General features: G+C 41.4%; 7 protein-coding genes across 11 annotated transcripts; 4 read left to right on the top strand and 3 right to left on the bottom strand.

Moving 5' to 3' along the window:
• Positions 1–22,985: 22,985 nt before the first annotated feature.
• On the bottom strand, positions 22,986–38,805 carry tcf19l (transcription factor 19 (SC1), like). Its single transcript, XM_087835324.1, has 6 exons — positions 38,613–38,805; positions 37,086–38,090; positions 30,652–30,821; positions 27,434–27,827; positions 26,703–27,198; positions 22,986–25,375 (listed from the first exon to the last, which is right to left on the bottom strand). The coding sequence occupies exons 2-6, from the start codon at positions 37,354–37,356 to the stop codon at positions 25,036–25,038; spliced, it is 1,671 nt and encodes a 556-aa protein (XP_087691450.1). The 5' UTR covers positions 37,357–38,090; positions 38,613–38,805; the 3' UTR covers positions 22,986–25,035.
• Positions 38,806–45,784: 6,979 nt separating this feature from the next.
• LOC102780419 (uncharacterized) lies at positions 45,785–81,307 on the bottom strand. The gene is made up of 10 exons (XM_087835356.1): positions 81,110–81,307; positions 74,549–74,608; positions 74,117–74,137; positions 73,665–73,940; positions 72,370–72,457; positions 71,613–71,839; positions 67,701–67,988; positions 65,330–65,508; positions 55,598–55,690; positions 45,785–50,178 (listed from the first exon to the last, which is right to left on the bottom strand). Exons 2-10 carry the CDS (start codon positions 74,592–74,594, stop codon positions 49,735–49,737), a joined length of 1,662 nt encoding a protein of 553 aa, XP_087691482.1. The 5' UTR covers positions 74,595–74,608; positions 81,110–81,307; the 3' UTR covers positions 45,785–49,734.
• Positions 81,308–85,550: 4,243 nt separating this feature from the next.
• Positions 85,551–96,230, bottom strand: LOC102780606 (tubulin beta chain-like). The gene is made up of 5 exons (XM_087835355.1): positions 96,054–96,230; positions 91,852–91,960; positions 90,032–90,142; positions 89,019–89,263; positions 85,551–88,570 (listed from the first exon to the last, which is right to left on the bottom strand). Exons 1-5 carry the CDS (start codon positions 96,228–96,230, stop codon positions 87,758–87,760), a joined length of 1,455 nt encoding a protein of 484 aa, XP_087691481.1. The 3' UTR covers positions 85,551–87,757.
• A 1,672-nt stretch (positions 96,231–97,902) lies between these two features.
• Positions 97,903–106,890, top strand: flot1a (flotillin 1a). Its single transcript, XM_087835119.1, has 13 exons — positions 97,903–98,087; positions 98,587–98,650; positions 98,987–99,062; positions 99,590–99,680; positions 100,091–100,234; positions 100,389–100,508; positions 100,953–101,048; positions 101,403–101,555; positions 101,770–101,951; positions 102,260–102,305; positions 102,920–103,057; positions 103,237–103,401; positions 104,736–106,890. Exons 2-13 carry the CDS (start codon positions 98,608–98,610, stop codon positions 104,754–104,756), a joined length of 1,275 nt encoding a protein of 424 aa, XP_087691245.1. The 5' UTR covers positions 97,903–98,087; positions 98,587–98,607; the 3' UTR covers positions 104,757–106,890.
• Positions 106,891–108,180: 1,290 nt separating this feature from the next.
• znf384a (zinc finger protein 384 a) lies at positions 108,181–122,655 on the top strand. Of its 4 annotated transcripts, none has more exons than XM_006794451.3 (11): positions 108,181–108,328; positions 110,810–110,877; positions 111,675–112,002; positions 114,129–114,251; positions 114,548–114,705; positions 114,812–114,888; positions 115,022–115,246; positions 116,892–117,059; positions 117,950–118,028; positions 118,564–118,722; positions 119,490–122,655. In XM_006794451.3, the coding sequence occupies exons 2-11, from the start codon at positions 110,815–110,817 to the stop codon at positions 119,880–119,882; spliced, it is 1,773 nt and encodes a 590-aa protein (XP_006794514.1). In that variant the 5' UTR covers positions 108,181–108,328; positions 110,810–110,814; the 3' UTR covers positions 119,883–122,655. The 4 variants fall into 4 exon arrangements, with proteins under 4 accessions (XP_006794514.1, XP_006794516.1, XP_006794515.1 ...); XM_006794452.3 differs by lacking the exon at positions 108,181–108,328 and adding an exon at positions 108,423–108,680; XM_006794453.3 differs by lacking the exon at positions 116,892–117,059.
• A 1,280-nt stretch (positions 122,656–123,935) lies between these two features.
• Positions 123,936–131,633, top strand: kifc1 (kinesin family member C1). 2 transcript variants are annotated; one of them, XM_087835166.1, is made up of 17 exons: positions 123,936–124,036; positions 125,149–125,245; positions 125,651–125,744; positions 126,005–126,058; positions 126,235–126,318; positions 126,649–126,841; positions 126,955–127,120; positions 127,240–127,407; positions 127,611–127,724; positions 127,878–127,964; positions 128,048–128,245; positions 128,652–128,816; positions 128,949–129,087; positions 129,330–129,469; positions 129,563–129,636; positions 129,790–129,865; positions 131,038–131,633. In XM_087835166.1, exons 2-17 carry the CDS (start codon positions 125,162–125,164, stop codon positions 131,080–131,082), a joined length of 1,881 nt encoding a protein of 626 aa, XP_087691292.1. In that variant the 5' UTR covers positions 123,936–124,036; positions 125,149–125,161; the 3' UTR covers positions 131,083–131,633. The 2 variants fall into 2 exon arrangements, with proteins under 2 accessions (XP_087691292.1, XP_087691291.1); XM_087835165.1 differs by lacking the exon at positions 123,936–124,036 and adding an exon at positions 124,056–124,109.
• A 665-nt stretch (positions 131,634–132,298) lies between these two features.
• On the top strand, positions 132,299–142,453 carry zbtb22b (zinc finger and BTB domain containing 22b). The gene is made up of 5 exons (XM_087835164.1): positions 132,299–132,482; positions 135,850–136,062; positions 136,758–137,507; positions 137,666–137,944; positions 138,268–142,453. Exons 2-5 carry the CDS (start codon positions 135,850–135,852, stop codon positions 139,300–139,302), a joined length of 2,277 nt encoding a protein of 758 aa, XP_087691290.1. The 5' UTR covers positions 132,299–132,482; the 3' UTR covers positions 139,303–142,453.
• The last annotated feature ends 460 nt before the right edge of the window (positions 142,454–142,913 follow it).

The following is a 142,913-nucleotide window of genomic DNA, read 5'->3' as shown; positions in this document are numbered from 1 at the left end:
TCTACTAGGCTCTAAACATGTTGGAAGTATTACCATGGAAGTTGTCACCTACCTTTCTGTTCTCTATGGAGGGAGAGAGGTAGCTGGGTAGGTAAGTTTCTGTGCATAGGTAGCTAGCCAGTTAGCTAGTTAGCTAGCTGGCTAGCTAAGCTACTAGCTAGGTAAGGTAGGTAGGTAAGCTACTAGCTAGCTAGCTACTAGCTAGCTACTAGCTTACCTACCCTAGCTAGATAGATAGATAGCTAGCATAAGTTTAGAAGTCTAATGGCTTGGGAAAGAAGGCGCACAATTTAACTGTTGTTCTTTAAATGCTGCTAAGCTTCTTGCTAAGAGGCAGTGAGAACAGTAAAACAGTAAGCAGTGGGGTCTCTGAGCATGTTACAAGCCCTAGTCAGGAAGTGTTTTTGTGTAATGTCCCAAACTTTCTCTGTTATTATGAGAAATATCAAATTGATCTCAGATATTTCCGAACATTAAATCAAACTATTTTTGAATATGCGTCTTTAATAGTAACCAGTTATCATTTACACTGTCACAATTTTTTCAGCTATTGAGAGGATTAATTGTAGGACGCATGGGACTGCAAGAGATAAACAAGTTATATGATCCAGTTTGAGCAAAATAAAGCTAATTTTCAGTTAATCCAAACATGCCTTATTCATCTAGTCTGAAGTCAAGTGCAGATGGTTGTGGCTCACGTACTGGGATGCAGAATTTTTTCCGTTCTAGCTATCAGTGCTTAAACAAACAGTACTGTTGTGTTTACTGGAAACAGTTGTGGTTCTCACTGCCGGTAATTGGAAATTAATTACATCTTTTGCAACACAGTGTTGTCCGCAATGTTTTACTGCACTGTGAATAAGCAAGAGACTGTGTGTGATATCCCTCAGAGGTCTCTCCAAGCTTAAACTTGGTGTGGTATTAAACTGTCGTTTTATCAGATTTGGAGCCTGAAAATGTGAATTGGGGGGACAGCATGGAGTCTGATCCAGGACTTGACCGCAGCTGTCAGTCAAGGCAAACCCAGATGCAGATCATAGGATCTAAGGCAGGAAGTAGAGGCAAAGAAATCATTTATTAGAAACTAGTAATGGATTTGGTAGAATGAATTATAGAGTCTCTTTAAGTCCTGGAGTGAGCTAAGGTAGGGAAGCGTGGAGCCAGCAACGAGGCTTGGAGCAGGCAGTTTGTGGCCGAGGCTGATGTTGAGACGGGGGAGCTGAGATTAGACGGGCCTGAGAATGAGCGAAGGCAGACATTAGCTGAGGAGAAACCAGAGTGCAGGAAGTGTGCGAGTCTGGAGCAGAAAAGAAACAATAGCTCGAGTCAGGCTGGAAAAAAACTGCCAGAAAAGAGGGATGAGGATTAGCAAACAGTTTACCAAGCAAGCGAGAATGGCCTGACTGTGACTAACTGGGAAGCTGAGTCAACAATCTTGTGACATGGTGGAGTTGAAGACTGGTATTTATGGTATAAAACAGTGCAGAAGATTGGCAGCCACACACACACGCAGAAGCACAGAGATATACAGGGAAAGAGCTACTTTCTAGGAGGCAGCAAACGTGAAGGGTGTGACACTTAAACCAGCTAAAATTTCAATATCTCAATAATTAATTTTAATATAATATCATACACATATATAATTAAATTATAATATTAGGATTCAAACCAGACACCAATTAAAAGGAGTGAAATTACAGCCCTTGAGACGATAAATTATTTTGGTTAAAACTTAATCACTTCCAGACAGCTTGGATGTTTTGTCAACTCGTCTGTACAGCTGGAGTCATTTAGAGCCTGTGCAGTTATTAACTTGATAAACACTGACGCCTACAAATTACTTTTTTATAATAGTAAATGTAAGGAAGCATAATTGCTTTATTGATTACACACAGTGACTAAGCTGTTTGAAAGTAGGAGGCTCTATCTTTTATGCACAATCCACCGTTTAGGTTTAAGCATCGAGAACACTTTGCTAAAAGATGGTGAAAAACTGAAGCGTGGGTTAAATGTTTACGTGCCTCCACTTTTTTCTTTTCTTTGTCCATCATTAACCAAGAACTGAGTGGCAAACCATTAGCATAGACAAGGTTAATTGCCTGTGGTGGATTTTTTTTTTTTTTTTGCAAGGGCACTTGTCTTGTTGTTCATTAAAGACTTTCCTCGTTATGTAAAATATTTCCAGCAGCAGTACATTCCTCTTCAAACATGTAATTGTTGCAAATTTGCAGTAAATATATATAATCTTTTTTCAGACAGCTTATCTGAACAGGAGACAATTTTGAAACTTAGTTCCTGCTTTCAAGTGCATCACATGCTCTTTAATTTATCTTAACTTAAAAGTGAAGATGATAACTTTTAAACAGTTTATAAAACCAGGAGATTATGTACAATAGATTTATAAATATTTTTTGCAAAGACAAAAGTTCTATGAAGATCCTTGCAAGGCACTTTGGGGAAAAATGCAGTTTTTGTACTAGAAGTGATAAAAGCAGGAATTAAAAGGTGTCATTCCAAAAGAAGTTTCCTAAAAATACCAGATGTGTTTTTCTTATTGCAGTACTGAGACATCAGAAGTATCAGAAGTTAAATTGAAACATTTCATAGTCTCTAAGACACATCTCTTGAAACCTTTCACCTTTTTTCTCAACACTGTAAGCACAAAAATCCAATTTTTAAACTGCAGTCCATAAACTCTGACTTGACAAAACTTTGGAAACACATCAAAACATTTTTATCTGAACCCAAAACCTACACCATAGCATCAGGTCACGCACACACAGCCAGTCAAAATACAAACACTACCGAGCACATGTTACGCAATGCAACAATAAGTTAAAAGCAATGTTCACAACATGCAACCAAAGTCTTGACAGTTCCCGCTGGCCATTGTGCATTTCTATAAAAGTTACACAGAAAAACAGTGGGTACCTCTATGTTTGATTTGGCAGATTTTTACCCTTGATACCCTTCCTGATGCAACTTCAAGGATCAAACTCAGATCTTTTGCTTTTTTTGGCAGCTACACCAAACCTCTACGCTTAAAGTTACAAAGCATGGAGTACAAAATGAAAGTAGGGCCCTAAACGTCTTTTATTTACAACATGATGTGCAGAAGTGTCACTAGAACAATTCAAAATCATGTGAACTGAACTGTTCACTTTGGGCTTTCCTGAGTAACATGTCTTGTATTTGCTGTGTCTGTAGAACACTGCTATACCTCTATCAAACTACAGATTACTTGTGAAAGTAGGAGATTTCAACTCTCTTTTTAATTCATCCAACATAATTATAGTATGAATCAAGTAAACACAATGTGGGGAAAAACTTTCATGAGTAAATCATAGCCTGGGACACACTCGAGTCTCATGTTGCACATTCCTCTGATTTATCTCATATGGGTTGTTGCTCCACAAACAAACATGGTAAACATGGCCTAACACAGTTAAATTTACTGGATTTTGTGTTCCCCCATCTTTCTTCTCCGTGTCTCTCATTGTTTCCATCCGTTGTTGATTTCGTCCTCCAACTCACCCCTGCAAAATTGAGTTTCATCACAGCTGTTACAAGTGTGAACAATTTTGTGTAATCACGTTTAACTTCTGCCTCATGTGAATAACTGTGCAAAAATGTGTTTTAGTGAGTAACCATGTGTTTGGAGTTATTCGAAAAGATTAAATGAGCTCTGCAAACTGTGTCTAACTGAGTGTAAACTGTTTAAGGTTTCCTCAAACAAGTGATTTATTCAATAAATCGTCTTGGGAGCAGTCAGAGAACAGCAAATCTGAAAAAGTGTAAGACACAAAGAGCTGGCAGCTGTGCAGTAGGATTTGGGCTTACCCAGGTGACTTCAGGGTTAATCCTGGTACATAACCTGCTCCAGAACACGTTATGTTCCAGGTCAGCAGTTCGGTCAACGTCACCATTCATGCAAGATCATTCTGACCTCTCTGTTGCAGAGGGCAAAGTTTTTATGAGTGTCTCTGTCTTCCCCTGCAGATTCTTAAATGTGACTTTATTTCACTAAAGTTGCATAAAAGGGAGAATTTTTGCAAGATTTACTTTGTGGCTTCAAATGTGGCTGGGGCAACCGTGGCTCAGGGGGTTGGGAAGCGCATCTGTAACTGGAAGGTCGCCGGTTCGATCCCCGGGCTCTCTGTCCTGGTCGTTGTGTCCTTGGGCAAGACACTTCACCTACCGCCTACTGGTGTTGGCCAGAGGGACCGATGACGCGATATGGCAGCCTCGCTCCAGGGCAGCTGTGGCTACAACTGTAGCTTGCCTCCACCAGTGTGTGAATGCGAGAATGAATGAATAGTGGTATTGTAAAGTGTTTTGGGTGCCTTGAAAAGCACTATATAAATGCAATCCATTATTATTAAATGTTTTAATGTAGTGTTTTCCAGTCTGGACGGACCAAAGTGTTTAAAGCATGCACGCAAATACACACACATATATATATTAATTCAATACTTGTATACACTCATACTGCTGCTTTCGGTCTGTGTTCCATTTAAATTGTTCCTATTTTTCTGAAATTATAGTTTCATCCTCCTTCATACGATCAGCTTCTCTGCTGTCAGCAGACGTATCCATATTTGTGATTGTTCAGGTGCAGCCATCCTCACCTCTTTCATGTGAATGTGCTCGTAGCTACGCTGATAAAGCTTGGGTTAATAACCAGCTTAGCCCCTTAGCCCAGTTTCCACTGTTGTGGCGAACAAACCCAGCCATTGATAGCAAAGATACCTGGGTTTGTTTCTTCATTTTATAAAACCAGGGTGCAGCAGGGCTTTGTTTAGGAAAGTCCAGATTCAACCTCAGTGTGAGTCCAAGCAGGAAGTTTAGGGTTTTCCAGATGAATCAGTGGGCTTAGATGAGTGGTTGTTGATTACTGGTTATGACAAATTGCATATTAATGATCAACAAACTGACCTCACAGCCCATTGGTCATTCAGTGGGCTAGTTTCAGTCATTGTACATTGTAAAATGACTGAAGTCATTTGGATGAGAGACGAAACTTTTCTCCCACTGAGAATGCTGCGTCCAAATGAACAGGAGCTGGTTGACAGTGGGCAGGTAGGATTTGTTGACAGGCTTAACAATAAGCTGTAAGCCTGACATGCTGTTATCTCAAGCAAATGAAGACAGGATGAGCAAAGTCAAAGAAGCAAACAGCTAAGAAGCACTAGAGAACTAAATATGGAGCCCAAACATCTCATCAAACATGCTGTTTAAAAAAATCAGTGTGAGAGCGGATGGATGAGCCGGTGTACATTTACAGACGAGCTTGATTAGCTGATGAGTGTCAGGTGTGCATTTGAATCTGTTGAGAAGCAGTGCAGCTCCACACAAACAGGGAACTCACACACAGACACCCTGACAGAGAGAGGCAACGGAGGTTTTGAGGACAAACTAGAGGCTCTGCGCTGGATGTACAGGAATCACGACAACTTGGCATCAAGCACGGTGACTTTCATGTAGCCTAATACCCTCTTATTGCACAAAAATGACAAGTAGAACCCATCTGTTCAGCTTTCTGTTCCCCAAAACAAAAAAAATAAATAAAGTCACACGTCACAGTGAAAAAAGCAAATTTAGACCTTCCCACTGATCAAAACTGTTGGACTGTAAAAATTTAATTGGTAGGAAATGTGATACGTGACCCATTTTCCCTTTACTGATTAATGAGTAACGACTATATTTAGTATGCCGAGAAAAAAAAAACACTGATTTTTTTTCCCCCCCCGTTAGGTGGGAACACAAAATCCACTGTAGAAAATGTCAAGCATGCTGCTGTGACAAAATCACTGACGACTAATCTGATTCTTGTTTTTTTAACAGAGAAAATGCATTCACAAAACAAAGCAAAACTACCTGCTGATGTTTGGGTATGCTGATGTTTATTACTTCCAGGCTGGACTACTGCAATTCATTATTATCAGGATGTCCAAAAAACTCACTGAAAAGCCTTCAGCTAATCCAAAATGCTGCAGCAAGAGTCCTGACAGGGACTAGAAAGAGAGAGCATATTTCTCCTGTTTTGGCTTCCTGTTAAATCCAGAATTGAATTCAAAATCCTGCTCCTCACATACAAAGTCTTAAATAATCAGGCCCCATCTTAGCTTAATGACCTTGTAGTACCATATCACCCTATTAGAGCACTTCGCTCCCGCTCTGCAGGCCTACTTGTTGTTCCTAGAGTATTTAAAAGTAGAATGGGAGGGAGAGCCTTCAGTTTTCAGGCCCCTCTTCTGTGGAACCAGCTTCCAGTTTGGATTCGGGAGACAGACACTATCTCTACTTTCAAGATTAGGCTTAAAACTTTCCTTTTTGCTAAAGCATATAGTTAGGGCTGGACCAGGTGACCCTGAATCCTCCCTTAGTTATGCTGCAATAGACGTAGGCTGCCGGGGGATTCCCATGATGCATTGAGTTTTTCCTTTCCAGTCACCTTTCTCACTCACTATGTGTTAACAGACCTCTCTGCATTGAATCATATCTGTTATTAACCTCTGTCTCTCTTCCACAGCATGTCTTTATCCTGTCTTCCTTCTCTCACCCCAACCAATCACAGCAGATGGCCCCGCCCCTCCCTGAGCCTGGTTCTGCTGGAGGTTTCTTCCTGTTAAAAGGGAGTTTTTCCTTCCAACTGTCGTCAAAGTGCTGCTCATAGGGGGTCATATGATTGTTGGGTTTTTCTCTGTATCTATGAAGCGCCTTGAGGCGACTTTTGTTGTGATTTGGCGCTATATAAATAAAATTGAATTGAATTGAATTGAATTGAACATGCAAACTATACATAACTTTGGTCTGGCATTACAAAGTAATATCGTTTAACTGTGCATCCTTCTCAAATCTATAGGAAACAAAGTAAAAAGTTTTGTGGCACTGCTGCATTTTAACCTTTGGCTATTCAGCACTGGAATTATTTCTCAGTCATTAGTCAAAAAGGAATTACCCATTTTTTCACACTTGCTGCTGTGTGGGAGGTGGCGGTAAAAATATGTCTGCGTGGGTGCTTGAGCTGAAGGCAGTTGGACTTCTTTTAGGTTCATGAAGATGTTTCACCTCATCCAGAAGGCTTTTTCAATTCTAAATGCTGATGGTGAGTCCCAGGTATTTAACCTCAGATGGTCCTGACCCACCACGACATGTTCACGAGCTGGTTCGTTGTGTGATCGTGTCGGTTGAAGTATGCAAAAAGCACCTTGGGCTAGGATCTCGAGCTTAGGTGGTTTATAATCTGTGTTGTAGCCCATCACTTCTGTTCAGTGATGGTTACATGAATGGCCTTTACTCTTCTATTTCCTCTGCAAAATGTGAACATTTGTAGCCTGAAAACAGTTTGCTGTCTCTTTTAAGTGGAAATATACAGCTGAGGCTTGTCCTGGAGAGCCGGCCCTCCTATAAGTAGTTATTTGGTCTCCTCTGTTGAAAGGTCAGAGCAATTCTTACTGCATTGCACAAGTACAAGATGTTGTTCAGCTTGTGCTTCGGTGTTTAGGGTCAAATCAGTTTTTGTGCGAGGGCGATGTTGGATCTGAAGTTCACGGAGATGCCACACTTGGATAAAACTCAGTCAATCCTGCCACTTACAGGACACTGGGTTCCTCTGTGGTTGATGTTGTTTTGTGTATCTCTTTGCTGGTGGTAAGGGCCAAAATACAAGACCGAGTGGTGACCAAACACAAGTGAGACTAATGAGGGTGGGACAGGTGATCCCAGTGAAGCGGAAAGAGCTGAAAAGCAAGAACAAGACACATGAGAAACCAAACTAAACAAATTAAAATGGGAAATTAGGCAAATAATTACCACAGAGACAGCAGAAGAAATAATGTATGGGAAACTAGAGACATCACAAAACCAATAATTGTAACCATAACACACCAATGATATGTTAAAAACACAAGGACTTCTGGATCCCATGATCTCATGTTCATATGATTTAAATAATCAGTATCATAAAGACTTATAATGAAAAAAAGTTTCAAAGCACTTTCATAGCAGAAAATTAAAAGAAATGTAATTCTGTGAAATTAAGTTTAACTATAAATACGCTTTTCTATTACAGCCATCTGCACCACCTACACACAAGCACACACACTATGTTGATCATTTATGATAAGTAAACAACCGTTGTATACTTCTTTATGATATTACCTGTAAAATGTCAGAGACAGAACTGAAGTCAAGCTATGAGAAAGCAAATGTGCTTCATATATCAACATAGACTGCTCGAACAGACTAAGGGAACAGCTGATCCTCCATATATTGGAGATTATGTGTCGGAATTTCAGGAGCAGAACCACGCCTCCAAACACGCTCCTTCCGGTTGTCATCTACATCAGCGGTCTCCAACCTTTTTTGCGCCATGGACCGGTGTATGCCCGACAATATTTTCACGGACAGGCCTTTAAGGTGTCGCGGATAAATACAACAAAATAAAACTAGTACCGGTACCGAAAAAAAGAAGATTTATTCATAACACACGAGAAAAGACCCAGGAAAACCGAGTAAACGATAAAAACGATAACAAAATAACGCTGAAAACCGATAAAAACCTTGAAAACCATACATTTCACACCTGAGCCTCAACTCTCGCGACCCGGTACCAAACGACTCACGGACCGGTACCGGTCCAAGGCCCGGGGGTTGGGGACCACTGATCTACATAGCTTCCCCCAGTTCTGCAAGATGTTCATTCGCATTTACGTGCCCCACCCTCCCTCCCTCCTTGTTCTCAATTCTTTAACGTTTTCATTTCTATTTAGAGTATGGGGATCTGCCAGGCCCGGGAGTCATCGCCAATCCCCTTCGTCGCCTTCCCCAAACCGCAGCTCAATTTATGTCAAAGCATTCACTTTTACCTACTAAAACACTGTCAAATCTTAAATGAGGACGTGGGCCCAGCTAGTGAAATATAAAGCCAGTTAAACTTAAGGGATATCAGTGTTTCTAATGGAAGCATAAACCACTGTGTGTTTGTTTCACCTGCACAGGGGCTGTCAGCACAGCTGCCACTAAAGGATGTCTGACTGTCACACCAGCCTCACAGAGTTTGTTTCTGACAGTTAGAAACTTGAACTTAAGCTATCTACGTGAGTTCATTTAGTAGGACGTAGTCCTCCTGCTGCTTTTTCTCCAGTGTTGGGAAGGTTACTTTTAAAATGTATTCCATTACAGAATACAGAATACATGCCCCAAAATGTATTCTGTATTCTGTAACGTATTCCGTTACGTTACTCAATGAGAGTAACGTATTCTGAATACTTTGGATTACTTAATATATTATCATGCTGTTTACAACTACATGAATGTACTATTGCTGTGATTTACTACTGTTACTGAAGGTCCGCGGCTCCGAACCGTAGTAAAGGGACCTCTGGCTAATACGGTGGGTTCTGTGTCGGCTCGTAGCCGAAAACTAGCTTTACTTTGTTGTCTGGGTCAACTTTGCTAGCCAGAGACAGAGAGAGGCGTTGAACGGCTGCTCCAACGGAACTTATTGTTTCGGAGGAAAACACGAACACGGTGTACAGTCGAGTCTTAATAGCTTACTTACAACTGGGCTCGTCAGGCTCTCTTCTTGGCTGCAGTGGTTATTATTATATTTACATGCTTCCAGCTCCCGTTTTTGCTCGATGACAGCTCGTACTTTTCCTTTTTCTCCCTCCCTCGCTCACAGACACATAACGTGTATGGCAGTCCATTCTCCCTGCAGCACGGACTACACTGCCTATGATGCTACATTCTTTAGAGCTATACCTGTAGCATTCTGCCTATTAGCTTAGCACAACAACAACAACAACAGGCGCTCTCTCACCCAGGAAACACGCAGAGAGAGAGCATCACCATGTAACCATGGCAACCATAACGCTGCCGCCTGGAACAACAGAACGTAGCTGTCAAACAAAACCCAAACAGTCCTGACCTGCGACAATATGCGGTACATGTATTCCGTTACTCCCCAACACTGTTTTTCTGACACAACGGAGCAGCTGCTGGTACTTGTCCGGCTCTCCTCCTGTAACACCCATGTCCTGGTATCTCCTCCGGATGTGCCTTCCTGGGAGACCAGTATCTGAATGGGTTGCAGATACTGTTTCATGTCACCAGCAGTAACAAGGACAATAGCAGAAAGCAAAACCAAGGAAAAATCTCTCCCTTTTCAGGGTTTGTCTTGTTGCTTCTCCACTATTGTTGTGATTTGGAATGATATAACATAAACGGAATTGATTAAATTGACAATCCCTCGTGAAAAGTGGCAAAACTCTGCTGTGTCTGATATATTTTCATTGCACTGGTGCTGCAGAGTGGACATCAGTGGGTTAAATCACAACAATTCGGTGGATATAATTTGCAGGGAGTGGTGAATATCTCTCTCCATCTTTGACTATTAAAAATACATGACTGAGTTGCACTTTTCAAGCGTGCAAAACAGCCTTTAAAACCAAATTTTAAAAAACGGGATATCTGCAGCGATTGGTTCTCATTCCTCTCTCCGCACAGTCTGTGTCCGCGTATATAGCGATACATAAGACCATGTAGCACAAGATGAAAGACCAATTAATTCGAAGCTTTTAGGAGACCCTGTCATAGCTCGGGGGCCCCTTAAATGGTAACCCACTTTCAGACCACTTATGGAGCCGGCTGTGCCAACGTGAAGTCAAAGCAAAATGATTAATGACGTTATTAAACAGTTTAGAGAGGTTGTGTGTTCTTCTAGCTGCAGCCAATTGAGAGCGATTTGTGAGGTGATACAATGTAGTGGAATGAAGTGAACCATGTGTGCGCGAATGTGGGTGGAAAAGTGTCAAAGTAAAATGGTTGTTGCTTTGCGAATGTGTGTGCATAGACACGCTGTCTCCGCTGAGGGAAGCGTACGTGTGGGGAAAGTTGAGGAAGGTATATGCATGAGTGTGTGTTAGGGGGTGGATACGTGTGTGTGTTAGAAACAGAGAAAGGCACATGCAAAGGTCAAACTGGGGACAGGTGGAAATAAGCCAGTAAGCTAGAATCTCATTTCCTGTCACCTGAAAGGGAGAAAGAGTGAGAGATGGAGGGGAGAAGGGGGAGGGGGGAGCAAAAACGAGAGAAAGAAGAATGTCATCGATCGAATTTGGCATATAGGAAGCGGGAAGCAGAATAGAAGAGGTGAGCAAAAAGGCACAGTGAAAGTGAGACAATATCGAAATGTTAGGGGGAGAGGAGATGAGAGGAGAGGAGAGGAGAGGAGAGGAGAGGAGAGGGAAAATCTGCAAAATAAAAGGAAGAGAGGATGCAAACAAGGAAGACAGAAAGGCAGATGACAGGAGGAGACAAAAGAAGAAAAGGAGAGAGAAAACAATGAGAGTGAGGGGGTAATGAGAGAAGAGGGAGATTTGAGATAAAAGAAGAAGTGAGGTGATAAAAAAGAGAGGAATGTAAAGGAAAGGAGAGGAGCGAAAGAAAACATCAGCAGGAGAGGAATGGGGAAGAGAGCAGATGAAAGGAAAGAAGAGGGGAGACATGGAGAGAGAGGGTGAAAGGAAACAACAATATGAAAAGGGGTGGCTGGAGATGAAAGCGGAGGAGGAAAAAAATAAAGTAAAAAGGGAAGAGGAGAGTGGTGATGAAAAGAGACAATGAGAGGAGAGAAAGCAGGAGATGAAAGAAGAGAAGAGAGCAAAATGTGAAAGTGAGAGGCTATTGGGACAAATCGACAGCTGCTCCTGAGATCCTGTTAGGGCTCAGTCTGGAGAAAGACTGCTTGTAACACACACACACATTTAACTACACAGCGCAGACATTCAGCACCAGTGCACACACAAATACGCCTCATTGCTTTTCAACTGGCTGCGTACTATAGGCATAAATGGGAAGCTCACACACAGTCACACGTTTCACACAGAGATGCTGCAGCCATGCACGCACACACACACACTAGCATGATGCAGGCAAGCCTTCAGCTTTGCAGCATCCAAGAGGACACACTGCATCATCATCATCATCATCAGACTCAGGAGGACGCGCACACACAAATCAGCTCCGATATAAACCAAATAAAAACACGCAGGCGAGCTAAAGAGGCTCCAGCGGCGTCTGTTTAGCATCATCTGAATGAAGAGACAATGGCAGTAAGTTGAACTCTGTGATCCATTAAAACCATTTAGATACAACCTTCACCCACCTCCCTCCCTCCCAACGCCTCCCACTGCTCACTCCGCCCACACTCACAAACGTTCAAAATGCCATCAGCTGCACTCTCTGAGAGGAATAATGAAAAGTATGATTTCCATTCTGGGTGTAATGTGCAGGGAGTGGCTCCACACATTGTTTCTCTGTGTTCGTCCTCTGCTGCCTGCTTTAACGCTCCTCTGTGGGTGTTCGCTGGAGCGCGCCAGGACAGCACTGCCCCCTGCTGGTCTGCAAGGAAACGACAATGAAAATCTAAGAAGAAGAGGCTGCCTTGGAGTTGCACCAGTTTGGTATTTGTTAGCTGGTCTGGCTGTTTTTTTTATGAAGCTCACGTTTTTAAAAATTCAAACGCCTGGAGCTTTTCACTGATTTTACACACTGAAGCTAGTTTTGCTCTGCCACTCAAACTGAGACAGTAGCTGTAGGCTATAATATGAAAAATCATAAAGATGATGCCATCAGAGTAGTTTGCTTTTTGACTGAAAGCCTGCATGCAAAACTGAAGGTGTGGTGTTTGAACGAAGCAGTGTTTTAAAACGACTGCTGCGAGATGCTTTGCTTATAAGCAGAAAGGATTATATTTTATCTCTGCTGCATTTGAGAGCTTCAAAGGGGCTTCTGTGATGTTTTTTCCACACCCATACAGTTGGCATACTCAGACGAGGCATTAAAAAAAGCCTCTCAAAGATTCCCCATGCAAAACAAAATCAGTGAAGTACCTCTTAAGCTCTGTACCTGTATGATAAGCAGTGTTGGGGAGTAACGGAATACATGTACCGCCGTTACGTATTTAAAATACAAAATATGAGTAACTGTATTCCGTTACAGTTACCGTTTAAAAAGGTGGTATTTAGAATACAGTTACTTTGTTGAAATAAATGGATTACACGGCGGTACTTCCCTGTTTCATATTGTGGCGGGTCAGGACTGTTTGGGTTTTGTTTGACAGCTACGTTCTGTTGTTCCAGGTGGCAGCGTTACGGTTGCCATGGTTACAGGGTGACGCTCTCTCTCTGCGTGTTTCCTGGGTGAGAGAGCGCTTTTTGTTGTTGTTGTGCTAAGCTAATAGGCAGAATGCTACAGGTATAGCGCTAAAGAATGTAGCATCATAGGCAGTGTAGTCCGTGCTGCAGGGAGAATGGACTGCCATACACGTTATGTGTCTGTGAGCGAGGGAGGGAGAAAAAGGAAAAGTACGAGTTGTCATCGAGCAAAAACGGGAGCTGGAAGCATGTAAATATAATAATAACCACTGCAGCCAAGAAGAGAGCCTGACGAGCCCAGTTGTAAGTAAGCTATTAAGACTCGACTGTACACCGTGTTCGTGTTTTCCTCCAAAAACAATAAGTTCTGTTGGAGCAGCCTTTCAACGCCTCTCTCTGTCTCTCGCTAGCAAAGTTGACCCAGACAACAAAGTAAAGCTAGTTTTCAGCTACGAGCCCGACACAGAACCCACCGTATTAGCCAGAGGTCCCTTTACTACGGTTCGGAGCCGCGGACCTTCAGTAACAGTAATAAATCACAGCAATAGTACATTCATGTAGTTGTAAACAGCATGATAATATATTAAGTAATCCAAAGTATTCAGAATACGTTACTCTCATTGAGTAACGTAACGGAATACGTTACAGAATACATTTTGGGGCATGTATTCTGTAATCTGTAATGGAATACATTTTAAAAGTAACCTTCCCAACACTGATGATAAGTTCCCTCTTTATTCATTACTCTCACATCTCTTATGTATAAATCAAATCTGCAACATTATGGCATTTCTTTGGATTCACTACATCTATATTGTAAAAGTAAGTGTATGTGTAGCCAGTTTTATATATTCTGAGACTAATCAGAGTTACAAAAAAATCTTTAGACTAATATACTTCGTGTCCATTTTTGCATTAATGTTGCAAATGTAAATGTTTATTAAAATCCAAAACATTCTCATCCCACAGCATCAAAACCCACCACTCTGATTGCTGCTGTCTTCAAATTACACACGATTTCTTCAGCATGTCTGTTTTCACACCTGGCCAGAAATAACTTGTGGCTTTAGAAAACTGGGGGTGTCAGACGTTGGTTAAGTCAGCCAATCAACATTGTCGCTTTCACTCGCTGGTTAGAATTAGGAAGCAAATACCGAAAAAGTTTAAGAAAAGATCAGAGTTTAGGCTAAAACACAGTCTGAATTGAAGGATAGATGTTAGTTGCACTGTGAAAAACAATGCTTACTCACTGCTTTTTAGTGTGACACAATGGGGTCTTTTACAAGCATGCATGATGTTTTGAGAGTGAGGCACCCATCTCATTATTGTCTGAATCTGGAGTGCTTTCACGCTGATGCCAAAGGACACCTTCTTCATAATTTAGAAACACCGGTGACTTTGAAAAGCAGCAGTTTCTGACTCTTGGCGAACAAAAAAAGGCTGAAAACTTTTACATTTTGAGCACTTTTCTTTCATGGATTTGATTTGAATCCAGTAGAAATGGTGCAATCTACCTGCACTACAAGTCAGAGTGACACTGCACTATCAGTGTAGGAGCAGAATCTCACAATGCCAGCATTACATTCAACCCAGAGCCCAGGAGTGCTGGCTTGTTTCTGCTGTGCTCTGATGACCGAGAGAGGGAAAATGACCGTGTGAGTGAGCAGGCTGGAAAACTGCTGGAAGAGGAATATGGACTTTACAGTTTCTGCTTCTGCTTTCATCTCGACGTGACCTCTCCTTTTTGCCAGCTTCAAAACACAATGGGAGCGCACTCGCTTATTACTGATTTGGATCCAGCGCACACACATGCGCCTCCACTCCCTCCACCACAGTTTCAAACGAGCAGATCAGCAGTGCGCCCTCTGCCTCGCGCCATGCATCATCGAGGCAAAGAAGGTGTCGGCGCTTATTAAAGGATGGAAGGCTGACTGATTTCCTGCAACTCTTCAATTTCCAATAAATAAATAAATAAGAAGGAATAGAGAGAAAGACGGGGAGAGAGGGGGAAAATGTTGCTATGGAAACAGTTCAGACAAATGTAATTGTCTCCCTCCATCTTTGCAGGTCAAGGCAGTGGACGCTTCAGCTCCGTAATCTCTCCATCGCCTCTCCATCTGCCCACTGGCCTATGAGCGCGTAATAGTTTTTTTGGAGTCGTGAGCTACAAATAAGCTGAGTGATGCATAAGGTGATTTCATAGCGTGTGCGTGCATGTGTGCGTGTGTGTGCTCTATTACTGCCTCTTTGCATAGCAGACATTAGAAAAAACCTTTCACTTCCGTTTAACAGGAAAACTTTCATTTTTATTTTCATCATCCACTTATCACAATCTTAAAAATACTCAAGGACATTTTATTAGAACTGACTCCATTAGTTGACTCAGTTTTTGCATTACATCATTGCATGTCCTTGTTAATGTCTCTTATTAGCTTCAAATATAGATGAGGTCATTATTTTCAGTTCTATTTGAAAATCAGTGCGTGGTTTCTTTTGTAAAATGATGGATTTTTTTTTTTTTTTTTGTCATCAACAATTTTTATTTATTTCATTTTAAACTTCAATAACAGAACTTAAAGATAACTACATAAATAAGTAGTTTAAAAAAAAAACAAAAACAAAAACAAAACAACACAAAAAAACCACAAAAAAACCCACAAAAACCACAAAAAAAAAACCAAAGGAAAATTATCCTATTCTTTCTTCGCACACCAATCCCCACACCACCACTCTGTCATTACTCTTCTGTTCTTCAAGTTACAGAAAGCCAGCTTGTAAAGGGGGACCAAATACAATCATATTGATGCAATTTGTCTAATAAACCATAAGTCACTTTTTCGTAAGACGCCAACTTAGCCATTGTCTTTAGCCACTCTTCATAGGGAGGGGGGTTCTTTTTCCGCCGATGTCTTAGCAGGACCCGTTTGGCCATGTAAAATGATGGATTATGTGAATTCAAGTTGGCACCATATGATGGCTCTTTACAGAGCAATAGTCAAACTCTCAAATCAACAGGTGTTTTTGATCTTTGGTCTTAGAAGAGCTTTATAACTGACGAACAACACAGACTAATGGTGAAACAACAGACTTTAAGTGTTCCTAAAGTCGGCTTGTGCAGCAAATTCAATTAGTTTGAGGTTAACGAGTGAAGAGTCAACACCTGGAGTGAGAAGAGATTACAAAAAGCTTTGTAACCAATGAAAAACGCAAACAAATCTGAGCACCCTCTCCTGCAGCCGTAGCGTAGAAGAGGACATAACTAATCTTTTATGTCCTTGTTACGTGGATTGTCACAACAAAACACCAGCAGGCGGGTGTGACAGCTCATTTTGCTCATAATTATCCCGGTTTCTGATGTGTTGACTGATACGGGGAAACAACACGCAGTTTATGTTTAAGGCTCACCGCTGTTCCGCACAAAGTCAAATAAAATGGAAAAGATGTCTCTGGCTCCAAAGCTGTAACTGCAAACCGTTTCTCACGACTTTCTGCGCTGTGTGTGTCCTCGTGACAGTTCGCGGTGGCGTTTTGCAGCTACACTGATTGATGTGTTTGTTTACAAGCTACTGAGGTCGCTCTGCTGAGTCCATCGTTGTGTGAATGGTGAGGCTGAACTTTGGGAGTAGTCTATTGAAGTGGATCACGCAGAATATTGAAAGGCTGTTTGCATATATTGATGATTTACATTTATTTCAACTCCCCAAGCAAATGTAGACTCGCTGAGCTCTTTTAGTAGGAACATCAAATCGCGCAGGGCCTCCCACTGCTTTCAAAGCTGCCGCACCTCTTTGTGGCATCTGTGAAGTCATTCTGTGTGACCCACTGGAGAATGATCCAATTTCTCCCGTCCCCCCAGAGGTGTTCTAATGGATTCTGATCTGGAGACTGACGAGGCCATTGAACTTTCCTGTGTGACACGGCGCATCATTATGCTGAAAGCATCCTTCAGGAGATGGGACCGGAGCCATAAAGGGATGCACCTGGTCAGCAGCAATCCTCCGAATTGGCTGTGGCTTTAAAATGATGATTTATTGGTCTCAACGGGCACAAAGCATGCCAGGAAAACCTTCCCCACATCATTACACCGCCAGTCTGGACTGTTGACACGAGACAGGTTGGATCCGTGGATTAATGCTGTGGAAGCAAACATTCATCAGGCTTGGCTTTATTTCCAGACTTCCACTGTGAGTGTTTGGTGTGAGTGTAGCCACTGCCACTCTGCTCTTAGCTGACTGGATGGATAAACTTGTGACAAAACAATTCTGCAATAATGCACGATTATATCTGTGTCACTCCGGCTGCACAACTGGCTGATTGCATAATCATGCAATCATGTATAGCAGGTGTGCATTTGTTTCTCTACTGTTTGATGAGGATTCATATGGAGATAGTTTGCTTCAATTTCAGGAGTGGGACCACAGCTTATAACCTCTGCTTGTGATTGTATTATTTATGAATGCCCTTCCTGCCCTACGTGCCAGTTTGCTTCCCTCCTCCTTTCTCGGTTTATCGCCCCGTCTCGGTGGCACCAGGAGGATCTGCCTGACCCGGAAACCACCGTCGATCCTCAGTAAGGACTTCCCCAAACCACAGTCTTGGTCCTACATGCTTGAGGTTGTGGTGATTGCCACTCACTGACTCTTAGAAGGATTTTATATGTTGAACTCCTCCTTAAACATGTTTCTGTAGGATACCACAAAAGGGGACATGTGGAAGGTTACGCTTTGAGGGGACATTTTTCTGTCTGCTATGGTTTGGGTTCACTTCTTCCTTCAAAGACATGTAATGGCCAACTCTTTCCAGCTGATAGCATTTTTTTTTATTATGGCAACGTCTCTATATGCACACCGAATATATGGAAATGCTGTTAATCACAAAATCCTCACAAAAGGGGGAAAAATCAACATTCACCACCTCAATTTAAATAAGCCTCCAATCCCATTTCCACTGATTTGGAGGTCTGGCTTCAGCGATGTTACTAAATGACCAGGTTTTTGCTTCAATGGATTTTCTTCCTTCCCTGAGTGGTTCAAGGAGGATGATACATTATTTTCATGCACAGATTGGCCGCCACAGAGTCCAGAGTTTAACTCCAGTGATGAGCTTTGCGATGTGCTGGAGGCGGCGTTGGACAGCGGTCTGACTCGTCCACCATCAATAGACGATCTTGGTGAAAAATTAATGCAACTCTGGACAGAAATAAAACTTGTGATATTGCATAAAGTTGTCGAAACGATACCATGGCAAATCCTCAAAGCTAAAGGCTGACCGGTGGAATAATTTTTGGAGAGTGGGTGTGGGTCATGGCCATTGTAGAATCAATGTGTTACAGCGTGGGTGTCAAACATAAGGCCCTGAGGCCACAATCAGCCAGGCAAAGACTCTGAACTGGCCAACTGAAAAATTTTGGAAAATGTGAAAGAGGACATAGATTTTGAAGGTTTTTAATTTCAAATAAATTAAGCAAATTAACCAGTTTTATAACTACAGAAAAGCCAATGAGCTATCAGGACTTTTTCTGTAATTTTACACATTTGACATGTTAAAATTGCACTTTTTTTTCTTATATCCAGTGGATAATCACCGATACAGAGCACTGATAATACATGTTGACCCAACACTTCACACTGGTCTGTCCTTTAGCTCATCCTTGGTCTTTAGGAGTAAATTGATCCCCAGCCTCCACAGATTCACCAATAACCTTACAGCAGGAGGAAGCCAGAGGACCTGGAGGCTAAATTCCAGAGCTAACTTCCTGTGATGGTGCCAAACACTCTGGATCCTTGTGCTGCACATCACAAATATTTAAATACCCGTGTATATGTTTGCCCACGTTTCACGTTCATCTCATCTGAGCCACCAAACCGGCGTCACTGTAAGCAGTAATCCTGCGAATAAAAGTAACTTCATGCATGGGTAGCTCAGATAAGACCCCCTCCATTATGAAGCAAAGCAACAACAAAAAATTAAAATATGTGAGATAATGGGCTTCAATTATGAGGATGTTTCCTTTGTGTGTTGAATCGCACTCTATTATTGTTTCAGAGGAAACAACAACAATGAAAAATAATAACCACATGTTTCACATCTCTGCTTGAGATCAGAAGCTTTTCCTTTTTTTCCTTCTAACACAAAAGACCAGAGGAAAACAAAATGTAAATTCCTAATATCAATGTTTCATCAGTCACGACTTGAGCCGGATGCATAAGAATTTATAATAAACCAAATGTGTTTCAGATCACAGCCTCTTTCTTCCCAAAAGAAAGGGGAAAGATTTCTGTGGGAACATGAAAAAAGTCGAGCCTGTTAGGATAAAACAGACAACGCAAACATGATTTTGTGAATTTTCTTTATTTCTTTCCAGCTAACTTTGATGTCAACGGGATCTCAGAGAATAATGACAAATGGTTTAACTCTGTAGACCGACAGAAAACAAATAAAGTCAAACAGTTTCCATATTTTAATGTGATCATTAAAGTGAAGGCAAGTAAAGGCGTGAAACAGGGCTGTGAAGCTCTCATACGAACCAGTTTGTGCAATGCAAAACAATGTTTTTGATTGAGTGCATCTGCAATCGCTGCTAATGGAGCTTCACCTCGAGAGTCCAGTCCAGAATTAACTCAATTTAAAGAAGCCAGCGCCTGATTGTGCTGCAGTTTTAGCAGATGGCACGAAGGCAACACTGAGCACAATGAGGCGACCACAGCGGCGTAATGATCAGAAAGTCTGCCTGCTACAAACTTCATTTAATCTGCGAAAGCCTTGAAAGGCGATACGAGCGACGTGTTTATCTGCGGAGCACCACAAATGGAAAAAATAAAGGACTGATTCTGATGGGTTTAGCATACGCGAGGCTAATTTATTAAACAGCCACTTATGCGCCTCCCTCGTGGCTTTGATGATGTTTGCTTCCTGACCACAGAGAAGAAACCGAGGCGGGAAGTTTTATTTTCACATTAAACATGTATGAAGGCGATTGTTGTTGTTGGAGAGACGCTAACAAAAAAAGAATAATGTTGGAAGTAAACACTGAATATTTAAAGAACCCGTATTTTGATTGTCCTAAAATATCATCGGTGGCAAAGAGCCGAGCTCCTAATTGTACTTGATGTTATCTCCTATTCCCTTTTTATTCTGCTTATCTAAAAAGGATTCAAATCAGTCAAATCAAGAATTCATATTTCATCCTTTAGTTTTTCATATAAACGTCACTCAGAAACTGAATCGGAGCATTTTGCTGCGGATCTGAAAGATGCGATGAATCCGAGCTGAACTACGGAAGCCTCGGGAACAGTCAACGCCAAAATCAGGTTTAAGCGTCTCTCCTCTGGCCTGTAGCGTCAGTTATTGATGGCTCACAGCACCAAAATACACCAATGTTCCTTTATAGCTCCTTCAAACAAATCCACACTGTGCTGTGAGCGGCTTCATAGGGGAACTATTTTCTTTCTATAGAAATACATCCGCTGACCATGACTGTACAAAAATATGCACAACAAAAGGCTCGTGCTTGAAATGGCTCAACAGGATGTAAATATTAGAGGTGTCCCCGTGTTGTGGGCCGTAATGACAGTCAGCCACATGCTTGGGTGTAGTTCAGCAGGATAAAAGAAGTTTTGCATGAAACAGCTCGTGACAGCGTCTGTGGATTTTCCCCAGAGTAACTGGTTTATGATTTCACGCGGAGTTCTTCGAATTGAATTTTCGCTGCAGTGAGCTGCGAGGCAAAGGCCATCTAGGCCCATTATTTAAAGAGAAGGCACTCGTCTCTAAAGCTGCTTCACCGTGAAAACTTGCACAGTAACAGTCGTAAAAAGCACTGCACCTCAAATGAAACAGATTTACCTAAAAAATAAACTTAAAAGTGCAATTTTTGCACAAAACTTGCAACAAACTTACATCAGGAAGGTTTCGCTGTAAAGGCAGCAATTAGTTACATTACATTAGTTACAGTACAACAGCAAATCGGTCACACATTAGAGTACATTTTAACCCTTGTATGGTGTTCGGGTCTGTGAGACCCATGCCCAGTGTTGGGGAGTAACGGAATACATGTACCGCCGTTACGTATTTAAAATACAAAATATGAGTAACTGTATTCCGTTACAGTTACCGTTTAAAAAGATGGTATTTAGAATACAGTTACTTTGTTGAAATAAATGGATTACATGGCGGTACTTCCCTGTTTCATATTGTGGTGGGTCAGGACTGTTTGGGTTTTGTTTGACAGCTACGTTCTGTTGTTCCAGGCGGCCGTGTTACGGTTACCATGGTTACAGGGTGACGCTCTCTCTGCGTGTTTCCTGGGTGAGAGAGGCCTTTTTGTTGTTGTTGTGCTAAGCTAATAGGCAGAATGCTACAGGTATAGCTCTAAAGAATGTAGCATCATAGGCAGTGTAGTCGTGCTGCAGGGAGAATGGACTGCCATACACGTTATGTGTCTGTGAGCGAGGGAGGGAGAAAAAAGAAAAGTAGGAGCTGTCATCGAGCAAAAACGGGAGCTGGAAGCATGTAAATATAATAATAACCACTGCAGCCAAGAAGAGAGCCTGACGAGCCCAGTTGTAAGTAAGCTATTAAGACTCGACTGTACACCGTGTTCGTGTTTTCCTCCGAAACAATAAGTTCCGTTGGAGCAGCCGTTCAACGTCTCTCTTTGTCTCTCGCAAGCAAAGTTGACCCAGACAACAAAGTAAAGCTAGTTTTCGGCTACGAGCCCGACACGGAACCCAACGTATTAGCCAGAGGTCCCTTTACTACGGTTCGGAGCCGCGGACCTTCAGTAACAGTAATAAATCACAGCAATAGTACATTCATGTAGTTGTAAACAGCATGATAATATATTAAGTAATCCAAAGTATTCAGAATACGTTACTCTCATTGAGTAACGTAACGGAATACGTCACAGAATACATTTTGGGGCATGTATTCTGTATTCTGTAATGGAATACATTTTAAAAGTATAGGAACCTTCCCAACACTGCCCATGCCATTTAGAGGCCGCTGCCCCTTTAGGCAGTATATACCATCAAAACCTGCAAAATATGGTATAAAGGTATTTACACTTGATTAGAACTGATTTTTTTATAACATTTTATTTAAAAAAAAAAAACGAGAAGCACATTAATTCATAAATGTGATCGAACAAAGGTAAAGGGAAAAAATTAAGCATGTTTGCTGTTCACATGGCTCGTAATTGGGATGAAGTAAACATCTGTTGAGTAATTTAACATAAAATTGTTTGATAGTGTTAATTGGAAAGCCAAAACTCTAGCGGGTCCACCAGACCCATGAACACTGGCTGAGTAACAAAAATACGAACACCACACAAGGGTTAAAATCTATGAGGGGAATTGTGTCTGCCTCATTTTCACCTTTTCCATGAGCTGCTTTCAAAGAAGAAGAGAAAGATTAAAAGTGTCTTCAGTCGACACTTTCATTGTTGCCACATTTTGAGTCTATTTAAGTAATTTAAACTTGAAAAACTGCCTCTTTTGGGTTTTCACATATCGCAGGTTTGGTTAGGTTCTTACAGTCTGTGTCACGCTGCCCGTTTTAACTTCTCAGCAATTACAAAATTTCACGCCCTCACTGACGGCTCATTTTAAAACAGCTGTAACTGCGAGGGTCACACAAGCATCCTTTTAAAGACACCTCTAACTGTCTGGTGAGCCACATGAAAGCGAAAAACAGGTGCAAGCCAAGGTGCCGTTATCAGAGCGGCACGACGCCGAACAGCAGCGAGTGATGTGGGGGAGACGGCACACATGTAAGAGAAGCCATGAAGGCGTAAACAGACGTTTAAATATCAAGAGAGGGAGAATGTGACACTTCCATCTTTACTGGGGAAGAAAACTGCAAACAAACTCAATTTAAGACCCCAGAAAACAAAACTGACTGAAGATCTGCAGAGAAAGAACAAACCTTTTATTTTTAAGACTGTTAAACAAAAACCCTGAATTTCACACGAGGTCATATTGTTAATCTGTATATAACTAACATTGTATTATTGCAGCAGCTGAAAAAACCTCAGGTCTCTCAGAAACTCATTTTATTGTGATATGTTGTTGAACATTAAAACGGACAAAAATACTCAAACTACTAAAAACAGTTTGCGTACATTAAGATTAATCATTGGATTTCTTTTTTAACTAATCCACTGAATTGAGAATGAAGTGATAAATCAGTGCACAGATTTTTTTAATACATATATACACACACAAATATATTTTTCCCTCAACCATCTGCTGGATTTCTGACAATTAGCAAAGCAGCAGGAGAGGCTGTGTCAGCGTCCAAGCACCAGTGAAACTGACAAAATCTAGGTTAAGTGAACTGCAAGCAATCAATATTGCAGTCCACATCAACCTTTATCGGCATTAGCATGTAATATATATATATTTCTGTATTTTTTTTTATTTTTATCATCCTGTTTTTGATGTTATTGCTCAAAAAAAAAATGACATTTTCCACATATTCTCCCAGTTTAAGCTCGCTGCAGCGCTCCCATTGTGGTACAATAAAAGGGAAAAAAAACACATACAACACCAGCACACACTTTTCATTACAACACTATCATATCTCATGTGAACAGAGATGGAGCCATTATAAAGACTGTAAGAGTGGAGCAGATTTGAGTGGGAAAAAGAGGACGTTTCCACTCCAGATGAGCTGGAACATGTAGAAATTTGGAATTAAATAAAAAGCAAGGTGCTTGAGAAAGATTTTGGCGTTCCACACTTTGATTTCATACTCGCACGCAGCACTGAAGTGAAGATGTGTGCTGTTCAGAGACAGATCGGTCAGCTCCAGCACTTTTCACTCAGGACTGAAGCACCCACTTTGGCCCCAGAGTTCAGTAGTGTGAAGAGTCTCTCGAAGGTGGAAGCGGAGCTGAAGAGACGACCCTAAAAACCATCCGTGACATCAAAACTCATCCCACCAGTCAGAGGCCACAAGATCATTTTTACGAGTCTGTTTTTTCCTGTTACGTCGGCGGATTATACAACACGACATCTGACTGGTAATGAGTCCTGCCTTCAGCAGCAGCCACGCTGCCAGCCTGCACTCAGTCACAAACATCCCAGAAACCGGCAGCTGCTGCTGTAGAAGTGCCTTCAAACATTTGATTAGCATCCCAGGAGCACTTCTCATCAGCGGCATCAACGCGAGTCTGCTGACACATTTCTTGGCATTTCACGTCGAATGATTACAGATCTACTCCTACACAGCAGCTACCGCTCAAGAAAGCCGCACTCAAATCTCTAATGAAGTCTGATTACCAAGCAACATTTTTTTTAATGGCTTTGAAATTGTGAAGGTGGCAGCGGAACAAGATTCAGAGCTTTTTATGGAGTCCAGCAATGGCCTGAATTTTCCTGAATGCAGTTCGCTCCCTGGACAGCCACGCTGGAGATGTGCTCAAACATTGTGTTTTCCTGCTCTGATTGCGCCTCTCCAGGCAGTCAAAGCCATAATGAAATCCAAACTGAGACATTTCATTAGTTTTGCCTCCTCCTCCAAAAGCCTAAGCTCTGAGGCTCAGTGGGCTCCAGGTTCGTGGAGAGCAACTCTGTTACTGTCGGGTCACAAATGCTCAAACTTTGTAAAATCAGGATGTAAAAAAATATCAAAGGAAATTCTTTTCTTGAATTAACGGCCGCGTTTGAGGCGAGAGAAAAGCGCCGCGTGCTCGTGCAGAGCGGCTCAGCGGTCATTAGAAGTCGCAGCCCGTCTTCAAAGGACAAAAATCTTAATTTCCACTTTATGAGTGAAGGAAAAGAAGCGTTTAAGGAGGGGAAAGTGTCAGCTTTAAAGTTCAAAGTGAGGCTTTTGATTTCATTTAATCATCCGGAATTTGGCTTCCCCGCCGTCAGCGACAGCCGCAGTGGAAGTCGGCGTTGGGGTCCATCAGGAGTTTCTTGCGGTCGACGTGCAGACAGTCTATGTGGTACCAGGCGTCGCATACGTCGCACTGGATCCACTGCACCGTGTCCTGCTGGGGCAGCCGGCACCGCGGCGCCGCGCACGGCTCCACCGTGCCGACCGTCACGTCGTCCTCTTCCTCGTCGTCTTCGTCCTCGTCCGAGGAGGAAGAGGAGGAGCCGGAGGAGGAGGAGGCCGAGGAGGTAGAGGATGAAGACGAGGAGGATGGAGAGGGCAGGGAAGGCCGTGGGGGGAGGGGGTGTTTCCTGGGGCGGCCGCGTCGCTTACTTCAAGGAAGGAAAACAAACAGGAAGAAATTATAAAGATTGAAGGTGACATTAGGGCAGGGCGATATGACCAAAAATATTTATCACGATATACATTTGAAAATTTGCGATAACGATATAACCGATGATATAATTGACACTAGACAAAATACTTTACAACTCCACAACTTTATTAGTGCAAAAAACCCCATCAATGTATTTTCACTTAAACAAGCAGCTGTTTTTTATGTGCATTAAAGTTATATAAAAATTTAACAGTGCAAATTCCTCGCTGACAGTTTAACCAAAAGGTATTTCCAGTGAAAACTGGTCGACACATCCTCAGCATAACCATGTATAATATCCACAAAACTTAAAAAGAGGTTAAACACACACAATACGGTAATATTATGTTGAAGCACAGTACGTATCACTCCGCGAGGTGATACGTACTGTCGGAGCCGTAATGCTCCGAAAATCCATCAAGCGGTGCGGCTTCGTAGCTTAGCAAAGTCGTACTAAAACATTTGACAGATTTTTGAGCGCCGTGTACATAAAATTATTTCGAGGTCAGTAAACACAACCAGAATTCATACATAAGGCACACGGGATTATAAGGGGCACTGTCGATTTTCAGAAAAATCAAAGGATGATTTTAAGTGTGCCGTATTTTCCAAACAACACGGTAATAACGACGGCCCGCTAGCATGCTAGCTACCAAAAATAGTGCTTTGTTGTGTATCTGACGGACGAAAGCTAAACCAGTTCCACACCACTGAAGTTGCAGCATTTTTACAAACCAGTTCTGGTTTATCCGTTTCATTTAACGATCCGCTTTCGCGCTTCTCATTCTGCGTCGCTGCCACGTGCGCATGCGCGTTTTACCCATATTCTATCGCGATATTTCATTTTCCTATCGTTGCCCAAAATTACACCGGTATTACCGTGAACGTCACAAAAAAAAGGAACAAATATGGATTTTTTTTAAACTGTTGCCACTCCATGCTCAAGTTACAGCTGCAGGGTAGACCAGAGATGTCCATAATTTACTAAACTAACATCATGTCGTGGTTGATCTGACTTTGAAGCAGCGATTGGCACCAAAACCTCACAGAAAAGAGTTTAACGAGGTCAGAACCGGGGGAAAGAAAGGGTTTTCTGACTGGTTGTCCTTTACAAACAACAGGTTTGGGCATCTGGTCTGAATCCTGAGCTTGTGCCTCACAGAGGAGCTTCAGGCCTTGTTTAATATGAAGCTCCAACATTGTATAGTTTGTATATATATGACAGAAAATCATACAGGGCTGTGCTTTGTAGAGATTTTTTAAAAAAAACCTTCCAAACTCACCCTGTTGGATGATGAAATCGGTTGAACTGCACGCTAACTCTCTCGTCTGCGCGGATCCTCACCGACGGCGAGGCCAGGTTGTAGTTCTCCCCTCCCACCACCAACGGGGAGAATACGGGGGAGCTGTTGGCCCTCCGCCTCCCTCTCGCTGCGGTCGGGGAGCAATGGGCGGGCTTCTGCTGGCGGAAGGCCGCGATGTTTCCGTGCACCAGCGTCTTGACTCGGTTCACCTTCTCCGCCTCTTGTTTGCTCGTGAAGGATGCCTGGAAGAGGTGCTCGTTGAGTCTGCTGTTTGTCATGGCTCCGTGGAAGCTGCCGATGGTCCGGATACCGACGGGGAAGGGCTTGGCCTCCAGCGGCCTGCGGATGTCGCTGTGAGTTTTGGGCTGCAGCTGAGGAGGAGGCGGCGAGCTGAAACCTTCAGATTCAGACTTGTAGAGCCGCCGCCTCTTCTTCCCCCGCGCTCTCTGTCCGTCCTCCACAACTCCTGCCAAAACTAAGATCAACGGAAAGAGAGCAAGTAATGTAAGTGGAGAAAGAAGCTAACAACAACACTAAATTGTTCTTTTCCCTCCTTTTTTTGCAAGTAAAATCCTTAAAAAGAAAGCAGCAACTTCATAAACTAATATTAAGTCTTTTTAAAAGCTGCCAAAAACAAATTTCATGGTAAAAATCTGCAGCTTCATGTCAAAAAGCTCCAGAAAGTGAGCAGTGTCGCCGCTGTGCTTTACCTCCTCGACTTCTGGGCTCGTCTGAGCTGTCGTCCTCCAGCAGCACCGTGTGAGCCGACTTCCTCCTGCTCCTGGAGGTCTGCGGGAGGGCCTTCGTCTGAGGCAGCGAAGCTGCAGAGGTGAACGACGGAGGAGTGGAGTGCGGGAGCAGGGATGAAAAGCCCACGGCAAGAGGAGGCGAGGTTGAGGTGCCGGGGTCAGACACGGTTCCCTCGTGGCTGTGGCTCCTCTTGAAGGTCCAGGCGCTGCCCTTCATCTTGCTCAGGCTGCCGATGGAGTTGAGGATGACCGTGGCTCTGTTGATGGACAGCTTTGAAAGGTCCAGGTTGGCAGCCACCTTGCGGTCCAAGCTGGTCCTAATCCTGTTCTGCAAGTCGGACGAGAAGGTTCCCGCCTAGGAAACCGGATATAAATATTTCATTTAAACCTTCACGAAGCGCAGGCCAAATGTCAATATCCAGAGGTGCGAGTCTAATTTGTCTGGCTGATGCATTTCTTTCCAGAAAAGTCATGGCACCTTTGAGATAATAAATCTATTTCTGCCTCTTGCTGCACATCAACCTCGTGCATCAGCACTTTTTTTAATTGAAGTAGAAAAGTACGATTGCACACGATTTAATCTTCAAATTTCATTTAGTGAGAGTATGCCTCCATGTCTTCATAGATAAAATGCTTTGGGGATTTTCTGTGGGCTTGTTATTGTTTGCCAGACATTGTGGTACATTTTTATTGGCATTCTGAATACAAATAGTGCCCAGCACCACCTAATGAACGATGGCTGCACACACTTTGACACACGAGTGGGATGAAAATTACAGGGTGAAGTCGACATCAACGTTTTCATTACTGTCAACATATTACAGGGAAAAAAAGAAGGTAGAAAAAGGCATGTTCATTCGTTTCTGTATCGACTCACCTGTCTGTGGCACTCAGACCAAAGACAACAATTTAAAAACCACTGACATCTTTCATCTTTGTAAGAAGTCCCATCTTAAGCAGACGGTCACTGCAATTTCTAACAAATTCCTCAAACAGAAGCACACAAAGTGCATTTGTTGAAAGACATTTGGTTTCCTGGTGAGTATTTAGAGCAGCAGGGCTGTGAGGGAGACCTATAATAACAGTCTCTGACAAGCATCTAAAATTAATGTCCTTATCGCAACTGGGGAATATTAGTTTTCTTCCCCCCCATGCAGCCGCTACATTAACGCTGCTCCTTTGGTAGCCTACATCATGGGTCACGTGATCTTTAGCCTGCAAGCAAAGAAGGCTGCTGGTGGTACAATCGGATTCTTACGTGCATTAAGAAATGAGACTCAGATGTAACTTTTAGGAATATTTGTTGTATTTTTAGCATAAAGGAGAATCGGAGCAAGCGCACAAGCTTACAGATCCATGGGCACCGCAATTCTGAGGCCGTCATTCTACCGTTAATGTTACTGCAAACTATTCATTCAGAAGTAATATGTCTGTGAAGGTTCTCAGTCATCCAGGTCATCGTAGTCAAAGGAGCTTGCAAAGAAAAGCGTCTGGACTTCTTTAAGTTGCTTGAAGACGTTTCACCTCTCATCCGAGAAGCTTCTTCAGTTCTAAGTTCTAAGGTCAAATGGTGGAGAGTCCCAGATATAAACCCAGTGAGAGTTTCCCCCCACAGAGGGACAAAAGGACCCCCTGATGATCCTCTAATCGCCTGAGTCAAGGTGTGAAACTGGGTGTGGGTCACAATCAGCCAGAGTTTCGGCTGTCCATCTGCATCTTAAGGATAAAGGTCACTCTTTCGAGGATGCCAACGTTCACATTTTGGACAGAGAGGACAGATGGTTTGAAAGAGGAGTGAAAGAAGCCATCTATGTCCACTGTGAGCGACCATCTTTGAACAGAGGCGGTGGCTTACGACACCAACTCTCTGCCATCTATAATCCAGTTTTGAGTTCCCTCCCCAGACGCCTTAACGCCCACTCACATCCTGGGCCATCTGACCTCAGGAATTCGCATGATAAGGTGGGGCCAGGTTTCACAATGAACTCACCTGAAACTCTGGCTGATTGGGACCCACACCCAGTTTCACACCTTGGCTCAGGCGATTAGAGGATCATCAGGGGGTCCTTTTGTCCCTCTGTGGGGGGAAACTCCCACTAGGTTTATATCTGGGACTCCCCACCATTTGACCTTAGAACTGAAGTAGCTTCTCGGATGAGAGGTGAAACGTCTTCAAGTAACTTAAACAAGTCCAGACGCTTTTCTTTGCAAGCTCCTTAGACTTTTCATTCAGAAATCCTCTAACATTTGCAGACATAGTACAGAGGCTGGAAAAAGACTTTGAGCCCACTACCTGAATCTATCCGCCCATTTTCTTAAAAGCTTTTCCAGTTCAGGGTTGCAGAGGAGCTGGAGCCCGTCTGTCACAGGGTATCAGGCTGCCACACGACTATATACACCTACAGCTGATTTACAAGCACCAGTTAATCTAATGCAGGAGTGAATTGTTAACAGTGGCTCTGTAGGCTAGAGATTTACAAATGTGCCCAACAGAACAATTTAACTTTTTAAGACATGGCAAATGGCCTGTATTTATATAGCGCTTTACTAGTCCCTAAGGACCCCAAAGCGCTTTACAGTCATCCACACATTCACACACTGGTGATGGCAGCTACATTGTAGCCACAGCCACCCTGGGGCGCACTGACAGAGGCGAGGCTGCCAAACACTGGCGCCACCGGGCCCTCTGACCACCACCAGTAGGCAACGGGTGAAGCGTCTTGCCCAAGGACACAATGACCGAGACTGTCCAAGCCGGGGCTCGAACCGACAACCTTCCGATTACAAGACGAACTCCCAACTCTTGAGCCACGATCGGTTTAATAGACAAAAAATAGACAAAATATCTGTAAATACACTGTTTAACCTCGTCTGTTGAACTTTGCTCCAGTTTATATTTTTCGTACTTTTAGTAAGTTTCTCCCTCCTGTATAATCAATATAAACTGCTAAAAATAATATTGAGGAATGTCTGAACTGTGTAACGTTGACATATGGACATCAGCAGTGTCACATGGTGCATTTACTCGTGCAGCAGACAGAACATGTCCAGATTTATCCTTTAACCACAAACTTGGTGAGAAACACGAACCTTCGATATCTTTATTTTTTAAGAAAAGTGTCACCTTGAGTCTGGCTTCATACTGAATGTAAATAGTTGATTCCAAACCACGGACGTACTTTTGGAAGCGTGATTGCATCGAAGTCCAGCGGGCGAACTTTAACCTTCTGGAAGAGGAAGTAGAACTCCGGGTTCCCTGGATCAGTCTGGCCTCCGAAGATCAGCGTGTCGCCGTCCGAGAGCTCCCACTGTATGCCCGGCTGGAGGCGGACTTCGTTGACCCACGTGCCTAGACACACAAGACCAAGAAGATTTGAAGAAATGTTAAACTACACACAGATCAGCCCTCAAAATAAAACGCTTTAGAGGTTTCTAGGAGGTCACGCTGACATGTAAAGTAGTGGGAAACTCTCTGAAGACACAAACGAGCAACAGTTTTACAACTGAAGGCCGACGTTACCGGAGGCTAGATATTCACAGAGCTTTTTAATATATGAATCTGACAGGGGCAAAAGAAAAAAGAAGAATAAATCATGCAAGCAGAGCCCTGAAATAAAGTCATTCGGTGACTGTGTGTTTACAGCTTCCAGAATTTAGGAGAAATGTAAAACAGTCTGCGAAATGGACCCAGAACTGAGGAGCTGGAAGGCTACGAGGCAATCAAACGGCCATGACAGCACAGCACAAAATGAGAAATGCGGGGCGAATACTAAAATGTAAGTTTAATAGCGAAAATGAAAAATGTGGGAAACAGACTGTGAAATTACTTGAAAAATTAGGCAGTAAGGGTGCAGTTTAGATTCTGAGCCTGTCGGACAGCGACTGAATGAAGACCCAACTCTCACTCTTAATCTCCCCCTTCCTCACTCCGTGCATCTTCCCGTCTACTTCAGACTCCACTGACGAGGTTCAGACTCTCTCCTGTCCTGAATTACTCCTGGATTTTTTTCGTTTGGTTCTTCTGTTTGTACATTTGCTTTTATTTGTTCTCCTGAAAGTTGAGTTTACTGGTCCATTTCCCACTCTCGGCTGTGAACGACCCGTTGAGACCGAATGAAATGGACCTCCTCGGTGCGAATGCTTTTCAAAGCCGGCATGCGAACGCGTAACATGTTAATTGTCTTCGTTCACAGCAGGACGCACCTGGCGGCAGGTATTGTTACGTTTCAAACCAAATGTCTTAAACTCCTGTTTTTGTGATGCCCTTTTTGCACAATTTTGTATCCATCAGGCCGTCCTATTATTTCTGAGGCTGAAGCTGATGGCTCTTTTCTTTCCTGCAGGCTCTGAATGGGCTTTTTGGGGTCCTGCAGCAAACACAGTCGGTCCACTTTCAGTGAAAGATGATGCTTCTGCATTACGGCGCCTGACAAAAATCTATGCATCCATCTGTTCGTGTCAGCTCCGACTGCTTGGATACGCAATAGTTAAAGCTTTTATTTCAGCCAGGATTTTATAAAACTTTTTATTTGTATGACCAACAGCTGTAATCAAACCAAATGTGATTTGTAAGTAGAAAAAGAGGTGGAACGGAGACGTGTTTGGCATGTTTGCTTGTAAACTGACATCGCTGATTAATCCATTTATGAAACGCCTGACATTTCATTTATTTTCCGTCTGAAAACCGAACAATTAATCAAATATTTTCTGTCAGCTCTATTCTTAAGCGTAACATTTCTTTTACGCGGCGAGCCTGCGGCCCGTTCAGCTGCACAGAGCGGCCGCGCGCATTGTTGCATTGGCGACGCCGGTCGGCATCGTCTGATAACGCCGCCACAGATATTCATAGACTCTGACATTTTAATAACAAAGGTAATCTTTTGATCAGATATATCCTGTTAATAATATCGAATCACGTGTGCCGACCTCACTGGATGGCGTTTAGACATTTATACACACACTCAGTGGCCACTTTATTAGGTACACCTCGTTAATACCAGTAATCGCCTTCTTTGTGGTTCAAATTCAACAAGGTGCTGGAAACATTAATCAGACATATTGGTCAATATTGACAGCTTCACACAGCTGCTGCACATCAATGTGAATTTCCAGTTCCACCACATCCTGAAGCTGAGCTGGTGATTGTGGAGGCCATTCAAGTAAAGTGAACTCATTGTCATGTTCAAGAAACCAGTTTGAGCTTTGTGACACGGTGCATTACTCTGCTGGAAGCAGCCATCAAATGATGGGCCCACTGCTGTCATAAAGGAATAATGTTCAGCAACAACACTGAGGTAAGCTGTAGTGTTTAATGAAGGCTCGGTGGGTACTAAGGAGCCCAAAGTGTACCGAGAAAATATCCCCTACATCGTTACATCTCCACCAGCAGCCTCAACAACTGATACGAGCCAGGATAGAGTCATCCTTTCCCTTTCTAGTCTCTTCTGTTGTGCAGTTCTGAGGATACAGCCCATTGGATCTGTATCCTCAGTTTCCTGTTTATAGTGGCGTCCCAAGTGTTGTGGTCTTCTGCTGCTGCGGCCTGATTTGTTATGCATTCAGAGATGCTCTTCTGCAGACACTGCTTGTAACAAACGGTTATTTAAGCTCCCGTTTCCTTTGTATGAAGCAGTCTGGCGTCCCCTGATGTCCAACATCATCAAAGTCACTTAAATCACCTTTCACCCGAAGCTCAGCTTGAACTTCAGCAGATCAACTTGATCACATTGATCAAGTTGATAGTATGTGACTAAATAAATTGCTGCCATGTGATTGGCTCATTAGATATTTGAGTTGACAACCAGAAGCTTGACAAATTTATCATATTTATCACTACCTAGGGATGCAACGATACAAATTTTTTCAAACCGATACGATACTGATACTTGGATCTGAGTACTTGCCGATACAGAGTACAAAAAACGATACTTCTACCACACACACACAAATGCAATGAATTGGAAGACAGGTTTTATTTTATTCTCTGCCGATAAAAAATAAAATCTTAATAAAAATGACCACAAAAAAATTTCAAGTGAAAAATAAGCACTTCTGTTAAATTATTGCAGAGTCTCCACATTGTAATTTAACAAGATATCACTGAACTATTGGCACTGTCTCGAGCTTTCAGAATAATAAATAAACATTTCTGTTTGGAATAAAATAAATACAAATTAGGTTTGAGAATAAAATAAACTTAAATTGTTGCAGAGTGTCCATATTGTAAACAAACAAACAAAATAACGAAATATTACGTATTTATATAAACGTATTTGGCATTGACGAACGAACTTCCCATCTGCCCGTGGATCATCAGTCCACTGTGCCGTTAAACCGAGGACTGACATCGCGCACACACTGCTTGTCTTTACCTCTTCAGAAAGTTTTGGCACCATTATCTCCCTGATGTGTGGGCGGCTGGGAATTTCATATCGCAGCTCGAGTATGCTGAGAAGAATCTTTTGTTAGCGATAAAATGAGTCAGAGCCTCTGTTATTTTAACTGCCCGTGGATTTTCTCTTGACATTTTTCATCGCTTTTCCAAAACCCGAGTTAAAGTTGGCTGTTCCACACTGCTGACATTTTGTTTAGCCTAGCTACAGCAGCCTCCAGTTTCTCTTTTTTTATCTGGAGCTGCCAGTCTCACTCGCCTAACCCTGTGCCCGTTTAGCGCGGGATGTCCCCCTAGTGGCCAATCTAAAAAACTAGAACAAAAATGACAATCCACCCTCTGATTAATGAAATAAGTTGGTATCGGTTCATGGTATCGGTTAACTTTTATGAGTATGAGTACACACACATTTTACAGTATCGGCCCCGATACCAGTATCGGTATCGGTGCATCCCTATCACTACCCAGTGTCAGGTTTATGCCACAGTATTGGTAATTACCAAAATAACTCCATGTTTCTGTACTGGTCAGTTCATCATTTCAATGCTAAAACATCATTGTTGTTACTGTTATCCATGAATTTTCAAATATACTCTTTTACAAAAAAGTAACACACATAATTTTTTTTTAGTTAAGATGTCAAATTCCAAATTATTTAATTGCGCTCCTGAGCAGATACATTTGTTTCAGTGGTTGAATTTTATGATTGTTTGATTTCTGACTTCTCAGAGAGATTCTGTGTTTTGGCTCGAATTTCGCTACAAAAACACGACTTCAGTTAGAAATTTCTCTCTCAAATTCAAAAATAGTCAAGTGTCTAAAATGTCGAGAACACGCCGAACAGGAAAGAGGCTGTATTAAACCACTTTGTGATGCAAGCTGGCCTTTGAAACAAATGGGGTAAAAAGTGTTCTTGCAGTGTGGTCAAGTATGCCTCGGAGTTGATTGCCGGGAGCCGTACTTACAAAAATGCGTCAAGGAAGAAGAAAACGAAAGCTGGCTGAAGAGAATGTCAGGCTAAAAGTCAGTGCTAGAAGGAAGAAGACCAGACAGAAGGATGCTCATTTACCTCTGACCTTTACAGGTAATTGCTTCTAGATCATAGATCTCCAGATAGATCTGAGCAGACGACTGAACAAACGATGCTTAAAGAGAGCAGCTGCTAAGAAGAAATCCAAACGCTGGACCGCTCTGAGGTTCTGGATGAAAGAGTCCAAGCCTGAGCTCTTTAATCAACACATATAACAGGTGTTGAAACAACACTCACAGGTCAGGTGTCTTACACTGCGATCTCTCTGACGGCGCACCTCAACGCTGATACACGTTACGCTTTGTTTAAGGTGTAAAGAGGAACTTTCCCCTAAATTAAATGCATATTTTATCTTCTGCTGGTTTGCTGTAGAGATGCCGGCTTCCTCTTGAATTTAACCGAACCAGATGGCAACTTGTCTTGCGGTACCAAAAGTGGAGCCAAGTCTCTTTCCAGAATGCACAGTTACCCCAAAAGAAACAAATACATCTACAAACCGTGAGTTTGTTTTAAATCATTTCATATTAGGACAATTTGCTTTCTAAAAACTACAACAACAATGGCACCAACATTACAGCGCAGCTGAGGGGCAACCCCGTCAGTGTTTACATCCTGTCACGCTGTCATTAGCACGAGCCCCTCGTCACGGCTAAATGCACATTTACTTCCTTCAGAATGAGACGCTAGCAGGTGTAACCGAGTCGTAAACAGCTCCTACACAAAACTGCTCACAACAAGGTTTGTGGATGTTTTTGAGGAACCAGGTCAGGATTTGTGTAATTGCTGATTTGTTTTTTTATCGAATTTTTTGGCGTTTTAAAGCCCAGCACAGAAATAAGCAGCATCTTTAAAACAGATGGAATTCCAGCACTGCAGACCAGAGGAGAAACACATGCATTCAAATGTATAATTACAAATAAAACGTGTACACAATCCATTCGAAGCTAACGTCGTGCTTCGTGCTCACACTTGCATGGATTGTAAAATCAGGGTCAAAGATCAGGAACAACTGAGCAGTTTAATTAATTCCTTATCACCGACACGCTTTAATTTGAGTTTTGATTGTTTGTTCGTTTTTAAACAAATCAAACAGGAAGGAGAAAATGCTTCTCGGTGGGCTGAAACAATTCTGGGACTGTAACGGTTCAGATAAAATAAAAGTTCTGGGGGCAGAGATAAGAAAAGTTTTTGAAGTTGAGGTTTCAGAGATGCTCTTTGTTCGCGATGCGCGCGAGTCTTTACCTGCACGCCTACAGCTGTGTTTAGGAGCATAATGGCTCGCTTCGTTTTGATAATTCGGTCGGTAAATAAGAAGGAGAATGTTTTCACTGCTCGAGTGCACAACGGAGCTTTAGGGGAGGCTTAATTAGGCAAGGCTCGCAAAATTTCAAAATATCTGGTAGCCCTTCGGGCAGGCATTCTTCAGTTTTTGGTAGCCCAAAATAAATTTAAGTAGCCCAAATAAAAAAAGCAATTTTTTATGTTTTGTTTCCTTTATTGTACTTTAAAGTATAATATTGTAACGGAAACAAAAATTAATCAAAAAATCGTTAAAATACAAATCACAACAACTGTCTAGAAATTACAACCATCAACTCAAATACTTGGTTCAAATTGAACAGAAATTTTTGTTTGAATAGTAAGCTAACGATTGATAAGTCGATGTCAGAGGAACTGGTGCGCAAGTAATCGTCACTCACCAATCAGTGCTGCCGCTCTCTACACACCTTTCCGCGATCGCAAAATGAAAGTGAAAGAGCCCTGATTAGGATTTATTTTTCAGTTTAGTTTCAGTTCAGATTTCAGACTGAAGGTTTGATTTTTATATTTCCAGAGAAGATGCGAAACATTTTGAAGGCTGCTGAGTGAGAGTCCTGCAGACGTGAAGTCTCATTGATAACTTTGAATAAATTGACAAATTTCAAACTAAAGGACATTTTTTTTAATGTATTCTTAGAATTTTTTGAGGACTGTTTTTCATGTCAGTTCACTCGAATGTGTTTTCACACTCATTTTAACCCGACTTTAATAAAATACTTCTTCCGTTCTCAGTAGAAGTGGTGTTATTCCTGTAAACAGGTGTGTTTTTACCTCATTCTCTTCCACAATGACTGAGGGAGGGTGTGACAGTGTGAGAATCTCAGGTTGACTGTGATGCTGTGTGTGGGTGTGATTCAGCCCTCGTGTCTCACCATGGCTGCTCCTGTCCTTAACGTGGACCCTCCATCCTTCCTCCTCTTGAGCTTCGACTCCTTCGCCCGTCTCCCTCTCGGCTTCGAGCTCAGCGTGGATGCGGGACACCGACGGCGAGTCCAGCGTGACGTCGCACAGCTCCGCCGCCCGACCCAGGCGGAACACCGAGTGGTTCTGCGCCGGCCTGAAGGTGTACAGGTCCCGCGCGGATTCGCCTGCCGACGACCCGATCCGAAGCAGCTGGAAGCACGGCTGCACCCCAGCCAGCATGGCTGAAGCCTGCGATTGTCTGCCCCCCCCAACCTGCCCCACCCAGAGGCCACCCCTGATCTGTGACGGGCCCTGAGTTAGAGCAAGTTACGATCCATTTTCGAACAAACCCGTGCTAGTGATGAAGAGCTAAAATGAAGCCATTTGTGTTGGACCCAAGAGCACTGACAGCTAACAGCGATCTATACTTGACGATAAAATATTCCTGACATGCACCAGAAAGCAGCGAGTGTGAAGGTTACAGACAGGTGCAGCCGCTTTGAGCAACAGGTGTTTGCATTAGTATGGAAAGCTGGTGTCTTCTTGTGTCCTCCTGTGCATACATGAATAAGTAATGAGGATATAGAGTAGCATATAAGCCGGTGAAGTGTGGAAATGAGCTCCCGCACTCTGTTATGGGGCCCAGTTTAAACAGACTAAATCCCCCGTGGAGTGGAGGCTAGAAGACGGTGGGCCCGAGAATAAAGAGCTGCTGTGATGCAGACCGAGCCCACGCTAATGCGCCGCAAATATTAAACCCCGGAAAAGTAAACCTGGTGGTAACAGGTGTGACTTTTAGCTTGAAAACTAATATTTTTCAGGTTTGAGCAGCTGTCACCAGAGGCCTGATCTCTGCGCGTGTGCGTTTGTGTGTGTGGAGGAGATTAAAATCCCAGGCTCGCTGACATCAATTGACATGAGCCGACTCACACGTGGGAAGCCTGACAGGGTGCAACAGCTGGGGACTGTCTAATCTGAAAGAAAACAAGAGAAAAGTCACTCAGATGTAAGGTGCTTTTTCTTAATTGCTCCACTTAGTGTCTGAAGGAGGAAAAAAACAGCTGAGATATACAACTTATCTGACACTTAGAGAGGACAGAAAAGCTTAAAAACCCTTTTGTCACATCACACGGTGCAGCAGGTGAAGTAAGGGGATATCACACGCGTGTTAACTGTACAGCAGAGCAGAAAAAACCCTGTCAGCTGCACTTTAAGAGGTGGCTGCATCGTGCATCAGTTGCCTGCAGACTCCTTGACAATCACGGGATCAGCACACAAAGCAAAGCACACAAACCGAAACAAATTCACACAAAAAACTCACTTTTTCAAATAAAAACTCAATATATTCTCGTTTAAATCCGCATATTTGACGAAGCCCTGAGTGCCTGGCGTTAAAATGAGGTTTAAGATAAGCAGTGGTTGCCGATCAGAAGCAGGCTGAAGCTAGCTGACGTTAGTTCCTCGTAGGTGGAGTGAAAGTCAAAGCAGCCACTTACAACAATGACAAAGCTGCGCACCGACTTCATGTCTTAAAATCCTCAGATCCACGCAGATTGACTCACTCCGCGGCTCAGCGGGGCGGTTTCACCCATAAAACACCGGCTTAGCTTTATTTTTCTGCGGTATTCTGTCGCCGCTGTTTGCCGGACTTCGGTGGGTCTTCTCGCCGTCTTTCCTCCCAGGAGGAAGTCCTTTGAAATTTGGCGCGCCACTCCGGGAGCTTCCTTGTGCGAGAAGCGACGTCACGTCCTGCCCCGCCCCCGATTGGCTGCGGGCCAGGGCGCCTTCAGCGGGAGCAGGAGCGGCCCGGCCGGAGGAGGAGGCCCGACGCAAGAGTCACAGCTGGGCTAACCACTTTACTCAAGCTCAACAGGCCAAACTGCCGCACAGTGAGCAGTAAAAGTAGTTTACAGAAGTTTAACAGACAAATAAGGGTTAAACTCAAACACAGGGCAAACAACAAAGCAACATATTTAAAAGCAGCTTAAACTGTTCTCATAAAGAGCTGTGAACAAGACCTGAAGTTAAGAAAAAGCGAGGAAAATACTGTTAGAGCGGTAGATGCTGGTGCTGTGCAGCACTACAAAGTTTGGTATAGATCTGATTACTAAATCTAAGTAAAGCTGTATAATAGCTGAGCTCTGTAGCAATATACTGTGTATGCCTGTACAGGCAATAATATAAACTTAATAAGAGTTTAGTTATATAGCACCAGATTGGTACAGCAGTCACATTGAGCTGCTTAATGGCAAGTGAAGACACAACAAGAACTCCAATAACTAAACAATCCCCTTTAAGCAAGCACTTGATGACAGTGGCAAAGAAAAACTCCTATTTAACAGGAGTTGGGACTGATGGGAGAAAGACAGGATAAAAAACACATTTTGGAAGAGAGCCAGAGGTTATTAATAAGAGCAGTGCGTCATAATTAATGAGATGATTCATTGTCAATTTGCAAATTCTGAACACATTTTAATAACCACGCTATGATTGTGACTTCACTGAATTGTGAGTTAATATAAGAAAACACATTTTCCTGTATTTTGAAACAGGGTTCTGTAAAAACTTGAAGTGGAAATGTGTTTGTCTCTAAAGCACTTATGGACTCAGCTTATTTGCACTTTATAGCATAAATAAGATGAAGCACTTTATACATTATATCTCATTCACCCATATACATGCACACTAGTACAAGCAGTTTTTCTACGTTTAAACTCTATATTTAACATCCACACTCCAATAAGCACAACTCAGGGTTCAGTATCCTACCCAAAGATACTTTGGCATGCAGACTGGAGCAGCCAGCAATTAAACCACCAACCTTCCCGCTAGTGGATGACCCGCTCTGAGCCACAGCCATCCCAGCGGGTGACAACGGCCTGCCAGAACTGCCCTGCCGACGAATCCAGTTCAGCCCGCTGGCTTTGCAAAGAGTGAAAATTGAGTTGTAGTCTAAAATTACTCTAATTTTCTAATAAAATGAACTGCTATTCCCATGTGGTGGAGCTGCCGTGTGCCTGCTACGCAGGAGTGGAAGTGCATAGAAAGTTATCCAGAGCTAGACAACTTATTTAAATGATAAAAATATAAAATACTAATACTTCATTCCAAAAACTCCACATGTGCAGGTGTTGTGGTTTTCCACTGTTATAAACTATGATGTAATAGATTCAATCAATGTGGTAAAACTGATGCATTTTGTTAAAATTGTGCTTATTTATCTTCTTTATTCTCATTTGTTTTATAAATGGGTCTCTTTGTAAATGAGAAGAACAACTGAAAAAGAAAGTATGCCTCGTGTTGTCGAGTAGTCTTTAAGATATTCTGGAAAAATATGTGTTCATTTAGGCCTTTGTTTGGTGGCAATAAACTGAGTCTAGAGGGCTTTTCCTTACAGCAGAACTGAGTTTATCCAACAGAGTGGTTTCCTCAAAGTTGCAGCACACTTATTCATGCTGTACACACTCACTAGCTCTATGCAGCATAACTAAGTTTAAGTATAGACAACATAAAAGTGAAAAACGGTGGTAGCGCAGTGCAGCGTTGCCTGACAGCAAGAAGGTTTCTGGTTTCACCCTCAGGCTGTCGGGATGTTGATGCGTGGAGTTTGCATGTTTTCCCAGTGCCTGCATGTGTGTCTCAATCTGGGATCAGATGGACAGAAGACTGTGAAACAAACTAAACCCACAAAAAACTGCAGTAAATTCTCCAAGATGCTTCAAACACCCTTTGTGCCAAGTCCTCAGAAAAACTTGCACAAGCCTTCTGAAATGATCGCATCATAAAGTCCGATTTAAGATGAGAAAAGAGACACACGAGAGTCTTCATAGGTCAACTCACAGTCACGGCTGAACGCTATTATTCTGCACAAACACAAACATCAAGGGGAAGTAACAGCAAGAGAGACATTGTCGAATGCAGGATGTCAATAGTAGCAGCGGGCACGTTAATAGTCCTCATTTGTATTTGTGTTGTTTTTATCTGATTCTGTTAATGTGAATTTTGTTAATTTGATGTAGCAGGAGGAGCGAGTCAGAGGGAGCATTTATTCTCATTTAACTGTTTATTATTAGTGCCTGTTTAGAGGGAACCCGTACAGTGATTATATTTATAAGGAAATATGATTCCTGTTGGTGTGTTTTTGCCTTTTGTCATTATCTATGATTCGGGATAATGTTTCTTAAAAGTCTGCACTACAACCTCTAAAGCACTGAGATAATATTATGCAAAAGGACTTAAGCGGCACCGATGCCTACAGGCAAGCACCGCACAATCAACTGGAGTGCTTTCATCACTACTTCCTATTACTTCTGGGTATATTTAGGCGAACTTAAAGAATTCAAAATGTGCTCCGTGCTTTCTCGGGAAAGTGGTTACCTTCTCTTACAGATTAAAACCATTTATATATAATGCGGCTTCCCTGATACGTTTTGGAAATGCGTGCTAATCCTTTATTGAAGTTCAAATGAAAAATACTTGAGTTGAATAAAGGAAACGGAAAGAGTACCTAAAAAAGCAGCGAGACAAAAAATATAAATCTCGTGTTTCGCTCTGGGTTGAAAACTCATTTAATTGGAATTATTCATTCATTACAGAAAAAAAGAGGAGCTTTACAAAAGTATGTGCCATTATGCCAAAAGGTCTCAAAGGTAATACAAATAAGCACTGATGTATCCTTCAAGCGAACCAGGCTTGTTTATGGCAGTAGTATTGTTAGACTACACGTGAGACCTGAAAGACCTGATTTGTTTTTCAAATTAAAGCAAGATGTTCATCAGAAAAGAAAAAACAGAGGAAAGCAATCGGACCAGAATTCCTGGTATCATTCAAACAGGTACAATCATGTCTCCTTAAATCATTCTGTCTCACTTCCTGTGACCTAGACTCACAATATTAACACAGATTTCTTCACAAAATTACTCAGAACTCAGCACAACCTGCATATTTCTCACATTTCCCTCCAAAAAGCAGGCTAAAAAAGTTAACCTGCTTAAAGACTGTTTTGCATCAGACATTCGAGGCTTGCCATTCAATTACTTTCTCCATTTAACCCCACAGCTCAGCATAAAGAGAGACACTTCACTTTCAAATCAGCTGATAAAAAACAGTCACCTTCTAGCTTTTTAGTGTAAAGTCCACGGAGATAAAAGATCACGGCCCGATCAAACTGAAAGAGAAAGTGAAACGATCCCAGCATGTTAAAAAAACCTCAAACACAGTCCTAAATAAAACATTAGAGATGTGTTTTTGCAGAAAAAGCTACGGTAATATCGACAATGACAATACTTCTGATGGGCTAAAACAACAAGGAGGATCCAGTTAAGCTTCAAGAACCACCCCGACTACCTGATCCTTTTACGCCAAGGAGATAAACGCACAGGTAGACTTAATAAACAGACCGGGCATGATGCAAGGTGCACCCAGCGTCAGTGTAATATTCAGTCACATAAACTAAACATCTGTAATACAAATTTTAATCCCACTTAGAGTCAGATCATGCATTTCAGATTTGAAATAGACATCAACTTGACAATTAAGAATTTCAGTCTATGCACATTCAGCCGTATGTTAAAGGAGAATACCAGATCAAAGGCAATCTCGTTTTAATGCATGCCATTTTATTTTTGTCAAAAACAAAATGAAAAAGTTAAATATGATAAAAACACATTTCAAAGACTAAATCAAATAAAGGCAAAATTCTTCAATATTTCACACGTTTATCATTTATTTCATACTGGGTGTTAATAAATGCAACAAACATCCACTTCTGAAGGAAAATCAATTTTATGAACATATGGCAGAGTGAAAAAACACTGATATTCATCCTCAACTCACACTCGCAGCTGAATCCCTGCAGTGAAAGGTGACTTTTTTTTTTGTAAGGTTAAGGAGGATCATGGGAAACAACAGCCACGAGTTCACAGTGAACTCTGGTGGCCGGCTGTACAGAAAAGTGCAGTTCACATTATTATTATTATCAATATTAGGTCACGTCTGCTGTCCCACAAGCAATCTACTGGTCAGCATGCTGCAGTTACACTAACTCTTAGGTATACAGCAGATATAGGCTATAATATCAGAGTAAGGAGAAATACTAAGCACAGATAGACTCGTTTTTTGGTGCTCAATGTGATGCTATAAAAAGTCCAGACAATGAAAGTCATTCATTCAAAGGAGGTGGGTTTTTAAGCATATCCACTTCTCTCCTCTGAGATCAAGTACATTTATTTCAAAGTAAAGACATTTATTATATGATTTTTTTTCATACGTACATTTTTTTTAACCTTTTCTTACATGAAAAACATCCGCAGGTGCCGGGAGGCTCGCGATAGGTCAGAAGTTTGACTACAAAACAGATTTCAAGCAGAAAATGGTACACCGCATTTCTGAATAATTCACAATGCCGCTCAGAGCCGAAGCGCTGCCGAACCGGGATCAGTTTGTCCAAAAGATTACCGGCAATATTAGCGTGATAAAATATTGCACTCAGAGTGACGGAGTGATAAGTGCTTTCCAATTAGTTTCTCCAATTATCCGTCATGAATCAGAGATGAGACTAAATTCAATCACAAAAGCCACTGATTTGAACTGGAGTGAATTAAATTTAATTGATGTGAGAGTCAGAAGCTGCAGTGAACAGTAGTGTGGATATTTCGTGCGAGAGCGTATTTCTGTTATGATCAGAGGTATTAGCGCGCTGCCACACTGCAGACATCATTTCGTGTGTTTTTTTTTTTTATTATATTCTTTGGATTTGCAGAGAATAGTAGATTAACAGAAGAGCGAATCTACCAGAACTGAAAGAACATTTTATTAAATCTCCCCCTAACCACACACGGATCAACACTTCTGTTCTGAGAGGCTTTGTGAATAGCGGCTCAGATGTGAAATGAAAGAGAAAACATCAGACTGAGGATGAATGACAGCAAGTGAAATCCTTTCATAAAGCCTATGTCAGCCGTGATTGCCTGAACCTAAAGTTTTATTATTCCAGCAGGCACAGGCTGCGATCCAAAGGAGGGCGGTGTCCTTTCACCCTGCCGAGCGCAAAGTGCCCTCCAAAAGAGGCTTTACGATGCATGTTCGATCTGAAACCTTTCATCTTTATAAAGTGAAACGCGTTTGAGAAAGTATGCTGCTCTCAAAATTGAAGTACAGAAAATAAAACGTCAACCAGGATCTGAAATATCTGCACGTAAATGTTAAATCTTCCTGATGAATGCATCTCAGATATTCTGATGTGATAACTTCATAACAGCTCAGACCGAACAGTAAGCGTAGCAGGCAGATATTTGTCTTGAGCAATATCTGGGGCTCCACAAAGGACTCCATATATCTGCTGAATATCTTGGCAGCCTGTGCAGCAGATATACCCCGCTGTGGTTAAATGGAGTTTTTTTTTTTTAAATTCGACTTAGCATACAGCAACATTTTTGAATAATATGCTAATTATGTTTCTTGTGCCACAGTAAAACTGCAACACGTCTGGCAGCAGGACAAGAACAGCATCCTAGTTAAGATGCATCGTTTCCATCTAGCTGCTAGCTTTGCAGATGCCAGATAAATGGCTTAAGCTGTCTCTAAGGAAGGTTAGCCTGTAAACTAACAGGCTGAATTCTCTGAATCTTGGTGGTTACGTGCAGCATGATCACAAGAGGAACGCATATCTGATGCTTTAAAGTTGATAAGCCCTGGCCTTGGTACAGGATGCACTTCATGTTACCTTATCACAAACCTTCAGACTCTCTGTAACTTAGAAAAAAATCCCAACTCTGCTGCTAGTTTACAATTATATAAAACATGCAAGCAAACGATGCGTCAGAAATCATTCACAATTTTATGTCTCTCTCTCAATATATATAAATATAGTGAATTGTGTATATATAGTGAATATATATGCTACGTCTAAGTGTCTGGTGCTCCACTAAATAGTGTAAATACAACTACTACAAAAGATACCATCACACGCAGTGTTGGGGAGTAACGGAATACATGTACCGCCGTTACGTATTTAAAATACAAAATATGAGTAACTGTATTCCGTTACAGTTACCGTTTAAAAAGGTGGTATTTAGAATACAGTTACTTTGTTGAAATAAATGGATTACACGGCGGTACTTTCCTGTTTCATATTGTGGCGGGTCAGGACTGTTTGGGTTTTGTTTGACAGCTACGTTCTGTTGTTCCAGGGTTGCCATGGTTACGGGTGACGCTCTCTCTGCGTGTTTCCTGGGTGAGAGAGGCCTTTTTGTTGTTGTTGTGCTAAGCTAATAGGCAGAATGCTACCGGTATAGCTCTAAAGAATGTAGCATCATAGGCAGTGTAGTCCGTGCTGCAGAGAGAATGGACTGCCATACACGTTATGTGTCTGTGAGCGAGGGAGGGAGAAAAAGGAAAAGTACGAGCTGTCATCGAGCAGAAACGGGAGCTGGAAGCATGTAAATATAATAATAACCACTGCAGCCAAGAAGAGAGCCTGACGAGCCCAGTTGTAAGTAAGCTATTAAGACTCGACTGTACACCGTGTTCGTGTTTTCCTCCAAAAACAATAAGTTCAGTTGGAGCAGCCTTTCAACGCCTCTCTCTGTCTCTCGCTAGCAAAGTTGACCCAGACAACAAAGTAAAGCTAGTTTTCGGCTACGAGCCCGACACGAACCCCACGTATTAGCCAGAGGTCCCTTTACTACGGTCCGGAGCCGCGGACCTTCAGTAACAGTAATAAATCACAGCAATAGTACATTCATGTAGTTGTAAACAGCATGATAATATATTAAGTAATCCAAAGTATTCAGAACACGTTACTCTCATTGAGTAACGTAACGGAATACGTTACAGAATACATTTTGGGGCATGTATTCTGTATTCTGTAATGGAATACATTTTAAAAGTAACCTTCCCAACACTGATCACACGCTGTGCTGAAGGTGAAATGTTCTGTTTATGACACTGAGAAAATCAGCATTAATACCCAAAATACTGCCAGTTTATTAGGCTGATGCTGTCATGTCTTAACTCTGTGACAGCAGCAGAAAGTCACCTGACTGATATTTAAAAGTTTGATCACAGACAGCTGTCTACACAGAACTTCCTTTACAGGCATCAGCTTCTAACGAATGAGTGAATGATTTCAGACACGACCAGAATCACCTGGGACTTTCCTGGATGTTAGATTTGGGCAAGAAACCAAAGAAGCGTGCGCGTATTTATGAGAAACAGATGCGTTTCTTTACATATCATCAATTTATTATCCTGTAACTATATCCTACTGGCCTGCATTTGTTTGGATTTCTGGAACTTTATGCGAATCCGACATTCCTGCCCCGGTCTCGGAGGCAGTGCGAGGTTAAATCAACAACGCTCTTGATGCTTTGCACCCCAGAGGCGGCAGAGTCTCTGCTGACATCAGCTTTGATGAAAGGACTTCACAGATCACGACCGAGGCCCAAACACACAAACATGGCACGAGCTACGAGTCTTCCCAGCTAAAGGCATCGTTTTCTGCTTACTGTCGATGTGTGGTTAAAGGATAAATGCAGCGTTTTAATAGTATAAAATCTTGCATAAGCCTTGCAGTAAGAAATATGTTAGTATTTTCACACTATACACATGCAGATCACATATCTGTATATTTACAACTGTGAAAAAAGGGATAACTAAGTGAACATGATCATGTTAGGGTGTGCTACGCCTGATTCCTCTTTCCTGTGGGTGATAATGTGTAAGTGCTATAATACTAATATTGCTTTAGAATTAATTGAAACTCCACTGACCATCAATTTGCTCACCTAACAAGAGTTTTGGAAGCCCCTCAGTTTACACATCCATAGAAAACAGCCATATAAAATCATTCAGTCACATTAATGTAGGGTACACAAGTCATTGTAAACACATGACACTGAAATACGCAACTTAAACTTTCCAAGTTTTCCTGAATAAGAAGGGAACGAGCTAATAAAAAGTTTTTGCTAATGTGTTTGCTAATCACCTTACTGTATTTACAATAGCTGCTTCTTATTTTTTACCCTTTTTAAATACAGTATGGACCCTTTTTAACATTTAAAAAGGGATTACTTGTTAAATTTTGTGCTTTTCTTTGCCAGGCATTGATTATCTGCACCTGTCTGGCCGCTATTAGTCACCCTGGGAGGTTTGGATCGTAAATCTCTCTTTTCCAGTTGACATTGATTCGGTTACAGCATGAGGTAGCCGTACTGCTAACAGCTGTCAATGGCAGCCATAATAGTGATATCGAAATGTGGACTCGATGATGAAGATAAGCGTGGTTCGGGTGCGATTCAGAGGGTGGAGCGCGCGCCCGATGTTGCCGTGACGCAACCCTGGCGGTATCACGGACTGTCAGGCCCTGCGGAGGACAGGACATGCCTGGACGCCGTTTCCTCGTACAGCGGTGTAAATCAGCTTCCAGTGACCTGGATTAGCCCACGAGCTCCTTTCACAGCGGGGAAGGGGAACCAATTAGTCAGAAGCAGTTGTTAGGCTGGAGAGAGCTTAATCTAATTGACTCTGTTCATGCTTCTTTTAAAAAACGTTTTATCTGCCGTCACTTATTCCATTTCTCACCTGTAGCGTCTGCGTGTGTTCTCCCACAAAATGTTTTCATTGCTCTTAAGTGACCGCTAATTTACCAAAACCTTCCCATGTGAAAAGAAGCCCCTTCAAAAGAGCTGATTTTATTCAAGGATGTCATTTAAAAGAGATTTGACTACATCTCCAGCCCATTCTGTGGCCTCTTTTTAAAATCACACTTTTTAAGCTCAAATCTGCAGCACGATTTCACGATTCGAATGCCCTTGATTAGATGAAAGGTGGTCGTGCAGCACTTAAACTTAAATATCGCTCTTACTTCAGTGATTGAACAGATTTTGAGCGATGCCTTTGTAACATTGTAACATTGTAACAGCTAAGTCAACAACACTGGACTATCAAATAGTGAATTATGTGATAAGCTGGGATTCATAAAGCACAAGCAACAAGTTTAACTCTTAATTTGTGATTTGTATCTTCTCCTCTTTTTAATTTCCTGTTTTTAATGGGTTGAATTGACTCATGCCTCCATACGAAGCACTCAGTGTCTAATAATGTTGTTTCGGTTTGCACGAACCACCCCCTCCACACACACATTTACACTTCTCACGACTTATTCAGCCTCCTTCTGTTGAGGCTGCGGGCTGCATCGTTATCGCAGACTGATCCAAACTGTACCTTTCCACTCACTTCATTTTGGCAAACAACCGGGCTACAATAATTGGAGCACCGTGAGATGGATTGGGGCTGAGATGAAAATAGGGGGCTTTAAATCATGCAAGTCATTTATCTGTGCGGCGAATAGAACACTGTTCCATCTCTGTCGTCTCTTTTATCACCGCTCCTCACTCGACGGTGTCCGTGAATTGGTCCGTCTGCAAAGAGACCGAGAATCCAATTACGTTCTCAGGAGCCGTTCCAAAAGCCCCAGACGTGTTGAACGCTAGTCTCTGGATTTTATTTTCCTCTGACAGGGCTTGTGACAACTCCCTTGGGTGGGTAAAACAGATGAGGACAGTTTTTGCAGTTAGTTGTTGCTCTTTTGGGTGTTTTTTCCCTCTTTTTTTAGCTTTTATCATTAGTGCGAGTGAGATGAAGTGGACGTTTAGGCAGTTTTCTCCAGATGATGCCTCGAATTTGGCAGATTTGACACCAAGGCTATAAGAGAAAGGGAAACAGCCATCCGGTAGTAGGGTACTCAATCTAATCTAGCTTGTTTCACTTTGCAGGTTTTTGAGAAATAATACCTCGAGTAGATTTTTCTCCGGGTAAATGACTGCTGAAACAAGCACTTTTGTCAGAGATGTGGAGGCACTCTCCGACATGCTTGTACTGTTAATAATAGAGAGGCTGCGTGTGGGTGGGCTGAAATGCAATCATCACTGTGTTTGTCTGATGCAGTGAGAGCAGACAAAAGTGCTGTCAGAGGCAACGCATTGAGATTCGCCATTGGAAAGGGAGACGCTCTCTGCAGTTATTGTCGTTAGTAGCCTTGGTCCTAGAACATAATGTCTGATTCCTTGACGCGCGCTGGCTCTACCAGTCAAACTGTCACACTGCTGTCGCCTTTTTTTTGACCAGTTTTCACAGGAATCAAAATCATTTGATCCCCTTCAGCCGTTTCCCTAAAAGTGATGAATGTTTTTTACCCTTTTCGTGTCATCACAGCTTCTTTTGTAAGCCTATGCTTCTTTAGCGGGCATGCAGTCTACTCTAATGTCAGCAATGTCCTGTAGATCTGAACTATGATAGCTACTCTAATGTTTAATTTAAATGCATGCATTTTCCATATGCACGGAGCTGCTTTTGATACAGCTCAGGGGTTTCTATTTTTACCTTTCGTTTTTCAGAGCTTTAAATTTTGCATTGTGCGTTTTGAGCATCTGCTGCTTTAGTTATTTTCTTCTAGGCTAGGCTAGACATCCGCATCCAAGCTTTAACGTTTGTCTGTGATGTTGCTTCAAATGCAGTGACGAAGGACTTGATGGCGTGAGATATGATAAGTTCCTGCCAGACGACTGTGGATATGTTGGGAGAGGTGAGCTTAAAAAAAATACACCCTGGTACTCCCTCTCAGGTGCTCTGGGCCGTTTCCTCCTTCTGCTCACCTTCTCCACTCTCAGCCCCTCCCTCTGACTTGGCCGTATCTGACTCAGCAGTGCCTCTGGAGGCGGTTCCCGGCGATGCAGCGCCACGGAGGCTTCCGTCAGGGGTCGCAGCTGCGAGCGAGTGAGGATTAGAGATGGGGCTCAAGGCAGAGTCAGGGGTTTGGCTAGCGCTGAGGTCGCCATCAGGGACCACGGTGGCCTCCAAGCCCTCGGAGCGCGATCCTTCAGAGATGGCTGGAGGGGAAGCGGCATTCAGCAGGGGCTTGTGGGAAGCGTAGGTCATCGCAGCATCCGTGTCGCTGTCCAGTGGGAGGCCAGAGCTGGTGAACTCGACTCCGGAGTCGCTCATCTCCAAAAAGTTATCTGAGTCGAGAGTGTGGTAGCGGCCCGGTTTGGACACCTCGAGGCCCTGCATAAAAAGAGGCAGAAGGAGATGAAAGGCAAGCTAAATATACAATTCAGAAGAGTAAAGATGAAAGGAAAGATAAAGGAGGAATGGAAGAGTAAAAGAGGAGAAAGTAGGACCCAACAAAAGATGAAAGTAAGACAAAGTAAAGTTTAAAAAAACAACAACTAGAAAGTAGAGAGGCGATACAGCAAAAGAAAGCAAGGTAGAATGGTAAAGAGGAAAAATATTATACAGGGACAGAGGGCTGAGATGAAAAAACAAAAGAAGCAGGAGTCGAAGCGAGTACAAAACAGATACCCCCAACAGGGCGTAGGAGATGAAGGAAGGAGGTGATATAGGATCGAAGAACGGAAGAAAAACAAGTGGTTAAAATTTAGGTCAGAGGAAAAAAGTGAATAATTTATGTACATTTCTCCAACCGTATTTATAGACTTACCTCACCATCTCCTGCAGCCATCCCTACTCTTATGTTACATGGACACAAACAAAGAGGTGCAGCAAAATGATAAAGAAAACACCCGAATAGATCAAATCAGAGTTATACTAAATGTTTGGCCTGTAAGATGTGGGCTAGAAATCACATTTTCATTGTTGTTGTTCGTGAGATTCAAAGCTGTTGTCACATGCATGTTGATGTAAGACAACAAAACTCAATTTAACATTAACTGTAAGACATGTTTGTAACAAATAGACTAAATTTAATTTAAATTTTATCCAGATGCTGCTGCGTTCTTTGATTTTTGAAACAACAAATTTAGAAAAGAACTGGAGTTTTATTGTGTTATTCCACGTTGGAGAGCAAGAAGTCCTGCGGGAGCTTTAATCAGCCGTTTTAAAGGACTCCCTGAACCTTGACCACTTCACTTTCTTTACTCCTTTATTGCAGTTATAAACTTGAGTCTAATTTGTTCCACTGCCGAGTGCAGCGTGTAAGGTCGATTGCATTTTAATTACTCTTGGCACTGAGGTGACATTTAATAGCAGGTAGTTTCTGAGCAATCTCAAACGCAAAGATGGGCAATGATGTTTCTGTCTTTAAATCTTTTTTAATCTTTTTTTAATTAATATATTACTTTGAGCGCAAACTTTTCCAAAAGCACACCAGGTGTTGGACATTATTAAGCTTCAGATTGTTCTCATAATCGAGATCAAGACTTCAGTCTCAGACGATATCGCTCTAATCGTTCTTGTATCTACAGCTCTTATCACTAACAATTATGTAACCTATACAAGCTGATGGTGAAACTCTTCTTCTGTTGACCTAATAGCCTGATTTTCACGCCAGGACCAAACAACATCGCACAAAGATAAGAAGCTGGAGCCCAAAAATGCTTATTCATCTGGCTACACACCAGTATTCTTATTATCCTTTTGTCAGGATCTGACGGCGCCCTGACCGGTCGACCTGCCGGTGTGTGTATATTTGTGTGCGTGTGTATGGCTGTATCCCAATTTAGGGTCTGCAGCCTTAAAGTACGCAGCCTCAACGATCCTCAAGGGCCGCGTACTCAAAGACCGCTAAGGCCGGAAGTGCGAGGCTTGTGAAATGGGATGGTCTAGCCTCCGTTGCGCTGCCCAGGTTGCCTAGCAACCATGATACTAACAGCTGGAAACGTTTCATACAGCTTTGTTTGACAGAAATGAAGGAGAAAATCTTTTGTTCATTTGTTTGTTTGTTTCTACATGAGCTTTGATCTCTGTAAGATTAAGCTCAGCTATTGAACGGCGTATATTTTAAAGTAAAGGCTTTAAAACCAAGTTAGCACAAACGTCACTAATGTCACGTAACTTTGCCGACATGTGGCCAACAGTAATGTTTTAATGTTCTTCGTTAGTAAACATTTGCACATAAATAAGTGACATAATATTCATTACTTACTTAAAGTTTACTCTTCGGGCGCCCCTCATCCGCCGTTTTTTTCGGCAAAATTATCCACACCCACCGCCCGCTATGCATTCTGGGATATGTTGGGCCACGAAGTCTACACCACCACGTCCTTACAAGTCAGGGAAATGAAGGACGCATTTGAGGGCCGCATTTCGAGCAGCCTTCGAATTGGGACAGCCTTCGTTGCGTCGCTGTGACGTAATCGGCCTTAAAATGCGGCCTTTAAGGCTGCAGACCCTGAATTAGGATACAGTCTATAGCTGTGTCCCAATTTAGGGTCTGCACGCTTGAAGTACAGGCACTACACGTACTACGTATGGTGCGTACTATAAGTACGAGAAGTGAGGAAGTGAGAGGCTTGTGAAATGGGACAGTCTAGCCTTCGTCGCGCTGTTCAGGTTGCCTAGCAACCATGATACTAACCGCGAGAAACACGAGATTGTGTGACATAAATGAAGGAGAAAAAAATGTTTTGTTGGTCATTCATTTTTGTCATGACATCACTTTGATTAGTTGAGTATCTGAGGCTGAGACCACAGGACTGTAAAACATGATTGTTGGGCTTCATTTCTGTACTGAACAGTCATTACAAGAGTAGTGAGTAAATAACAATTAGCTCTTGTTGTTCATGAGACTAAAGTCATCTCACTGTGAATGTAATGTAAATATAATATGGCCAATATTATAGTATTGTCAGATTATTATGATATATATATATATATATATATATATATATATATATATATATATATGTGTGTGTGTGTGTGTGTGTGTGTGTGTGTGTCACATAACTTTGCAGATATGTGGCCAACAGCAATGTTTTAATGTTCTTCGTTATTAAACATTCGCACATAAATAAGTGACGTCATATTCAGTACTTACTTTTGACAGTTCACTCTTCGGCTGCTCCCTTCTTGCGGCAAAATTATCCACACCCACTGCCGCGCTATGAATTGTGGGATATATGGGACCACGAAGCGTGCACCGGACCACGCTTGATATTTGGGGAAATCGACGGCGCATTTGGAGAATGCATTTGAAGTACACTTCGAATTGGGACAGCCGTCGTCGCGTGGCGGTGACGTAACCGCACTTAAAATGCGTACTTCAAGCGTGCAGCCCCTGAATTGGGACACAGCGTAAGTGTCTCTCCTATCGCCCTGTCTTCCCCTCCGGCTCCGCTGTGTGTTAGGAGGTAACCTAGCAACAGGCTACCTCCGACCCGGAAGTGCTGTCGCCCGGAGCTGCCGCACCTGCAGTCAATCCACCAGCTGCTGCCAATCAACTACCATCTTCAGCAGGGCTACTTAATGGTGTGGCTGAGCGACAGACAGCGCTGGAGTACTGCACTAAGCCTGGTGGTGTTTTCGAGTCGCTAACGTTATTGAAGTACTGTCTGATCTTCGTACTCATTTTGCTGTCGTGTGTGTTCACCCAGGGATCGACGGAGGATTTGCGGACACAAAGGAAGCACTTGGAGGAGAGACGGGCACTCACTACCACGCACGGGCTTACACGGAAGGAGGGACGCACTATCACCATCGTTGCACATTTGAACTGTTGTCACCTTGCTGCACTGTAAATAAATGCACTGTCATTATTTCTGAGCTCCGCGCCTGAGTCCACTCTTTAACAACCGTGACACCTTTATTTAAACATAAATGCATCTAGTTTTAGGTTTACACTAGTCAAAAAAGCAACATTAGTTTTATATCATGAATATTTGAGTATGTTCTCCGTCTTTGTTTTAATCCATTTCTCAGCATATCATTTTAATCCCTTAGATAACACAAACTTGAGTAGTTGTTGGTTCCTGTTGATTTTAGTCAATGGCAGGGCCGTAATTTGTTTACCGAGTACAAATATGCTCACTTCAACTCCTTAGAAAAGGTTCAGTTTACTACATTATTATGCCAGTGGTCTCAAAAATACAAATAATCAGTGTGTGCACAACACTGTGATCAGTGTCAGCATGCTGCAAATGACAAAGCTGCTCCAGGCCAGTTCATTTGCATGCCAGATGCCGGCGTGCAGGTCTGAACTGTTGCTGCAGCCTCACATGACCCTGAGAGCACCACGTCTGAACTTGGTGAAAATGTGACGAGACAAAGATCAGCTGCTCCGACCTGTACCTCTCTGCCAGTCATACAGCTGCATCCCAGGAAAATGTCAGGAAACACTGTCAGAGCAGAAAAGGCCCGAGATGCTCAGGGTCGATGTAATCATCACTGGCAGCCACAACCGATGACCACTGCACAGCTGCAGGCTACACCCAGGAATGCAGAGCAATTCCTTAGCAGCTAATCCTTACACTTGTGCAGCGCACAGATGGCTGACTGCTTGCTTCACATCCACAGGCCATCATGTTAAATGTCTCATATATACATATTTTATAGTGTTGGTCTATAAAATCTAATATAGCTCAAATTTTGAATACGAAAGTTAAAAAGGTAGCACGCCACAAAGTTCTCCAGCTGGTCGTGGGAATTGTTCAGTTTTATGAGAACGTAAGAACCATGAGAGTGAATAAAGCTGTACCTGTGCAACAAACTTGCCCATTGAAAGCCAAGATGTGAATCATCTTTCTAGGCTCATCTGTCTTTCAGATTATGTGTAGGGGTGCAACGATACTCGTATCAATATTGAACCGTTGGATACAGTGCTTTCGGTTCGGTACGCATATGTATCGAACAATACAAAATTTTTAATTTATTTTATCAACTTTCCTTCTGACGATGCTGTCTGTGTTGAGCGCTCAGTGGATCTGCGCTCGACAGTGCAGCCTAGGCGGAGTAGTCGAACGCAGATTCACTGAGCGCAGGGCAAGCTAGCAGACAGAAGTTAAGCTCTCCTTGCAACATGGCAAATTGTCATTTCAATGAGATTAACGCTGACAGCACTAGTGGGAACACAACGAATATGACTGCACATTTACTCCGACATCATCCTCGTGCAAAGACAAGTGGAAGCAGACAAAAACAACAAGCACGCATGCTACAAACTTTAGCCGAGTCATTTAGACAGCCGTTAGCACATGATTCTCCTTATGGGGACCTGATATGTTTAATATGCTGCTGAGAATATAGCCCAGAAGAAGCGTATAGTATAGCTTTTATTTTGGAAAGAGACATTTCTCTGTAATAAACTCTCTTTACCAAAGATGAGCGATTTCTCGATCAGATAGATTTATTTTTTTTATTACTTTGTTGTTTCAGCAACATTAAATTTAAAAACTGTACTTTTGAGTTAAAATATATATTTATAATTTTAATAAATGACAAATTAAAAAGGCATGAACATTTTTTTTGCATCGAAAAAATATCGAACCGTGACACCAAAGTATCGAACCGAACCGTGAATTTTGTGTATCGTTGCACTCTTAATTATGTGTTACTATTTTGATGCATGGTTATTAAAATATCTAGGAATTTGCAGCTATTTGAAGCTGTGATCTTTTCATTTCTGCTATGTTTTATTTATCGTTTTAACACGTTTTTGCGTTTTAATGGCTTTTTGTTTCCAATCACTGACCTTGATGGTGACCTCTGTGCTCTCCATGGGTTTATCACACATCGACTGTGTCAGCGATTCCTCGGTGAACCTGCTGTAAGCCTCACGAACCACCTGCAGACACACACACAGAAAGACACATACAAACATGCAGGATGCATGTAAAAATCAACCGTCAACAGCAGCTGTTTACACACCGTTTGTCATCATACATGTTTTACGTTACTACAGAGGACAATGACACACATACACAGGCTACATTTAACTGCACAGAAAGCTCCTAAACAGAGATATTAAAGAGGATCCTTGTGTGACATGACAGAGAGCACTTCTTTGTCTTCATGTCAGGAATGGAGGTTGAGAGGAAACAGAGCCCAGGGGGGGAGTTACAATATTTCACAAGTGCCTATTCCCTTCAACTGCAGGGAAGACAGCATGGGGGCAGATTGAAGATAGATGGACTCAAGGTGCACTCTGAAAGTTTTAAAAAAGACAAGAAAGAGCCAGATGGATGTGCTAAAAGAGAGGTAAAGCAAGAAAAATCGGGATGAGTGGAGATGTGTACAAGAAAAGTGTGAAACGGGAGAGAGACGGTAAAAAAACTCAGAAGCTCTGTGCATTTTAAATAAACTGTCCATTAGTCAGCACAGTGGAGGGATACGGACACAGACAGGGAACGGTGTGGATTACAGTCGGCATTAAGCAAACGACTGACTTTGTGCTTAGAGAGAGAATCCTGCTGAGGAGGCTGTGCAGATAAAAAAGATTAACTTCAAGATCCTTTATTAATTAAATAAAATCATACTTGATTAAAACTTGGTTGGCATCCACTTCAAGGTATTCTTTCTGGCAAAGCTGGAACTCTTTTGCTTATTTTTCCAGCTCCCACAGGAACACCTGTTCTGATCACTTCAACTTGTGGTTTTATAGTGTGCACCGTATCTCTTCTAATAAAATCTGGGAGACAGATGCAAAGATGCAAAAAGCCAAATCTGCCAAGAGCAATGGGTGGACTAAACATGGAGGACTAAAGATTTCCACCTTTTTATTGCGCTGTATGCCAGCAATGACGTGACGTGGCACAGTGTCCTCCCTCAGAAGTCACGGTTTCAGTCTGACTCGAGGAATTCATGGTTCATCAAAACAGATTAGAAATGCATGAGAACATGACCTTCAAGAGTCGGATGGAAATTTTATTGCTTTAAAAGTTACTGTTATGGTTGGACTCGCAGAACTTTTTCATCATGCACGGAAATTTACTGTTGTTTGTTCTGTGGTGTTTGAAGGGTAAATGATTGAAGGAGCACACTGCTTGTCTCCAGTTTACAAAATTTTAAAAAATTCCTTTATAATATCCGCTAAACATAAAAAGGATGCAAACTTTTACTTTTTTTTAAACTTTTTTTGAATAAATGCAAGAAGTTCCATATCTGATGTCTTTTTACCAGCGAGGGAAGCAAAGAAGTACAAATAGATAAGAAAAGCGACCAAACAGGAGGAGGAGGGGGCTGGAAAGATAAACATGGTATTTGGCAGACAGCAAGGAGGAGTAAGATAAACGTCAGTAAAGGTGACAGAAGAGACTTAAAGTGGAAGAAATAATCAGCAGATGGTGAAGATGTACAGAAGAGAGCAGGGACGGTGAGATGGATGTAATAAAATGCAAAGGATGAAACAAGCGGTCAGGTGAGGTGATGAGTCAGGCGTGATTGATCTGAGCTTCATGTCGGTCTCTTGGGTTAAGTCTCGAAAGGTTGCTGACATCCTCTCACGCACGTCTGAGATCTAACAGCTACAAGAAAATCCATAACAGCGAGGCCGCCTGCTGTCATCTCAACCTCGGCTGTCAACACACAAACACACATCAAGCTCACACACAACACCACAGCTTTAACACACATTAGAGATTAACACAAATGTACAGTACATCACTGGTGATCACAAACAAAACGTTAGGACTCACAAACATACACTCAGAAAAAGTAACCACACAGAGACGAATACAGTGAAGGCTGGAAGGATCTGCTGCTTTGACATTTCTCCCACAATCATCAGTAACCATGAAAAAATTGAAATAATCACAGGTCAGAATGTGTTTTATTGGGTAAATATTTGTTAAAAAAGGTGCAGGGAAGTAAATGCAGGATGGCCAGGAGAGCACATCAGGGGAGAGGGGCTGAGATAAAGGCTAAAGGAAGGGCACGACTATATAAGGACAGAGATAAGATACAGGTGAAGATAAATACGCTGAAACTTTGAAATAATATTCTAAACTTGAATGAACGAGGCAGAGGGAAACCCAGAAGGCTTGAAGACACAGACAAAACTGAGGGAAAGGAAAGAGCAGGGAAATACTGATAACATCATCAAGCCATAAACCACAAACACAACAACACAATCACAAAAATCAAAAACGTCAAACACAAAGAAAGGAAAGAAATCCAAACTCAAAAGCAACTCAAATTTTTAACGTCCTGATTAAAATTAGATTTGACTGAAGCAACAGCAGCTGATATTTATTTAACAGTAGTGAGCTGTAACAGTGTAAATGTAGTTAAAATAAACAGAGAGAAGAATCACCCTTTGATGGAAATTTAATTAAGGCTAATTTAAGAAGGTTTTTTTATTTTGAAAGGCATCCATGATGCGGTATTTTTAGCCGTCTTTGGCGAGCGACTTCAGAGCTTTACTGACTGGCTCACAAAGTATTTTGTCCCAGCAGCCGACAGATTTTTTTAATTAACACTTTAAGAAGTGATATGGCTCAATAGCGCCTTAAATCTGTAAAGTCTCAAATGACTTTTTGCAGCTTTAAGTTGTAACTGTGAACAGCGTCGAAACTATTTCTTGTTCTTGTAATGCATAACTTTGCTGTTTTAAGCCTAAATTGAGACTTTAAACAGTTTTACATGAGAAAATTCATTGGAAGGATTGTTAGATGTTAGATAATAAATCATAATTTAATGCTTCGCATAATTTGTTTCTTGGAAAATGGAGGGTTCAGGCCAGCAGACTGCTATTTATCTGTTAACACCAGGGGAGTGTTAATCCCTTTAGGAGCTTCGAGGCACAGCCTGAACTTATAAAGAGGAGTAAGACTGTAAAAAGACCGAGAATCACAGCTGTGGGTTTTTTGTGTGAAATCCTGTTACAATCACATTTCCTGTGCATGTAAAATATGTGATAAAGGAAAAGTCTTGACCTGATTTACGCTTCTAAGATTTCTTTCTTTCTTTATAAGCAGGAATTCCCCCGACAGGATCCAGAACACAGCATTTAACCATTTTTAAACTTGTTATACATAAATAAATGAGCAGAATGTTACACAATAAAACAATGTTTTTTAATAAGACTTTAAATCAGATCACTTTACAAACCTGATAGATTACCCAATAAGCACACAAACACACGCTTAACTTGATTTACCTGTGACCTGGAAAATTACAGACTTTTTCACTGTATTGCAGTTTTGTGTCTCTTTGAAAACACTTTCTAATTTACAGCTTGTCACATCCTGATACAAGAATCCATTTTTTATTTAACTTTTAACCAGGGCAAATATGATTGTTGAGATTTTTCCGATGCACAGGGAATTATAAGGAAAAAAACTGCATTAGGAGAGAGGCAGGAGACCAGGAGGAGTTGAGGAGATAGAAAGAACTCTTTCATTTAACCTTTTCTGTTACTTTTTGGTTTGATTTATGTGAGCAGCCTCCATTTTCACTACGTAAAAGCATAAATATCGTGGTTCAAGAGTTGGGAGTTCGCTATATGGTCCGAAACTGTTTTTATCATTTACGGAATATTTCTAAACTCAGACTAATGGTATCAAAGCGTGAACTTGAGATGATTATTCATGCTTTTATTTCTTCTCGTTTAGACTATTGTAACGGCCTTTTTACTTGTTTTAACAAATCCGCCTTAAATCGTCTTCAGACTGTGCAGAATGCTGCAGCACGTCTCTTAACAGGCACCAAGAGAAGATCTCATATCACTCCAGTCTTGGCCTCCCTTCACTGGTTGCCTGTAAATTTTAGGTTTCATTTTAAAATTTTACTTCTAACCTTTAGGGCCCTACATGGTCAGGCTCCTCAATATTTATCTGACCTGCTGAAACCACATACATCTTCTCGGGCTTTAAGGTCATTAGATCAGAGACTGCTGGTGGTACCGCGCACTCGTTTTAAAACTCGTGGTGATCGGGCCTTTCAGACTGTGGCGCCACGGTTGTGGAATTCTCTCCCACTGTCTCTCCGCTGCACGGACTCCATTGATTCTTTTAAGAAACAGCTGAAGACATTTTTATTTAGAAAAGCATTTGATTCATTTCTTCTTATGCTGTTTTTATAGTTTTATTGTTTTACATTGTTTTATTTACTGTTATATTGTTTTTATATTCCCATTTCCTGTGTTGTAAAGCACTTTGTGATTTTTATCTGTGAAAAGCGCTATATAAATAAATTTTACTTACTTATATGTATGATATATGTATTTTTTTGTCTGCTTATTTAGTTGGTTTTTGTTTTTTGCCCTTCATCCCCATCCCTCTTCTCCGCTGTTTTTCCCCCTCTTCCTTTCTCCCTTTTCTTTTCCTCATTCAAGTCTGTCCCGTATCTAGCAAGTGAAAATAAAAAGTAAATAAAATAAACAATAAAAGGTGTATCAAATAGACCATTACGGCAAGGCTGGGATGGTCAATTTGGTGAAGTAAATCCGTTGGGCATCTTTCTTCGCCTTTAGACAATAATTCTGATGGCAAAAGAGCCAAACGGGACAAGCAAAAAAAAAAAAAAAAAAGAGTTGGGAGTTCGCCTTGTAATCGGAAGGTTGCCGGTTTGAGCCCCAGCTTGGACAGTCTCGGTCATTGGTAAAACCTTCCGATTACAAGGCGAACTCCCAACTCTTGAGCCACGATCGCCCCTCATTGTGTCCTTGGGCGAGACACTTCACCCGTTGCCTACTGGTGGTGGTCAGAGGGCCCAGTGGCGCCAGTGTCCGGCAGCCTCGCCTCTGTCAGTGCGCCCCAGGGTGGCTGTGGCTACAATGTAGCTGCCATCACCAGTGTGTGAATGGGTGGGTGACTGGATGTGTAAAGCGCTTTGGGGTCCTTGGGGACTAGTAAAGCGCTATATAAATGCAGGCCATTTACCATAAAGTTTAAAAAAAAATCTTCTGTGACAGCTGGGATCAGCTCCAGCCGCCCACAGACCAGAGCAGTTAAGCAAATATATGTATAAGCTCGAGCTCTATTAGTAAGAAGTGTTATGGATTATTTAATATTTTATAATGAAAAACAAAAGTCAAAGCCAAATTATAACAACAGTTTAATGTGAAAATAAAAAACTTACTTGTGAATAATGTACGGTAAGCAACTGGAAGAATAACGACCGGGCATCAAGTGATAGACCGATTTTTCATGACTGGTGTCATTAAGGAGTAAATGTAAAAGCAGCGAATAAATGGGGGGTGTCTCACATCATGTCACATTTTAATTTATTACTTTGCGTCACTCGAGAAAAATGAACACATAACACTGACTGCAGATAAACACGCACACATTAAAAGGAAACAACTGACACACACACACACACTTTCTGGGCTGTTTGGCTGCACAGTTAAAATTCTCTACACAACAACAAACAAACAAAATACACAAACAATGCACACAACTCTTCAACACTGCCTTTCTGGTAGCGACTAAAACACACAAACAGCACGTACACCCACAAATAAACACTGCATATTTACCTTGTGATTCACGCCACACTATAAAAACACCACCGAAGAAGAAGAAATGTGTGCACGCTTAGCTGGCTGGGTTTTACGCTAGCAGTGAAGCTTCAGTATGAGCAGTTATCATAACCACACTGTTTATGAGTAACTGCAGTGCTCTGAGGTTTTACCAGCAGTGGGGGAGAGAAGAAGCGGAGGGAAGGAGCGGGAATATTTCACTGATGCTGGAACCAAAGCGCCACACGTGATATCGGCGTGACTTTCTCAAAGTTAGAAATTCCCAGCTGAAGTTACGCCAATATTGAGGAGGTTAAAGCCATCTCAACAGGTCATTCAATCACTATACTGAAGTTTAAAGATCCCCTCCAGACATGTGTGCAGACTCTGTTTAAAAGAATGATTCGAGTCCGAGTTTTTCCCTTAAAAAAAGGTTAATTAGCCTCCTGGAAATGCCTAAAATGACATAGTCGCCCTCCGTCTTAATGGGAAATCCTGAATTTATGAATATGCAAATGTCTTCCGCTTCAAAATTGTAATACTTTTGGTCTATAAGGTGTCTCCTATACACCACTGAAGGGTTATTTTCAATATATGTGCAAATCAAACCTCAAGTTTCCACATCATGCTAGTGAAAGTCGTCTATTGAACCACAGCTAACTTCTAGTGTAGCATCATCATTCCTGCTTGAACACCTTAAAGTTATATTTCCAGACGAACTTTGAACACTGGAGGCAGAACCACTAGTGAAAATACAATTTCTGAGTGGAGGGAAACTTTAAAAAAAATCAAAGTTTTTTTTTGTTAAAGCAAGTAAAGCTGTTTCTGTTGTTCCCAAACTCAGAGGGAGCCAAGCAGAAACAGCCCTCCTCTTCATCAACTGAGATTATTACTTGTTTTAAAAAACTTGAGACTTAATAATGGATTAAATGACTTGTTAAAATGGGCATTTCTGGTGTTTGCACCCCGACCTGGCTCAAAACTGTGACTGAAATCCCGCGAGACAATTCCTAAAGTTGACTGAGCTGTGAAACCTGATTAAGATATAACATCTAAACTGATTTTCTTAATTCAAATCTCTTTTTTTGAAAGTAAAAACAGAGGAACTGCCTAATTTTGTAGGACCACTGTGGAATATTGCATTCTTTACCCCATTAATGTAGAGCAATCACACTCCATCCACATAATAACCTTATAAAGTGAATTAAAAAGGATGCAGCTCAGTCACATGACTACTGAAAGTCTGCAAGGATCACAGAAACAGTTTGTTCCAAGTCGTAGAGCCAGATCCACTTACGGTAATTTATCGACTTTTTGTCAAATTAGGTCTTCGATCAACCTCTGCTTGTTCATTAGGATTGATAGCAGTTTCTCTCGTGTCCAGGATTTATCGAGTGTGCCGGTGCTCAATATCTTTAATGGCTTCATACAATCTCAAACACACTGAACACATCGTTTTTGAAACTGTCACCAATGGTCGGGTCACACAAAAGCCAGTTGATCAAGGAACTTATTTGCCACAAAAGCAACACATCTGTTCAGACACCAAAACGAAGAAGGGAGAGCAGCAGTAAAAGAGGCCAGAACGCAATTCTCTCACCAAGAAGAGGCTCCGTGTGAGGCTCCTTAAAGTAAGAGGGAGAAAACGCAACGCACATGCATCAGCGTTAGCCGGGCCAAGAAATCAGAGACATCCTGCTGAGAGCATGAAGGCCTCTATTCACGCTCGTACTTTCAATTCACTAAACACTCACGAAGCAAGATAAACAACATTAACACACCAAAGCAGTTTTCAATCTAACATCTTAAATACTTAAAAAAAAACACAGAGAGCATAAAAATCAGTGGGTGCATTTATGTTTCTGTGATGACTGGAAGATATCTCGTATTTTTATTTTTGTCCCATTATCATTGGTTAGTAAAGCTAAAATGCATTTGTGGATTGGGGATCGTGCAGTAAATGCAAAGAAAAAACCCGCCTACATGGGCTGAAGACATGTCACCTAATCTACAAATTAAAAAAGTAACTGAAATGTGAAGCAGCTCTAAGATTAAGCCATAAAACATTTAGATTTTTGATGAGAATCCAGCTTAAAATGCAAAATCCGAAACATTAATTATCCATCCATCGTGACACAACTGTGAATTTAGCCTTTCCATTAAGTAATTAATGTGACATATTGTTATTGTAAACATTTGGTATCCTCTAATAGGATCTGCAGGGCCATCAGTCTCTGTGGCTGTAGCTGGTTTGTTTATAATGAGTGAGCCATCTGCCTGCAGCAGGTTTTTAATTGGTCCAATCGGTGTAAAGGATCATTTAATGGGAATGCTGGGCAGCAAAGTGTTAACGCTCTACTAGTTTTAATGACCTCACAGTCAGCTTTTAGTTAAAACAGTAAAAAAACTGTTATTTTCTGTCTAAATTAGTTCGAAGCTGAACGATTATCCCTGCCAACTATTTTTAATTACATCAAAAGACTGAATTCTTATTTCTTCATTTATCAGGCAGACTGATTTAAGCATTCGCTGCCTTTTCTATTAAATGCTCATAAAATTGATCTGAACATTTTCCTCAAACAGTTTGGTTGCTCATATCGAACCGGCGTCCCCTCGGCGCAGCGATCGATCGCTGAGCGTGATGTTTAGGTGCTTTCTATAGGCGAGTCATCTGTTTGGTGTGTAATGGGGTTTTAATGGGAATCCATAAATTCACTTGGTTAACAAACCGCCTCCTGGAGACGCCGGGTGAGCAGCCGGGGTTAACTGTCAACTCTTCTAAATCTTCCCCTCCGTCAGTTGATCAGCCGGTAATGAGCAGGTGAATCAAAGAAAGCGAGGATTTTAAAGAGCTGATTGGAAAACAGTCACCTGTTTGTTTTTGTCTCTGCAGGCTCAGCGTAATTAAAATATATTTTATTCAAAATTGACATTTCAAGAATGAGAAACAAAATAATAACCGCAGCTCAAAAAGGCTTTGTGTTAGAACTACTTTTTAAAAACAACACAGACTCTCTAAAGGCTGATTAACGGCACTAAATTACTATAAATTATGAACAAATGAACTGAAAATCAAGTTTTTTTACCTGCTGGGTTCTAAACAATTCCTGCTCCATTTAAGAAACATTTATTATGGATTTTTCTTTTTTTTTTAATTATTAAAATGAAACTAATCATGAGTATCCTGCACAGTGTAGTCTCTAAAAAAATACCAGAGCCCAGAGGCATAAAACTCTGTGCAGACTCACAAATAAAACTGTGTGAATAAAGCCATCTGTGCTCTTTTACCTTCTTAGTCATCATGAAATGTTATGCACATGCACAAGCCTCATTTTGGTTCTGGTCTTTAGCAATAAACTCATCATTAACATATAAAAGTCACTCTATTGCACCTCGAGCTATTAATGGAGCAATTAAAAAATCATTTGAAGAAGAAGAGGTGGAGAAAAGGAGATGTGGATTCGCTGGTCTCACTTCTGCAACTGTGCAGTTCAGAGCAAAGGACTCTGGCAGAGGTCGGTAAGTATGTAAGCTACAGCTGTGTGTAGTACCCAGAATTCATTAGTGAATAAGAATAAGAATCGTATGATAACAAGAAATGGAAGTAAAAATCACAGTTTTGCAGTATCAGGCTTGACTTGCTACTTGCTCCAAAATCATGTGTATACATGGTCCGATGTCTTTATGTATGTCTTAATTTATCAAAACTAGTTTTTGTGTGTTCTTTTGTGTGTTCAGGGTTCTTTTGTCTGTGTTAGCATCCCTGGATATCAGTTTTGGGAATGTTCCTTTGTAGTTCAATTCCACTGAGTCATCCTCAGCAACGGTGATCTGTTTAATTTGGGTGTGAACATGTTTGCCTGGTGCAGCACTGCAGGGGAGGAGGCTGACCAGCTGACCATCTTCACTCCCACAGCAGGAGCAGGACCGTCTGCCTCTCCCTCCCATCACAGACATCACTGTCCTACTGCTCACTTTCTTTTACACCGCCAAGAGAAATAAAGAACTAAAGATGGGGGTTACCTGTCTGAAAGCCTCGCCGTCACTCTTGCCAGCCTGCTGAGCAATAAGCGTCAACTTCTTGTTCTTCTCGTTCCTCTTATGTACTTTATAGATGCAGGAGAGCAGGCACGCCAGCAGCATGAGGGCAACCACGCCCAGCAGCGAGAGGATGGCCAGAGTCAGGGGAGGCAGCTTATAAGCTGAGCGAGACAGACGAGGACGGGTAAGGAAAAAACAACCATGGCGAGAAATAATGAGTCTTCTGTGACAACAGGAATGATGCTTCAAAACCCTGAAAGAACAGATATCAGCTTTCATCTCTGCCTCCTTTGAATCTCATCATTTTCTGTTGTTAACACGTCAGTCATCCGTGCACATGTGCATCGCCCGCATAAAACTGATAAGAAATAAATAAGCATTTAACATCCTGAACTATAATACAGAAAAACACAACTGCAGAGCCATGATAAATATCATGCGTTTTCTCCTCAGGAGGAATTAAACGATCAGATGTGGGGATTTAAGGTACTCTTATCCACTTGCATTTATTATATTTATAAATATGACTCACAAATGTTAAACTGGATGTATTACAGTAAAATGTCACCAATTTTTATTTATTATTCATTGGTTTCTGCTCTTCTGATTCCCTTTGTATTACACTTTATATAAAAATAGAAATACATCGAGGGCACGCAGAGACATAAATGTCAGCAGCCTGCAGTGTTGTACATCCTTCAGCATGTTATTGCTTAAATTATTAATATTTATGACTACGCTGTGACACAGAAAGACCAGCTTCAGTGTCTGATCTTTAAAAAAGGGAAAATCAGAAATGAATGTATAACAGCTGTATGTAGCCTCTGGACCTGAAATGCTAAGCTGCAAAAAATGCAGGAAAAAATGCTTTTTTCATTTCCAGCAGGGGGCGACTCGTCTGGCTGAGGAAGTTATCTCACAGCTCAGTTCATCTATGACTCAGCAAACACTTTCCTAATGAGTTTTTGATTTGAAATGCAGGCTTCAAGTCTTATTTAATACAACACGAGGTTCTTTTGTAATCTACAGTCCCATTAGGTGCAAAAAAGCTGGAAATGATTTCAGGCATCATTTGTCCTTCATTTATAAGTCAGAGGCACTTTCCTCTCTCTGTATTGATTCTGATGCTCCAACTTCTCAGCGTGAGTTTGAATATGATAAAAGTTTGATGTTAAGCCCGGTGCTCTGTCTCTCTTTGCTTCCAGCCTTTGTTCATGTAGTTCATGTAGTATTACACTGACTTGCAAACAGTGTTGGGGAGTAACGGAATACATGTACCGCCGTTACGTATTTAAAATACAAAATATGAGTAACTGTATTCCGTTACAGTTACCGTTTAAAAATGTGGTATTTAGAATACAGTTACTTTGTTGAAATAAATGGATTACACGGCAGTACTTCCCTGTTTCATATTGTGGCGGGTCAGGCCTGTTTGGGTTTTGTTTGACAGCTACGTTCTGTTGTTCCAGGCGGCAGCGTTACGGTTGCCATGGTTACAGGGTGCCGCTCTCTCTCTGCTTGTTGTTGTTGTGCTAAGCTAATAAGCAGAATGCTACCGGTATAGCTCTAAAGAATGTAGCATCATAGGCAGTGTAGTCCGTGCTGCAGGGAGAATGGACTGCCGTACACGTTATGTGTCTGTGAGCGAGGGAGGGAGAAAAAGGAAAAGTACGAGCTGTCATCGAGCAAAAACGGGAGCTGGAAGCATGTAAATATAATAATAACCACTGCAGCCAAAAAGAGTGCCTGACGAGCCCAGTTGTAAGTAAGCTATTAAGACTCGACTGTACACCGTGTTCGTGTTTTCCTCCAAAAACGTCAAAAAGTCATCATCAATAAGTCTCCAATAACACCAGAAAAAGTAGCTAAGGGGGTCTGAAAACTCGCTAAATATAGCGACAAAGTCGCTAAGTTGGCAACACTGCCCAGACAACAAAGTAAAGCTAGTTTTCGGCTACGAGCCCGACACAGAACCCACCGTATTAGCCAGAGGTCCCTTCGGAGCCGCGGACCTTCAGTAACAGTAATAAATCACAGCAATAGTACATTCATGTAGTTGTAAACAGCATGATAATATATTAAGTAATCCAAACTATTCAGAATACGTTACTCTCATTGAGTAACGTAACGGAATACGTTACAGAATACATTTTGGGGCATGTATTCTGTATTCTGTAATGGAATACATTTTAAAAGTAACCTTCCCAACACTGCTTGCAAACATGCTAGCAGCCCTCTCTGTGTCTTTATTTGCATTTTTACAATACAACAATTATGCTAATTAGTTTATTATGCTAGTTAGCCAACAGCAATACAGAGCATGTTGTTCATTTAAGTGTGTTTTTTCACTTACGGGCTACATCTATGTAGACGGCAGCCACAAGATGCCCAGCCAGGTCTGTCACATTGAAGACACCCGAGTCAGACACTTGGACCTTCTTCAAGGTGAGATGTGAACCCTCCACGTTCACCCTGCCCTCCAGCAGCGGGTCCATCGGCGTCACCACAACCCCCTCCTCCACGATGGCTCGGCCCCGACTGTCTGATTTGGGCTTGAAGACGACGTTGACGCTGGAGTAGGGCAGGTGGAGCTGCATGTTGAAGTTGTCTCCATAGGCGAGGTGCTTGAAATACAGGTGATCTGTGGGCAGACCAAAAAACACACATAGTTCTGTGTGTGTGTTCAGAGAAGTTTAAACTGGATTTAACCTGTTGGAAGACTAATTTTTCTAAATGCAGCAAAAATAAAACTTAAACCTGATGCTGCTCACCACAATAGCTTAAACACAGGATATAAATGTGTCACCACAAACGTAATCATATGATTCTAAGCCAGCCTGCATTAGTGGGGGTCTGGGGATGCCCTGCTGTCCTAACCCAAGACAAGGGGTCAGCAAAATAGTTGTCTTTAAAACAGACCATTGTGCTGCACTGGTGAAAATTACATGTAAACATATGGATTTAATAATAATAAAACAGGGATATGTTTTCCCAGATTATCTTTAGGCCAGTGAGACCCAGGGTTGTATGTCTTTTGGACTTTTTAAAATCTTATTAAACAATATTCAGTTCAATTAAATTCAATTTTATTTATACAGCACCAAATCACAACAACAGTCGCCTCAAGGCGCTGTACCTATTACAGTAAGGCAGACCTTACAGTAATACGTACAGAGAAAAACCCAACGATGACCCCCTACGAGCAAACACTTTGGCAACAGTGGGAAGGAAAAACTCCCTTTTAACAGGAAGAAACCTCCGGCAGAAGCAGGCTCAGGGAGGGGCGGGGCCATCTGCTGCATGGGATGAGAGAAGGAAGACAGGATAAAAGACATGCAGTGGCAGAGAGGCAGAGATTAATATCTGTTTGGTTTTCTGTTTGAGTCTTCATATCTTACATCAGGGGTGTCGGACTCCAGGCCTCGAGGGCCGGTGTCCTGCAGGTTTTATATCTCACCCTGGGTCAACACACCTGAATCAAATGATTAGTTCATTACCAGCCTCTGGAGAACTTCAAGACATGTTGAGGAGGTCATTTAACCATTTCAATCAGCTGTGTTGGTTCAAAGACACATCTAAGGCTACGTTCACACTGCAGGCGAAATCGCATCAAATCCGATTTTTTTGACCCTATGCGACCCATATCCGATCATGGTATGACAGTGTGAACGGCACAAATCCGATATTTTCAAATCCGATCTGGGTCACTTTCGTATGTGGTACGGAATCCGATACATATCCAATGTTTTAGAAAGAGACTGCTGTTTGAATGGTCAAATTGCATTAAATCCGTCTTTTGCGTCACCGACACAAGACAGACGCCAATTATCAGCACTGGAGAAGACATCGCGAACGCTTCCTGGCCATCCAGTGTAGATGTCAGTGAAACTGCTGGGAAGACAACGTTGGAGAAACGTGAACATTTTATTTGTTCTGTATAATCTGCAGATTCTGACAGAAATCTGCAACTATCCTTTGAAGCAGCGCTCCTCTAAAACAGCAATAAGGATCATTATTAGGTTATCTACATTATTATGTAAATAACAAAATAACTTAAAGCAAAAATTGGGAAACGTAAAGTCCGAAGTCTTTATATTAAGGGCCATCAGTCAAACAATACTGTTTGCTCTGGGTCTAAACAGAGCGCGTTGTGTGTGAAGTCTTCTTTTGCGCATGCGGCCGCTTTGAGCGTTCACACTAGAGCAAGTTTGCTGTCGCATTTTATTTGTAGTGTGAACAAGCAGACAAAAAAATTGGATTTGATCAAAAAATCGGAATTGAGCATCAAGACCTGCAGTGTGAACGTAGCCTAAAACCTGCAGGACACCGGCCCTCGAGGCCTGTAGTTCGACACCTGTGTCTTACATTATCTTTTTGTTTCTTAAGTTTAGTTACAGTTACTGCTCGTACAAAAGTATTAGTTTCCTCGGGTTCTTCTTTTGTCAACTTCTCATTTTGAGTTTACTGTTGTGTCTTCAGTTTCCCTATTTAGTTTCTTTCTGTTTTAGTTTGTTAGTTAGTTGTGTTTTAAATTTAGTTTTACTTCCCTTGTATCGTTTTCCTGATTAGTTTCACCTGTGCTTTGAGGCTCAGCTGTGTCTAACTCCCTGATTAACCCTCAGTGTCTGTGTTTATATTGCCCCAGTTTCCCTTCGTCCTTTGCATCAGCAACTGTTAATTTTCCCTCTTAGGTTCCTGCAATTGAGTGTGTTGAACATCTGTTTTGCATTTTGAGCCTCATTTATGAACTATGACATTCCTCCTAATAAAAAAAATTGTTTTCACTTTATTCCTTTGTGTCTGTGAGTCCTGCATTTCAGTTCCCTTTCACACCCCCGACAAACAGAAGTGGGCAGGAAGGACCCCACTCTGACTCGGTGGAGCACGGAGAAACTATTGAGCATGAAGCAACATATCAATCATTGATTCAATGAGTCTGCTGCACTTAGGCTGGACTGAAACACGTGATGAACTGATTAGAGGTTAATGAGTTTGATTAATGAAATTTGGTGGACATTCATCCTCCCAATGAGATAAATTACTCATGACATTGAAACACAAAACCACACAGTTATGAAAAAGAACATCTACATTACTCATAATAAAGTCTCCCACGAGGCTTAGCCGTATATTGTTATAATACTAGTTAATTAAAATGGTACATAACTACATTATCTGCATGAAAGTATGTAAATGTTGGCATTTAGCTCAAAGACCAGCCTCACAGAAGCTCTTGTGTTGCTGTAGAAACTCAGCGGTGTTTTAATTTCAGTGATATTTATCAGTCTTCAGTTGTAATATTTTGGCTTTGTAACCTTCACCAAAGTAAATGTGTTTTTGATTGAGCTCAGAATCCCTATAGGTGGGTTTAACCTTTTTTTAATATATTTAATAAAGACGTTGACCTTTTCTGAGATTAAGGATTTTAAGACAGTGGCACTCAGCCAACATGACCATTTAGCGAAAATCTAGGAAAACACGAAAAGCACAAAAAGCAAATCACTTATTAAAAACTATGGAGGCTTTAATAAATGACCGGGCACATGGAGCTACTCAGCTACTTAACCTCTAGAGACCCTTTTTCTGGTTCCAGGACATATTTATTAAGAGAAAATTGGAGACTGCCAATCACAACTGATGAGGCCATCTGTTACTACTGTGACTGCAATAAACACAGGATTGAGTGCTTTTTATTTCCTCAGGAACAAATTAGAAGAGCTGAAGTTAAGACTTCAGTAACACCAGCTGAATGATTGTCTCGTGGCTTTTTTGTCACTTTTGATTAAGTAGAAAAATATTGCAAAAACTTTATAATCTCTATTTCAAATCACACTCTGAACTAACAATATTTTAAATTAGCCTTACTGTGCATCAAAAGTTATTTTCATGCACAGAGCCCAGGTTACGTATTTTTACCTGACACTTTATTTTATTGACTAAATTGGATTTTTTTCTCCCCAGGCAAAATTTTAAAAGTGTAGCCTTAGGCTTGTGTGGTTAAGAACTACACACACAAACCCCAGCTGGGGGGCACAGAGTCACTGCAGGTGGGCCAAGCAGAAAAAATAATACATGAAGTGCAAATAAGTTTCAGTGAAAATAAACAAGAGTTGTGGTAGATTTAAGTAAAATACAAAGAAAAGAGCTGCTGACTGACAGGAAGTCAGAGGCACAAAGCATCTGCACGCACACAGAAATCCTCACTTTGACACTGAGTGATCGATTAAAGCCGACAGGATGCTGTAAAGCTCTGATCTCCACTTACCTCTGACATTCAGACAAGTCCGAATCTTGACTTTGCCCTCGCTGTCTTTTACTGTAAAGCTGCCTTCATCTGTCATCCTGACCGAGTGCAGCACCACACGCTTCTCCGACACGCTGAGGCGTTTCATGTATTCTTCTGCCAACACACCCGTCTGGTCGTACAGCACCACAGGTGGAGGCTCGGTTGTGTACTGCGTCTCTGACTGATTAAGTTGAGACGGACTGGGCCTAAAAACGGTGAAAAATCAGAATAATACAGAACAGATAACGTAACGCAGTGACTGCGATTAAGGATGTTTCCAGAGATGTTAACCGACCTGTTTCTTCTTCTCTTTATTAATTCATTTCTGGCTTATTTCAACACATAAAAGATGTAACACAGAAGGAGCTGGAGAGCAGCCTCTGTCTGTGTTTTATTGTTATTCCTTTCTGTGTTTCTAGTCGTCCCCTCTCTCTGTCATGTGTGTCTTTGTATGTCTTCTGTGCTTTTCCTTAATGTTTCCCTGGATGTTCCCACCTGTTTCCTAATGTGTGATCAGTCCTCTGTGTATACAGCCCTTTGGCCTTTGTCACCCACCCATCTGTTATCTCCAGATTTCTGCTTTGTGTTCCCATTTTCTAGATTTTATGGCATGTTTGCTCTTGTTTTTAACCATTTCCAGGATCTTCTCATCACACTGTTCTTGTTTAAGTCAAAACATTCAAACAATCTGTAAAGAAAATGATTCCAGCTTTGGTACCGATTAACATGACCATACCTGAACTCCAGGGTGATGGGTCCTTTAATGTTGCTAAGATGGATGTAGTAGGTTTCTCCGTATTTGACAATTTGCTCCAAGGCGCAGTCTGATCATCGACACAGAGAACAAACAGTCAAAGATGAGAAATTTGTCATGTTGTCGCAAAAGTCACCTCAGTGTAAATATTAAACTCTCAGGAGAAATCTCAACCCTCTCATGTCCTCCTTTGTCTCTGTCATCTTCCTCTTTTCCTCCTGCCTGGCAGCTCCATCTTTACCATCGTCTGTCCAGCATATCTACTATCTGACCTCTGCACGTGTACAAACATCTCTTGGTTTTCTGACTTTGTCTCCACCTGCTTAACCTGAGCTGTTCCACTGATCTCCATCTGTGCCACCTCCACCTCTGGCTTCTGTCTTTTTGTCAGCACCACCAACTCCAAACAAAACCCAGCAAACACACCACCTCTCGCTATCATCTTCACTCTTGCTGCTATCCTTTAGTCATAATCGCTCCTGACACTCGTCTTCACCCTTCACTCCACCCTGTCAGCGCTCTCTTCTTCGCCTCTCTTCTGCACTATTGTCAACATGGGTCCTGTATCTTCATGTACGTAAAGCACAGTGTGTATCTTATCAAGCTTATGTCAAGTAAAGTCACTTTATTTACAAAGCACATTTTTAAAAACACATGAGATGCCCCAAAGTGCTTTGGAGTCATCTAACATGACGTGTTTCCTTTTAAGATGGTGACTAATTTGTGTTTTCTGGCTTCCTGCAAGTAAAACCTGGTCTTCTTTGTGTGTTTGAGTTGAACAATCTTTGCTGTAAGACACGTGAAATTTAAAAAATCAAGACCGATCATAGAGGACGTTTATAATTTCTTTGCCGACCTGCACAGAATGTCTCTTTCGTATTTCACCAGAATCTCATGTGGAGCGTTTTTCCTGTTTCCAAACCACATTTAAAAAAATATAACTTAAAGCAGCGGTCCCCAACCCCCGGGCCTCGGACCGGTACCGGTCCGTGAGTCGTTTGGTACCGTGCCGCGAGAGTTGAGGCTCAGGTGTGAAATGTATAGTTTTCAGGGTTTTTATCGGTTTTCAGCGTTATTTTGTTATCGTTTTTTATCGTTAACTCGGTTTTCCTGGGTCTTTTCACGTGTGTTATGAATAGTTTTGTTTTGTTGTATTTATCCGCGACACCTTAAAGGCCGGTCCGTGAAAATATTGTCGGGCATAAACCGGTCCGTGGCGCAAAAAAGGTTGGAGACCGCTGACTTAAAGCACATGAAGAAGACAGAGGGAGGCTTACCCTTGACGATGAGTTTGAAGTGCCTTTCAGTGTTCGGATTGTTTGTGTCCTTGATGATGTACGTGCCCTCGTTCTGCTCCTGCACGTCCTCCAGCACCAGGTAGCCCAAAGTGTTGGAATAGGAAATGTTGTGATTCACCACTTTCCCCGCTGTGATCAGCGGCATGTCGTAGGACTCGCTGGTCGCAGATTTAAAGATGACCTCGCTGCCATTCCCGCGTGGGACATCGATGTGGACGTCCTCGCCAAAGAAAGCTGTCCTGTGTTCTGTTTTTACTGGTAGAAGCAATCAAGATGTTTTTTATTAGATATGTTGAATTACTCTTTTTGTTAGTTTTTATACTTGGCTTTAACCTGAAAGCACAAACACTCTGTCTTTGTCATGTATATAATAAAATAATCCTCAAAGAGCGTTCTCAGGCGTGCATTAACATCCAAACAACCATTTTTACCTTTTGCCGATGCTGGCAGGACTGTGGGAAAACAACAAAAGATTAGTTTAAAATGAGTTTATTTTAATGCGCATTTCCTTTTAGTCTGCTGGATTATACAAAAACCTTTAAATCATTTCCTTTGTTCCGAGTGAAAAACCACACAGCTTCCACAGAAAGCATTAAAGCATTTGAAATGTAAATGCCGCCAATAACGACAGCTAACAATAGACTGGATACAAAAACAAAGAGCCAGATTCTTCATTACAGGCGAAATGAAAGGAAATAAGTGGAAATTAACTAGATCACAACGTGTTTTAGCTTCTTTGGTGAGGCTTTCACAGCATCCATGCTAATCACCCAGTTAAAACAAATGTGGTTTTGCAGGAAGTCTGTTTCAACAGTTCATCTATCTAAACTCTCTCCCTAGTGACTGATTATGTTCTTGCTTACCCGTGCAGAACAGGACGCTGAGCACTGCGGCGCCGATTACTTTCATCTTGAACAGTTGATCTGTGCACAAAAGAGAAGAGAAACCCACAAAACAAATTAAAAAAGGCTTTTTATAGCAGGATCGTGGCTCCAGGTTTTCAAAAAAAGCAACATTTCCCATAATCTTATTTGACAAGATATATTTGTTATCTTCTGTGTTTAATTTAGAAACACCTCGCTAAGGTAGAAGCATGCCAACTTCAATTCTTGTCCTCAAGCTGAGGAGAAGCACCCAACCCCACCCACCCCTAAATTCTCTGCACCGCTGTGCGGCATTAAGAGCTTTTCGCAAATTAGCTCGTTAAATATCTAAGAGTAGACTTCCGCAACACTCTTTGGCAAGAAAACCTATAGTGCTGTTGCAAAGTCAAATATATTATTAAGTCAAGTTTTATAGATAAAGTGTCTTCAAGACAAAAACGTGATGTTGTGCTGCGTGAGCTGAACAGCGGCTCCTCGTGTCTCCCGTGGTGCTGGGAGATAATCGGCTTTCCACTCACGACACAGGATCACAAACTGCAACGGAGGACGAGGGGAGGAATCAAGAGGAGAAAAAAGATGAAGAGTAAATGAAGAGAAAGTAGATATTTAAATGCAAGAGTGCACAGCCACTACTTTTGGGATGATGAGCTGGACAGGAGCCAGCTGGCACGAGGGGACTGACCTTTAGCTGCAACTGCACAGGCTTACACTAAGCAGTAGTAGCATAGTTATTAAGGTGGGATAATTAGATGAAAGATTAAGACAGACACGATGAAACAGCTAGAAACAAAAAGGACTAGAGAGATTAACAACATAAACTGGTTAATGCAAATATCTAATGAACATTTAAGGATGTAGAGACGATCAAGACGACTTAATGAAGCTTAAACTGAGAATCAGAATGAAGAAGAACTCGCTTCAGCATTTTGCATGAACAACATGAAACCACGGTTTCCATCGTGTCTTGTATCTGTGGTTCAGGGTGGTGGTGGGGATTGTAGTTTCTTATCATCAGCTTCCCTGAGTATTGTTTCTGACTATGTCCATCTCTTACAAGCACAGTGTAGCCATCGACCAGCCGGAGAATGCACCATGTCACAAAACTACATCACCTAGAACTACTTTCTTGGACATGACAACCAGCTCACTGTACTTAAATGGCCTCCACAGTTGCCAGATCTCAATCTTTCCCTTTGGGATGTATTGAAATGGTAGGATCACATCATGGATGTGCGGTCAACAACTGTGTGATGCTTTCATGCCAACACAGATCAAAATCTCTGAGGAATCTTTCCAGCACCGTGTTGAATGTATGCTACAAATAATACAGTCTAACCTGATACAGTAAGGTGTGACTAATGATGTGGCCACTGAGGTGCATACCCTGATCTTTCATTATTTGTAGTCCAAATGGACTACAAATGGACTACAAGTATTACTGACCAGTTGAGCAGGCCTCCATTATTGCAAATCAATGCTAAAAAACAGTAGTCAAGTAGTCAGAGTAGCTGCCATTAAAGTAGGCCTGAATGCTCATTTCCAGCACCTTATACTCGTTTTTTAAATTCTAAAGTCCAAAAACAAGCAACATCCCTTACATTATTCACAGGTCAAAATAATCCTTTATCATCTTATACTGGTGTAGCTCCTCATTATTGTTATGGAACAGCTGTGTACAGACAGGAGTAGGACCCAGGGTGCAGAAACTCGGAGGCAAAACTTGAACTCAAAACAGCTTTAATGTTAAACTCAAATATAACATAACTGGAAATATCAAAATAAACTTATACCGGAAGACTGACAGAACACACAGCTAGATAAACGGTAGATCGCGACACGGACACAGAGAAACACAGAGCTTAAATACACAGAGGGAGCAATCAGGGAATGGGTAACAGGAGGGAAACACAGCTGGGGCAAATCAGGCCTAACGAGACAAGGGGAAGCGAAACCAGATACATTAACATCAGACAAGGACTTTCAAAATAAAACAGGAAACATGACACAGACTGAACTAAAGACACAGACTAACACGTGCGCACTGCAACAGAGGGAACAGAGACGTGGGACCAGGGCAGACACAGACACCGACTGGACACGGGGATATAGCAAACAGGGGAGAGAGCAACTAAGGATTACACAGCGACAAACCATAAGACATAACTCTAACGAAGAAACCAAAGAATAGAAAAGATAAATAATACAATAAACTCAAAACCCCGGGTCAATGACCCAGGCATCCTAACAATTATATTCACTGTCTAAAACCAGCTGCTTCAGCTTCTTTAATTCTAAGACCAAACTTCATCTAAGCCACCTTTCTTCTAACTAAATGCCCCTCACAGACAAGAGGTAGGTGCTGCACTATGAGCTCCAGCTACACATGCAGTATTCAGGAGAACGTCAAAGAAGCATTACAGGAGTCACTACTTCATGTACTTCGTGTCTACAGCCGTCTGTGTCCATCTTGTACGCACAACCCTGTTATAAAAGCTAGTAATAATCCTGTCGGGGAACACGAAGACACGTGGGTGTAAAAGACGGACATATTGTTGAAGTATTAAATTGCGCCATTAACTGCAGATTTACATCAAAGACTTGCATTCATCTACAACACAAATCCACTGTCCTAACACTACACCTGCAATCAGGCTGACACTTGGATGACAATAATCAATCCACCTGCTTCCATCCTTGGCATTGTTTCGACAGCGCCGCTCTAATGGGGCGGCTGACACAACCGACTTCAAAACGCCTGCTCAGCAAAACGCGGGCTAAATATGTCCGCTTTTAATTTGAAACTTACTGAACCTTCCACATAACTCTGAACAACAAAGACGAAATGAACAGGAATGCCAAATACCTGCTGATAATTCAATTTTTATTCAAATAAAGTGGTTCTTCCTGCCGGGTTACAGATTTCAGCCTGCAAAAAGTTATTAAATTTAAAGCAGGTTTCAGAGCTTTGCGGCATTTTTGGAAGTATAATTTATTTTCCTGCCTGGATCCAGCTCAGGATGGTGGAAAAGAGGGAATCACGGCATCTTCAGACTGAGAGAACAATAAAATGCCACTGCGTTTCTGCCAGCTCCTTCAGATGAGGGATTAGAGTGCTATTTAAAGAAAGAAAAAAAGAGGTGACAGCCCATACACTTTCCTTCAGCACATCAACACACGTAAAGACATTTCAAAATGACACCCTAGCATTAATGTGGGCAGGAAAACTGTTCCAGAGGCTCTTAGTCCTTTGCAGAAAACACAGTAATCACAGCATATTTTCTAATCGCCGCCCTTTTGAAGGTTTAAATCATCTCACTTTAATGTTCTACGGTGGCATTAGTTTATTGCATGTGTGAGTGCTCATGCTGGGTTGCAGCAAAGACATAAATCACAGGTTTGATTCATTGATTGAGAGGAAGCATGCATCTGACGGCAAAATGACAGGCTGCTGCTGATTACATAAATGTACACATCCACTTTAAAAATATGAAATATGTACTCAGTGAAGTGTGGCGGGAGTCGTGGCTGTGCATGAAACAAAACTCACACCTGACACCACTGGTTTGGATTTCTTCCTAAGTGCAGGTATGATGATGCATTTTCTAGAGTTTCTGGTTTTCTAAACATCTCACTCGCTGCGTCAGAGGAAAGTCATAATAAGCGAAGAAGCCTGTGATACAGATGTAATCGTTGTCCTTTGGCTGAGTCTCTCGTGTCCATTTATAGAGGCTGAGTCTAAATGGGGTCATAGCTCTCATGTCTCCTATTATAACTAAAAGGATCAATCAAACTATACGAGGCATAGCATTTAGTGAAGTGCGTATGACACGTCCTGCAGCCGCCCCGCGGTGAGAGGCTCGGAGGGTCCATCTTTCCGGCTGATCTCATCAGTCTGACATCAATCGTGACTGACGGATTTAAGAGCCTTTTCCACCTCATCGCTGCTCTCCCACACAAGACGGAGGGCAGCAGCATCGCGCCTCCATCCTCCTCCTGTTTCAGTATCAGCTCTCTCATCTCCCAGCTTCAATCTGATTCTGGTTTCCTGTTTGTCTTTCCGTACTTTTTATCTTATCTTCAAACACTTCCCCTTCTTTGTCTTCTCTCTCATTAATTATCCTTCTGATTCCTTTCAAGGTTAGTCTGACTCATAAGCTGTGATGATAGTGCACTAATGTCAAATATCCTCCACCTGTACTGAGACAGCAGTGACAGTTTCTCAATAACGTCAGAAGAAGTGAAGGTTTGACTCTCAAAAACTGTGTTGTCGCACGAGTGCAAGCACAGGTGGAAATAAGAGGTGGACATAGTGTTGTCCTCCACACTGTATCAAATATAACTATATAATAAAAAGTAATATAATCATATGCACTGTAATCTTTAAATATGAATTTGAGACGATAAATCACCTTCATATGCCTCACAGTGTTCCAGAAACCAGTCTGTGATGCTGAGGGTCCACATGCTCGAACCCCAGTGCCCGCCGACACAAGTGGTGGGTCCACAGGGGGGGCTAAAGCACGTTATCTTTTTTGGACTGTGCCCAATCAGGCCCCATCTATACTGACCTGGTCACCAGACACTCCTTACAGGCCTGGCTCTGAGAGAGAGCCCCAATTTCCCACTTCCAGGTGAGGTTAACCGACTCAGAGAACGCTGATCTGTTTGGGTTTTCCATCGCTCTTTGTCTGATTCCTCCCCTGAGACCAATTTGCTATAACCCCCTTTCACTGCGGTGAGGTGCTGATTTCTCGGGGGAGGGGGGGGGAGGGGTGATCTATGATCTTCTATTCTCCAACTCCTTTACTTTGCAAGAAATTAATCTAAGATGCTATAAAAGATAAAAGTAGCTTCCGCAGAAGTGCAGAAAACCCTTAAACCTGAATTACTTTTAATGGCCAGCAGGGGGCCACACATCTAAACTCCCAAAGAAAGCTTTGTAAAAACAGCTCTCTGTTAGCTTGCTCCACAATCTCAGTAGACATTCTCCTGATGACTTCATAGGCTTTCTCTGTGGTTTCAGGTCATACTGAGTGAAACTTTAAGTTTGGTTTTTTTTAAGCTTTGGTCATTATTAGAGGTAAAAGTTGATGTGCACTCCTGACATCCACTTTCAAAACACCAAGATGGGAACATGCATCTTTTATACTGACAATGCTGGTAATGCATGTTCATGGAGGTCAGCTGTGATGGTTATAACTCGATGACTTTTCAATTTTCAAGTGCTATTTTTTCCTAGTAGCATTTTCCTATTTCCTACCTGCCACACCTAAGTGCTACCTGGTCCCTTCTGCACCACCTGAAAATGCTGAACATCACTGATGTTCAGAATGCTAATCCAAGGCTTCTCCCTTGTGTCCATTTTCCAGTCAGAGTGATCAGCAGTGGAACTTCAAATCTAAAGATGCTGCACCTTCAAGATTGGCTCCACTCTGTGGACTTGCATGTGCTCTCTTCTGCACCTCCACCCCCATCCCCCCTTTAACCCCTCCTTATACAGCTCACAAAGCCAGAAGCAGCAGCTGGTGCAGCCAAGGGTGTGTCACGACCAACACCAGCATGAATGGGACCGGTCCCAATTTGTGGATGTCCAGATAAAATGGAGGGGAGTAAAGGGAAAGAGTGAACATGAATGGAGACTCTCTTTGTTTCATTAATTCACAGATGTCAGAGGGGTAACAGTAAACCATCAATTTATGGTTTAAGTAAAGAGTAATCAAATATTGGCAAGTCACTTAGAGGATATTTGTAGCAAAACGAACCCTAATAAGAAGCATTTTTCATAAATATGAGGCACAGACCGGTGGCTTGGTTCGTGTATTTACCACAAAATAAAAAGAAGGCTTCCTACAGTTCACCACAGCACTTATTCATCCATCCGTTTTCTTAATAAAAATGTAAATGACTTTTCAGTGACCAATACTTCAGCCCTTCAGCGGGAGGCTGTGGTGTGTGCTATAGTGCATTGCATAACCGTTTCTGCCTGGAAAATACCCTGTTTTCAGACGGGTATTTCCCGAGCACAGCACACGATAATGCACCATAGCCAGGGGGAGCATACACGAGATCATACGCTATACAGCATATCGAGCGTTAAACCACTTGGCGATCTGATTACCAGCAGTGCAAAGACTCTGCTTTTTCAGTGGCGTCAGCAGAAACACGAATGAATTTACAGAATTAAGCCAAAATTAGAAGAAGGGAGGAGGCCACTGTGCGCAGTGGCACCATGCAAACAAACGCAGCGCTTTGATTTCTGCCTGAATGCTGTGGAATTTGCAATTTTCCCGGGAAATTCAGAAAGTTTGCCCCTAATGTAGCGTTAATTGCCTTATTATTGTGTGAAGGAGATCCCGGTAACTGCTGCCGCCGGTGGTTACACGCCCTACATCACCGGTGCGAGCGCTCAACACAAGCAAATAGTCAAAACAGCGAAGAAAAACTGCAGATTTAACCCACTACCTCCCTGACTGAACGAAATCACGAGGAAAAAAGACCAGTCGTTGTAATATGCAATTATAAATGGATGAGGGTAATTACCTTTGTCAAGCCTCAGATCCGAAAATCACTGGACAGGGAGGGGCTCAGGAGTGATGGAAATGTTTTTCCTTCTTTATCTCACCAATCTCGTCCACCCCATCACCCCCCAACCCGACAACTAGAGACTTCAATGAGGCCGATTCGGGAGTGGGCTGAGGACTTTCGGTTGATGTCGGGTTTGTGGACCATTTCATTTCGGCTTTGCTCGGAAAGCTTCGGTAGAAAGCGTCGATTCTGGCTCGGAGCCACAAGAAACCGCTCTGCAGTTTAACCTCAGGCTACCATCACACATGCACACATTCTCCAGCCTGTTGTTCAAAATTACCATCGAAAACAATTTTATGTTAAATTCAATTTTTTGCATTAACGTTTTTCGTACATTTACATAATTATTATTTTATAGCATTTATTTCCAACAGCATGCGCTCGTCTCTTATTTTTTTCAGTTACATTAAAGCGCTTTGTTCCTTTGCAGTCAACAAGATTTACATAAAAACACAGACATATTTAACCCATGAAGTGGTAGACAACTACAAATCAAAAATGAAGAAAGCCAATTACACGAAGTGACAGTCACGCCTTTTAAAATCAATATTAAGTGGCATGTGAATGGTCTCCTGTTAATCTCAAGCACAATGTGATTAACACGCTGCAAAAAAAAGAAAACCCCTTAAGCTGTATAAAACATGCAGAAGCTTTTGCAGTGTCATTAAAACGCCGTTTGCTAGACTGAGTCGGTAAAAAGATTTGCATTATGTTCTAATGAAGACATTAGGCAGCTTCGTGCTGTTAACTGTCACAGTGCACACATGGAGCTCCAGTGCTGCAATAATAAAAGTTCCTCTGTTGTGCAATAATGCAAATATTCAGCATTTGCATTAATATGCTGCAGTAAATTCAACAGATATCCTAAAGATCTACAGATAACATGATGCTAATGTGCATTGCAAAGGCAGAAAATTATTAACCAATGGATGTAGGGCAGACAAAAATAGAAAGCAGATTGGCATATTAGTTATTAATATAAGAGAGCTGGTGCAAATCAGATCAAGTTTCTCAGTTTAAGCTGGCATTCCGTAATAAAGTCTGATCATGTATTCACAGAGAGTAATGTCAGTATGAGGTGCAAAGACCCAATTTCCAGTTTTTATTGAGCTGTAATTTAAGGGGCTGGCAAGTTACCATAGCAACTTCTAACTGTGTATAGTTATCTCTTTTTAGTCTAAAATGACAAAAATATTGAAAATAACTCCCTGCAGACGTGTAGCCAAATAACAACAAGTTGTTAGACTGTGCTTCTGTGTTTCATCAGATTAATTTGTTGCATACATGTGTGATCAACAGCTGAAGCATACATGAGGTGGGAGTAACTTAATATGCATCTATTCTTCCCATTCTAAGCCATCACCCAGCTGGGTGAGCTCTGCTTTAAAACAGCCTTTTAAAAAACAGCTGTTCTCTTTTTGTTTGTGTTTGCTACTAAATAGTAGAATAAACTCATTAGATGTAATTTGGAGGTATACTAGACCTCTGTATACCAGGCCACTCTTCTCCAGTAAGTTTGGGCAGTTTTTAGACTCTCTGTTTTTTATTGCATTTTACTAGATTGAACACATTTGTTGTCAGTTTCTAAAAATAATTGTTTTACAATATTATAATTTAATTTTATTATAAAAAAAATATTAACTGAGCCACTTTGACTCATCACATTTCATTTATGTGAGAAAAAGAATTTACTTTATTGAAACATTTTCATAGTCTAATGCGCTGTACTATTCTACTTTGTTTATTTATTTATGTCTTAGAATGGATGCAAAAATCTGGACTGACCCAGAGGGTCATTTTTGTTTTACACCGTTAGCAATAAATCAACAAGAGATCTATGTTGGATGTAAATTAGCGCGGTCTTTCATCTTCCCGGCTTACTGTGGTGCTGACCAAGATCCCGATTTCCTGACTTGTACTTCTCTGTTGATGCTGTCCAAGGTCCTGATTTATGCCAGCTCCCAGCGTCACTGCCTTCGACTGAATCACAGCCCCAACCTACCGGAGGTGCAGGCCATGAGTGCTATTTATCTGCCTATTTGTGGAGTCTGGACATTATTATACTTGAATTAGTTGTCCAGACTTGACGTGCATACGTGCTGAAGATGTTTAGATGCTCATTCATCACTAGGGGAGCCTCTGATGGGCCTCAGATTTGCTCTGCAGCAGCACAGCGACCCCAAACACACAGAGGAGTTATAATGAAAATCTTCAAAGAGCAACGAGCACAGCAGCAGATGGTTTGTGCTTATTGATCTATGTATTTACTGATGTATCATGTTTTAAGTATATGGACCTGCAGTGTATACAGTATAGGTACCCAGATTTAAGATGTGCATTAGCAGAAAACAGGATCCACTTTAACCCTGTTTTGACTATGTTTTGGTTATAATTTAATCACTTGTTTCTTACCTGTGTAGCTGTTATGGCCTCCTCTGTCCTGCTCTTACTTTTTTCTTCCCTGTTCTCTGGAGCTCTCTGGCAGACACACTCTCACCAGGAGTGGGTGAGAGTGGGCCAGCCAGACTTTCTGATTGGTGTAAGGTGAAAGGAAAAACGGGAGATCTTTAAACCTGGCGCTGCTCCTCCTGTTCAAGCCACAGTATCTTCTGGTTTTCTAATTTGTTACTTCTGCCCTGCACTTCATTATATTCTCCAATTTCTCCTTTCACCTTAAACCAATCAGAAAGTCTGGCCGGCCCACTCTCACCCACTCCTGTTGGATTGTTCTCTGATTTCCAGTTTCCCAGTTACACCATGAGGAAACGAGGAAAGACTGAGAGACTATTTAGTTTCTGCTATGTCCCTCACGTTGGGAAACATGTCCCAAATCTTCTGGAAACCACCTTCTGCCCAAAATTTAAAGTCTTCTCTTGTCTAAGTAGCAAATGCTCTCAGACATGCTTGTTTAAAACTGATCAACTCTCACCCCCACTATCCTATCCACTCACAGTTCCTGCTTATTTCATATTAACTAATAAATAAAGCTAAAAATTTCTGAAAGCATCCCAACTTTGATAACTAAAACCTTGCTGTATAATAAAATAGCCATCTGTTAAACACAATGAGTTACTATAGCCACTGTTGGGAAGGTTACTTTTAAAATGTATTCCACTACAGATTACAGAATACATGCCCCAAAATGTATTCTGTAACGTATTCCGTTACGTTACTCAATGAGAGTAACGTATTCTGAATACTTTGGATTACTTAATATATTATCATGCTGTTTACAACTACATGAATGTACTATTGCTGTGATTTATTACTGTTACTGAAGGTCCGCGGCTCCGAACCGTAGTAAAGGGACCTCTGGCTAATACGGTGGGTTCTGTGTCGGGCTTGTAGACGAAATATAGCTTTACTTTGTTGTCTGGGTCAACTTTGCTAGCGAGAGACAGAGAGAGGCGTTGAAAGGCTGCTCCAACGGAACTTATTGTTTTTGGAGGAAAACACGAACACGGTGTAACAGTCGAGTCTTAATAGCTTACTTACAACTGGGCTCGTCAGGCTCTCTTCTTGGCTGCAGTGGTTATTATTATATTTACATGCTTCCAGCTCCCGTTTCTGCTCCATGATAACTCCTACTTTTCCTTTCTCTCCCTCCCTCGCTCACAGACACATAACGTGTATGGCAGTCCATTCTCCCTGCAGCACGGACTACACTGCCTATGATGCTACATTCTTTAGAGCTATACCTGTAGCATTCTGCCTATTAGCTTAGCACAACAACAACAAAAAGGCCTCTCTCACCCAGGAAACACGCAGAGAGAGAGCGTCACCCTGTAACCATGGCAACCGTAACGCTGCCACCTGGAACAACAGGACGTAGCTGTCAAACAAAACCCAAACAGGCCTGACCCGCCACAATATGAAACAGGGAAGTACCACCGTGTAATCCATTTATTTCAACAAAGTAACTGTATTCTAAATACCACCTTTTTAAACGGTAACTGTAACGGAATACAGTTACTCATATTTTGTATTTTAAATACGTAACGGCGGTACATGTATTCCGTTACTCCCCAACACTGACTATACCAAACGTATGATATTTATCTTTTAGCTTGTTGGGAAGACGACTTTAAGTTATCGTGGAAACCAGATTAAAATCTAAAAATTTCCTTACATGTTATAAACTCAATACTAACTTAATCTTAAAGAAATACTGAGATAAATAAAAAATGAGATTAAAAACACTTTTCAGCTCAAGAAATATAACTTTGCTTTGATGGGAAAAGATGTTTTGGATGTTTGCTTTTGCCTGCAGCTCTCACTCGGTTTATTGCTGTTATAATATTGTACCGACTTCCTGAAAGCTGATACTGAAAGCTGTTTACAAGCAGACTAAAAGCTGATCATTAATAATGACTGACACGGCAGGCGATCTTTTTTCCTATAAATGTGTTTTTATTTCTCCCAAATGTTTCACAGTCAACAGGATACCAAATGAAACCGTTTCAAACGAGCTTCAAAATAAAAAAAAAAGTACAAACAACACGAAGCACAGAGGAAACACAAAGAAAACATGGCGGAAGTTCATGTGCATAATGTAGTGGCTCAGTGTGAAAAGATTTAGGAGAATGAAAAATTAAATTAATATGTTAAAGGACGAAATATAAAACTGCAAAGCAGCTGGGGAGGTTTGTCTTTCAAAATAAAAGCACCTGGCCATTTTATTTTTAAAACATGTTTCAGGAAATGTTAAGGTTAGACTTCAGATCTTCAGATGTTGGCCTGAATAGTGAGGTTATAAAAATATTTAGTGAAGTTTTCAACTTTTATCCACAACATTAACTCTTCAAAGACGCTGATCTTTCCTGCCACTCTGACTTTTTTAACACTCAGATTTATGTTTCTTTGCTTGAATTTAAATACTTTTTTTTTTATTGGAAAATGTCCCATTGAGTCTCAGAAACGTATTCTTTATTTCTAATTTTGTTCAAGTCTTTTCAAACAGTGCAGACGGTTAATCCAACAACAGCCGACATGCTTTTAACACAGAGGAGCTGAGGGCTCTGTTAGCCAGAGGTGTGGTATGAAAGGAAAACAGAGCAGTTGTTATGTGCAGTGTGCTTCTCCTCTAACATTGGTTGGTAATAAATATATATCTAAAAATGAATTTGTTTCTTGGAAATCCACTGAATGGGACTTTTGTTGTGGCTAATCACTTCAAGGGATCTGTACTGACTACAGTATAATGGACACTGAGCATGTGCAGTGTGTTTCTCCTCAAAACGTTGGCTGGCGTCTGAGAAAAATCCTGCTGCTATGAACGCTCTGCCAATGTATATATCACAGGAAAGCAAATTATTTTCTTTGACGTTTTACTGAATGTGACTTTTGTTGTGGTTAACCACTTCCAAGAATCTGTATTTAGTAGAAGATAACAGATGTTTTTGATATTAACTTTCAATCTTGTGCTTTGATTTAAAAAAAAAGAAAAGAATAATGGCCTGATTGTAACTGATGGCTCCCTTCAGTCTAGTAAGACCAGAATGCTCTTCCCCACAAAAGCTAATGACAGCACGACGCTGTAGAAAAACAACTCTCTGAGTTCACAGAGGCTGGAGAGACGTTTACACAAAGGTGCAAACCCTGATGTACGGAAAAGAAAAAATATATTCTGCAAGCGTAAGACTGACTCACACAGGACTCTTTATCTCACGCAGTCTTAAAAAGGTTGCGACAAAAGCGTCAAAAATGAGAGATTATCCAGCTAATTAAGCATATCTGCCTCAGAAGAAGAAATACTGATAACGTTTTCTCACCTGCTGCACAAAATCACATTTATCACCGAGAGTTGATCTTGAAAGCTGAAACAAAACGGTAAATAACACTGATAAAAGGCATTAACACTGATAACAGAATGATTTATTATTACTTAAACTTACTGGGAGGTCACACACCTGAAACTATCTCAACACTCAATGTGATAACCTCGATTACGCCGACATGATTTTCTAATTTTGTCCTTTTGTTCAACAAACTCAATGAAAAGACCAAAACCAACAATCAGCTGATGCTAAACATGAAGAGGCCGCCCAGTGCGACTGCGCAGCTCAGTTATTTGTTTTGAATCAGGGGTCACAGATACACTTTCCACCTCTTCTGCACAAAATCAGCAAAGAAGTCCGAAGATGATTTTCCCACGGAGGCTGAAAGTGTGTTTTTGATCGCAGGTCAAACACTGAGCTTGTTTGATTGAATGTAGGAGCAGCGTTTGGTTTAACCTCGGTGTAACAGCAGCTGAATCCTTCACAGTAAAGAAAATCCTTGTATGTAATGAAATAAAAAGTGTTAGAAGTGCGTTTGTTTCACTTTGAGTTAAAAACAAAGATTTTGGGAGACTCGTTTTGATCAAACCGGCTTACGTGGCGTCACACGAAACAGTAAACCATGGCACATTAATTTGGTCATGACATCATCTTTCCTTCTGTCTACATTCGCTGCTCTTCTTCTGTCCTATTAACCGATTCAGACCTCCACCCTCCTCTGACCTTCCTCATCTGCTCTCCTTCATTTCACATTTTTTTCTATTTTTTTTGTTTGTTTTTGGTTATTAACTTTTCCCCTCCATTTATCATTTTTTCTTGCTTTCACTCAGGCATCTTCCTCCACCTCCTCCTCAAACTCCCCCTCCTCCTCGGCGGTGGCGTCCTGGTACTGCTGGTACTCTGACACCAGGTCGTTCATGTTGCTCTCTGCCTCGGTGAACTCCATCTCGTCCATGCCCTCGCCGGTGTACCAGTGGAGGAAGGCCTTGCGGCGGAACATGGCCGTGAACTGCTCGGAGATGCGCTTGAACAGCTCCTGAATGGCCGTGCTGTTGCCGATGAAGGTCACGGCCATCTTGAGGCCTCGCGGCGGGATGTCGCAGACAGCCGTCTTGACGTTGTTGGGGATCCACTCCACGAAGTAGCTGCTGTTCTTGTTTTGGACGTTCAGCATCTGCTCATCCACCTCCTTCATGGACATGCGCCCACGGAACACGGCGGCCACCGTCAGGTAGCGTCCGTGGCGAGGGTCGCAAGCCGCCATCATGTTTTTGGCGTCGAACACCTGCTGGGTGAGCTCCGGCACGGTGAGGGCGCGGTACTGCTGGCTCCCTCGGCTGGTGAGAGGGGCGAAGCCGGGCATGAAGAAGTGGAGACGAGGGAAGGGCACCATGTTGACGGCCAGCTTCCTCAAATCGGCGTTCAGCTGCCCGGGGAAACGCAGACAGGTGGTCACGCCGCTCATGGTGGCCGAAACCAGGTGGTTCAGGTCGCCGTAGGTGGGCGTAGTGAGCTTGAGGGTGCGGAAGCAAATGTCATAAAGAGCTTCGTTGTCAATGCAGTAGGTCTCATCGGTGTTTTCTACCAGCTGGTGAACGGACAGCGTGGCGTTGTAGGGCTCCACCACCGTGTCTGATACCTGAAGACAGAGCGAGAGGAAACATGGCTGATGCAGAAATAACATAAACATTTATTATAAACAAACAGGCGATTTATTGTGCAGTAGATTTATTTCCCATAGTTCAAAGTGCTGAACACAGATATATGGGCGCTGATATATGCCGACCTGTCACTGATACTCAGTTTATCTTCATTTCTGACCGTTGTTGGGATATAATTTACAAAATGGGCATTAAATTATTTTCAATATGACTTAAAACTAGCAGCTGAAAACACAAAGTCATCAAGAAAGTGTTTACTGAGGTGCTGAGGTCTTACAGACTTTGCCTCGTGCTGATTATTAGAGCGAACACAGATTTACAGCTTCACTTTTCTGATCTTTAACACGACTTCTAAAACTAAAACTACCATAAGTAAGCACTGAAAGGTCATTTTTAAAAAGTGCATCCTGTGGGGCAATGCTCTACCTTAGGGGAGGGCACCACACTGAAGGTGTTCATGATGCGGTCGGGGTACTCCTCTCTGATCTTGCTGATGAGTAGTGTTCCCATGCCGGAGCCGGTGCCTCCTCCCAGAGAGTGCGTGAGCTGAAAACCCTGCAGGCACTCGCAGCTCTCGGCCTCTTTCCTCACCACGTCCAGGACTGAATCCACCAGCTCGGCCCCCTCCGTGTAGTGACCTTTAGCCCAGTTGTTTCCTGCCCCACTTTGACCTGGGAAACAAAAGTGAAGCTGATTAAACTGTTTCAGTTTTTAGTCAAACTGTTTAAGAAAACATTTTTCCCAGTGTTTGCGAAAGGAAAGAGCAACAAAGGAAAGTCAGCCTGGCTTTGAAGCATCGTACTGAGTCAGAATCAGTCAGCTCAGGTCCCAGAGGGTTTCATGCTGGGATTTTATGACAGGAGTGTTTGAGAGAGCTTGTTTGTGCCATGTAGGACAGTCTGTTGAGCTAAATTTGATCGATGGACTCGATGTGACTTTAGCCACAAAACAGAGCAGCACAGATACTCATCAGGAGTCCAAACCCTGACAGCTGCAGAACATCTGATACTTTTTAACTTTATTGCTGTTTTCACACATGCACCACAGGCTTGAACTTTTCTAGAGATGACCTGAAAGAGGCGCATGTGATAATGCAAATGTCCAGTGCTGGTTTTTAACCGCCCAGCTCCCCACTCTACATGTCCAAGTGATTCTGGATTGGGATGATGTGCCCAGAGCAGCTTATTGTTCACAGTTAGTGAGTGGGAGTCAAATGTGCTGCCTCCTGCCCACTCTATCCAGGCAGCTCCTTCACTTTAATAACACAGTCAGTGATGTGAGTGCATGTGGAGCAGACCAGTACCTGCTGCGTGCTACATGTGAGGAAAAAACAGTGGAAAATCTGACCTGATTGTCCCAAAACTGACCAAAGTTCATGTGTAAACAGTTCATGTGTTCAGCAAGTGCAGCCCATCCTGTTCAGTAGGTGGTGTTCTTACCAAAGACAAAGTTGTCGGGTCTGAAGATTTGCCCAAAGGGTCCAGAACGGACTGAGTCCATGGTTCCTGGCTCCAGGTCAACTAGGATGGCCCTGGGCACGTACTTCCCACCTGCATATATTAAAATAGACACAAAGAGAGATGAAATAAAAGATTAACAAAAGGATCTAAACCTGCAGGAGCTGCAAGTGTAAAAAGAAAGAAAGCTGAACGATGATTGCAGTATCTCATGTAGCCAGTAGATGGAGACATTTACTGCAAAGTTACAGGACGTCTAGACTCAACACACTGAGGCTAAACTGCATATTTAACAGACCGTTTACTCCTGTGAGCTTTCGGCGAAGCTTATCCAGCTCATTTTCATTCATTAAAAAAAGCCCATTTTATTTAGTTTCTTAGCTCCTGAGTAAACTTGTGATTTTTCAGCTTTACTTTAGGCTGCTTTAGGCTGTCAGGTTAAATTAGGTTTATGCAACAACTGAAGGCAGAAGTGTCAAACTCGTTTTAGTTCACGGGCCGCAAACAGTCGAGTTTGATCTCAAGAGGGCGGACAAGTTAAACCTCTGCATAACAAGTTATATTTACAACAAACAGCCCTCAGAGGTTTTCGGGGTTCAAGAGATTTATTGTTGTTCAGAAAGGAGACAAGAAGCACAAGAGGGAATAAAACTATGTTATGAGATGAGACAGCACTACAGCAAGCAAACAACTAACAACAATCTAAACTAGGAAAACAAAAAACAAGCAAGGATGTGAAAAACTAATTTAATTTGTTTAATTTAATGAATGATTCATGCAGAAAACAGGTTACGACACCCTCGGATGTCTTTAAAAGGTTTAATTTTTCCACATTCTTTCGGTCTGCTGTCATTATATGTTGTTACGACCCTAGCAGGACCTGCTTTGCCTTGTTGAGTGGCAGCTTGTGAGCTGTGTGTAAGGTGGTTGATTGCTCCTGCTCTGCGGAGAGGACTGTGTGTGTGTTTTGGTGAATAACTCTCTTTAACTGACTTGTCAGTTTATTGACCAACACCTGAATTATATTTTCTTTCTTTAAAAGGTGATATCGGCTTGTTCGTCTCTTTTAGCTTAGTTAGAAGTTGAAACATTAATAAAACCCTTTAATTTAACAGTTTTGCTTCCTTGTCTCCTTTTTCAACCTGGACACCTGTTGTTACTTTTTAGGACCTTTTTAGGAGAGTGTAACATGTTCAATATAATTTTTAGACCAAAGTAAAAGGCACACGTTAAGTTTTCCGAACCAAACAGAAACAGTAGTTTATGTTTTTATGTTTTGAACAACTCGTCTGGTTCCAGAAATACTTTTAACTTTCTCTAGTTTTTTTACTGGTAGTAGTAAGCCAATGCTGGCATCACCACGCCATAAAAATGTATGCTACTGAAACTAAATGAGTAATTACTGACTTCACTGCGATGTTTAAAGCCATCCAGAGCAGTGGGATGAAGCCTTTGGCAGGCTCCTTCTGGCTCCTGGGCTACATTTGAGGCTCTGACTTGGAATAATTAAGGCTAACATAGTCCACCATAAACTACCTTTGTCTAATGCACGCTTGTTTAGTGTTTCTGGCATTTTAAGGCAACATGCCCCCCTAATAAATGTCATCATGAGAACAGGTGAAGATAACACATCCTCACCTGTAACAATGTGAAACCAGCGAACAAAAAATTAGTGCTTCACTGCTTTATTTTTATCTGCATCTTCTGCTTCTCTGCTGCAGTGAGCCGGTGTCTCCACAGGGAGGAGATGTCTTCTTTCATTTGATCAAACACAGACCTCGCTGTAGTCGGGATGAACTCACCTGTGGCTTCATTGTAGTACACGCTGATCCTGTCCAGCTGCAGGTCGCTGTCTCCGTGGTAGGTGCCTGTCGGGTCGATGCCGTGCTCGTCGCTGATCACCTCCCAGAACTAAATAAAGGTGGACAAGCTGTTATTGCAAGAACTAATACAGAAAGCATCCACATGTCAGTGTTTTATACATTTAATGAGCTTAATGATGTGAAGCGAGCACAACACTAAGCACTTTTTTTTACCCCTGAGCCATCCATGTGCCATCATAGCTAAAGAGCTAACAGAGTACTCAATAAGGTTTTTCATGCAAAGTTAGGAAACATCTCACAAAGAGGTGTCTTTGTGGTGTTATTTAGGACATAACTGCAAACAAATTTAGAAGAAAAACAAAAGTCTTCTGACCTCTGTGCTTCCCAAAGACTCGCTGACATATGATCACACTTAGCACTCACAAGATCACCTAAAAACAGCGACGTGTTCTGTAAGACCGCAGGAAGGATTTCCTGCGACAAACAGTCACCTCGTGGTTCCCTTCCAACCATTAAACTAATTTTGGCTGAACATGCCGTGGAGCTCTTAGACTAGACATAAATACTTTTAATAATGTCTCAATATCAGTGGCAGTATTGATTCTCACTTATAGCTCAGATTTCTTATTGAGTCCCTCAGTAAATCTCCTACACAGACGATGTCAGGCTACAGAGTTTTTTCAGCTTAAGGCTCTGAGTGTGAACACAGTGTAGAAACAGTAAAAAAGATGCCTGCATGTGACTCAAGTTTGCAAACGTTGCAAATCACATGGAAGGGTGGAGGAGACAATCTGATAACAGTGCAAACAGCTCTCTTTTGATTTCAAGGAAACTCCCTGTAAAAACATGTTTTGCAAACTACCCCAACAGTGTAAGTGGTTAAGAAAATAGATGGATATGATGACAAACTCTGGGTCTGCCACAGCTGGTCTGACTGTAACAAAATACACTCGGTCCTTTTATGTCTCATGCCAGTAAATAATCAAAGGTAAGTCTTGTGGATATATTTGGTTTCTGCTCTGAGTGAAACTTCCTGGAAGAAGCACAAGCCGAAGCAGTTTCAAAGCTTTGACACCTGGACAGGAAAACAGGAGGAAGTACAGGAGGCTGATGAGAAACGAGCATAAAAGAAGCAAACAAGAGCGAGCACACACGGCAGCTCGGAATTATTTTAATCACGCAGTCACGTGATGGATACATAATCTGTCATTTAGATTAAAAATGCTGAGAAATTCACAACTTCCGATACAGTTCAGTGAGTTTAATGATAGAAAACTGAGAAAAAGGCAACGAATATTTATATCTGAAAGCTAGAGCTAACATGTTAGCTTAAAAAAGATAAACTGATACCAGATAATGTTCTTTTTATGAGCTGTTTTTACCCTGGAGTTTAAATTTTTGCGGCTATTTAAAAGGCTAACAGCACATTAATCTGGCTGAATGAAAATATTTTAATGTGTTTTTTAGAAAAGAAAGAAATCTGTCTTTTATTGGATGAAGCCTTCACTGGATCTGCTTGAGAGACAGAAATTTAAACTTATAAATTATAGTGTCATGTGGGAATAAATGTGTCTCTTTAAAATTGAAAACTGGACAGTCTTATCTTCAGCTCTACTCTGTAGTTCAGCTATGAGTTGAGTTTAGAAAGGAAAGGCAGGGAGGATGTCATGTAATTACCCCCACCTGGATTTTTCCAGCTGGTTCAGTGAATCACACACAGACTCATAAAAAGTTGCCCACAGCTTAAAGTAGTAAAACTTTTTGTTCTATTCGCTGTCAGAGGGTCAGGACTCTCTCAGAGGATTTTGTTGAAACATCAACAGCAAACTGAGCTGAGACAGACTGTCACACCAGCTCAGTCAAGTGACCCTAATCTGTGAGAGTGTGTGTGTGTGTCTAAGGGAAAGAGATAAGCAGGGGAAAGGTTGGTTTGTCCAAGGCAAAAACTTAAACTTCAGGATTTCTGAAACTGCAAACCGCATGTGAGCTGGCAGGTTTTGAAGTCCGTGTATGAAAACCTAAGCCTCCGTTCAGTCGTATCTATGAGAAGTTATCCAGAAACGTGGGAAAGCTCAGCAGATTTGGGTTGGATTGGGTAAGCGGGTGAATTCAGGCACAGTTAATCCATTGTGAAATGACCTCAGCCTCACTAAGTCCGCTGTAAATACACTTGTCTTCACCGATCAGGACCTTTGAGTAGCAGAGACTAAGTCAGCCCATATGCTGCTGCCCCACCCGCTGTTGTGCTGAGCTGTACGAGGGCAGAACAGGCCAAATGTACGAATAAAATTCAAGTTATATATAGAATCACATTCTTAAAATCACATGACCTGGTGGCTGTTATGCCGCTACATAGCACGCAATGTTTAAGCTGTTTTATGACATCTAAAGTAGTTCTTCTATAAGTGATTTTTATTTAATTGTAGAGTTTACTGAAAATCTAGTCGATAAAACTGTGACTGTATGGCTGCATGTACAATATTTTAAAGCTTTACCTTGTGTATTATCTTCTTAATTAACTAATCAGTCAATAAAATCTCCAAAAAAGTAAAAAATATCCGTAATTTCTAAGGAAAGCAAGGGTTGCATGCTTGTTTTTAAAGAAAATGTCTCCTTTATATAGCTGAAACAATTCATTGCTGAATTAATTTACTGGGACACTTCCATAAAGGAGGCAGAATAACCTTACAAATTAAATTATACTGTGGTTGCAGCTTGAAATATTAATGCAGAGTTAAAGCATGCTGTTAAAGTCTGAGTGTTTTTAGTTAATGCTAAAAGGAGAATAATGGAGTTTATTCTTCTCCTTGGACCGGCATTTATAAAGGTTCTTCTGATCAAAGAGCATCCAGGACAAATCTCGAAGCATTTGTCTTTTCTTTTTCTTTTAATCCATCTGAAGAAAAACTGAGATATGTTCTGAAACCGTGGCCTAAAAATCATGTTTTGAACTGTGGTTTGTTGGGATTTTTACAACCGTATTTCACTGGATTCATTTTGCATCCCTTGACTGATCCACTAAGTGCTGCAGCTCGAGGTAAGTAGCTATAGATTTCCAAGAAACTGTTCCAACAAAATGCAGATAAATAGAGAACCCTTACTATTACCCACGGGTAAACAGGGATGGGGACTGCTGGTTTGGGGGGCCTGGGGCGTGCGCATGTGTCACACTGCCTGGAAAAGGCAGCCATTTAAATGACCTCATCTGTGCATTCAGCGTAGACACTGAACCACTTGTTATCTTCCTCCCCCTTCACCCTCCTCCTGCTGCGTTCCTCTCCTCTGCCTCAGCGAATTTCTCCTTTCTTTTCACCCTTTTCTCTTGTTTTTTTTCTTTCTCCTCGATGACAAAGACTCGAGCTCAACAGGCAGCCAAGGCAGCAGCTGGCCCTGTGAGTCGGCTCCGGTCTGGCCAGCTTCATTAATCACAGCTCAATGACTAGAGTCACTGTTTTGCCTGCAGTTACAAATCTGCAAATGTTACTGTATTCATGTGCAGAGAAAGCATGAAAGACTACTGCTAGACAGAGGTCTTATTATATTGCTGTAATTAATATGCCATGTATTACATTCTTTTGTTAGATCCTACAGCTTCATAATACTTCATTAAAAATTATCATATGTAATAGCAAAGTTATCTATACTTCACTTTTATGTCCCAACACTGATTTATTGTTTCTGCCTAAGAGTGCTTCAATCTATTAATAAAAGGATTAGTTCAGCTCTGTCAAACTTTTACCTAGAAAAAAAATCCAAGACTCATGTAACATATGATAAAAACACAAAATATGCACATTCCCCTTTAGATTAAAGTAGGTTACAAAGAGGTTAGCTAAAGTATAAAAGAATACTGTAACCTTTAAATGGTCAGGGGGGGAAAGTGGGGGGAAACAATGGAACTCTCAATTGTTCTGGGTCCAGTTAAAGGTTTGTACATTTAAAAAAAAAAAAAAAAAAAAAAAATCCTCTTAGTAAGTTAGAGGAATTAATCAGTTTATTTCTATGTAATTTCATAATTTAATACAGAGTAAGTATGTATTGAAACTGTACAAAAAGAGCAGTAATTTAAATGATCTAAAAATGAAAAACTTGGAACGAAAACTTTATTAAACTGGTAAATAAATAAATAACCTCAAAAAAAGAAGAGAAAAGTTATTTTTTTCATCACTAGCTTTTCTTACCTTAGCACCAATCTGGTTCCCGCACTGGCCGGCCTGGATGTGCACGATTTCCCTCATGATGGATGGACAGTTGGTGATGGAGCAGAGAGCGGTGGAAGTAAGTGAAGGCTGCTGACCTACTGACTGTGCAGAGTGTGTGGCAGCGCTGAGTCCAGCTGGCTCCGGGGGGTGGGGCATAGCTTAGTCCAGGCTAATGATTGGTTATTCTGTCTGCGGCTTTGGAGCCGATTGGCTGAAGATTGAGCTTTTTTTCCAAAAGGGGTTTCCTTCCCTCTGAGGCAAGGACCGGAAGAGGAGAAGGAGTGCCGGGTGTTGTCATCACTGCCTCGTTGGAGCTCCAAACAAAAGCTGGAAAGTAACGAAGTAGTGGATTTCAGATGCTTTACTCGAGTATTTCCTTTTTCTGCTCCTCTACGTTTTCAGAAGAAAATATTTAATCAGAACGTTAATGTGAATTTTAAAGCCTATATATGAAGAGTAAAAAGTTACACCTTCTACACCATAATCAGCAGCATCCATCATCCAGTTAGCATAAAGGAGATAATGGACTCACATTTTACCCTTAAATGTAAGGTCCTGACGTTTTTAATAGTATGAACACAAATATATACACTCACCAGCCACTTTGATAGGTACACCTGTTCAACTGCTTATAGCAAATATCTAATTAGTCAACCACAACAGCAACTGAGTGCATTTAGGTATATAAACATGATCAAGACAATCTGCTGATGTTCCAGTGAGCAGCAGCTCTCTAGGGGAGAGTGTCTTGATTTCAGAGATCAGAGGAGAATGGCCAGACTGCTTCAAGCTGGGCAGGCAATGGTATCTTAACTAATCAGGGTATGCAGAAGAGCATCTCTGAATGTAACAACCCATCAAACTGAAGCAGATGGGCTACGGCAGCAGAAGATCACACTGGGTGCCATCTGTCATCTAAGAACAGGAAACCAAGGATAAAATTTGCACAGGCTCACCAAATTTGGACATTAAAAGATTGGGAAACTGTTGTCTGGTCTGATGAGTGTTGATTTCTGCTGTGGCATTCAGGTGGAATTTGAGAACATGACAATGAATTCACTGTACTCAAATCTCCTCTACAGTAACTGGATCGTAATCCAATAGAGCATCACGTTTAGTAATATATATTTTATTATGATACATAGATATAGTTGTTAGAATAATTCAGTAGTCTGTGTTTTGAAAGGAAGATTTAATGTTAAAGTGTTATACTTTTCCAGCAATGATTGAGGAGTCACACATGTGCTGCTACTGTTAGACTATATTTTAAACTATATTTCTTTGACAGTGCAATTTTCTTAAATGTACTTTTGAATAATTTGGAGTCATACGCAAGAACGACATTATACCAAAACTAGTCGGTGTAAAACATTTAACTAAATTAAATTTAAAAAAAAAGAAACCTTAAAGAACTGTCTGCAAGAAAATAAAAGGATACAAGAAAATGACTTTAGCTTTTTGTCATTTGAAGAGGCATTTTAAAATATTTTTTAATTAATAATAATTTAAAAAATAATTTAAAAAAATGATAATAATAATTATACATTCCCATCTCGCACCTTTTAGCTAGATTGAAACAAGCAAATCCACCATGAAAATGAATTAAAATCAGAAGTGAGAGATATACAAGATAATAATAGTGTTTAATAATAAAATTCAAAGTTGTAGAAAATTGAACTATTAACTGTACTTTAATAAATGTATTTAGTTGCTTTCCACCTGCTTCATGGATAAAGTGTTTTTACCCGCCCAGTAACGGTGATGATGATTGAGGACAGTCCTGAAAAATGACGTTTCCCCACCTCGCCACTAGATGGCGGAAGCACAAAGTTCTCTGAATGGGCGTGCTCTATTGGAGCCACTGAGCTGCAGCCTTATTATTCACTAACCGCATCATTTCGTATCCAACGAGAGAAAACGTCACCCGGGATGAAAACTCATTAATCTGAACGGCCAATTATTCATCGCTTTTCACTCTACTCCACCTAAACCACGTCGTTTGTACACTAACCGGTGAGTGTGTCGCCACATTTTCTCTGTATCCACATTCATCGAGTGTAAACACAGATGTAGCTGAAATTGTTTGAGTTAAGCTAACAGATAAACAGCCTGCACTTCATATTTGTTTTGCTGCACATATTTTAAAATCTTGATCTTGTTTGTGAGCTTCGGGGTTTTGCGTTTGTTGCAGCTTTTCTTGGGCTTTTTACTGCGCAATGTTTGCGCTAATTAGATTTTTTCCGCTGGTCTGCTGCTCATCTGTCTAGCCACCACCATCACATCCACTCCTTTTCTTCTGGGAGCGAGCTGATCATTGTGATTTCTGATGCTTGCTTATTTAGCCTCTGAAAAGAAACTAATAAAATATTTAAAGTGTTTTTAAAATTATATTTCGTATAATAACTCTTCACGATTCCGGCCTTATGCGTTTGTTGATGGATTTTCTAAACAAGTCCTTTATAAAAGTGTTTTTGTTAAACAATTATTCTTTCATTTTTGTTGTTTTCTTTAGTCTGAAGGAGGATCAGCAAACATGTTCTACACCTGTGGTCCCAACGAGGCTATGGTGGTATCAGGTAAAATGATGCCTTGTACTGTTTTGTTGAAATCTAAACAACTTAAGAAACTATAACATCAAACTAATACATAACTGTTGCTTTTCATTAATTAACGCACATGTGATGGCTGTCACATCAAGGCAAACAGAATGTTCCAAAACCTTTAGGTGGTGCCCTAGACTTCTCTAAAGGAGAGAAAAAAAATGCAGATTTTTAATGGGTCTGCAGTTCTGAACACAAACATAAACCAGAACTTGATTTGTGATGGAAGTTTGTTGAATTTGTTTTTATCATGAAGTAGTAAATGTTTAAACTGTCCCTGTGATGCTCAGCGCGGTCTGTGATCTCTCCCAGGCTTCTGCCGTTCTCCACCTCTCATGATAGCCGGAGGCCGAGTGTTCATCATCCCCTGCGTTCAGCAGATACAGAGGTAAACAAACCACAAAGTTTATTTATGTTCTCCTGTATCCCATTAGTTTACCCCTGATGTTTCTGCAAACACTGTTGACATTTGGCCGATATATTTTAAGTGACAAATTGAATAACATGATGAGAAGGCAAACAGCACTTCAGCAGCAAAAATGGATAAAAAAGGGGGGAAAAGATTAACAAATTCATTTCTTTTGGGGACACATTTAAAGCACAGAGCATATACATCTGTGTCATTAGTAATAAATATGTGTAAAGCATCCAGCTGCTGTTCATAAACTGTTACTTTTTAAGTCCTTTCTCTCCGTCTTCCTGTTAAATTTAAGACATTAGCTTCCACACAGGCCACATTTGGGTCTAGTACCAACATTTAAAAAAAGAAAAATCCCTTTTACTATATACACTGTGTTTGCAACTCAGTGTAACAAAAGCAAGGAGGAAATTGCTACACCTAATGTACCATTAGAGTAATGAAAATGAATCAATAATCATATTTTCCATTATATCTCTCACGTGGCCTCTCTCCAGGATTTCCCTGAACACTCTGACTCTGAATGTGAAGAGCGATAAAGTCTACACCCGCCACGGAGTGCCCATCTCTGTCACCGGGATCGCCCAGGTCAGTGTGCACCACTGGAGATGAATCAGGTGCTGCCGCTGGCAAAACAGGGGAGGCCTTTCTCAGAAGGACAGGTGTAAACTAGAAGATTAACATTTAGCAGATAAGATTCATTTTGTGTGGTGTATAAAGTTACTCGTAGCAACCAGAATGTTTTTTCCTACTTGCTTTTTGTTTACAGTAAACTTTGTTGCTGCTTTATTGTTTATTTATTTTTGCATGTTATTGTATCTGTTGATTAATTAAAGCAGGCCAATGTAAATATTAGGGTCGGGTACACTGACAGTGCCATTTAGTTGCACGTGAAACCCAGCTCCTGATTTGCTATTTTTCACTGTGCATCGAGGAAATGAACCCAATATTTATGTCAGTGTTTGTCTAAATAATAAACAAGCAGCTGTTTCCTACAGATGAAGATCCAGGGTCAGAATAAACAGATGTTAGCTGCAGCCTGCCAGATGTTCATGGGAAAGTCAGAGGCTGAAATTGCTCAGATCGCCTTGGAGACGCTTGAAGGTCATCAGCGAGCCATCATCGCCCATCTGACTGTTGAGGTAAGGAGTTAAAGTAAATAAATGGAGTTTATCATCCAACTGAATTATAGAACAGGTGTTATTAGAACACACCTTCAGTATTCACAACCTCAGTGTGATGAGTACATTTCAAAAAGCGAACTTCTGCATCACAGCGAAGGTGTTTGTGTTACAGGAGATCTACAAGGACCGTAAGAAGTTCTCAGAGCAGGTTTTTAAGGTGGCTTCCTCTGACCTGGTCAACATGGGCATCAGCGTGGTCAGCTACACCCTCAAAGATGTTCATGATGACCAGGTATCTCTTTGCGCTATAAGAATCATATCATAGAGCAGCGGTCCCCAACCCCCGGGCCTCGGACCGGTCCGTGAGTCGTTTGGTACTGGGCCGCGAGAGTTGAGGCTCAGGTGTGAAATGTATAGTTTTCAGGGTTTTTATCAGTTTTCGGCGTTAATTTATTATCGTTTTTATCGTTTACTCGGTTTTCCTGGGTCTTTTTACGTGTGTTATGAATAAATTTTATTTTTTTCTGTACAGGTACTAGTTTTATTTTGTTGTATTTATCCGCAACACCTTAAAGGCCGGTCCATGAAAATATTGTCGGGCATAAACCGGTCCGTGGTGCAAAAAAGGTTGGGGACCGCTGTCATAGATGATCTCAGTACATTTTTGTGGATTCTCGAAATTAAAAATTGAACCAGTAAACGCACATCAGATCTTTTGTCTCCTGCTGGCACACAGGATTACCTGCATTCTCTGGGGAAAGGCCGAACAGCGCAGGTTCAGAAAGATGCTCGCATTGGAGAGGCCGAAAACAAGAGAGATGCTGTGATTAGGGTGAGATCTGTCACTTTGCCACTGTTTTTTTTAAATACTTTATTACTATAAAGCTATTTTTTCACACAGATCTCTCTTTGCAACAGGTGTCAATGGGGCTTGTTGATGTAGTTTGAAGATCTTTCTTTATTTTTAGAAACACTTGGATAAATACTTCTCTTGCTAATAATAGAAACTGCATTTAAATCATCTAGAAGGTTGTTTACAGAGGACTTCACTGTGTGTCTTCGCCTTAGTCTTATTGGCCTCGTCACTGGTGCCATTTGTCTAAACACTGTCTGTATTTTTAGCATCTTCACCCTGTTTATTTTAGACCTCCATTCTTTCTCCATCCCTCTTTGACTCTCTCTGCAGGAAGCTCATGCCATGCAGGAGAAAATATCGGCTCAGTACAAGAATGAGATTGACATGGCGAAAGCTCAAAGGGACTATGAGCTGAAGAAGGCAGCCTATGACATTGAAGTCAACACTAAGAGGGCTGAATCAGAGATGGCCTACCAGCTGCAGGTACACAGGCGTGCACAGGAAGCAGCTCATTTTGCTATTTGATCTCTAAGCTGAATATATATTTTAAATCCAGTGCACAGCATTTCTTTAATTATAACTGCAGGCCAAATGTTTTAAACTTATTAGAAATCAATAACATTTTTACAATTCATGATATTAAATGAAGAATATTATGTGCACAGACATACATGTATGATCTGTTTTCCTCTGGCAGGTAGCGAAGACGAAGCAGTGCATTGAGAGTGAGAAGATGCAGGTGCAGGTGGTTGAGCGGGCGCAGCAGATCATGCTGCAGGAGCAGGAGATCACCCGCAAGGAGAAAGAGCTGGAGGCCAAGGTGAAGAAGCCTGCAGAGGCTGAGCGGTACCGGCTGGAGAAGCTGGCTGAGGCTGAGCGGTGAGTGATGGGTTCATTTTCACCTCCTAAACTGCAGGAACGACAGTAAGCAGACAGGCTGTTAGGTTTTTCGGTGTTTTCTCTGTTTATGTCTGAAGAAGAAACATGAAAAATCCCTCATGTGTGTGTTTTTGTTGTTTGTTTGTAATTTGGCAAGTTTTCATCCGTCCACTTAAATCCTTTTTTTTATGTTAGAATAACATTTGAGCTATCATTTTATATTTTAAGAGCATGGCTGACATGTTTGTACTGGTCAAATCATTTATCTCTCTGCTAACCAGCTGACTGTGTTTCTTTTGTCTGTCCAGTCTTAAGCTGATCATGGAGGCAGAGGCTGAAGCTGAGTCCATAAGAGTGAGTCGAAGCTGTTTCTGGGGAAAAAACAAAACATTTTCCACAAATGTCATCTTGAATTCTCTGGGCAACCTTTCCTATCCCTCCCCAAACCCATTAATTATCTAGCTCAGTGGGGCTCTTTATCTGTCTACCACCTTAATGTATCAAGGATACAATTCCTTGCTTTTAAATACGAGATATTATCTAAAAATCTAATCTTCAGAGTATTCAGTAAATTATTTGGGTGTACATCTACAAAAAAATCTGTCACACTCGTGCAGTATTAATTTGGGGTCTCTGAACTCCAAATTAGAAGAGGATATAAGGAGATGGAAGGCAAAGAGCTAAATCAGTCATGATGATTCATGTTTATAAGAGTATTAATATGTAGCCCAGGTGAGACCTCTTATATGATGCCTATAATTCTGAATCTAGCAATAAAAAAGGGAATGAATGGAATATGGATGAGGGAAAAATCCATAAGATATTAGAGGAGGCATTTCAAACTACCATCGCTTTGTATGAGGTAACATTTGTAAATGTCTTTTGTAATTCACTTTAATTTCTGTAACATTAAGGTACAAGGTGAGATTCAGTGTTTTCTGGTACAATAATCCTCATTTCTTCCTCAGGTTAAAGGTGAGGCTGAAGCATTTGCAGTGGAGGCCAAGGGGCGTGCTGAGGCTGAGCAGATGGTGAAGAAGGCAGAGGCCTTCAAGGAGTACAAGGAGGGTGCCATGGTGGACATGCTGCTGGAGAAACTGCCTTTGGTGAGCGATAACATCGTCATAACAAGCATTTCCTGCTCTTATTTTGAGAATTGCGCTGATAAAAAAAACAGAATTTGAAGCCTGTTAGTCATGAGTGTTGTGTGTGCATTTACTTCTGGATTACATTATTACATTCACTGGTTACAATTTTAACAGTTGTAATGTCATTTGTCCACCAGATGGCAGAAGAGATCAGCAGGCCTCTGTGTGAAGCCAAAAAAGTTACCATGGTATCCAGCGGAGGTGGAGATGTGGGCGTGGCCAAACTGTCAGGAGAGGTGCTGGATATCATGACCCAGCTGCCTGAGGCGTTGGAGAAAATGACTGGTGTAAACATCTCCCAGGTAACTCATTATGTTACACTTACCTGCACTCATGCATCTACAGCTTATAGCTGCTACCGATCAAATTTAATTATTAATAATTAAATTCAGCATTAAACATAACAAAACTTTAAAACATCCACCTTTCTCTAAGTAAGTAAAGTTTATTTATATAGCACCTTTCACAGACATATGTCACAAAGTGCTTTACAAGGTAAAAGCATAATACAGTCATAAAATGCATCATAAAAACCCTGGTCTAATTAAAAGCTTTTTGAAATAAAAATGTCTTTAGCTGCTTTTTGAAGGTCTCCACTGAGTCCAAACCCCGTAGAAATAGGGGAAGTGCATTCCACAGTCTGGGTGCAACAGCTTGGAAAGATCGGTCCCCTCGGGTTTTAAAACAAGTGTGGGGGACCACTAAAAGGTTTTGGTTTGATGACCTCAGGTTACGAGTGGAGGTATGCGTACGAATCAAATCAGCAATGTAGGGGGGGGCTGTCTCTGTAATGCTCTAAAAGTTAAAACTAGAATTTTAAAATGGAACCTGAATCTGATTGGTGACCAGTGCAGCGACTTTAAAACAGGGGTCATATGAGCACCCTTGTTCGAGCGGGTCAGTAGCCTCGCTGCAGAGTTTTGAACAACCTGTAGGCGGGCTAGCCCTTTCATGTTTAGACGAGTAAACGGGCTGTTACAGTAGTCAAGTCTTGTAGAGATAAGAGCATATATTATCATCTCGAGTTCACTTGTTGACACGATGGATCTAAGTTTAGAAATGTTCCTCAATTGAAAAAAGCAGGTTCTTATGATCTGATTTTCTAAGGTTACCCATTCGCCGTTTAATATCGGGTATTGCACTGCCTGGTGCAATAATGAAAGTTTCTGTTTTGGCCGGGTTTAGCTGTAAGCAGTTATTGTTCAACCGTTGTTTAATGTTGGTTAAACAGTCAGTCAGATTGGAGAGCTTATGAGCTTCAGCAGGCATAAAAGAATAATATAGCTGAATATCGTCAGCAAAACGATGATAAGTTACTTCAGGAAACTGCTGTATTATCTGGCTTAAAGGAAGAATGTATATTAAAACAGAATAGGTCCCAGCACAGAGCCCTGAGGAACTCCACACAACAACTCTGTAGATTCTGACATGATCTGGTTTGCAGACACACTGAAGCTCCTTTCAAGATGAAAACCAGTGTAGAACAGAGCCAGACATCCCAACCAGGTCTCTCAGTCTGTTTATCAGGATGGTATGGTTGACTGTATCAAAGGCTGAGGTAATGTCTAACAAGACTAGGCCTGTGTATTCTCTGGAGTCTGCTGACATCATAATATCATATCTCTCCTTTCTGTAGGTGGCCTCTCATACAGGCTGAAGAGAATCAGCCATGCGATGACCAGGCAGTCCTTCCTCCCAGTGTCCAATCAGCTGTCTGGATTCCCTGCATGATTCTCTCATCACGGCGTCATTCTGCTGTGTGGCTGGTTCAGCTGGTTTGTGATGTTTCTCTGTTGTGAAAATAGTCTGATTACAGTTACGAATGTTATTTCATGTTTTGACTTTGTGCTTAGCGGTACTGCGTTCGTTTAGCCTCCATCCATCCTTGTATTACCTTCTGCTTATCCAGTTCAGGGTCACGGGTAACAGGAAGCAGAGGATAATATAATCATATTTCATGTATTCTATGATGGTTTGATGAACTTTCTTACTTTTTGAGTTTTTGTCTTTGTCCCTTTCTGTGTTTATATGTCACACTTTTGTCTGTGTGCCTGTTTACCATTAATAATTCCTTCATAACTCTGTGTGTGTGTGTGTGTCCACACTGCCTTGCTGCCAAACCTTAAGTGCTTCTTAGCATGAGCATGTGCTAAAACATGCGACCAAAACCTTCATTTACTAATCCTACTAATATTGCATATGATCATATAATCACTGACATGCATTTTAACCCATCAGTCTTTTCTCTACATGTATTTCTGAAATAAATTTGGTGTATAAAGGTTCAGGGTGAATATTTCTGATATTATCTGTAAACTTCAGCGTTAATATGTATAGGGTTTTTAAAATGTGTTGTCTTTCTTTTTTTTTACTGTTTTATATTTTATGATGCTTGGTACTTTAACAGTACGATCTATTTGGGCCACTTTATTTCAGGCATATCAGTAAGTTAATTATTCTTTATTTGTAAACTGATGCGCCGGTGAATCGTCTTTTTTTTCCTGTTGAGATATTAGGTTTAGATCAGGTACAGGAAAAAAAAAATGGGATTCTGTTTTTCCCAACCAGGAGCTTCAACTGCCTTAAGTCTGTACCACCCTGCAGTCCACTAATACATGATGTGTACTACAAATCTTAAGTAAAGTGGTTCCCAGTGATAACAGTTATGTAGCAGCTCTCATAAAGGTGGAGCCAGTCAGACTGAATTTAAATGTGTGAAATACAGCTTTGCTTTTCATAGTAGCGATGAGAATATCCCTGTGTATTCATAACACAAAGTATTTGTTAGTATATAACGCTTTGGCGTAATGTGAAACTAAATATTTCGATTGTTAAGTGAGGGCAGCTCGCGCTTCAAGGAAAGGGGTGTTTGCTGCTCTGTTTATTTTTTCTTTACGTTTGCTTGCTGTAGTTTGTGCTTTATATTCTACTGACGGTGTAATACTAGCTCTAAAGTATTACGGTAGTACCTGTAAAGTATCCTGATTTGCCTTTTGTCACCACCCAATCAAACTGTATCCCTCTACCTCACCATTACCCTCTGGGGCTAGTTAGGAAAATATCTTTATGGACATGTTTTAATACATCAGAAGGAATTTAAACACTGAAGATGGATATATGGTTTTGTTTTAACTAAGCAGTTTTGTCTCCAGCTCTAAACACTGTTTGTGACTTCTCTGCACTCCTGATTACAGCACGACCACACGTGCTGTAAGTGTCCTGAGGGTACGTTTTATTTCTTTCATATATGAGTACTACTGTTATTATGCATGCATCAACACCTGTCACTCTTATACTGTAAAGTAATATTGCAAATGCATATGTTTGAAGTCAGGACACAGTAGGCGTGTGCAGCTTCACTGTGGAGTTACCAAAGTAGGAGATTACCCAGCTATAGAAATGGAAGTGTGCTTTCATTACTGGATCAGCACTAAATATGGATATATATGTATGTGTATGTATTTATACAGTTTATATTTGATACAGTATCAGTGTAGAGCACTGTTTGCATCACCACTAACAGCTTGACTAATTCATTATAAATGTATTTTAGGCAGTTTATTAGTTTTCTGTGATGTTTCAGACCCTGTTGTGTTGCATTCGTGATGTTTGACCAAAGTGGATGTTTGCTTTTTATTTTTCTTCCGTGTACTTTAGGAAAATGTCGTTCTGCTCTTCTATACACAAAATCCTTGTCATTTAAATGCAAAAGGGGGAACGACTTCAATCTTTACTGTTTGTGAAAAAAGATTTATTGTAGCTATTAAATGTTCCACTGCTGTCTTTCTTTACTCACCTGTTTTTTTTCTGATTTTAGCTTCTTTTTTCATTTTTTTTTTTTCCCATCTGTGAGGTCTTGAATTGTCACTGCATAATAAACAATTTTCACATGCATAAGGGGATCCCAATAAACGTTTTCATCATCATTTTATAGTCATTGATCTTTCAATAAAATGCTCATGGTGCATGGTGCTTTTCCCAAGAATGAATTGCTGATGTTGCGCCAGCAATTAAACTTGCAACAAACACTAGAGTTCTTTCCTTGCATTATAAATGCTGACAAAAGTAGCTTAGGTCCATTTTATATGATGGACGTAGTTCAGGCTAAATGGGCGATAATAATGATAGTGACGTGGATATTATAAGTACAAGCATTCATTACCTTTTAATAGCCTCACATGTCCGCATAACCTGAGAGCTGTTGTGCAAAATGAGAAAACCATTCAGCTAATTCAGAAATGAAATATACATAGAAACTGATACGACGTCCTCACTGACTGGATAATTAATACACCGGAAGATACTGCATAGACGCTGGCAGGTGTGTCAAGTTAGCTGGTAAAACGCCAAACCAGCACAGGAAGTCTAATTCAAAACTCTCAGAGGAGCAAACATATGGGTAAATGGCTGTTAGTTATTGCACAATTATTAGTTTGTTTTTTTTGTTTTATATTATTTGACTTGTGTATAGAAGATTTTCCTACCGGAACCCTTTTTTTTTGTTGTTTGTTTGTTTGTTTTTTTTACATTATATGGCGTTTGTTTTCAGGTCACTTAAGTTTCATTGAGTTTTCAGAGTGGATTTCGGTCGATTAGATTTAAATTGTATTTGTTTTTTGTATGTTTGGTTTTACTTCAGTTTTATTAGTTTTCGGCATTATTTGTGGTTTGGTATTAATTATTATTATGAAAAATACATAAGTTTCTGAATAAATATTCTTATACAAAACAGCTATTTTTGAAGACAATTGACTCTAAGTCATGTAGCACCAAAACCTCATTAGGCTGTTTTTGATAAAATTATAAATATACATTTTTGCTGGTTTTGTGATTAAACACTATTGTTTTAAATTCGCTTTTTTAATTTAAAAAAATAATTAATAATCATTTTATTTCGGTGTATAAAATGTCATATTTTACACCTACTTTTAGTTTAGTTTTAGTTAATTGTGTTAACATCGATTATTACGCTTTTAATCAAACGCAATACACAAAGAAATATACTTTAAAAGAATCGCGCTTTGATTTTATTTTGAAGAGTGTGGCCGGAAGCTGTTTAACTCAGCCTGCCTTGACTCCTCGGAGAAGAGCTGGAGGGGAAAAAAAGGAAAAAAAACGAAGAAAAAAAAGGCATATCTGAGGGGTTTGAGGGGCGGATTTGGACAAAGTTTTCCAACTGTCCCGACCCGAGGAAGCTCCGGGGGGGTTGAAGGGGAGTCGAGTTCACCGGTAATTAACACAGGACTTATTAGTCGGTTGTTAATTAAGTGTTTTTTTCAGTGTGTCTGAGAGCACCGTCGTCCCAACCGCCGGAAGTCTGCATGAAGCTGCGTCTCCTACAGAGGCAACGGCGTCGACGTTTTTTTTTCCTGTCTTCGTTTTTTTTTTTTTTTATTCGAGACTTTTTTTTTTCTCTTTTTTTATTTTCTCTCAGCGAGATGAGCAGGGAGTGAGGAATGGAGGCGTAGGGAGAGCACGGATGTTTGTGTTTACTAAGCGGCGGGCTAGTTAAGCATATTGAATATACAGGCCTCCTTGTAGCTAGAGCAAGCCAGCGAACAAAAGGAGAAAATTAATGGAGGCAAGTTAGCTAGCTCCTCTCGTCTTGTTGCGTTTTTCAGCTAACGTTAGCCATGTTTGTGCATAACCCAGATATGTTATTACGCTCTTGTCAGCCGGTTGGGTGCAGTTTAACACATCTGTCCAGACTCAGTTGCAAAAAAAGCACCCTGACTTAAACGATTTGTGACAAATTTGTTTTTGCAATATTTCATAAAGCACAGCTAACGTTAGCTCGGCGCTAGCCATGCCACAGTTTTTGGAGGCAGCTTGCACCCTCTCCTCCAAAAGAAAAAGGAAGGCGGGGGGGGGAGAGAAACAAATGTCTCTCAGAGCACTGAAACATTGACTTTGTACTGCACTAATAACGGCCCCTTGCATCTGATGCTTTGCTGCAGAATCAGGGAAAATAATTAAATTGCATTGAAAGCATTTCTTTTCATTTATTTATAGACCTTGCAGTTGCAGAGGGGAGAGGAGGCTCATGAAAAACAATGCAAAACATTTCATGAGTTATGCATTGCAAATGTTTTGCATGAAATATGGCGTTACCTCAATTGTTATTGTGATTTTTTTATGGGCCCTCATACTCCTTTGCGGGGCTTACTGAATATCAGTTGTTATAAATTATTAATGGCAGTTGGGCTTTGCTAACATGTAATTACTTGCATGCTTTTAATGGTATGTGAGCAGGATAACTATGCATGGCATTCACGGTCTCAAAATGTTTCAGAAAGCTAAAATAAAGTGCAAATGCATGCCAACATAGAACAATGAAACTTCCTTCTTTGCCTCTGTTAGTGGGACATAATCAGGAAACGGAAGATTACAGGTTGATTACTCATGAGATAGACAGTGGGTTTTTATTTTGGGTTTTTTTCAACTGTCAAGAAGCTGTGTTCACTCTTGGAGAGGGTGTTACTTTCACCTAATGGTGCACCCGCATCCAATTTTGTTGCAAAACTAGCCTCACTGACATGCTGCTGATAAAACACGCACTCTAAGATTGTGCAATTTGTTCATGCTGTGTAAGGGAGTAGTATACAAGTGCATGGGCTGTGTTACAGACAATCATTAAATTCTCAAAAACTGATTATCATTAGTGTTTTCTTAATTCTTGCTTATGCTGCCCTCTAGACCAGTGGTTCTCAAACTTTATGTGGTCAAAGAAAAGTAAAAAGCAAGACAAATTCAAGACACACCTGTATTTATGTTTGCAGAAAACAGGGATTTAGGTTATCTCGAAGGAGGTCAGTGACAATGGTGCTTTTGAGCATGTGCATGTTGCTTTGCAGCAAGCATGTAACAGCGATCCATAGCCTTATCAGGCACTTCCATACATTCAAACAAATGTTCCCACTGCATATGGTTGAGATCCCAAGCTCTTTAACAGGGGGCGGTGTTTCTTCAGGAAGGGAATTTTTAGTTTGCAGGTACAGTTTTAGCATTTTTTTAATCTCCTCGCATCCAATTGCAGACAGTTTTTTAAGTAATTTCTAATAACAGTTTTTGTTTCTTTAGGTAGTTTGTTTGACATATTCCACACAGTAAAGAAATCAGTGTTATCTCCTCTTAAATGTTATCCTCTTGCCTGTCAGTTCTTTTTTTTGTAAATCTAAGGGTATTTAATGTGGAATAATAGAGAAAATTAAATCTCATTTACTATGTTTTTGTGCAGTTTCAGTTATAATGTTTATTGGGCTGACAGGGTACATCAGTATGCTTTGACACAGCATTTGGAACCACTGGTCTAGACAGAGGTTTTTGATTTCCATCCCTTCTGGGATTGACCATCTTTGCCTGATTCCTTTCACATCCTCCTCTGTACAAATCTTAATTATTTAAAGAAATAGCCACAACAGAGTAAGCTTAAACTGCTCAGATTTGTCACAGACATTTTGATTGGTATCCCTAAAAACAAAGGTTAGCTGTGTAGAAAAGTGGCTCGATTTAGTGGACTAAATTTAGTCTTAGTGCTGCATGCTGATCCTGAAACTGACGTGTTCGGTGTGTCAGCGTGCGGAGGAGAAAGAAAGGAACCGGACTATGATGACTGAAATACAGCCATGCATGGTCTCGTTTAAAAGAAAAGAAACGAAAAAAGAAGGAGCAGGACAGGTGTTTTCTAAGTGTGTTGCTTTTTAATTACAGAAATAATGGACGATTCCCATTTCAACTCATCATACTTTTGGTCTCCCGTCCCCACTGTACAAGGACAGGTAGACACAACCTTATTGTTGGAATTGTCTTGAATTACACATGGTATAGTGGTCTGTGCTGTTGGAAAAAAATACCCCGAAGCACTTTAAAGATTATATCACAACCTGAACATGTTGTTTTTAACACCACTAAATAATGCTGGCAACGTTGATGAAGTTATTTGACGTATTGATGGGTTCACATGATCACTCCTGTCCCTCTCCTCTCTCATCTTTTCAATCTTCTGTTCCTGTTTTCATTTGCTTTTTTTGCATCTCACCATGCCTTCGTTTTCTCTTCTCTTCCATTGTTTCTTCCTCTTCCTCTGTCTGCTCTTATCTAACCCATTAACTCCTACCCTTCACTCTCCCCAATCTTCCAATTCCTTCCTCCTTTATTCTTCTTTAATTCCTTCTGTTTTTACTGTCATTAACCTCTCATTTTCTGTCTCATTTGTTCTCCATTTTCCTTTCATGACACTCTACGTTTATCGCCACTCTGCTTGTGTCATCTCTGGGTCGTCCTGTTTTTTCCCCGCATAAACATATGACTCTTCTTCACATCTTTCTCTTTCTTCCTGTCTTTTGTATTTTTATTTCTTTTTCAACTTCTTCCAAACGTCCTCATCCTATTTCCTCTTTCAACCTGCCTTCTTCATCTCTGGCAAGTCTCCTTTCTCCTTCCCTTTCTTCCTTCCTTTCATATCCTTTTCCATCCACCGTCATGAAACATTTCACCCTTACTGTATCACACTCCTTTGCCCCCTAATTCCTACACCCTTCCTTCTTTCCTCTCTCCACTCCCCACTTCTGTCTAGATTGAGAACGCCATGTTCCTGAACAAGGCGAAGGAGCAACTAGGTCCAGAGAAGGCCAGTGCGCCCTCCTTTCCTCACTCTTCTGCGTCTTCCACTTCCTCCCCCCACTACCCCACGGCCGTACTCGCCATCCCCAGCTCAGTGGATGGAACGGCTGGGTTACGTGTGATCCCTAAACAGGAAGGAGGCGGAGGCAATGTAGGAGGGGGTGGTGGTGGAAACAGCAATAGCGGACCCCTGAGTGCGGTGGGGGCACACCTGCACCAGTCGCACACTTCCCAGAACGTCACCGTTGTGCCTGTTCCCTCCACGGGTATCATGACTGCAGGTGAGTGAGCAGCTCTGATGTTTTCACCAACCTGAGTCGTAGATGATTTTCCAGTTTGTCTTTTTTCTTATTTTGCAAATTGTGAAAAAAAATTCTCTGAAAAGGTCTGTTAAAAAAACTTGCCTGATTTAAATTTGGCCAGTCTCCTGTTCAAGATCATCTTCTTGTGCACCTCTGGATGTTTATTTGATCTTGGTGGCATCCCTGTTATGTCTGTTTGCATGTGTGCTTCAGTGTTACAGAATTTTTAAAAGACCATTTTCTTTAAAAAAAAAGAAAAGGAAAAGCTCATCCAAATGTATTTTAATTTTAAAATATATATTTTCCCTACTTTATGGCAGTAACTGGTAGTATTTTAATATAATTCTACAAGACTGCATGAATGCACCTGCAAGGTGTCTGTAAGTGACTAATTTAAAAAACTAGAAGAAAAACAAGCTATTAACTCCATGGTTTTTGAAGGGAAACATATGAGATGAGATCATGCTGTCCTAATGTGTCCTTGGGCAGGACACTTCACCCGTTGCCTACTGGTGGTGGTCAGAGGGCCCGGTGGCGCCAGTGTCCGGCAGCCTCGCCTCTGTCAGTGCACCCCAGGACAGCTGTGGCTACAATATAGCTTGCCATCACCAGTGTGTGAATGTTTGTGTGAATGGGTGGATGACTAAATGTAGTGTAAAGCGCTTTGGGGACTAAGTGAAGTGCTATACAAATACAGGCCATTTACCATTTAATGTAAGAAACATGAAGCTAAAATTAACCACAGCAGTGTGTGCACCTCTTTTAAAAAGGAAATGGCAGTGAGATCATGTAAATGTCCCCAGGTGAAGCTAGACGGTCAAAAATCTGCTATGTTATGCTCAGTCTTTTGAAAAAAGTTTGGGATGCAGGTGTTCTTCAGATTCCCAATACTGGCCCAAAACCTGGCCCCATCAAACAGTACGTGACGACGTGATGACACGCACCACAGATCATGTTGTTTGCACTTTTATGTTTTTCATCAGACTCCTCAGGATGTCATATTGGAACTTCACATTAACAGACTCATCCTGGGAGTGCAGCAGGCACGGCTGCTTCCTCACACCCACTCGAGACAATGGTAGCAATTCCATCAGAAGTTGCTCTAGAAAAAGCGAACAGTTCTTTTTTTATTTACAGAAGCAACATGTAGCAGCACAGAGCATAGGAGAAGGACAGGAAGTAACAGACAAAGGAGTTGAAAGTTAGTCAGTTTTTAAAATAAAACCCAGCAGGCATACTAAATGTGTTGTTTCTGAAATGCTTTAAAAGTGTGCCAGAGACATCACAGTGGAGACACTCATCATGTCTCTCAGAGTTACCCTGGAGAACGATATCATGGTGTCCAACCGTGTGTGTGTTTAAAAACACACCGGGCTTGCTCGTGGTCTCACTCCTCATCAGACATACTTGGAACTGTGGACTCGTATAAAAACCGGTTAGCTGTGGACTGCTTGGACCCAGGTCTCATCACCAAGCATGTACCTTGATCAGCTTGAAACTGATGTTTGCTTGCTGACACAGTTTGATTTCCTGCGGTTATACACAGTGCATACCGTGTAAATAATCAGAATGAGAGCAATACAAAAAGAGCAGCCATGTTGGAAGCTGTCTGCAGATCCCATAAAAGATGATCTCAAATGGGAGTTCAGCCAAATTTAAACCAGGTAAGGTCTTTGGTTTTTATAGAACTCTTTCCAGAACTTTTTGAACTCTACCCATATTTGTTGGTGTCACAAGATATGTGCATAGGAGTGAATGACACTGTACATATTAATCTACAGTGGCTACTAATCACAATCTCAACAGGTTTTTTTTTCAGTTTCCATTTAGGTGTTAGTAGTAGTACTTAGTGTTAATATTAGCAGTTTTACCCCTTTTTTATGCACAGCTTGTTTAAAAATATTCGTTAAAATCTTTTGTATAAACCTTAGCGAGTCTTGTGTTAGTGCTGTAGCTTTGTCCTTTATAAGTGTGTGGCTTTCAAGTTGCAAGGTTGAAAATTAAAGTTCTTTTATCACTGCATCATCCATTAACTGTTAGTTAGAATAAAAGCCTAACAGAGTGAGATCGGGACGGCCAGATCACAGTTTTTCTTTTCCTCTTAGCGGGGTTGGTGATCACCACCCCACAGGGCACACTGGTCCCCACCGCCTCCACGCAGTCTTTTGTAGCTGGACACCCCACTGCCACCACCATGATAGTGTCTGCAGTGCACCCCTCAAATTCAGGTAATACACAGGTGCAGGTCACCATCATTTTAATAATTTAACGTAAAAAAAAAATTATGAGGCTCAGGGCTCCTCTTTAGCATTTTATTTTAGACACTTGATTCCTGTTCCCACCCAAATGTATTCTTGCAATTGCACTGTTACATCCATACACAATCAAACACATCTGTGTGCCTGTCTTATGTAAGGTTTGGTGTTGAGCTGTGCGTCATAATTTTTCCAAACTGTCCCTGTTTTCACTCAACACTCCCTGTTTCCTTTCCTTTCTTTCTTTCTCAATTTTCTCTCATTTTTAGATAAGAAGGAGGACATTGCTCCTGCTGTTGTCATGCCGGCACCATCGAAACGAGGCAGGAAAAGCAAACAGGTGATGAGCAGGGTGGCTGGAGTGGGTGGGGTCCTCCCTCCAGGAAGTGATGCGTTAATACTGGCACACCTTGCTGCTGGTGGACAGGTGAATTTTCTATGTTCTTTCTTTTTTTCTTGTTTCCTTTTATAAAACCAACTATGAGGCATTTTACCTTCACAACCATAAGTAATTTTTTATTATTGTGTTGTAGCACCACGCTGGCGACCCATATGATCTGTCAAATGATGAGGATGATCACACTAACAAAGACGGACCCAAATCTTACAGGTAGGATAAAGTGCGTTAAGTTTAGGAAAATATTAATGGTGTTTTAGATACTTGCAGTTTTATTCTGTGCTTTGTTTATCATAACTATAACTGTTTTCTTCTTCTCTTCTCCTCTCATTCCTTGCCTGCCAAGGTGTCGGATGTGCGCAGTGACGTTCTTCAGCAAGTCAGACATGCAGATCCACGCCAAGTCCCATACCGAGGCCAAGCCCCACAAGTGCCCCCACTGCTCCAAGTCGTTTGCCAACTCCAGCTACCTGTCCCAGCACATTCGTATCCACAGCGGGGCCAAGCCCTACACCTGCACGTACTGCCAGAAAACTTTCAGGCAGCTCAGTCACCTACAGCAGCACACACGGTACTGGGCCTGAGTGTGTGCGTGTGTTAAAATGTGTGCATGTGAACATCTGTGTGGTGATAGATAAATGGAAGAAGGAGTGGTGAGCTTGGGACTTGTCTGGGTTGTTTTGGGGAGTGCTGACAGTGTAAAGCTCTTTCTGCACAGTCAAAGTATCATCTTTGAAAGTCCCCAAAACTTAAATTATTTCATGCCCCTAAACCTGTTATTTTTAAGTACTTGTCTTTGACCATTCATTCTTTTCTAAAAACTGGGACCCACTGTCAGAATGGGAAGTCAGTTTCCAGAGTCAGTACCTAAAGGTAATTAAATACAACTCCTACACAGTCTCACTTACAGCTGCAATATTTATTAAGTTACAATGGCTACCTGAGGTTCATCAGGTATGTGGGCAACATATCCATATTCCTATATTAGATATACCTGTTCAACCACTTGTTAACACGAATATTTAATCAGCCAATCACATGGCATACTGCTACTGAAATTCCTTAATTCTCCCAGCATTCAGTCAAAGTATTTTTTCCCTGGCAAGTAATTTACTAGTGATTTAAATGAGAGAAAAAACAAGTTCAAATGCCAGGTCTCCATTTGTCCGTGTCTGAACTGGAGTATAACCCAGACTTTAGTCAGATTAATGTCATTTGTTTCCTTATATATGCAGAGATTCAGATACTCGGTATTCCAGCAGTAAGTGAGACAGGATGATTGAGTTATATTTAAATGCCTTTTCTCACCAACACACCTGTCTGTCACTCAGGTTTCACCAAAATATGCATCCCCTTTTTGTTTTGTTTCAGCATCTTCTCTAGATGTCTCTGTTATTCAGATGTCTTTATTAAATTCTCAGCAAGATAAAAACTCTAAAACATTTTTTAAGAATGCACGATACAAGTCTAAGTACACTTTGCATACTAACTGTACGTGCTGTGCCTAAAAAATACATCCTGATATGCAGTTTTTAACCTGCATGTTTTACACCCCTTTTTACTGTGGTAAAGGCGCTAATCGGACACTAAAATTAGTTTTAATTTGACTATATTTCATTAATTGTGACAATATGGGTGATAAATCTATCTCCCATCCAGGCTGTCGCCTTTCTGATAAATGTGTTAATTTTATGTTGACCTTGTCATTCACCTTCATGCTTTCATTTCCCTCATTTCCATGCACTGGGTTTTCTCTGTGGGTTTCAGGCCATTAATTTTAAAGAGGAAGATGTGCTCCGCTGGCCTGGCACTCATCTTGAATTTACATTTTGGTTTGACTGCAGCAGACTCAGACATTCATAGATACACTACACTCACACTTCACTCAAAGTAGTGCACACCAAAAGGAGAGAGAGACTGCGAGAGAGAGAGAGAGAGAGAGAGAAAGAGAAAAGCGTGACTGTGCTTGCTGTATGTTTCGTTCTGTGTTTTCACAACTCAGACACAGCACAAAGAGCACACTGTCAAACTTAGCAATCTGTGATCAATACTTGATCGATCAGATCCTTTTAGCTTAAATGCATGATTTGGTCTTCGGTTCATTATGAAGTTTGGTCATGCTGTAGCTTAAAAATCTCTCGCTGTTTCTCTCTCTCTCTGTGTTTCTCTCTCCCTCCCACCCCCCTTAACCCTCCAATCCCGGTTTCCCGTGTTAGAAACCACACTGAGGCCAAGCCCCACAAGTGTCCCCACTGCTCCAAGTCGTTTGCCAACTCCAGCTACCTGTCCCAGCACATCCGCATCCACACCGGGGCCAAGCCCTACACCTGCTCCTACTGCCAGAAAACATTCAGGCAGCTCAGTCACCTACAGCAGCACACACGGTACTGGGCCGAGCTGGGCTGGGCCGGGCGGGTTTTGAATGTGTGCATGTATGGGAGCAGGTGCATGGAGAGTTATGTCACTGTGCTTGTGTCCTTCTTTTTGAGTTATTGTGTGTTTATAGTGTCTATCAAATCTGACATGTACTTTTTTCTTTTATAAGATGGATCTGTTCTGCCCACTTCCATATTTTAACTCTTAGATGCTACTAGAGTAGCTCGGCATGCCTCAAAGATCAAAATAATCCATATTTATGTTTTACTACAAACATAGACTGAGGTGTAAACCAGATTCAAAAGTTAAGGGTGAGTGACCTATAAAAAATAGTTTTCAGCGGATGATAGAAACAATCAAACCACAGATTAGCTCAATCTAATGGAAGGCGAAAGGCTGTTACAAAGCTAGGCACTACCACCTGAAAGGACACAAGAATGTGGTTGATGTGTGATCACTGGCATGTATTAGCAGCCTAGTTTATCTGTTATAAAACTTTATTTCATAGCTTATTGCTTCATCATAAAATCCCAAAAAAGAGAAACGTTTCCTTGTTTGGATTAGTGACGAAACATTCCTCCCGCTGAAAACGCTACGTCCACATGAACAGAATCAACTTTTTGGGATTTTCTTACCTGGATGATTGAGCATGCATCAAGACACTTCATGATAAAATGTGCTAAAACAGAGGATGTGATTTTAAAGTGCACAAATAGCAACCAAAGGTCACACTATTCAAATTTACCAAAGCCGTTTCCTTCTCGAGGAAGTGAAAGTAGAAGTTTGAGAAACTGCAACATGAGGAAGCAGGGGGCTGAGCTGATCTAGAAGTATCTTAACTTTGTCAGTACATCAAACTTGACATCACCTTTGTTTTGTTTTGACTGTGATTTCCAAGGATTCACACCGGTGACCGGCCGTACAAGTGTAATCATCCTGGCTGTGAAAAAGCTTTCACTCAGTTGTCCAACCTCCAGGTACTGAATCCACAGGTTTTCTCTTTGCCACGGACATGATCATTACTTTACTAAGGCTCTAGTGCTACTAGAATATATTTACTTGCAAGCCAGTGGTTCTCATACTCATCCAGGTTCCACAGGTTGGGTTTTGTAGACAAAATGTACAACCAAGTGTGATGGAGTAGTAGTTTTTTTCACAGAAATTTTATTTTGGATCATTTTTCATTGTTAATAATTAAAAAGAGATTTAAAAATTCAACATGTTGGCCAATATTTTTTTTGAGAGACATATAAAGCACAAACAGGTCTCCCTAACAATTATCAGGCTTTCCTGAGATAATGGGACAGTGCAGTTTAAAAATAATCATGTTTTATTGTCACAAGTCATGATCCCAATGCTGATATTTTAGCTAATAGCTAATATTGCCTAATATATTAGCCGGGCTCTAGTCTGAAAAGAGTGATTTTCTTGCCTTTTCTATTGTAGTCAAGATCAAATTACATATTCCTAGTTTTTACATGCCTCTTTTATTTATTTATTTTTCTATCACAGTCTCACCGTCGGCAGCATAACAAAGACAAGCCGTACAAGTGCCACAACTGTAACCGTGGTTATACAGATGCTGCCAGTCTAGAGGTTCACCTGTCCACACACACCGTGAAACACGCCAAGCTGTTCTCCTGTGGCCTCTGCAACCGATCCTATACCTCGGTAAGACTTCTGGTATCTGACATGCAGTTTACTGAAAGTGTAGATTTGGTTGTACTGCAACAGAGAAGACGTAACAGGAGAGAGTTGGCAGGAATTGTACTGCTGGTTTGCAGATGCTTTAGTGTTAATACACTATTGTTTATTGTTAATCCATAAGTCTGTCTGACATGCATTATATGTAGAGCCTTTTGTTCTGATCTCAGGTCTTAGAATAGAATAATATAATGATTATTACTGCAAAGCACTGATCATCCCTCTCTGCCAAAATCATTGTTCGTGCAGTTTAAGCCAGATGCTGTATAGCAGCTGTTAATGTATCTAGTAATTATATAATTATGCACATACATCATCAATGGGCACAGGGATTGTGTCTTTGGGTTGTTCATAGATATTTCAGGAGTGCGTGAAGGATATTTCTTCAGATTGAACACAAATGTTCATTTAGTCTTCAGATGGCACAAATGTCTAATGTGGATTAAATTATTTACCCAAAAGCTAAAAAAAAATTAACTTCACTTTCACATCCAGATGTTTTGCAACACTTTTCTGCCCAGCAGCAAAACTCATTAACTCAAAAATCATTCACTATAAATATTAAATGGTTGGTTAGTGATGCCATACAACCACAAAGCTATATTAATAGTTTTCTGAGAAAATGTAATGACATAGTCTGCTCTGTGAACTGCTGTATTAAAAAAATCAAAACACATTCTTCCTGTTTTTCTTTCCTGACATCATGTGTTCTACTTCTGTCATCCGTTCTCCAGGAGACGTATCTAATGAAACACATGAAGAAGCACAACCCCGACCCATTAACAGTGGCAGCAACAGTAGCTGCTCAGCAGGCCCAGGGTCTGACACCAGGCAGGGGCCGAGGCCGCGGTCGAGGGAGAGGTGCGGGCAGAGCGAACCAGCTCCAAAACCAGACGAACCCTAACAACCAGAACCCAAACCCCGGACCCCCAGGCAGCTACCAGCCACAACAGCAACCCACAGAATCTGTGGTCCCCTGCCCATTTGATCTACACCAGTACAAGACAGTGTCAGCCAGCGAGATCCAGTACAAACCAGTCACTGTGGCAGACCTGCCAGTGACCCACAAAGACCTCTGCCTAACCGTCTCCACGTCAGCCATACAGGTGGAGCACATGAACTCATAGGCTGCGTCTTCCTGCTCTGCTCGAGGGATTAGTCGAGTAAAAATGGTCCATATGTACAAGTAATTTAACTGTATTCAGTATTAGAGCCTTCTTAAAATCAGGGGAAAAACAGCTGATTGGGTGAATTTCTATAATTCAGATCTTCTATTTTATTGACACATCACTGAATTTGAAAGTGTAAAAACACTAGTGTATTCAGTTTAGACTTCTGTAGCTTTCCGTGAGATTATTTTTTAAAAGCGGTTAGTCGGGTAATGCAATACAATCATGGATAGAAGTAAATTTGAATTCACCCACTTAAGAAGCTTTGATGCTGAGTACAACCATAAATTACTTACACAGATATTTTACAGTGTGCTTCTTGATTCCTGAGCCCACTTGCCATGTATCTCTCAGTCCTGCTCTGAGGGATCTTTGGAGGATAAAGGTGTAAAATATCTGTAAAATTAAAAAAATAATTTCACTATTCTTTGAGCAGTTATGGTCCAAAGAATAGTGTAAATGTTGAAGACATTCAGATCACATTAATCTGAACATTCATCACTTATTAGTTCAAGCCAAAACAAAGAAAGGAGTGAATGATGGGAGACTGTAGAGAGAGCATCTGAAGCAGCGGTGCAAAAATGTTTAAACAGCATCTGAAAGGCACAGTCGGGTGTCGCAGACTACATCACAAACACTGAATTGGAGCTACAAAGGAAGGAGCAGCAGGAAGAAAAACGAAGCGTGCGTTTGGGAAGTCTCGCTAAAGCCTGCAGCCGAATCTCAAAAGTGTACATTTTACAGATCATGATGTCCTTATTTACACCCACCTCCTCTCAGAGGAGCGAGGAAACGTTTCCCAAAGTATTAAATAAGATAGCGCGATGGGTCGGAGAATGCACTAAATGTAAGGAGTCCACAGCAGGAACCACGACAGAAAGAGAGAAAAACGGGGGTGGGAGGGGTCATAACGAAAGCACTTGATGAAACTTACTTCACGCCTATGTTTTTCATCCTTTACCTTTTTTTTATATATCATATGTATGTATTTTTCTACCAACAGAGAAACGTGTGATCAAACAGGAAGCAACGTGAGCGCATGAATGTGATGGAACAGAGAGAAAAGTCCTAACAGAACGTCTTGGTTCTTTCTTTTTTTTTGTTGCTATTCAACTGTTTACTGTCCTCCAATGAGTTAAGGCAGCCCAGTTTGTTATTGTCAGGATGGTTGTTGGGAAAATAATGATTGTGTGATGAAAATGGCTGACAGGTACTGTTATTAATCCTTTTTTTTAAAAGAACTTTTCATACATATTATTACTACTTTCATTATAACTGTATTGCAAATGTTATCCACATTATTATCAATCTGAGGCATTATGATATTGCAGTATGCTGTACATAAAATACATAGAAAAGACTTTTTCATCTGTAAAAGGGAAGTATGTCTTGTGTAAAGCATCTATGAAAACTAAAGGAAATCAAATTAACATGTACCAAATCACTGGCAGTGTCCCAGGTCAACTTTAAAGCTGACGGGTTGTGAGACCGTCACGCTCAGCAAAGTGAGGAGATGACGGGAGAATAATTGTTTCCTTTATCACAACCACAGCCACCATCTACACACTGTGAAACTGATCTTAATTAGGACGTAACCAGAGATGAGTCAACTAAACCTCATGTGTGATAATTAGGCAAAAAATTAGGATGTATCTATTTGTTCCCTTTTGATGTCAGTGAACTCTAAAGCTCTGCCTTTTAAATCATATAAATACTCTTCTAAAGTCTGTCCTCATAACTTAATCCCAATGGCAGGCAACGGCGCAGATATCGTACCAATATCAGTGAATTGCAAGAAGAAAATTAGCAGGGACTTTAATTAGTCATTTAAAATATTTTTGGTCATAAGGGAAGCACTTTGGTAAAACTATCTCTAATTCCACATTCGTGCTTTTGTTATATAGGTTCACTGTAGGGCAGGACTTGAGTATTGTTCTCTGGACTAATGGAAATTGGGGCAACAGTGTGGATGAATTTATACAGATTTTTAAAGTAACAAGTTGTTTTGTACTAAGGAAATGAAAATAACTTCATTATCAATGAGCTAAAATGGCATTCTCAAGTCTCCTAAATTATTCCCATTCCCAATTATTCAGTCATATAATTGTAACACAACAGATAATTAGCCAAATCTCATATTTATCAGTATCCCAGTGACATTGATGGTGAATATCTACCAATATTGGTGGATCCCTAATACATTATAAACAGGGACCACTGAGGCTTCCCAGAGGTGCAGTTTGGCTAAAATATATAATTCCACATCTGTACAGGTGTTGTTGTGCTAAGTTTACTGTTGGGGGATTGATTCCTGAACTTATGGAGAAAAATGGTCTCAATTACTCAGAGAACCATGTTAATACTGTAACCATATGATATTTAAAATGAACGTATCCATGATACATCTGCAAATAATTAAAGCATGATTAAGAGAAGATGTGACCTTGGTGACCTGGGACACCGCACACGCCGTCTCTAACCAATCAGAAATGTTCAGGATGCCCATACAGACGGTTGATTGTCTCCATGTATACTCCTTGTATTTCATTGTGTCTTTTTATGAGAAATAACCCATTCTCAATATTCTTGTTAATGTTATTACCAATGCTCCTGATAATACAGTTAACTGCCCTCTTATGCTACACTCTTCATACTGTATGCACAGTTACACCTCTTGCTCATCTGAACAGACTGTTTCTTCCCTTATGGAGAATAAAGTTCAAAACCTGTTTATGATGAAAGCACTACATTTTTTATTGGTATTTTATTAAAATCAACAGTACATATTATTAATGAACATTTATAATGAAAGTTACTTTTGGCTGCTCTTTTGTTACAGCATCCACGTGGTCAGTTTTATCCTAGATACCCAGGGTAAAGATCAGGGGGTATTTTTCTCAAAACTAATGAAGTTGAATTTTTGATTCAGGTTCAGGGAATCTGATTCTACCATCCCCACGTGGTTTGGAAATTGCAGTGGACTATGCTGCAAAGGCTTAGCAATCGTATAAAAAAGAATTCACATGCTTAGAAGACTGTCTACACCAGGGGTGTCAAACTCAAATACACAGTAGGCCAAAATTCAAAACTGGAACAAAGTCGTGGGCTAACGTTAATATTTATTGAAATATATTTATTCCTCCAGATATAAGAATGAATCTTTTCTTATGGACTCAAACACATTTTGCTGAAAAACTGAATATGGAACAAGCAAAGCTTAATACTAAACAATATATATATTAGCTGTATAATACCAGTAGGCCAGCTCTGATAATAATTTGGTATGGCTTCGCGGGCCAAATGTAATTAGGCTGCGGGCCAAATTTGGCCCGCGGGCCAGAGTTTGACACCTATGGTCTACACCAAGACCTACAACGTGATGTGTTTCTTTTAGCTCCATTTGTAGAAAAACAATGCTTTTGCTAGGAAAGCATATACAAACTGCACATGGATTTTTATAGAGTGTACGTGTGTCTTACCAGAAGCAGTCCAAAGATTTCTGTCATAAAAATTATTTATCAAAACAATTAAAAAGAACAGATTATATTTCTGTAAACGTAGCAAACCATACCAAAGCATGTAATTTAATGTTTTACACTACTTCTTTCAGCCGTTTTAAGCTGTGTTTTAAGCTTTGGAATAGAAATGCTAAGAATTATAAGTCAATGCGCGTTTTTTCCCCAAACAGTTGCCTTTTGCACCTCCGGGCCACCGTATGATGTTTATTTTAAACAATGTAGCTAAAAAAAATGGATTATAACAATTATATATATTTTTAATTAATGTACTTGAAAAAGAAAGCGATTCGTATATACTAAAATTATACGACTTTTTTTTAATTGAGTGAATAAAATGTATAAATGACCCATAAAATGGGTTTCGTTTGATCATAAGTCAGTTAGAGTTTGGCCTTTAGCACTGGAGACAAGTATGCAAACAGGGTATATACCGCCCAAGCAGAAAACTCCGAAAGTAGAAACAAGCATACACACGTACGGGGGCAGGGTTCGGGCTATCTCGGCCAATCACGGCAAGACGCTCACCAAGGTAGTTCAATTCAAATTTAAACGGTCGAGGACGGAGATCCCGCGGACACGGAAATTGTTTTTAAGGTAATTGTTTCATAAATTACAGTGAAGTATGTGTTTTAATCTGCAGTTTGTGTGGCGGAACTCGATTTAAACCGTAAGAGCAAAGTTTTGTAATTTAATGTAGAAGTTCCTTTTCGTACTAAGGGTATCTGCCGTCAACGTTAGCGATCATACGAAGGGGTTTAGTGTCGGTGTTGTCTTTACGTAATTTAATCAAAGCTGATATAAAAATTAGCTTGTCCCAGTAAGATTTTCTATCTTGGTTTAACTCGATAATTACGCAAGTTAAGTTTGGTTAATGTAAATGCTAAAAACTGTTGACACAGTGGCTTTGTTTAGGCTCACATCACACTCGGTAAGTTACTAAAGTCGGACCTCTGTTATAGGGGTCTATTAAAAGTTTATCTGAGCTGAGTTAACGCTAAATCGTGTGATTTTTCACTGTAAACGTAAATATTACGTTTTCATGTGATTGATTGATGATTAGCAGGCACTTTTATATGAGTGCTATATCCAAGCAGGTGTGGATCACCGTGCAACACCCTAGTTTGTCTCCATTGTATTGGTTACTAGTACACCCAAGTCTCATCGGAGACGCCAACGTTATTTTAACAGCTACTTAATAAAACTTGGCTTTACCACGTTGTTACTGTCTTGTCAAAATAAATGTGGCACATGATATGCAAGTGACTGTTGTTGTTCTTGGTGTGCTTAATGGTAAATACAACTGCACCTCGGGTAACACGAAAGATCACTACTGTTTTTTTTTTTTTTTTAAATACAGAGTACAGTGTTAAAATGTCGAGTGGGTTTTAAACGCAAAATGATTTATTGAGTGGCAGTACAGCTTTGAAGTGAGGAAAACATTTCTTTGGGTTTTATTATTAGGAAAAAAAACAAAAGTGCAACTTAAATATCATGACAGGTTTTTACACATTTTTGATGTCCAAAAAATGTGTGAAAAGGCAGATTTCTGCCATTACTATATACAGATCTGCCTTGCATACAGCGGTAGTCAACCACTAAAGGCCCAATTTAATAATAATGGTTTATATACTCAATCTGTGGCTGTTCATGATGAAGAAATAAGCTTTTTTTCTTTGTATCTGTTTTAACAATAATCCACCTCTTAGCCCACAACAGAGCATGTCCCGCCTGCCAGTAATGTCAAGTAAGAGGGTACTGGCGTGCAGCAGCGCGGAGAACGCCCAGGACTTGGCACCTGCACAGGTTTGTGTAAACCCTTCTGTTTACCTTTTTACTGCTACTGACTGACTTTTAGATTACTGTTAAGTATTTGTGAGTTTAATTTTTGCTGGAGGTGAGTCATCCTCACATGCACATGCAGGTATCTTAGAAGGCTAGTAAACCACAGCTGGCCATGCTGCTTTGCCTGAAAAGGTTTAGATGGTAAACCAAATTTCTTCTTATTGTTGCAATACAGCAGCTGCAGGGTTTGTGATATAAAGGAGTTCTTGTTGTGGTACTTCAGCATGGAAGCTCTTCTGGGACATCTATCCCATGTGATGGATTTTGTGTGGCAAATGTGCATTTGGGGGGGAGGTTTTACCCTGAAACCTGCGCAAGACTCAGGTTTGTTCTCACTGTATGCTAATGGGGTCTTTTGTTTTGCAGAAGAGACTCCGTAAGGATGCAGATCCGGTTAAACCAGCGGCTACGGTCATTGGTACCAAGCGACCTGCTCTCGCAGCAACCCGAGCACCTATCTGTAAGTAACGTCTCAATCCCGAGTGTTGAAATCTTTTTGTTTTACTCCAAACTACATTGGGTTATGTCGGAGAACTACTTTATCTCAGTAACGCATTTCATTAAGACGCTGTCCCCGAACTAAACCAGTCAAAAAGTAAAACTGCATTAACTTTATCTAAAAAAATCATTGAGTAGAACACGTTTTCACATTGTATATTGTGCTTCTGTCCTCTTATCATTTTGACGAAAATGTCCTTTGTTTCACTCTCTCCAACACAGCTAGGCCACTCAGAGCTGCAGGAGCTGCCACTGTAGCTGCAGCTCCGTCTAGAGGTAAGAAATGCTAAGTGTGTGGCAGAACTTTAGACACTGTGGTCACAAACCTTCATCTGGAGCAGTGATTAAGCAGTTTAAAGTTTAATCAAGTTTGTTCATGGACAGTGTCATATCTTATGTAGCTTGGTCCCAGATGAACATGTGATCATTTAATGCATCTATTTACTGTTTAGGTGTCATTAAGCAGTCTGTAGCTTCAACTGCAGCAAAGGGAGGCAACATGAAACAACCCGTTGCATCCACCGGCACAAAAACAGGTGAGAAATTAATTCTGCTCGACAACAACTAACTTTCTTCTGACAACTAAACGTTTATATTTTGGGGCTTTGATTTGTTAGTAACCCCCCATAAATTTTAAATGCTTTTGAAAATGTTTCAAAGTGTGAAAAAAGTGACCCAGTAAATTGAAATAAGCCACGATTCTGAGTGAGTTTGTGCAAAGACGACCATAAACATGAAGCGCCTAAATGTAATTCAGCCGTCACTGTTTCATCTTTATGCATTTGAAGTTTAAAGGTTGCTTCTGTAGAATAGTTTTTCTTAACAGACCAAAAAAACCAAATTGAAAATGTTGCGTTTGTGTACAGGTGGAACACAAAAACGAAACCCTTGGGATCTGAAGGGCAAGGTCAGCGACATGGAGGATAAGGTCCGTAACTACCAAATAAAAGTTAAGACTCTGAATCAGGAAAATGAGGTTCTGCAAGACTCGGTGTCCCAGAGCCAAAGAAAAATTGTGCAAGTTGAGAAGGAGCTTCAGATACAGAGGAGCCAGATCGGGTACGAGGACTATTTCATTTGGAAAATAAACGTACAGTTAGGAATTTTACTCCTGAAATTGTCGTGTTAATCATTGACAACTTGACTTTGCTTTTATGTTCTGGGATTTTTAGGGAGTATGAGAGGAAGCTGCAGGTGTTGGCAGGAGTCCAGGATGAGCTGGAGAAAGTCTTGAGCGATAAGAACTTTCTTCAGAAGGAGCTCACCAACTTGGAGGGGAAATACAAAGTGATGGAGACTCTCCGAGACAGCCAAGAGACGGAGCTGCAGACTCTGAAGGTAAAAGATTGACTGAACAGCAGCTGAGAATAGCCGTGCTTGTTTTTTATCACTAGATAAACGTACAGATGGGCCGACCTGCCGAACCTTAATATCATTTGTCGTTCTTTCTGCTCCAGATGAAGCTCTCTGTGCAGGAGTCAACGCTGGCCCGTGTGCAGGCAAACCTCAGAGACTCCGAGGAGGAGGTTCGGTCTCTGAAAGAAACTGTTGCCCAGCAGAAGGATGAAATTTACGCCGGAGAGATGGAGCGCAGACGGCTCCACAACACCATACAAGAGCTCAAGGCAAGTTTGCCTCTGTTAGCAATAAAAGTGCCTCTTCATGTGCACAAATTGTTCTTTAAATCCAATACTGACTCTGATAACAAAATGTGAATGTTTTCTCTGTTCTTTGGTTATTTTTGGTGTGTGCTGGTCACATTTGTCCAATCATCCTTCGGCTTTTGCTGCAACCAATAAAATATTAAGTTTCAGTCTCTCTCTTGCAGGGTAATATCAGAGTGTTCTGCAGAGTGCGTCCTCTGGTAGGTGGAGGCTTTCCCAAGCATATACAACTCGCCACAAGTGACAATAAAGCGATAACGCTGGCTAAAACTGAGGAGGTAAGAATGAGGACGCTTAACGCATGTTTAAAGAAACTGTTGGCTGTAGAGAATTTGATTTGTGTGAGTTAACATGTGTTAGTGTCAGCGTAGATGCGCTTAACAAAGAGGAAGCACAAACAAACAACTGAACTGAGTTTTTGTGCTTTTCAGTCTCACACGGGCAAAACTGTCGACACTCAGAAGAATTACAACTTCAGCTTCGACCGTGTGTTTGGTCCTCGGGCCTCCCAGCAGGAGGTGAATATCACATTTTACTGTTTTTCATTTTGTGGTCCCCGCCTGTGCGTGGAGGAAATTCCTAAATTTGTCTTTATCTTCAGGTCTTTGAGGAGATCTCACTGCTGGTGCAGTCGGCACTGGACGGCTACAACGTCTGCTGCTTTGCCTACGGTCAGACCGGAAGTGGGAAGACGTACACCATGGAGGGCGACGAGTTTGACGAGACCAGAGGTGTCATTCCCAGAGCTGTGCAGCAGATCTTTAAAGCTGCAGGAAAACTGGGAGAACAAGGCTGGGAGGTTGGTTTGGTTTGTGTTTGAATGTCTGAAAAGAAGGTCAGTGGTAGGAATTTTACATTTGGTTTTACACGGTGGTAGAGCAGCAGCTTTTAAAGTGCAGACTATCTGAGAGACTTGAGTAGTTAGTGTTACAGGTTGTTCGTCTGAGACCAGACTGCTTTTCTACCACAGTCGGCCATATTTCCTTAAGCACCAAAGATGATTTTGAGCATACAGATATGAGTGGAGCTTTTATGATTAATCTGCCGCACTGTTAATGTTGTGCTTTTCTTTTATCCACAAAAGTCTCACTTTAGTGTTAAATTGCTTCTGCTCCTCAGCGTCAGAGGGATTTCATACTGCGGTCTGCTGTGTGCCCTCGCGGTGCTTTTATGAGGGAATGTGCTCATTTTAGTTTTTATTTCAGTTCACGTTCACAGCGAGCTTTGTCGAAATTTACAATGAGACCCTGAGGGACCTTCTGTACACCGGCAAGTCCAGCAAGAGACCTGAGCACGAGATCCGCAAGACAACCAGCAACGAAGTGACAATCACTAATCTCACCTATGAGCGGGTCTGCAATGAGGATCAGGTACAGCAGACAGACATCTGTAGCTCAGAACAAAATTTATTTCAAATCAGCTGACAAATTGTTACCAAACGTTGCAAATATATCAAACTTTATCGATGCTCTGTGTTTTAAAACGTTCCCTCATCCTCTCAGGTTCTCGGTCTGATTGCTTTGGCCAATCGTAATCGCTCCACTGCCCAGACAGCCCAGAATGACCGCTCGTCTCGCTCCCACTCAGTCTTCCAGCTGGATATTGAGGGAGTCAATGCCGGCAGGGATGTCAAGTGCAAATGTGAGTATAATCCCACTGGAAGTACCAGCGTCAGGAATGTGGTTTCTTCTTTTTGGATCTATAATATTGAGTCTGGTTAGTTATTGTTACTGTAACCAGTGCAAAATCTGCTCTGATGACTCAGCGTTAATGTTTGAGCGCTAAAAGAAGTATTGTGTTTTGTAAAGTATTAAAATTACATTTAATGGAAGGAAAAACTGAACACTGCTTCCTATAAGAGTTGCTTTTCTCTGTGTGTGTAGCCACTCTGTGCCTGGTGGACTTGGCTGGCAGTGAGCGAATGGTGAAGAGCCAGTCTCAGGGCGACCGTTTCAAAGAGATGACCGCCATCAACGGCTCGCTGTCCAACCTGGGCATCGTTATCGCCGCTCTGGCCAACAAGGTCTGCAGCTGCAGTTTCTGTAGTCTTAGACGGCACACCTGCTTTCTTTACGTTTCCAGTATTAATGATTTTTTTTTGGCCTTTGTGTTTCAGGAGAGTTACGTTCCCTACAGGAACTCGAAGCTCACCTACCTCCTGCAGGGATGTTTGGGGGGAAACAGCAAAACGTGAGTTTGTTGGCATCACAAATCTTTATAATGACGATACATAAAACTGAAGGAATTAATCCCCAATAAATATTCAACTGAGAGTTTGATCTCATCACTTCAGATTGTGACTGTTTATTCTTTGGCGCTAATTTTGGATGTCTTTATCTCCAGCTTGATGTTTGTTAACATCGCCCCGGAGCCCGACAGCTTTGGGGAAACTCTGAACTCATTGAGGTTTGCCAGCAAGGTCAGTGCAGTCTTGTTTCCAGTGTTCATTGGACAGAGTACATTAATGATGTCCTTACATTAGCTGTTTATGGTAAACCAAAGCCATACTCCATATCCATTTTAATGAAAAACAATTCATACTCACGTTTTGTTTGAAGAGTAAGGATGTTCCTGGCGTCTTATTTACTAGTCGACTAATCGAGGGGGAAACAATTAGACTGACCAACTAAAGTAAAACTAAGGAACATTCAGATATTGAGTTAATTTTCAGAACTGTTTAATAGAAACTGTCAAACTAGACGCAGATGTATTTTTAATCACATTCTGTTAAATACAAATAAAAATGCATTACTACAAAAGATGTTCTATTAAAATATGACAATCATTTGAGAATCTAAAAGTACAACGGAGTGTGGCGCGTTGTGTCCGTTTTCTAGTCAGGTTGTGGGGGCAGCAGGAAGGACCACTCCTGACCACAGCTGATAGATATAAACTTGCTAGCATGACCGGGGATGCTGGGGCCTCCTTCTGGTAGGACGTGCCCAGTTGGAACCTCCTGGGCCAGGTGGCTGTCACCTTTTGATGCGAAGGAGTAGTGACTCTACTCTGAGCCCCTCCCCCATTGACTTAACCGCTCTCCTAAAGGAGAGGTTTTCCACCTTTGAGAAGAGTAATTTCCTCTGCGTGTATCTACGATCTCAGTGTTAACAAGAAGATCAGGGTAGATTAATAGATTTATGGTGTTTCTCAACAACAGTGCGCCATCTGGTGGCAGATCGCTGCCTAACATTTAGAACACAATGTACCAGCATTGGGCATCAATTAAAATTTTAACATTTAGATTGAACGACTAGTAAGTCTGATACAGACTAGTGACAATTAGTCGACTAGTCACATATAAATCCCTGATAGAGCCCACAGAAGTGGCCTGCACCATGTGCTTTGCAGTTTAACCACCAAAACACTCGTCTGCAGTGGAATTTCTTTGAGCTAATCGATTTATTTTTTCTTCTAATTAATGTGGAAAATGGCGGCAAAAGTGGATGAAATGAGTGATTCCTAGAGTTACATGTCAGTTTACAGCATAGGGATTAAGTTTACAGTATAAATACCACTGAAGTGTACAAGGATTTGAAGTTTCACTGTAACTTTAACATTTTTGACAATTTTGTTTTGTTTTCTCCCCCGCAGGTGAACGACTGCGTCATCGGGACAGCGACTGCCAACAAAAAGTAGAAATTATTTTTAAAAAAAATCCTGAGTTTTCTACTTTTAGGTTCATCTCAGGTTTCCACACTCGCTGAGTTTGTCATGACTATATCATGATATATCAGTATCTATATCTATACATGTAAAAATGTCATTTCTTCTAATTAGTACTTCAAACAACTTGTCTGAATCTAAAATGCTTCAAACTTTCCATATATCTGTACTTGTGTGTAGTGATGCTAGCTTCACCACAAAAGGAGTTGCCGTGCATTTCAATAAAAAGAAAAAAGGAAAAAAAAATTGATTTCACACATTTAAGCTTTTCAGTCGGCCGTTCCTGACTATATTTTATATTTGTGCTCTGAAAGCAGGGCGTCAGTGTTTAGGTTTTTTCAAAGCAGCTGTTTTAGCATGAAGTGAGAGGTAAACTCAGAAATTACTGATTTTTGATTAATGTAACTCTTGTGTTTACCTGCTGTTGGAAGTGAACGACGGTAACATTGAGTGTTTTCACCAATGTTAGATTATGTTTGTATATATACTGTATAATGGCTATTTTACAAGTAGTATGTTTCGTGGGAATTGTTTATTTTTGACATGTACACATGTACGCATTACATTTACTCTACAAATAAAACCAAATTTAAAGGCTGTTGCATTTTATTGCCTTTTTCTTTCCTTTTCTTTCTTAAAGTTATGAAGGCATCATGGATTGCCGTTCACTGCTTTGAATGGACAGACTGGTCTTAATGTGGATCGTTGTAATCTTCAGTATTGATATTTGTAAATGTTAACGATGAGTTTTTTTTTTTTTTTAATGATGTATAACGTTTGTAATGATTATACAAAGTTATATATGATTATTCATCCATTTATTAGTTAGGCAAGCTGTTTATGCATTTTAAATATTAAATTATCAATTTTAAATCATGATCTAATTCTTGCCCTGGTCCATACTGTGAAGGCACGACAGAAGTATATGTAAGGGCTAAGGTTTCCTCGGTGTCCAGTACAAAATGTAAATTTGAACTTCATATTTTCTTTCAAATGAACGTTTTTAAAGTTTCCTCTCTAATGTGTTGTATTTAAATAGTTAAAGTTTAAACCCAGCCTGCAGTCAGATTTAGTTGTTTGTTTGTAACCCGGTAGTTTTCAGCAGCAGTGATGTATGAGCAGCATGTTTGAGTGTTTTCAGGATTTTTTTTTTTTTTTTTTAGTTTATTTTGTGTCGGCCAAAGTCTGGCTCGTCTGTCTGGGTCGCTCTTAAAGGCGACGTGTGGCTGTCTGCTGCTGCGGAGATCAGCTGCGAGGAGCTTTTTCTCAAAAATGCTCCCCAAACTTCAGGGCCTGGATGAACCGGCAGGACCCGCCGCCCTCCGCTCGGTCAGAGGCCGGACTGTAACGGGCTCAGGTGTCAACTGAAAACGGTGAGTTTAACGTCGGCGGCGGCCCGACTGGGCTAGCTAGCAGGCTAACGTCACATCTGTGCGGCTGTGATTGGAGTCCGGAGCTCTGACGGTTTTCCAGATGCCGCCGTTTGTCTGTCTGAACGGAGAACACCGCCACCGGGGAAAAAACATCTGCACCACGAGCACAGCTGCATTTCCAACCAGCAGCTTCGCTTTTGTAGCGGTAAAGTTAAAGTGTGCAGTCCAGCTGTTGATTTTTTTTTCTTTTTTTTCTCCCCATAAAGTCTGCCGGTTACGTCCGGCGTGGACTGTGCGGGTTTCTGATGATTAATTAATGAGTTTAATGAAGGAGGCTCTGCACAGATGTGCTGCTCGAGTTTAATGTGAAGTTCAGACGGACACCGATGATGTCAGCTGTCATAACTACAGTAAATATTTGATGTGCAGCATAAACTGAGCAGCTGATTATAATTGGGCGTTTAGGTTTGTTATTGAACTCAAGTATTTATTTTTATTTCACTTTTTGATTTTAACTTGTTCTGTTTTTGGTTTCAATCGTGTTTATGTTACTGAGCTGTTCTGGTTGCAGCTCTTCTGTCAGAGGTTGTGTTGATGGTTTTTGGCTGCTGTAACTTTTGGGATTACTAAAGTTTCGTTTGTGTGTGATGTGCAGCCTGTCAGTGATTTCAGGCTCACAGACAGGCGGATAAAATCAGGCTGTCACTGTCCTCTAACTGAGGCTATCTGCTCCCTTAATGACTGGACAGATTTCCAGTGTTTCTGAGGTAAAATTCAAATCCTTTCAGAGCATTAACATCTCTAATGAAGTCAGTTTCTCTGTCTCTGTCATCGTCAATGAGTTCAACATGATTATATATATAAACTTAAACCATTTTAACTGAAACATATAGCTTTGAGTTTTCAGGTAACATTATTTCTTTCCATTTAATTTATTTAAATTAGTGCTGTCAATAGATCAAAAAAAATTAACTAATTAATCGCACAATTTTCTGTAATTAATCGCAATTACCTGATCAATAGCCTAATTGCAATTACTTAACTTTATATTTAAGCTTGTAACTGACATTTATGCAACATAATGAAGTAAATGCAGAATAAACACAAAGAATCTTTGAATGTTCACTTTTGGGGAGGACCTTCAAGTCCTTGAAACGAGGAACCAAAGCTATGTAAAGCGTGTGTTCTCAACGATTTTAATAGGTCTGAGGTTTGTTGCAATCCACTTGGCAATTGTGTCAGTCAATTGTCGTGTCCAAAATCATGGGCTGCATCCTCCTGAGGCCGCATTTGTAGACCAATTATGTCACAGCGACGCGCCGAAGGCTGTCCAAATTCGTAGACTCCTCCGAATGCAGCCGACAAATGCGTCCTCCTTTTCCCCGAATTTGAAGGATGGGTCGGGTGTGTCCTTCTTGGCCCACCATATCCCAGAATTCATAGCGCGGCCCAGCCAAGCTCCAGTTTCCGGCAATGGCGGCCGCTACTAAGTTTTAAAATTACTTTTATTAATCTTTCCGGGCCACAAAATAAACTTTAAACATATTTTCAGGCGAGAATGTGGGTTAGCTCGTTGATAATTAAAAATGAACACAAAAAACGGAGAAAGATTTCGGGGTCCATTTTCGTGCCGTGGCGCTGACAACCGGAAATACTCTGAATTAAGGGCGGGAGTAGATCGAGAAGGCTAGACCGTCCAATTCCATAGCCGTTTACTTCCGGCCTACCCGACCTCCTGAGTACCCGGCCCACGTAGACCGCGAAGGCCGGGTCCTCAGGAGGATGCAGCCCATGAATTTGGACACGACCAATATGTCCGAGACTTACTGAGTCCCCGATGCTCCGTGAGTGGTTTGTCGCAGCTGGGTGACGCATTAGCCAAAGTGCTAGCAGCATCCCCGACTAACATATGATTCGCGTCAATGTGATATTTTAAGCTGGAAGTGCTTCGGTGAAAAGAAAATTCCTTCCTGCACAATGTGCATAATACTTTGTGTCGGTTGACTGTTCTGTCTTGTTATTTTTTAATACTCAAATTTCCCATCGAGAGGGCCAGTGTGCGTTTATCATCTTCAGCTGCCCGTCACTACCAGATCAACTGCCCATTTGCGCATGTGTGAAGGTAACTCTACTTGGACAAATTGCCCGACAAATGCGTTGACAGAAACACTTAAGGGATTTTGAGTCATCCTGCACTCCAGATGCGTTAATTGCGATTAAAATTTTTAATCGTGTTGACCGTGATGGCGGATTAATTTGCGTTAATGCTGTAATTTTGACAGCACTAATTTAAATGTAATTTATTTTGGAATGAAAAGGTCAGATTAAAGGAAAATATTACTTCTGATGTTCAAAGAAAGTGCGTCACAGTTAAATTTATAGTTATTATTTAAATAACCTGCCTGCATATCATTACATCAGAAAAGACCGACAGGTGTAGGTGATGATGTAAGACTGCACCAGCGTTACTCTGAGCTGTATAAGCACCATCAGTGAGTCTGCAGTCATTCCTTAAATTTTCCATAAATATGTTTACCAAAACTTTTATAAAGTTACAGATGCTCATTTTATCACATGTTACTTAGTTTACCTTAATTACTGATCAATATCTTCAAGTTTACATTTATATTGCCTACAGTCACATTCCTCTGTGATGCACTTTGTTTGAAATCCAGCATAGTTGAGTTTAAAGCCCTTCACCTCTAAAATTATCATCAATTTAATCAGAGATTCGGCAATTGATTAGCTGATTGACAGAAATTACATCAGTAACGATTATTTAATCATTAATTTTGTGTAATTTTAAAGACACAGCTAAAATTATGTTTCCACTCTGAGGATTTTCAGCTTTTCTGTAATTTTTTTGTAATTATTTGAAGTTTCAATCTCTTCTCTTTATATATTTATTAAAATGAAAGGAACTAAATTTAAAAAAAAAAGATTTGTTTATATAGAAAACAACTGTTGATTGTTTCAGCACAGCTGCGAACGTTTTATAGAAAGATCTGAACCCTCTGCCGTGAGCGAGGTGGAGATTTGTTGCAAGGCTGTTGTCCCGCTCTAGTTCCAACAACCCAGTAACCCAATAAACTGCAAACTGCAGTCACGGTTGTTTTTATAAATAAAACAGACGTTTTTCTTAACATGATATTTTATTTAATACTTAATTACTTGAGAGGTGCAGTCATGTGACCCATTCAAAGAGCTTCCTCCATACTTGAATAGATTCACTGTTCGTGTCATTTAAAGCCTCAGATTTAAAGCCTCAGATTTAAAGCCTCGTCAGCACAACCTGCCAGTCAGCAGTAACAAACCAGGAAGTTTAACCTCCGGCTGTGGGAGTCATGAAGGTTTTTCTTCCTCACAGATGCAGTCTGTGCCCATGGAGGTGGGAAGCAGCAGCGGCAGCGGCTCAGTGGTTCAGGTTTGCTTCCCCGGCGCTCAGACCTCGGTGCTGGACAGCCTGAACCGGCAGAGAGAGGACGGCAGCCTCTGCGACCTCTCCATCCATGTCCAGGGACAAGTGTTCAAGGCCCACCGCTGCGTCCTGGCTGCGTCCTCGCCTTACTTCCACGACCAGGTGGATGAACGCACCGACTCTCGCTCAGCCTTGGATCTTTATTAGCGTCAGACAAGAATAGCCGTCGCAGTTTGTGCCTGAGCAAAACTTCAGAACATTAGATTGCCTATAGAAAGACAGACAGGTGACAGGATTAGTTGGTCTCACACGGTTGTGTAATCAGCAGCTTGTTTGCATTTTCTCCCAGTTTTCTCTGCTAACACAAAATCTGTGTCTTTGACACGCTGGAGACATAAAATGTGAATCTGTGTTTGAAGCCATCTGCCGCTTCTTATTTCTACCTCAGACAAACAGAATAAACGAGGCGAGACAGAATAGATGTGAACAGTCACGCAGGTTAATTATACGGGAGCTCAGAGTTAGAAGATAATAAAGACGTACTGTGTGACAGCAGCCTCACACAAACACTTTACTTGTGCTTTTTTTATGCTGTAATTATTGGTTTTCGAGAGAGCCTCAGTCATCTGCCAAATATCTGCTTAGTGAAACTGGTGGGAGGTTTCATCAGACCCCTGTTACCTGTCTGAGGGGCTGGCAGACAGATTGACTGTCTGTGTACACCAGAAAATAACTTTGGACTCTGACCATGTGGGTGATGTTGCAGTGTGATGAAGGAGAGGAGGAGGAGGCAGGAGGGATCGTTACAAAATGAAAAAGCTTAATTATGTGATGTTTTGATCTCCATCTGCCTCCAGGTACTACTGAAGAACATGTCCACGGTCTCCATCCCGGCAGTGATGGACCCGCTGGCGTTTGAGAGCGTGCTGAGCTGCGCCTACACGGGTCAGCTCCGGATGCTGCGCGATGACATCGTCAACTACCTCACAGTGGGCAGCGTCCTGCAGATGTGGCACATTGTGGACAAATGCACGGAGCTACTGAAGGAGGGCCGAGCCGCGGCGGCAGGAGGGAGCGGCGGAGGTGGAGGAGGTGGGGCTGTGCAGGATGGAATGAGTGGAGCTGGAGGATCAGCCAACTCTGGCTGTAGCAGCAGCAATGGTGACGGTGGAGCAGGTGGGGGTAATGGAGCTGCTGGTGCTGGAAGTGTTGGTCAAGTCCAGGTTGGGGAGTCTAACGAGCCCCCGCGAGCCTCCCAGCCTCCCAGCCGCCCGTCGGTGAGCGAGAGCCAATCACCCAGCAGCACCAACTACTTCAGCCCCAGGGACGGGAGCAGCTTTGGGGGAGGTGGCGCGGCTGCAACGGGAGCTTCTGGGGATGGAGGCGGGGCTAACAACACCCCCAGCTACTGCACTCCATCAGGAGGCGAAGAAGCCTTCCTTATTGAGGAGGAAGAGGAAGCCGAGGAGGAAGAGGAGGAGGTGCTGTACCATCAAAGGAAACGAGGAAGCACAGGAGGAGGAGGCAGCGGGAGGAGGAAGAAGATGAGCTCAGTGTCAGAGCAGGAGGTCGGGGTCAGCGACAGCTTTGGGGTTTCATCCTATCAGGTGAGGTCTGAGCAACCTGAAGATAGTCGACCTTTAATTTGTACGAAGAGCTTTTATTATGAAAGAAAAGTTGAACTTTAATAATCGAGTTAGTGTTTACAGTTTGTTTGTTCGTATCCTGTGTTTTCTGTACATAATGTGAAATATCTCAATAAAAGGACGGAGAGGACTCTGCGTTGCCGCTGCAGAAGCGTCCCACCTACAGCCAGCCCAGCATCATGCCTCGCAAGCAGTGGGTGGTGGTGAAAACCGAACGGACAGAGGACGACGACCTGATCGTGGTCTCCGGGGAGGAAGGAGGAGAAGACGAGGAGGACGAGGATGAGAGGGAGATGGAGCTGGCACGTGAGCGGGAAAGGAGCAACTTCAACATCTCAAACGTCAGGAGCCTTTCAGGCGAGCTCGGGGGCAGAGCGGAGAACGATATGGAGTCACAGGTGAGCTGGAACTGTAGTGTAATCAGATTACAGCTTTAATTATCCTGACAGTAGCTGAGGGGCGGTTTGCTTTGTAGAAATAATGACGCAGACCTGTTGTAAGCTGGTGCTGTGGTGGTTTTGCATATGACCAGTAGAGGGCGCTAAAACGCCACACAAAGAATTTCTATCTTTAGTTGAAATAAGTTACAGCAACCAGAATGTGTAAAAAACATAATTTTTAACAGAAAACTTTCTTGATTTGTGCATCTGCTCTACAAATAAACTTGATTGACAGATATTTTTATATAATCTTAACCTCTAATATGTTTCCCTGTGTGTAGGTCGACTACTGCCAGTCTTCAGAGGACTACCTCAAGTTTGAAGGAAGTCTCATGGACCAAACTTTAGCGCAACACCTTCACGACAGCGCTGCGGGTCAGAACCAGAACGCTAACCGGGCGGTTTCGGCGCTGCTGGGTCAGGTTCAGTCTGCAGCCTCGGCCCGGGCTCAGCTCTTCCCACTGGACATGCAGGGAAACCAGATCCTGCTGTACAGCCAGGCCTCCGGACTCCCGCTGGATGCTAGCGCGCCGCCTCTGGGGATGGCAGGCGGTATGATCGGAGGGTCGTCCTTCAAAGGTCCCAGTATGGAGCACGGTGCGGTCCACCTGTCGGTGCAGGGTGGTTTGGGGGTGGATGGCACAGAGAGCGGAGGAATCGGAGGCGGCAGCAGTGGCGGCGGCTCTGGGGGTTCAGGGAAAGTGTTCATGTGTCACTGCGGTAAGACGTTCACCCACAAAAGCATGAGGGACCGCCACATTAACATGCACCTGGACCTGCGGCCCTTCCACTGCCCCGTCTGCGCCAAGAAGTTCAAGATGAAGCATCACCTCACCGAGCACATGAAGACGCACACGGGCCTGAAGCCGTACGACTGCCTCGGCTGCGGCAAGAAGTTCATGTGGCGCGACAGCTTCATGAGGCACCGCTCGCACTGCGAGAGGCGCAGCGGGCTGGGAGAGAGCGGCGAAGGTGGAAGCGGCAGCGACGGAGGGAGGAGAGGCGGAGGAGGAGGTGAGGATGGTCCAGATCTGATTTCCTCCCCTCACCTCCTCCTGTCTGCAGGTGAGGGTGGGCAGGGAGGCGTCCTGGGAGGTGGCGCGAGGGGAGGAACGTCAGTGTTGTCCCCGCAGCACGGCGGCGGTAACAGCAGCAGTGCCGCTCTGAGCAACAACATGGCCGCTGCTGCAGGGGCGCTCCTCGGGGCGGTCTCCCAGAGCCAGGGATCTGTGATGTTTGGCGGTCTGGGGTTGGGTCGGGGTGCGTGTGAGGAAGACGTGTGCGAGGTCAGTGCCAATGAAAGTAGCGTGACTTAAACCAAATTGTGTGTCGAATCCAACGGGCGCCTCTTTCCAAGCAAACAGCTGCTGCTCTGAAAAGAAGAAGCTCAGTGAGAAACTCTGAAACTCTTTTAACTGCCGACAAGTTTCAAACAGAGGTCGAGTAAAAAACAGGCGAGGCTCCCGTTGGACACGCACAACCCGAAGGACCTCCTTTGAGTTTCCACTCATCTGCTGTGGTGTTTCTGAGACAAACGTGTGAAACTTGTTGTTGTCCGCAGTTCACAACACTCTGAATCGTGGCCTGGTAGAAGCGGACCTTCTGTCTCTGAGTATTTGTTTAAAACGCCTGAGACGATTCGTTTATTTCGAGTGAAGAATATGCGCGTGCGTCCGGAGGAAACCAAAAACTAAAAGACAGCGCTTCTCTAACCGTTACCTTCTGTGGGGACATTATAGTCTCAGTAGAGTAGAAAAATGGCTGTTCTGAATTGCTGTGACTTTCTGCAGTATTGTTTTGTGATATATTTGCTACGATTGGAGTAAAAAAAACATAAATCTGCAAAAACAAATTGAACCTGTGAAAAAATAATTGTTTTTTTTAAAGCTCCGGGGGTTCATGAAACTCTCAGCTGACTTAATCAGACGCTAAACGTTTGTTTGAACCAAGAAAAATGCAGATTTGTGTTTTTTCAAACTTTCCTCACAGCAGCAGCAACCCTGCAGACTTTCCTGCCTCAGACCCACAAAACAGACCAAACTCAGCACTGCCATGTTGTTTCAGATGATGCTGCTGGCACCAGTTTGAAGCCCAGCCTGAGGATTCAGCTCCGAGAAAACAAAGAGCCACGTGTAGCATATAGACTGTACGTAGAAGATGGACACAGCCATTATGACACGTCCTAGCTACTCAAACTACTGACTAAGGAGCACACCATAAGTGAGGAAACCGTATATATATAAATAGGCACAGATTTCTGCTATTTAGACTCATAACAGACTAATAATTTAAGATACGATAAATTATTTAATTCTCTGATACTTTTATTAAAAATGCTTCATAAACACAGTTCACTCAGACGATGTGAGGCCTGTAAGCTACAGTCAGTACCGTCAGTTTAGGGAGAAACATCCTAACTTTGGGACTTTGTAAAATCTAATGAAGGGAGTTATATGGAGTGCAATTGATATGAAGGGGGAAATATTAATAGAGGACAAGATAACTTTGTACCAGGCTTTAAACAGCTGGTTGGAGGCCTCGGGGCAGAACCAGATGAGCTTGAGGAGGTGACTGAACTCAGAAAATGGGTGGATGGCCTTGACATGTTTATTCCATCTCTGAAATAATCTGCATTTCATGCCCGGGCTTTTCCGTTTGGTATAAATGATAATAAATAATAAACTGTGCTCTTGCATGGGCTCAGAGTGTAAAACACCTGCTGGCCTCAAACTGAAGCTCAGCAAACATCAGCAAATACACTACAAAATAAAAGCTTTGAAACATCCAGCACAAACCACAGTTACACCATTAAAGTTTAAGTCTGTAGCAACAAAATGCAAACTGGACTTTAAACCTACGTTGGATTTACACGTGGTTCTTTATTTTAGCTGAAGCATCAGTCGCGCCGTCACAAAGGGAAGCCCGTTGATCTCAGTCATGCATGAAGGGAGGAATATTTCTTTAGGCTGACGTGTACAGCTCGAGCCTGACTGAAGTGACCTTCAAACATGTTCGCGTGTAGAAGTTCAAAAGTCGAAGCTAAATTTATTTCAGCTCTACACAAACACAAACACTACCTGTAACTGATCACTTCCCCTCCAGAGCTTTTATAGCTGGAGGCGACTAACTTACTGTTTTGCTGCTGCTTTCACTTTATTACTTTGTTGTTTGCAGAGTTTTTTGGCTTTGAGGAGTATAAAATATTCTTATTGCTGTAAATATATAGAAATATACGTCATCTACTCATCAGGCCGGGAGCGACGTTTAGATGCAGATGCTGTTTGATCTGATTTTTCAGAGGAGGAAGTCTGTGAGAGTTTCTCTACCCTCCTACCCTGCAGCCATCTGTTCAGTAATGTTTAGTTCACTGAGGTCTTATCTAAGCTACACAGTGTACCTCCTCTGAGTGTCTCACAGCACATTTAGATAAAGTTATGGAGGCGGGTGAAGACTGAACCTCATCTTCAGCAGCTGTTCTGCACACTGAGAGTCAAATATCCTTAATTCTGTTTGTTATGAAGAGAGATTTCTGTCTTTAATTATATTTTTATTATTATAATCACACTTTTTCTGCCTTTTTAAAATTTCTTTAAAGGTTCTTTGAGGAAAATGTGTTCCAGAAGTGTGTAAATGAAGGTTTTAGTAGACTGCGTTATACCAGTGCATCTCAAAAAATTTGAATGTTATTAAAAAGTTTATTTTTTCATAATTCAAATGGAGAAAATCTTCACATATTCTGTATTCATTACATGTAATGTTTCATGCCTTTATGGAAGCATATTACCAGGAAGCTGGCTGAATGAAAAAAATTGAAAATCTGGAGAAGCAACAAAGATGAGCACGGCTTTGAGAGGATTGCTGAGAAAAGTCAATTAAAGAACCTGAAAGAGGCTCCAGGTGGAGACGTCATCAGGAAAGATGCTCCAGGAATGAGAAGCTCCCACTACTGAACCCGAGACAACAGAAGTGTGTTTCCCAGGATCAGGAGAAAAGGCCAAGGCTGTCGTTCAGATTAAAGTAAATTTTACATTTTATTTGGAAATGACGGAGGCAGAGTGAAGAGATGCACAGAGTCCAAGCTGTTTAATGTTTCTGCAGTCTGTGATGTCATCTGTCATCTACACAGCCGTCAGCTTCCATCTGATGAAGAGCTTCATGGAGACGTCGGTTTTCTTTTCAAGCAGCACCGAATGGTTTGATGACCACGTTGTTCTCTGATTGGTCCTCGAGCTCACCTGACTTTAGCATTAATGGAGAATCATCAAGAGAAAGATGAGAAACACTCGACCAGACGAGCTGAAGAGCGCCATCAGAGCAGCCTGGACTAATAATAATCATCACAGTTTGAAAACACGCTTCCAATATTTCACTTTATGTGTAATGAATATGAACATGGAATATATGAAAATTTGATAGTCGTGATATTCAAGTGTTCTGAGATGCACAATTATAAAACATAATTTAATAATTTTTTTTTTTGGGAGTAGACGATTAGATTTTGGAGCGTCATTTCAAAAATGTTACACATTGATGAGGGAACAATGACATCATTGCTGTACTGCTTAACCCTTAAAGCTAACAGGCTACCATAAAAACATAATAATATTAGTTATTATTGAGCTCATAGGGAGGAAGCTGATTTATATATACTTACTTTACATCTTTGGTGGGTCTCTATATGTAGAAGAACCTAATAGTATTTAAAACATAATGTAGAGGTCGTGCTTTAATTTTAATTTTCGGATATTTTCCTCAGTGTGGTTTTTAAATGTTACTAACTGGTTTGATGCAATTATTAAAAAAATAATTATTTGATTAATTAAGTAAAAATAGTCTTGAACTTTTGGACTGTTTTTTTGGAAAGCATTGTTTTTGTTTATTTACATGTTGCTTGCAGAAGTTTGACGTTTTTCTTTGTTCACTCACA

This window comes from Neolamprologus brichardi, chromosome 22 (assembly GCF_056152115.1).
Source record: "Neolamprologus brichardi isolate AB-2024 chromosome 22, ASM5615211v1, whole genome shotgun sequence".
NCBI lineage: Eukaryota > Metazoa > Chordata > Actinopteri > Cichliformes > Cichlidae > Neolamprologus > Neolamprologus brichardi.
This window is presented reverse-complemented; position numbering and strand designations above follow the sequence as displayed.

Excerpts from the sequence above, each read along its gene's own strand:
- LOC102780606 (XM_087835355.1), bottom strand. The coding sequence starts at position 96,230 with ATGCCCCACCCCCCGGAGCCAGCTGGACTCAGCGCTGCCACACACTCT. Across the intron at positions 91,961-96,053 it reads GGAACCAGATTGGTGCTAAG|TTCTGGGAGGTGATCAGCGA; the intron begins GTAAGAAAAGCT and ends ACCTTTATTTAG. Across the intron at positions 90,143-91,851 it reads GTACTACAATGAAGCCACAG|GTGGGAAGTACGTGCCCAGG; the intron begins GTGAGTTCATCC and ends TAATATATGCAG.
- kifc1 (XM_087835166.1), top strand. The coding sequence starts at position 125,162 with ATGTCCCGCCTGCCAGTAATGTCAAGTAAGAGGGTACTGGCGTGCAGC. Across the intron at positions 125,246-125,650 it reads AGGACTTGGCACCTGCACAG|AAGAGACTCCGTAAGGATGC; the intron begins GTTTGTGTAAAC and ends TTTGTTTTGCAG. Across the intron at positions 127,121-127,239 it reads CGGAGCTGCAGACTCTGAAG|ATGAAGCTCTCTGTGCAGGA; the intron begins GTAAAAGATTGA and ends TTTCTGCTCCAG.
- flot1a (XM_087835119.1), top strand. The coding sequence starts at position 98,608 with ATGTTCTACACCTGTGGTCCCAACGAGGCTATGGTGGTATCAG. Across the intron at positions 99,063-99,589 it reads TGCGTTCAGCAGATACAGAG|GATTTCCCTGAACACTCTGA; the intron begins GTAAACAAACCA and ends GCCTCTCTCCAG. Across the intron at positions 102,306-102,919 it reads CTGAAGCTGAGTCCATAAGA|GTTAAAGGTGAGGCTGAAGC; the intron begins GTGAGTCGAAGC and ends TTTCTTCCTCAG.
- zbtb22b (XM_087835164.1), top strand. The coding sequence starts at position 135,850 with ATGCAGTCTGTGCCCATGGAGGTGGGAAGCAGCAGCGGCAGCGGCTCA. Across the intron at positions 137,508-137,665 it reads TTGGGGTTTCATCCTATCAG|GACGGAGAGGACTCTGCGTT; the intron begins GTGAGGTCTGAG and ends TCTCAATAAAAG. Across the intron at positions 137,945-138,267 it reads AGAACGATATGGAGTCACAG|GTCGACTACTGCCAGTCTTC; the intron begins GTGAGCTGGAAC and ends CCCTGTGTGTAG.
- LOC102780419 (XM_087835356.1), bottom strand. The coding sequence starts at position 74,594 with ATGAAAGTAATCGGCGCCGCAGTGCTCAGCGTCCTGTTCTGCACGG. Across the intron at positions 55,691-65,329 it reads ACGGCGAGGCTTTCAGACAG|GTGGTTCGTGAGGCTTACAG; the intron begins GTAACCCCCATC and ends GTGTGTCTGCAG. Across the intron at positions 50,179-55,597 it reads GCACAGAGGTCACCATCAAG|GGCCTCGAGGTGTCCAAACC; the intron begins GTCAGTGATTGG and ends CTTTTTATGCAG.
- znf384a (XM_006794451.3), top strand. The coding sequence starts at position 110,815 with ATGGACGATTCCCATTTCAACTCATCATACTTTTGGTCTCCCGTCCCC. Across the intron at positions 110,878-111,674 it reads TCCCCACTGTACAAGGACAG|ATTGAGAACGCCATGTTCCT; the intron begins GTAGACACAACC and ends ACTTCTGTCTAG. Across the intron at positions 114,889-115,021 it reads GACGGACCCAAATCTTACAG|GTGTCGGATGTGCGCAGTGA; the intron begins GTAGGATAAAGT and ends TTGCCTGCCAAG.
- tcf19l (XM_087835324.1), bottom strand. The coding sequence starts at position 37,356 with ATGCTGGCTGGGGTGCAGCCGTGCTTCCAGCTGCTTCGGATCGGGTCG. Across the intron at positions 30,822-37,085 it reads TAAGGACAGGAGCAGCCATG|GCACGTGGGTCAACGAAGTC; the intron begins GTGAGACACGAG and ends TTGTGTGTCTAG. Across the intron at positions 27,828-30,651 it reads ATGCAATCACGCTTCCAAAA|GCGGGAACCTTCTCGTCCGA; the intron begins GTACGTCCGTGG and ends CCGGTTTCCTAG.